Raw genomic sequence first — 144,179 nt, forward strand, 5'->3', positions numbered from 1 at the left:
GCAGTATGCAGCAATGAACATTTGTAGGTCAAAGGAATTGCTTCTCTCCTTACACCTTTATGCTGGTCCTGGCAATGAAGTCATGTTGCCAGGCTTCAGTGACAAGTGCCATCACTCAGTGAGCCATGTTTATGGTCCTATTTTTTTAATTGACAGATAGTATCACATCTTTACCCTGCCTAACTTGATGTTTTGAAGTATAGTCCTTCTTAATGATAGGAACACATTCGAAAGAGTGTGTCATTAGTTGATATCACTGTGCAAACACAGAGGAATTCACATAAACTAAAGTCACTATGGCATTAGAAGGCAATGTGGCTTAGTGGGACTGCCACTGTATATTAGTCCCATCACTGGCTGAAACACTGTATATGATGCACGGTGCTGCACAATGGTTAAATCTAGCAAATCATCAAATGTGTCAACTTACATTATTACCATGCTGAGGTGAGAACACAAAACACTTACTCCCTGTTTTTAAGAATACATTGTTTTGTTATTAAGATAATTTTTCTGGGTGGTATAAATCCTGAAGTTTTTTCTCGCTCCACTGGAATTAAAGAGTCTTTGGCTAATATCTACTCATCCCTCCAACCTTGCAAGCCCATAGTAACCACCATTCAACTCCACTTTGTGAGATGAAACTTGTTATGGATTCAATCTATGAGTGAGAATGTGCAGTATTGGTCCCTTTGTGCTTGGCTTATTTCATTTAACATGATTTCAGAACTCCAGACTCCTGGTTTATACAACCTTGAGAGATGGAAGGTGGGGAGAACCAGGGCCGTGTATGCTGCCTGGTTGGTGGCTCAGTCTCCAGGAGCTCCCATGGGTCAGGGTTAGTTAAGAATGTTGGTCTTCTTATGGGATTGCCCTTCCCTTCAGCTCTTTCCACCCTTCCCCTATAGGAGTCCCGGACTTCAGTCCAGTAATTGGCTGTATCTGCGTCTGTCTCAGTCAGCTGCTGGAAGAGCTTCTCAGAGGGCAGCCATGCTAGGCTCCTGTCTGTAAGCACAACATAGCATCAGTAATAGTGACTGGCCTGGTGCCCCTCCCCCATACCATGAGATGGATCATAAATTGAGCTGGTCACTGCACAGCCTTTCCTTCAGTCTCTTCTCCATTTTTGTCCCTGTATTTCTTTTAGACAGGAACAATTTCTTTAGTCATAAATTTTGACTGTGGGTTAGGAACCCCATCCCTCTCCTTGAGACCCTGTCTATCTACTGGAGTTGGACTCTTCCAGTTCCCTCTCCCCATTGTTGGACATTTTGGCTAAGGTCATCCCATTGAGTCCTGGGAGTCTCTCACTTCCCAGGTCTCTGGGATTTTCTAAAGGGTCCTTCCACCTCCCACCCCAGAAGCTGCATATCTCCATTCATTCTCCTGGCCCTCTGGGCCTCTCTCCTATCTTCCCATACCTGATCTTGTTCCCCTATTCCCCTTTCTCCTTTCCTCTGCCACCTAGGTCCCTCTCTCCCTTCACCTCCTGTGATTATCTTGTTCCCCTTTCTAAGTGGGATTGAAGCTTCCTCACACTTGGGCCTTCCTTCTTGTTAATCTTCTTATGGTCTGTGGGTTATACCCTAGGTATTCCATACTTTTTAGTTAATACCTGCTTATCAGTGAGTACAAACCATACATGTTCTTTTGGGTTTGGGTTACCTCACTCAGGATGATATTTTCCAGTTCCATCCATTTGTCTGCAAAATTCATGATGCCCTCATTTTTAATAGCTGAGTAGTATTCCATTGTGTAAGTGAAACACATTTTCTGTTCCTCTTTCTCCACATCCTGGCCAGCATGTTCTGTCACTTAAGCTTTTGATCTTAGCCATTCTGATTGCTATGAGGTGGAATCTCAGGGTCGGATTCATTTGCATTTCCCTGATAACTAAGAATGTTGAACATTTCTTTAAGTAATTCCTGGCTATTCAAGATTCCTCTGTTGAGAAATCTTTGTTTAGCTCTGTACCCCATTTTAATTGGGTTAGTTAGGTTTTTGGATGTTAACTTCTTGAGTTCTTTATATATTTTGGGTATTAGCCCTCTGTCGAATGTAGGTCAGTGAGTTTTTTTTTTTCCTCCCAACTGTAGGTTACCAATTTGTCCTATTGATGGTGTCCTTTGCAGAAATTGCACCAGGTCCTCTATGCTGCTAAGACCAGAGAGATGCATGCAGATGTGTGCAGAGGCCCTGGAAGAAACAATCACTTGTCCCTTCCTCAGAGGAGCTGAGTTGAGGAAAAAACATCCCATTGTGTGAGGTATCAAGACGTCACATCCTCAGCCTTTTCTATCGGGAGCCATAATCCTGATCCCAGACACGTGCGTCCTCCCCAGCTGGAAGGACTCTGGCAAACTGCCCGGCTTCCTCTGCTCCCAGACTTCCTTGCTGCAAATCAGAGATAAGTGTGGTTACCTTTCTCTTTCAGAGTTCTGCAAATAATCGAGACAAATGTTCTAGGGTCCATAGAGAAAACTGGCCAAGGCAAACTATAGCTCAGGGTTTTATTTGCTTCACTTGGCTTTTGCTTTTCAGTCTGTTTGCCTGTTGACTTTGTCGCACACCCAGAAAGCCTAAATTTCATTAAATAACAACTTCTCAACTTAATGGAGAATAATAGTATCCGAAGCAATTGGGCTAGTCATCTGTAGAAGAGAGGGGCATCACCTCCCCCTCAGGGAACTGCGTGCTCAGCTGGCTAACACAGGTGAGAGGCAAGAAGAACCCTGCTTTACTATTACAGTCAGAGACCCGGGAGAAAGCCTTGCTGAGCCTTGCTGTTTTCTGACATAAACCACAATGGTTAACATTTGTTGAAGGTTTACTACTTGGTAGGGGTTCTATGCAGTTTGTTTGCACTGAATTATTTAAACTCAGAACAATTGCCTGAGGTGGACCATATGCTCATTTTCATATCTGTAGCGTCATTTTATAAATAAGAAAGCAGCTGCTGGGAGAGGTTATATAACTCACTCCTGGGTATACAGACAGGGTGTGGGGAAAGCCAAGAAGAAAATCCAAGCTGCCTGGCCTTAAGTCTTGCAGAGTGAACATTACACTCAACTATCTTTGAAATGGGAACATAGTAAAATCTCCAAAGGCTTGTCAGACTCAACTGACATGACACATAGAAAGCTGTTAGCAAGGGGTCTGACACACACAGATGTGCAATGAATATAGACACAGCCATTGAAATGATTACACACATACACGCAGAGGCAGACCCAGACCCAGACACAGACCCAGTGCTGCCCCTTTAAGCTCAGCATGCAGGAGGCAGAGGCAGACAGATCTCTCTGAGTTTCAGAGCCATAGAATGAGATCCTGCTTTGATGAATAAATGCCACAGGGCAAAGTCAAACTAAGCACACCAGCAGTCTATTTCCCAAGAACATCTCTTCTTGCGGCAAGCTTTTCATCCTGGGCTTACAGCAGATGACTGGGCAGGAGAAGGAAGAGCAGCCTGTGAATCTCAGCTTCCACACATCAGCATGCTTTTGCTCTGTAAAGGACAGCAAAATCAATCCCCAGAGCTGCTCATGAGCAGGACTGTTAAAGCATCCGGAACGGTTCTGTTAACATTCAGCTGCAGTCATGAGGACAGTCTCCAATCGAGCAATATAAAAAAATGCATCTGCTGCAATGATCCTTCTGTCCTTTAACCCCAGCTTTTCGGACGCCCCGGGAATAAACAATAGTGTGAAGTCTCTTTTCAGTGTCTCAGAATCACAGTCCCAAGGGATGCTAATCATACGATCTCTCAGGGTTGTTTGGGAAAAAAAAATGCATGAAGAGCCAAATGCTTACACTCCAGCCAAGTTAGGAGCCTATGAGAAGGAGAGGCTGGGGAGGGCTGTTCACTCCATGCATGCAGCAGAATTAGCTCTCTCCCTCTGGGTCTGCTCTGCCTGCAAAGCTCAGCAGCACGGAGGGAGCAGGGAGCGAGATCCAGGAATCTGCAAACAGAAACCATGACAGCCTGAAATACCCCGTGGTGCCAACCTTCAAATTTTCATGTCACTTCAGACCCTGACTGGCTGACAGAGCAGCGGAATTTCAACTCCAATAAACTTGAATGGGCTTCTAGGCGAAGCAGCCAAGCTAACGAGGAAGGGGGTTGGAAGAGCTCCTCTTGGGCATCTGTCAAACTTTTACCTCCTGGCTGTGTGCAAAGAGGGGATTCAACTTCGGGTTCAAGGTTCGAGGTACCAAGGCTCTGAATCCAGCCCCCTCTCAGCAGGTAAATGTTACATTTGCTTATATTGCCCAACTGCATGTGTTAGATGACGTCCCTGATCTAAATGGGCTGCTTAATGATTCTGCTTAAATAATTCAAAGCCATGTATTTATTTTTAAAAATCCATTTTGAGTGATTTATATGGGGGGGGGAGAGAATTTTACCTTTTGTAGACATGTCTCTTGTCCTCCTACAAGAGTAAATGTCAAGCTAATAAAATCATAGTTTTAGCAATGGCCAAACTAGAAGTATAGATTACAAAATCAAAAAATTCATGTTCGCCATGTTTAAATCACCTATTCTTTCTTATCCATCCTGGTCGTGGATCTGATGGTAGAACAGAAGTAGATTGCTTGGTTTCCTTAGTTAGGAAATCTCTAACATTATATTCTTCTTTGGTGATTTTCACATTATCCCTTCCCTAACAGTCCTAACAGCTCTTCCTCACCTCCTACTATCTACCATTTGTTAAGAGGTACACAAGGGAACATGGAATATGTTCAGTTCCTGATTAAATCTTCTTTAGAAAAACAAAATGCAAAAAAAAAAAAAAAAAAAAAAAGGAGACTTAAAAGCTAACGACTGCTGTCTCTGAGAAGGTTCTCCCATCTGGCATTTACTGTGAGCGGTGCTTGCTCGATCCTTCAGGAGCAATCACTCTGCAGGAGAAAACCATACCCCTGCTGTCAGATGCCGATCAATAGGTTGGAAAGGTACCCGAGGAGTCCTGCAGCAGAGTCTCGTCTGCAGCGCCTTTTGTCTGCAAAGAGGTTAAAGTGCCTCCTTGACATTGCGGGCTCCTCTGGGTCGGGCTTGAGCCACACTGCACAGAAAGGCGACAATAGTAGGGGAAAAACTTAGCCTCTCCTTTCTCTCAGGTCTCAGGGGTGTTTTGTTTTCAGTTTACATTTCACTCAGCTAAATTTTTGTTTCCAGCTGGTTTCCTTTGCTTTTCTTAAAGACCCCCTTCTTTGGAAAGATTTAAATTTTGGATCGTCCAGTGAAGTCCTGCCAGGTAGAACAGTCTGTTTCCTCCGCTTGTCAATCACCCACATCTGGGCAAAGAATGTGTGTGTTGTTTGCAGATTGTGCCCCACCCCCACTTTTTTTCAAAGAGTTTTTGTTCAGCCATTGAGCAGTTAGAGTACGGGGTGTTTTCCTTGCCCTTCCGTGTATCTCCAGCAGGCTACGATGACACAGAACCACAGCAGAACAATAGATAGTGGCGACGGATGAGGTGCGTGGTGGAGCATCCGGAGAACTCCAGAATGTCCCTTTCATCCTCTCTTGACTCGTGCTCTTTCTCAGCTGACTTGCAGCCAGATACAGACACAGCTGCTTTAGTTAAGTTTAGCATAATGTCCAAAACACATTAGATGGCATAAACAACTTGTCAAAAGGCTTGAGGTGGGTTGGACTATCTTATCATCCTGGAACAGTCTTCAGTGGGTGAAAAAATAAAGCCATAAATCCAGCAGAAGCTCTTACGGGTTTCCCAGGATGCCTTTCTTCAGAAGCTCCAGTGTGGACAGTACCACCATTTATTTAGCCACAGTCTGTTACTTTGTCACGAACACCAAAGGATGTACAGAACTCTAGATGAGAGTGACTGCTTCAAAGATAGCCAATGTAATTAACACGAGAAAGATGAGATGGGCTCTGCTTCATTCATGACGACCGTGTATCTCTGACTTATAAGACTCCACAGATGTAGTTTATATGCACATTGTCACAAGAAACAGCTCAGGGACTCTGGACAAATGACTTTTGTGCCATAAGAACCCTTTGTCATAATCATCAATCAGAATCATAAAAACAGTAGATACTACAGAGATTGAATGGGAGAATTAACTGGAAAGCGATGTATGCCTAGTATATATCAATGATAGAGAATATGGAAGCATTTGTCTTGGCTTTATTTCATACTTAAACTCTGACAGGGTGTGGGCTCTGGGCCTTCCCATGTACTTATATGCACAGTTCCAACAATCTTCAAAAATCAGACTGAAGTCTCCAGGACAGCATAGAGGACAAACATGGCCCCTCAGTCTGATATACCTGAGCACCAACCCCACCCCTATTCCCCCCTACAGGCCATAGGAGCTAGGCCAGTCACATCACATCTCCAGGGCTCAGCTAACCATCTCTTAGGCAAATGATACCCACAGATAAGGTTTTTTATAAGGATCAGATGAGGTATTTAATAAACACAAGTAAGTATGGCCCCAACCAGAACACTAGACTCACCAAAAAATTTACCAGCGACCATTGGAAATCCCAAATAAGCTATCTATTATGAACTTGGAATGAGGCGTCTAGTACCAAAATTAGGAAGGAAGAAGAAAATATTCTCTAAGTTATCGTTTCTTTATTCAAAGAAATGTAAAGGAAACCATCTTAGGACCTCAGCACAAGGTGTTTGTTAAGACTCTGTGCCTTGTCATCTAGCAGCTTCTGCAGTGGCCAAGTCTAAGGGAAGGGAGAGCCTGCAGTGCCAGGCTTCCGGAGCCTCAGAGGAGCCATGCCAGCCTGCAGTCAGCCCTGCTCCAGGGGGTCTCCTTAGACCAGGGGAAATGGCCCGAACACTTTCCTTTCAGATCTTTCTTGAAGGCAAGAATAGAGGTTTTGACTTGCTCTGGGGGTGTTCTCTCTGTTGACAGGCAAACAAAAAGGCTTTTTTGGTGGTGGTTGTTGTGTTTTTTGTAAACCTCTCCCCTATGTTCCTAGCATTGAGATGTCAGCTGCTTTTCCTGGCTGTGTGAAGTGGGAGCTGCCTGTTGTCATAGCGATGAAAGGGTATAGAGGAGTCCCAAGTCATGACCGGCTCTGCAAAACAGCCCTTGCTGGCCTTAAATTGCTTCTATGGAGATGAAGTCTCCAGTCCTGGCTCATTCTGTTCCTATTATGCAACCAACTTATGTGCAGCGGTAGCTAAATGTTTCCTTTAAAGACTCAGTGAATAGGAGGTATTGAGCTAACAGCTAAAGCAGAAGCCATCTCCCATGAGCGCAGGGCAAACAACCCAGAAGGGAAAGGAGAGATGGTGGTCAGCTCGCTTGCTGACACACACAACCATCATTACACAGCAGCTAACCTGCGTTTCAAAAGCCTTAGTTTCCCCTATTGTTGAAAGGAGGATAAAGGGCGTCCTGCTAAGCACCACTAGGCACCTCATGAGGTCAGCTCTGGCAGGGATGGCCCTTTTGAACTTGCAGTCTCCCAGAGAGTAAAGCAGCCTCAGGAGAATCATCGCTTAACTGTGGACCCGTGAATTTGTAAAGAAAACAGAAAGAAAGGGAATAGTTATCAATTTAGGAGTTGATTGGGTTTTATGTATTTATTTATTTTATGTTTAAAGAGGAGAAAGTCCTTTCTTGTCTTAATACTCAGATGAAGGTGTAAGACAGGCCATCCTCCCTGAAATGTTAACTTTCACAACATCTGTTTCTCTGGTGACTTCTAGGTAACACAATTGCTTAAATGCTATTTTTATCTGATGCCTCAAGGCACTGACACAGGCACTGCCCCTTGTCCTGTGAAATCCTGGGGAGGCAGCAGGGGACAGAACTGGAGAAGGCCGGGATCTGTGTGTAGGGTGGTGTGGTCAATCAAACCATCCCAGGAGCAGAACCTGCAAAAGCAAGCACAGGGTGACCTTGAGGACAAAGTCACCTTCATTCCTCTAGTGGCTTTGGCTGAGCTAAATGTACAAATGAGCAGTGAGAGGCGACGTATCCTTAAGATTTCTAACTCATTTCATGGAGATTTTAAACATTCTCTGTGTTTTATTATCTCACATTTCCTGAGTTCTGTGGGGAGTCTTCTTCTGCGTGTCTCTTACAGCCCACTCTGTCTGGACTGGATCCACCCTGTAGCTGACTGACAACAAGCTCCTCAATCCTGCAGATTATGATTTACTTTTGAAAACCTGCTGAGTAGCCCCAGGCACAAATTCTCATCCTTATTTTAATAAGCTCGCTATAGCTTATGTAAAACCACCTAAGTCTTCGACTGGGGCTTGAGAACTGTGTCATTTCAATACCCGCAGTGATGAAGTCATGCCTTAAGCACAGTGATTACATTGGCTGAGTTTCTTTTCTCTCCCATTTTGTCAAGGTTGCAGGGAATGGAAGCAGGCAATGCTTGAGGCCGCTTCAGACTGGTGTCCTCAACATCGGTTTGTTGCTCAAAATAAAGTATTTCAGCCATGTGCGGTAGTGAGAGGGCCTGCAGGAGCATTTACAATGCATCAGTTTCTTTATACAGCACGGGGTTTGAGGGTAAAAAAAAAAAAAAAAAAACTCCACCCTGTATTTGAACACACATTGTATATAACACATTGTATGCTGAGACCTATGTTGCATTGGTAAAGCAAATTTGTTTTAAGAGTGTTTGATGGAACTTAAACCTCTACTCAAGGCTAAAAGTGGCTTCTCCCCACTCTTCCCTTCATTCCCTTCTCCCCTCCTCCTCTCCTCCCCTATCGGAAGGCTAAACAGAGGTTAATTGTGTGTGGCAGGGTAGCTGGAAGGAATAAACATGAACATCCTGTGCACAGAGCTTAGATCAGGAAGGACCATAGCCTACTTAACAATTTGATGGACAACCAATCAAATCATCCAGGAAAGAGCAGAGATCTTCAATTCCCCACAAAGCAGCACTTCAGCATTAAATATGAGGACTTTGCCTGATTTGGGTTGCAAGAGCAAGTTACAAGATGCCCGTGGGTTTCTGGTTAGATTCGAAGCCTTGATGGCCCCAAATGAAGATCTACATGATAGGAGATTCAACTGGGAAAGATATAGGTTTCTGTGGTCTGGGAAAGTTTGAGAGTGTCGCTCACTCCCAAAGCAGGCACACCTTGATATCAGACGGTGATTCAGCAGAAAACTCAAAACAGAAGAGCTTTGTGTGATCTGTCAGATGATTTTAATGCCAAGCTGTAGACCTCTCCCTGGAGACTCATTAATACTTTAAAAGCCCCGAAGTGCCAGTATTAACTCTAGATCAGGTAGCGACATGCATTTGGTAGCTGAAATATGACTAAAGGATTTGCTCTGGGTAGCAAAGCCTGTGCCTCTCCTGTAAGACTAGGAGAGCCCTCTGGGTCTGACTGTGAAGGGCCCAAATAGTCATTTGTCTAGTACCTAGCCAGAGAGGAAACTTTCCATAGCTACAGTAACTACTAAAAATAGCGGTCTACAGGCTTCCTCCGATACAAACAACCTCAACAGAGGATACCTGGCCTTATTTGGAAGTGTGGATGTACATGGTCCAGGAAATAAAACATTAGTAAGAAGAAGATGGGGGGGGGGAGAATAGTCAAGCAAATGTCTCCATGCTTTAGGGTCTTTCTCAGGTCCCTAGCTTGAAACAAAGGTGAACAGATCACCTTTGAGACCAGATCCTGAAGCCAGGCTCCCTGACGAAGGGAAGGGACTCGGCTGTTTGTGACTCAAGGCAAAATGAGGCCAATGCAGACAGGAGAGAAAACTGTCAGCACCCAGGTTTCCACACAGCACGATGTGATCTGCAGAAAATAGGAATCTTTCAGAGGTGCAAGTGACGGCAGTGACCATGAGGGTCATTGCTAAGCAGGCCTGAGTGCTGAGGTAGTCTAGAACTTTAGAAATAAAATTTAACTTACTTTAAATGTATGTATGTTATAAATTAATATGATGATTTAGTTAGCGTTCTTTAAAAACTATACAAACTAGAAAGAAATCTTTATAAAAAGTCTACTCGGCTGTACCCTTACTACAAATGTCCACGAAATGGTACAGAGACTGAAATGGAAACAGAACCACAAAAGAACTCAAAGTGAAATGATTAATCTGGATGGAGGTGATGTTCCAGTGTGTGCCACACTTTACACACTAGGCTCTCTAGGAGACAGACACTTCTAGACAAAGTTAGCGATGAACCAAAGGCTTCAATTAAGGGAAATATCTCATTCCAGATCCCTATCTTAGGTCTGGAGGGTCCTCCCCTTGTTCTCATAGACCAATGCTAGAACTGCTCTCCCAGACACGGGGTGGCTGTCACACAGGTAGGGCCACTCTCACTGTGCCTTGCAGACCAGTGTCTCCAGGCTTTCCTGGATGCTATTTCTATCGGAAGAATAGGACATTCCAGCTCTGTGGGTTGCTTTTGCAAGCATGGAGCTTGGAGGAGCTGCTAAGAAATCTAATTACTAATTCCTTTCATGGTGAAATCCAATTACAGCCTCTTCCTCATTGAAAGGCAGTTTTCCTAACACAAGAAGAAGCCAAACAGAGGGTCTGTGTGCTCTTCTCTGTTATAATAGATAACTCTCTACACAGGTGACTATGCAGAGAGTAGCAAGGACCTTAGCGAGGAATAATTGTCATGACCTATTGCTGTCTCTTTGCCCTTGAGAAGGAAAAAAAAAGTTACATAGGATACCAGGAATTTGAGGGAATTTTCTAAAGATCTATCAGTTATGACAAAGTAAATTTTGAGCTAGCATCTACCCCTTCACACAACTTATTGTTATTGTTTTTTTTTTCTTTTAATTAAGCAAGGTGACTTTTCCAGAGCTAAAGAGTTGCTCAGCCACTAAGAGCACTTGCTGTCCTTCCAAGGACCCTGAGTTTAGATCCTAATACCAACAGCTAGTGGCTCACAACTGACTGGTAACTCCACCTCCATGGGACCCAACACTTGGTCTAGCCTCAGCCTGCACTTACAGACACAGACATACACATAAATAAAGAGAAATATATTTGAGTATTTTTAATATATGGCTTTCCCCTGTTGCACCTGGAGGCGAAGTTAAGTAAGTCAGTAGATAGAATAAGTTATCTAGACCAGTATTTCCCCACAATCTATTTTTGGCCACACTATGTGCTACCACGTAGTGTGCTACCACATTATGTGCTGCCACCATTACAGCACCTCTTCACTGGTGGATAGTAGAAAACAGTGATGTGATCTAGAGAATGGTCTCCCTGGCTTCTTAAAACCCCAACTGAAATAAGTGGAGACAAGCTTGTTTATAGAAATATGTATTGTATAAATATTTGAGATGAATATTTATAAACTGGCTAAAATAATAAAATTGTACATTCCATCTGAATCTCCATCACACACTACAGCCTAACCACTGAAACGGGTCTGGTGTCCAGATTTGTAGTTTACAAAGAAAAGAGTAGTCAAATTTGTGGTTTGCCTACAAACATCCGTCTCACTACTGGGTTTTAAACAGAAGACAAATGGAATGCAGGTTAAGAAGTGCTTGCTTTTTATAATACCATAAACTTTATCCTAAGTGAGAGCACCCTAACAGAATGCTTCGAGTTGGTAAATCTTCTACATGCACACACACACACACACACACACAGGCACACACACACGCACACGCACACACACACACACACACACACACACACACACACACACAGGCACACACACACGCACACGCACACATGCACGCTCGACATAGCTCTGAAGTCAAAGCAGTGTTTCTGTATTGATCCAACCTGGGCTGCCAAGCTACTGACATGCTATGACAGGAATTTCTGGGAAGGTCATCTGATGTTCAAGGGCTGAAAATAAAATCACAAGAGTTTACCTTCTTTATGTCAGTGGATGCCTGTAACATACCACGATGCTGTGCTGACACACTGGCGCCATTGGAAATTCTGGAGCAAGCCACTCCCCCAACCTCTTTTTGGCTACCAAACGACATTGAGCCAACTGTCTGAATGAATGCAGCACTCTGTTGGCATTCGAAAGAAACAAAACCCAAGTGTCTTTCTTCCTTCCCGCCCAGCTCTAGCTCACATCACTACATCTGAAGACCTTACACTGGAGTGCAGCTTAATCTCTGAAAAAATTCCAACAATTTCCTAAAACACACGGAGAATAAGACATTTGTCGGAAGCAAGGCAAACCTCCAGTTTAGACCCCAGTACCACCAGCCACCTTTATTCAGTAGTTTTCAGTGACATCTTCTTGTGATAGAAAGTAATGAGAAGCTGCTATTCTGATATCACTTTTTTTCTGGGCAAGAATAAATATATTATCCTCCATGATCTGAAATCTAGACCCTGTAGGTTTTGTTCTTCCCTCGAGGGACACAAGAAGCCAGCATACGCTTCCATTGTATTTGGCTCTTTGTCATTGTGTTTTTCTCAAACCCTATGTGTTTGAAGACTGTAGTAAGGTCTGAGGTTGGGTCGTGTGGGAGAAAAGTTTTAATTTACCTCACTGCTTTCAGCATCTCACAAGCAAAAGGGGGCTCCAGGTGTTAGCATTTTGCCTAAGTCCCACCTACAGTTACCTGACAACAGCCAGGCAGTGCCTGACTCACTATAAGAGGGGCTGTTTGCCCTCCTACTCTCTCTCTTGCTTTTGCCTTCTTGCTCCTGCTCTGTCCCTTTGCCCCTTTCCCCACATCTTCCCATTCCCCTCCTCCCTCTCCACAAACTCATGGCTGGCCTTTACTCCTCTATTCTCTCTCCCTCCCTTCCTCCCTGCCCCCCCCCTCTCTCTGTCTCTCTGTCTCTCTCTCTGTGTGTGTCTCTCTGTCTCTCTGTCTCTCTCTCTCTCTCTCTCTCTCTCTCTCTCTCTCTCTCTCTCTCTCTCAACTCCCTTCTCAACTCCTCTCCCCATGCCCTGAATAAACAACTCTTCTATACTATACAGTCATGTGGCTGGTCCCTCAGGGGAAAGGGGTGCCTCAGCATGGGCCTGCAGAGGCACCCCCTTTCCACACACCTTAACACACATCCACCAAAACATATTCCCTCTTTCTTTATCTTTTTTATAAACACAGCATCCATAGTCCAGTTCTTGAAGTTGATGGACACATTATTTTGTGTGTACTACGAAACCAGAATTGTCACTAAAAAATTAAAAATTCTTATTTTCAATATTAATTAACCAAAATACAATTATATGTTCATTCAGCTAGTTGGATTACTCTTGATTACATAAAATTGTATGTGTCCTAGGACTAAGCATAATGTGAAAGGAGCCTGGAGTAAGAGTAAACAGATCAAACAAAACAAATGAGCATCTAAAGGGCCCAGGACATAACATCCCCTGGAACATAAGTTCGGAAGATACTCAAACCCACGACTCCTGCATTTTTTCCAAAGGTCATTATCAGGGAAAAATACAGAGGGGAAATTATGGTTCCAGGTAAAAAACTCAAATTTGAGAATCTGAGAATATAATTAGGAGTTATTTACCAAAGTGTGGGCAGTGTGTGCAGAAGGGCGGGGCTTTTAGGGACAGGGTAGTAAAAAGTAGGTTTATAAGTAAAAGAGGGAAAGTTCTTTGAATCCAGATTAAAAATGCTGTGAGAGAGTCACCAGGGAAGGGGTTGTGGTACAGACTTAGTACAGTCACTTGCAGGGAGCTGCAAATTGCAGACCCCAACCTTATTTGCCTTTAACTCTTAACTTTCAGGGCTCCCTGTTGGCTGAACCCAACAGGAACTGAATAATGAAACTTGTTGATTCCAATCCTGTGGACCCCACACAGCTGAAGATTGGGGGAGGGGAGACTCTTTCCAGAGTGGAAGAAAACCGTGAACAGCCACAACCTGCTGTTCTTTAGCCTTGCTTGGGGAGAGTCCTCCAATGGCTTTTCCTCAGAAGGCAGATTCTTTTCTCAAGAATCCCTCTAACTAGCTCCAACCATAAAGCTCCTTAGGACTCATTGCATTCGCTACTGTGAGTAGTGAGCTGTACCTGCCACATCACTGGGTAAGCAGCTGCAGTCTTCCTAAAGCCCTGACCAGGCAACATGAAACCCTCCCATGAGCTGAAGCCTGAAGGGACTACTCAAAATGCTTTCATTCCCAGCTTACACGAGAGCCAAGACCTCCTCAAAGCACACCACTATTCCCCAGAGGCGCCTGTGACCATGAGAATCAGGCTACTTGGAACTGTGTCTAGGTATTATTTGCTTTTTTTTTTTTTTTTCTTGAAAGAGAAGTTCCCCAGTGAATAATTCTTGGTCCATTCACACCGTTGAAAGCACTTGAAATGCCTCTTAGCTAGAACTGGACAACTGACTTCTTCAAAAAAAGAAACAGTGTCCACTGAGGCCAGCAGCTTTATTTCATACTCCTGGAGCTAAACTACTAAGAGAAACTCAAAAAAAAAAAAAAAAAAAAAAAAAAAGCAGCCAGAGGAGAGAGACAGAACTGGGTATTTGAGGGGGGAAGCTTGAGGAAAGGAAGGTAAAGAGATTTAAAGGTAGAAACAGCATATCTGATCACAGCAGGAGCCAGCCTGCAGGTGGGAACTGCCCTGGTTTTAGCAACAGGAACACATGACTGTATTATTGAGCCCCACAGTGTCATTCTTGGTGCCAAGTACAATGGGGCCTCCAGACATGCTGAGTTATACAGGATTAATGAAGCCAGGAACTTGTGCATTGTAATGGAGTCTTCTTTGTTAAAATAAAGGAATCACACATTCAGGCTCTGAACTCCCTGTGGCTCACGTGCAAAACAGGACTCTGAAGCTTGAGCTCCTTGGTTTTGTGATACTTCTGTCTCTCAAGTATCTAGTTAGATAGATGATAGATAAGTTGATATGGATGTGTTGATAGATGATAGAGACATAGATACATAGATAGATGTATAGATAGATGATTGATAGGTAAATACATAGATAGATGGATTAATATGATTGATAGAGACATAGATACATAGATAATAGATTATTGAATAGAGAGAGAGATGAGACTTAATTTCAGATATTTATATCTAAAAGAAAATGCAAAAAAGGTACTGTTGAACAGTAAATAATGCAAAAATAAAGACGCCCTGCATGCCCAGAGGAAGGAGAATAGGATCAGTCCTGTAATGGAACCCACAAAGAGTAATTATGACCAAAATGGCTTCCCTACCTACACTACACAAGACAGAGGCATGCTAAAGGCCAATTCCTGAGGGGAAAGCCACTGAGACCTGCCTTGTGGGTCCGTGTCTCCTGGAGGGCGGGCACGAGACAGAAGGAGATTAGCATGTGGTGTGATGAGAGGTGAAGCTATGAGGGGGATAGCGAAGAGATCTGCCAAAGTGCTTGGTGCAGTCTTACCCTGAAGAGCCTGTGGGTTCCTCCAAACATAATTAAAGTAATCCCTCAATAACACAGCCCACTTCTGAGTGAGAAAAGGGAGCTGTGAGGATGTCCATGCAATGCACCCGTTGGGATATATATGGTTTCCATGACCAGAATGGGCACACTGGAAAAACAGTAGAGGAGCAAAGTGAGGTCTTGGCGAAGCTCTCTTTGGTGGGCAGTGCCGAGGCATGGAGGTGAAGTCATGGGTGGGGTACCCGAGTGGCAGCCAGGGAGAGCACTGGCTTTCAGAATTAGCTACTGTTAAGACTGTGAAAAGAAGTTACTTTTCCAGTAAAATTATGTTTTGGTAAAAATTAAAAAATGGTAACCTTTTACCCCCCCCCCACACTAGTGCCTACACTGTAGGGCCACATGGCATTGTGGGGTATCTTTATCTTAGCGGGTCCATGCCTCCTCTAGGTACTCACAGACCCTGGCTTCTTTTGACCCAGGCGCAGTCTACTCTGCCCGCCATAGCTGTTTGCCCCAGCATGTTGTTTTCACTCACTTTTTCTTGACCTGTTGTTGCCAAGCCTTTCATACACACACACACACACACACACACACACACACACACACACACACATCTCATTCCTCAGTCCCCGCCAGATCTGTTCACTCCAGCTGCCTCTCTGTCATTGCCTTCACACACTGTCCTCCAGGAAAAACCTGACACAACAATCAATAACTTATCAGATTTATACGTTAAATTCTCAATCCACAATCTCTCCACACAATAAGCTTACAACCAGTTGACAAAGCTATAAACTGCCCACCTAGATAAGATAAATTGACCTTTAGAAATCCATCCCTAGAAAGTCTATATATCTACCCATGTCTACTAAGAGCTGCTCTTAGTGGAGATGGGTCAACCTCATCTTCCATCTTGAATCTCCCACTTGGCCTCCTCCTCTTCCACCTTACCAACTCTGTCTCTGCCTACCCTTCCTTCTCATCCACTGATAGACTGGATTCTCCTTGTTGTATAATGACATCATCCTACAAAATTATACTTTAGGAAGCACTAAGAAACCCAACTTCTACTTCAGTCATCTCTCACAGAACACCACAGTGACCCAAAACAGTAGCCCTTATAACATCTCTAGAGTTTAGGGATCAGGAATCTGGTCTGACCAAGAGTGTCACCCATACGCCAACAAGCTTTACCAAGGACATGTGAAAACCTGAGATCATCAGGAGTGGCAGACAGTGTCTTTAATGGCTTAACATTCTCTGACACATGGCTCGGGGCTCCTGAAACAAATGTTCTAAGAGAGACGAAAACTCTGTGACCTGGATGCAGATGTTTGGAACATGGATGCTACCGTGATCACCTCATCAAGCAAGTCACTGATTTGCTGTCAGCCCAGATTTGGGGACAGATACAAGACTGCATTCAATAAGAAGAACAGCAAAGACTTTACTACCTCCTCACCATAATGATTCTACATAGAGAAATGTGAGAAATGTCTCCTAACTAGCTAAGCAGCATCTCTAGGGATACAGCTAATACCTGTGCAGCTTTGATTTCTAGTAGGATATCTTCACTGCCAAAGGTTTCATCTGGATATGGCACATATTGAATAGCCAATGGCAGAATTCTAGATGTTTCATGTTCTCAATGCTGGGTTTCCCTAGAGAAGCCTTACCCATAACATGAGTCTAGCTGGCACCTTTAAAAGTTTCAGCTTAAGTCCTCTGTCTGGGAAGAGGCATTATGTTCTGTACGGGAGGAAAAGGCTCCCTACAACCCCCAACACCCGCCTCTCTGGGTTTATGACAATAAGTACTGGTGTGTGTGAAAGACCATGAGAGCACTAAGTGTCAAAAGGATTTCAAGTCTCTGGACTATTAATGACCAGAGTTACTAAGCTGTTTTCTGCCTTGGGGTGTTTCAAGAAACAGATATTTTCTCACCTTGTCACAGGTGTGGGAAGTACCAGATGGCTAGATGTTCCTCTCTGAGTCTCATGTGAAAGGCTATGTTTTCATTTGAGTCTCATGGGATAGGCTACTTCCTTTCCTGTTTTGTAGATGAAGAAATGACTTGACCAAGGTCTCTGGGCTGCTGAAAGTCAGTTCCTGTCTGCAGTTCTGACCTCCCTACCCAATGCTCTTTCCAATGTGCTACTCTGAGCAAGTGGATAGACCTAGAGAAGAACTTCCGCCGTCTTACAACCACAGCACAAAATTGAGCTGTCGAGTATAATTTCACACACACAAAATCTTGTGTCCCTCTGTGGCTTCCATCTAAGAGAATCACCTGGGTCTTTCTGAAAGCCAAGTCTGCATTTGTAGAAGCAGTGCACCAAGTCTGAATACCTCGAAACAAAGGATTTTTACACTTATCCCAGAATAAATGGCATTCATCAGACTGAGCAAGGACATCGTGGTTTTCATCTTCAAAGTGCCCCACAAGCATCAGCAAATTAACCTGCCTGAGTCTTAGCCTGCAGTTGTTCTCAGAGCATCTCTCATTTCCTAGTACGGCTGCCTGCTTCTTTACACAAATCAGCACATGCACATCAGAACCTACAGACCATGAAATTGCTCCCCTCGGTGTGAGATAAACACAGTGCCTTTGGCGAGTCAGCATGCCCAAGGACTTATCTTAAGGGCAAGAAACACACAAGAACCCTCTCCTGCTTTTTTAATATTGGACAAGCAAGTGTTTACCAATGGCTGTTGTCATCTCCGATAGCTTTTGCATCACATTAAATGTTACATTTTGAAATAAAGGAAAAGCATGCTGCCTTTTTCGATGTTCTTTACAATTAGCGCTCACTGAGAGAATCAAGGATCTTTGAACCATCATCAGTCATAGATACATCTTCTGTGTTCCCTCTAAATTTAGTATTTACTCTAAATTTATCTTTTTTTTTTAATTCCGAAGATGAAACATTGTTATTTAAATTTTTATTCTCTGAGACTTTTACGGGTGAGAATTATATTTACGTCATTTTCTCACCTTCCCTTTCCTCTTGGGTGTGCCCTTCCCCTGGGAAAATACTTATTTTCAATACAATAGTCAGGACATATTTCAGAGAGAAGACTGTCTGGAGGTTAGGAAATGTATAGGGTTACCATTGGTTTCCTAATAAAACACCAGGTTGGAGCAGAGCTGGGGCCTCCATTTTCTCATGGTACAGGGAAACGTGAAGGACAAGTGCTTGTGGGAATACAATGAGGTAAGCACTGAAATAAAGTTGCCCTTTCAGATGCATGAGACTACTGGAGTGACAGTCACCTCTAGAGTGGGCAACGCCCAACTGGCACTTGTTAAATTCTCTGGGAATCTTCCCGAAGGAAGCCTCATGGGGGCTGACGCTGTCTTTTTGATTTGCAGGTCTAGCCAGCATGAAGGCTGCGCTTCTCCTCCTGTACGCCTTGGGGACGGCTGCGGCAATCCCGGTAAAGGTCCTTTCTTCTGTGCTATGCCTCCCCCTCTTCTGTCTGCATTTGGGAGCATTGTCCTTGAGATGCAGAAGCGGGAGGCTCCATCTCAAGTTCCAGGCGAGCCTAAAAAGACCCAGTCCCCAAAAAAGACATTTTCCCACCCCTGACAAAAAACAAACAAAAAAACAGTAGTTCTAGGAAGGCTATGGATTCTTTTTTATTCCAATTACATTCTTTATTGTCCAAGAGATAAATGTATAAGCAAAAATAATAATAATAATAAATCAAGATAATATACTTAAAAAACATTCTTCCAAACAATAAGGTAAAATAAACATGCACCAGAAAATGCTATCGTCTTATTAAAGTGCACCCCAAGAAAATAAGCCAGAGAGAAATCAATTAACTTACAGATCTGTGGAAAACTAAGGAATTTAACATGTGTTACATAACCAATCTCCTGCAGTATTTTCTCCAAGATCAAATGCATGCTATCTGATTTCTCAGAGTGAGACTCTCTCCTGGCAATCTGTGATAATAAAATCAGGAATCAGTGTGGTAGGACTATAAATGTTATGGTGGTACCCAGAATGGCTGCTACCTCCTCTCTGGGTTGTCCGAGAAAGTGTGCTCCGAGTGGGCATGGCTAGAGCATCCTGTACTTCATGGTCAGGCACACTTACCCCACCACCATCTACAAGTAGTAAAGCCAATGCACTTCAGTCATACTCTTGGGGACCATACCTCTGCCTGAGCACTGCAGGAAGGCTTCCTTTTAAAACAGATCCTTGTGATCATTTCTGATGTCCCACAGATGGCCTGTGTCATCTTCCATTTGAGCCATCCATTTTTTTTCACCCAGTAGAAGAACCAACCTTCTCTAAATAGACAAGCAATTGTCTCTTCTTCTCTGGTATAGAACTCTGCCCTTGTGTTTTAGAAGATGGAAGCTGGTTTCTGACAGCTGTATCAGCAAAAACAAGCTCCCTGTCACCCTGATCAAGCAGTTCACCCAAAGAAAGAATTTATGACAAACTTGAAGAATCACACTTAACTCATGTGGAGTAGTCCCGTTGAATTTACAAACTGTACTCTGAAATTAGAAATATGGGACAAACTAACATAGAACAGAGTTCCCACAGAATCATCACTTTTCTCCCCCTCCCCCAAAAAAATATGTTTTCCCTTTAGAATGGTCATGGATTCAGCTCCATAAACAGGCAGCAAGAGTCTTTGAACTAAATGTTTGGTGACACGCCCACACATAGACACAAGCCAGATGTTTCATTTCTGGGACAACTTATTATAAGCAGACCCAGCCAGATGCTGAAAAGCTAAGTAACTTCACAAGACTGGCCAGTTTGAAATCCTGTAGGGTTTTCCAACCCTGCTTGAATTCTTCGGCAACTCATAGTTTCTGCCTGGCTGGGAGATTCCAAGCAGCCTCTGAAAGGCTGTGAGAAATACACTTAGATGTGATAATGATAATGAAATAGATTTCAGTCACCAGAAACTTCTTAAAAAATGAGCTGCCTGCTGTACTGGTGCGCACTTCTTAGGGCTAGGAAGAACATGGAGGTTCGGGAGAAAGTAGGTATACACTCAGCAACAAGCCTAACCTCTTCCCTACCTCTGTTGTCTCCCAAGACACTCTGAGGATGAGGGGACTTACAAAAACACCCTTCTCCTTTCACGCTATTATCAGTGTTAACCCTCGTAGCTGAGAAGCAGGTAGGATGAGGCAAAACAGCAGCCAGTTCCTCACAGATCCTGTACCAACCTGACTCGCTTCATAGCCACCATCAGCTCTCGGAGAGCGGCCTCAGACACTGACAGCGCATGCGCCATCATCACGGCCCAGTCCTGTCAGGGAGAGCCATTCTGACGCCTTGAACTTTACAAAATAGTGTAAAGGCTCACTCCGTGTGTTTCTGCTCACCTCGCTAGTGGTGACACAAGCCAGCCACCTGTCATGCCCCAGCAGAGACAAGCAGTCAAGGCTTGAAGGGAGACTTCTCTTCAGGTCTAGATCCTCAGCTTCCCTGTGGTGCCTCACTGCCCAGCTCTTCCCTGACATTTGCAATCTTGAGGGAAGCTATTGCTTTTTGAAGGCCAACTCCATGGCTGCTGTTCTCTACCGGGCTCCCGACCCTGCCCCACACAATCTTCAATTTAGTTCTAGATTAAATCACTTTTTAGTAAAGATGTCCTGATGCATGTTGAAACCAACGGGGCTCAGAAAATAAATCAGCAATTTAGCAAAAGTTGTACAATTTGTTCTGCTGATTATCTGTGAGAACTTAAAAGCAGCCAAGGGGCTGGATGATGCTATTTTGTTTTTCTTCAACTTTGTGTTAAATAACACTCTTCAAGATTATAAAATATAACTGTTTTTGTCAACGTTTGAAAATTCCCAAACTCAAGGCTGATCATCACTGAAATAGCCAGTCTTTGTATATAAAACCTTTCATAAATTTGACTATATTTTTGTTTTAGGTAACAATATGTTTCAGGCATTTGCTTGTAGCCTAGAAAATTCTAGAGAATACTGTTCATCAGTGTTATCAGTAAAGATCCCAGTACTGGTAATAATGACAAGAACAACTTAGTTTTTTCTGTTCCAGTTGGTACCTATGTATTAGTAACACAAAGTCTTCACTTTTCCAGACAAGGTTTCTCCCTGATCATGCCAACCCAACTACCACAACACTGGTGACACCAGAAGATGCTACAGTCCCCATTGTTGGGGTTGAAGCTACAACAGACGTAGAAAATCAACCCAACGATAAGGTAAAAAATAATCATTATATTAAAGTCATCGTTTTTTTTTTTTTTGTTGTTGTTGTTTGTTTGTTTGTTTGTTTGTTTCCCTGGAGAATTCAGTATCAAAGCATGTTTACAAGTTTAACAGTTTCATTTCTCAGTTTAATTTTGTAAGTATGATAATCATACAAACTCTCTGTAAACAGTAGAAGTTATGGTGACTGATAATATACGCCCCCCCACCCTGAAATGAAGTGTTATACAACCATTTCATTTTACAAAATTCAAATTCAGGCTAAACTTGTGCTCCAGAATGGAAAGAGCAACAGAAACATATCCACATGATAACGTCTGAAGAAATAGAAGGAGGCATGTTCAATGCTAGCTTCCTATGAGTAATTAAGAACACCATGTCATTTGTTTCAAAAAAACCAAACTTTTGTCTATTTAAGGATGAAAAACCTTCAGCGCTGAATTCAGAAGAGGAAACCCATGAACAGTCAGCAGAGCAGGACAAAACCTACAGCTTCGAGGTGGACCTGAAGGATGAGGAGGACGGGGATGGGGATTTAAGCGTAGATCCAACGGTAGGAACGCTAGATCTACAAGAAAGTACAAGTGAACCGCAACAGAAAAGGTTCCCGGAGAACCCCGATTTCCCTGCTACTGTGTCCACCTCCTTTGTGGATTCTGACCAACGTGTAAATGTCACAAAGGGAGAGGGGAGTCAGGAGCAACCTGCAGGCGACTCACACGAGCAGCCGAACGAGAGCAGTAAGCAGACCCAAGACTTAATGGCTGAAGAAAGCCAGAAACAAGATCCAGGCATTCCTGATGAAGAAGAGGAAGAAGAAAAAGAGGAAGAGCCAGGAGACATTGGTACCCCTGGTGATAACCCAGAGGAGGGAAAAGAACCACCCGAGGAGCAGCCTACCAGCACATGGGAAGGAAACAGAGACCAAGCTGATGATGACACCTTAGAAGAGTCCAGTCAGCCAACTCAGGTAAGCAAGACACAGAAGAGTGAATATGAGCAAGTAAACCAAGAGCAAGAGGGTGATTCTAATGCAGAAGAGGAGGACAAGGCAGCAGACAGCAAGGAACACATTCCGAATACGGAGTGGCAAGGCCAAGAAGGGAAAGCTAGCCTTGACGCAATTGGCAACCACGAGAACACGGATGAAAAGGCTGTTTCCACAGAACCTACGGATGCCGCCATCCTGCCTAGGAATCATGGAGCCAGTGATAACGGGGGCAGTGATGACTCCAAGCGTGCTGCAAGCGATGACTATTTTATCCCCAGCCAGGAATTCCTAGAGGCTGAAAGAATGCATTCCCTCTCCTATTACCTCAAATACGGAGAGGAGACAGCGGACGAGCGTGAGAACCGAAGTGACGCCGGAGACAACCAAGGGGTGAGTTTATTTACGATGACGCCTGTCCGATCCGTTAAAGAATAGTCACAGCTACTCTGCACGTTCCCGCACCCTGTTGTGTGTGTTTATAGTGGTGCATCACTAAAATACGGGGCAGGCTGAGCGTCCCTCATCTGATGTGACTGGCACCAACAGCATTGAGATTGGTTTTGTTTTGTTTTGTTTTTGAATTTGGAAACTGCATATACATGAGATATCTGGAAAATAGAATCCATGTTTAAGCACAAAATTTATTATTCATTTTACACACTCTGTGTGTACATAATTTGTGTAATTTTATACAGTATTTTCTTATGTGTCTCTTTTAACTGTGACCTGCCTGCCACATGAGGTCACATGTCCAGTCTCTGCTTTGTGACCGTGTCTGCACTCAAACAGTAGATGGGTTTTGGAGAATTGCATATTTCAAGCGCTCAGATTATGGATTCTCGCCTTGTACAGTTATATCTTTTTTCTGCCTGTCTCCTTCCTTAGACTGAAAATATGTTTTATTTGGCCTCCCATTAGAAGCCAACTTTGAATTTGAGTGACAATCATTTGAGAAGTACAAGAAACAAAGAGATAGAAATGTAAACATTACATAGGGAGGGAAAAGAAGCTAACAACAAGATCCTCGTTAAATTCATAAAATAACAAACCAAAACCTTACAATAGTTATTGCATTTGGAAGCATGCGAGCTGGCACACTTACTTTTGTCTGGTCCTTGCTTGAGAGGTAATAATTCCCCGATGCGTCCAGTCTGTCCTTTGAACAGGTCACATAGATGTCTGTGGTTGAGGGAGCTCAGAAATGTGGATAGTAGAATTTAAAATCCCTGGAGCTACCTGGTGGTGGCACACACCTTTGATTCCAGCACTCCAGATGCAGAGGCAGGCAGATCTCTGAGTTCAAGGCCAGCCTGGTCGACAGAGTAAGTTTCAGGACTCAGATAAATGCTACTCTGAAATAAATAAATGAAACAAACATACAACTCTAGCTCTAGAGCTGGCTGGAGGTTTTGACAGACCTGAAGAATGAGCTACTGTCTCAAAAGCAGGCATTACGCTAATCCTGCTGAGCCACTATGTCTGTCAGAATACCCCCAACAGAACCAGAGAGCCAGCAACACTTGTAAAATTAACCATCAAAGTTAAAGGACTGCTCTATTACACAAACATATGCCCAGATGCAAACCCAGAAGTTGTAGTAGGGAGAAAGCAGGATTCTGCTTTAATTGGGGGGAGGGGTTAATCACCTTGGACTTTCTGGCAGCTTCCTACACAGAATCTGACCCCGTTTGGTGTGACCAGTAGCCTAAGTCCTCAGACCTCTCCTGCCATTCTAAGGGACGAGTTTCCTATACCTCAAACCTGCTGAGGAAGTTTCACCAACACATTCATGTAGGATGATGGACCCCATTCTCAGGAAAGAATCCCAAGATGATGTTAAGGGGACAGTGCTTTCCCAACTCTGAAGGGGTGACTCTGTCTCACACGGGATGGCTCTTGCTCTCCAAGGGGTTTCCCAACTGAGATTGGAACACGCAAGGCTCTTCAGAGCTATGCTCAGCCCTGCGGAGGTATGCGCAGCGCAGCGCACAGTAAGACAGAAAGCAAATGACTGCTCTCTTGCTACCGCTGAAATTCTGCTCTTGTTATTTTCAAAGGCCAAGAAAGCTGAGAGCTCACCAAATGCTGAACCTTCAGATGAGGGTAACTCAAAGGAGCACAGTGCCGGTGAGTGGACACGGTACAAGCCGCAGCTGGTCCAGGAGGGGAGAATCTGCCATGTGGGTTAGCACCCCTTCCCTTATGACCCAGAAATCCACATTCCCAGCCTCCCAAGGAACTAGTTCATAAGGTGCTGGTATTTCTAATCTGTGTTTGATAAACTGTGGGTCAATGTGCTTACAAACTGAAAGACCTGTTGGTGCTTACAAACTGAAAGACCTGTTGAGATTGTATACAAAGCATCTGTACCCCACACACAGACCCCACCCCGCTTTCAATCCTGAGAAGGATTGACTGTGCTGCTTATTCTCAAACCCACCCACCCTTCCCCAACCTCAGACATCTTTAATTTCAACAAAATTAAATTTTCCTGCCTTAGCTTCAGACCTCTCTGCACCTCGTTTTCTACACCTGAGATTCCGACGGTCTTAGGCAAGCCCAAAAGCTGGGCTGTTCTTCCAGCTCCAGTCCGGTCTGTTGTTAGCAGATATCTAAACTCCTGTGCACAAGTCTGGCGCCAGAGAGCCCATCTGCTGATGAGCGTGTCCGTTAAAGTGGTTTCCAGCATCTTCCTGCTCTCATATTTTCTGGGATCCGACTTCCTGTCTTATTTGCTAAAATGAAGTTGGCTATCTGGTTGATTCCCTGTTTAACACACAATGTCTCTGTGTCTCTGTTCCCTTTCCAATCCTTCGTGTTAGATTCTTGCATGAACTTCCAGTGTAAAAGGGGACACACTTGCAAAATTGATCAACAAGGGAAACCCCACTGTGTTTGCCAAGATCCAGAGACATGTCCCCCTGCAAAAATCCTTGATCAAGTAAGTATTCTAAAAAATAGTCCCCAAGATACACCAAAACTCTAGTTTCCTGAGTGCAAAGAGTTTGCAATCCAATCTATTTAATGAGTAGGGGCATGGGTGATTTAATATTTGAAGTAATATTGAATGGGGAAAGATACAACAGAAACATATTTCAATTTTAAAAGATGCCAGCATTTGAGGAGGAGAAATTTTGAATTCCTTCTATCCTTGGGACATTCACAATTACAATTCTGTGGAGATCGATCTGGACCTAAGTTATCACCATTGGTTTAACTTAGTTGATTTTTTTTTTAAGTGCTAAATTGGAGAGTTGCTAATTTAACAGACTCTACCAGAGCACATCTTTGGGATAGCACATTTACCAGGTGTTCTGTGAGTGCCAGGGAAGTGTTCTCCAGTATCTGACTCCATCGCCTCTTTTTACTTTCCTTGCCTAGGCTTGTGGCACTGACAACCAGACCTACGCCAGCTCCTGTCACCTGTTTGCCACCAAGTGCAGGCTGGAAGGGACCAAAAAGGGACACCAACTGCAGTTGGATTATTTTGGAGCTTGCAAATGTAAGACACTGACCACTACTCCCAAACATCATTTGTGGGTGGATTTGGGGTGATTTTTGTGCGTCTCTGAATTCTATATATACCAACAACAAAACAAGTTTAAATAGTTATGAGAGTAGTCTGAGACTAAGACTGAGTCAGGAATTCCCAGTCCTGACCATGGGAGACTGATTCCATGAGACCATACTGGAAGCATAGTTTTGTTTTACTGTTTGTTTTCTCAAGAAACCTACATAATTCCAATCCTCTCCACCCCAAGTTTAGAGGCATCATTTTAATAAGCACTTATAGACATGAAAGATAGGGATTTTCTGAATGTTTCCAATTTAACTTCTTCGTCAAGAATTGTGTTGCAGTAAATTCTTCCAGAAGTTGTTTTAATATCATCTTCCAAGATTTTCTCAGTTGTCAATGGGTCCCCTTGGCTCCCCCACACCAGTACAGCCCACTCATGTTTCTGCTTCTCCTCAGTTTCTACACACATAAGATTAAGTCTGTTGGGCCCCCTTGATGTTTGGTGTTAGCCAAATTAGACAAATTCATCTATGTGCATTCTAAACAGAAGCCCATGGAGGCTGGTATATGACTCCCTTCTCTCAACTTGTCACCACACACTCTAAAGTCTTGTGTTGAGGTAGTAGCCACATTGTTAAAGGCCAGGGAGATCATGATGAAATGAGCCCAGACTTGAATGGTCTGGAAACAGGCATGGGCCTCCTTAAATGTGGAGTTGTAGTGTGATTTTTCTACTGCACAGAAGCTCAGCTCAACTTTATCTTCTGGGGCTCATCAACAACCAAACTGACCTCCATTTCTAAATTCCTGGTCGTTGATCTTACAGCAGTGGTCCTCAGTTCTTTACTGCATGTCAAAATTATTTCGAGATCTCTTAAAACATCCTGATACGTGGGCACAAAATATACCCAACAAACGAAAGTATGCAATGAGCTTCCTGTGACTTGTCATTTGAAGTATGGCCACATCTTTTTCTGCTTACCACAGCTATTCCTGCTTGTACGGACTTCGAAGTGGCTCAGTTTCCCCTGAGGATGAGAGACTGGCTCAAAAATATCCTCATGCAGCTTTATGAACCAAATCCCAAACATGGCGGCCATCTAAACGAAAAGCAAAGAAACAAAGTAAGCTACCTGTGGTCTGCAGTCTCTCCTCAGGACCTGAGTGGGGAAGGGCATGGTAGGAGCATTGCATAGCACAAGAAGCCTTCTCTGCTTATCTGTGGACAATTAGCCTGCATGAATTAACATTGTTCAGTGGTCACCTTCCAGGTCACAGCCTTCATGACATGGCCAAACTGCCCAGGTTCTACTCTAGGGCAGTATCCTGCAAACTGTCCCTTTAGTTTCGTCTACAGAAAGCTGTGATAGAGAAAAGTTAAAAAATTCAGCATTCGTGTGTTCAGTTTTCTGTGACTCGAACAAAGACTGGAAATAATACAACTTAAAGAAAGGTCCCTTGGCTCACTGTTTTGAGAGTTCTGGTTTGTGACCGAGATTGTCTGTGTTGCTTTGGGCCTTTGATGAGATGATATCTTGTGACCAGGAATATATGGACCAGGGATCAAAACAAAGAAAGAGGTGCTGGGCTCCCCATGTCCCCTTCAAGGGCGTGTTCCCATATGACCAGGAAACGTCCAACTGGGCCCTGTCTCTGACCAGTTCTACCACCTGAATGGTAGTGTCATGGGTTGGGGACTAAGCCATTGAGGATTTAGTCATGGGCCTATGGGGACATTGTTTTCTCAGTCCCAACATGTTTAAATCTAACATTTCTTCATTGACCAGACATGAATTCTGCTATAAGGAGAAATAGTAGCTCATAATATTAGCAACATGTTAAGGTTTGAAAGTGCAGCACATTGATTCCAGAAGTTTCAAGGGAAGATTCATTCATCAGGTGGTTATTGAATACATCCTAGATGCCAGAACTGACCTAAGTTCTAGAGATACAGCAATGGACACATAAAATTTCCACCTTAAGATGTTTACATTCAAGGCAAAGAAACATATTACTATAAGAAAATAAGTTCACGTGTTCATGTGTGCACAATGTTTATCAATAAACCGGAATTTTATTCTATCTGATAAGTTGTTCTAAAACAAAAATTAAAGGTAAAAGAAAGGCAGGAAGGCACACTGGATGTCTTGATTAGAAATTCCTTTTATCTGAACCAGGCTTCATGCCCTGGGCAGGTTTTCCTCTGTCTGTCACCCTTCAAGTAAGATTGACTTGTGATAGTCCTACGACAGTCACCTGGCGTCTGACAACCTTCTCCCATCTTAATCTCAGGTCAAGAAAATTTACCTGGATGAAAAGAGACTCTTGGCTGGAGACCATCCCATTGAGCTTCTCTTGAGGGACTTTAAGAAAAACTACCACATGTATGTGTATCCCGTGCACTGGCAGTTTAATGAACTGGACCAGCATCCTGCGGACAGGTAAAACCCCTTTCCAGTTTCTGCTGCAGTGATGTCTATGTGAAACAGAACCTGAGACCCAGTTGAGAATGTTCCCAGCTTCATTTTCGAATACTAAATATAAACCATTGTGTTAGGGATCTAATTAAAAATCACTTAGAAAATAATTGACCATGGCAACAGCACAGCTCCCGAATTTCCTTATTAAATCTCTGCGTTTCCCACAGAGCCGCCTTCAGTTCTCATTCTTGACTAAATCCCCAAGGTGATCTATCGTCCCAACTTGGGGCAAGTGCCCCTTCTAGGACAACACAGGCTGGCCAGGAAGTGAGAGATAGCTCAGACAAGTACAACTTTTGGGTGCACATTCAGAGACTGGAATTGGAGGATTCCCATCGAAGGGGTGAACCTCGGGAGCCGTAATCTGTTCTCACCTGCTGCTTTTCAATTGGCATACACAGTGACCTTGGAGAAGGGAATGATCTTGGTGGCCGAGACTTAGGTCCTCATGGCAAGCCATGCAGTTAGCTGACCATCATTGTCCCCTTGCAGGATCTTGACACATTCTGAACTTGCTCCTCTGCGAGCTTCCCTGGTGCCCATGGAGCACTGCATAACACGCTTCTTTGAGGAGTGTGACCCCAACAAGGATAAGCACATCACCTTGAAGGAATGGGGCCACTGCTTTGGAATTAAAGAAGGTAAGTTCACCAGCAAAGGACAATGTCTTCTTCCCAGATAAACACTGAGTCCTGTGGCCTAACAGCAAGATCCTGATGTAAGGTGTGTGTGTGTGTGTGTGTGTGTGTGTGTGTGTGTGTGTTTGTGTATGGGGGTGCATATGTCTATACATGGACATGGAGGTAGAAGACAACCTCAGTTGTCTTTCCTTGGGTACTGTCTACTTTTTTCTATTTTTTTTGTTTGTTTGTTTGTTTATTTGTTTGTTTTCTTAGGCAAAACAATAGCTGGAGTAGCTGGCCAGTAAGCCTTAGAGATTTACCACTTTCTTCCTAGTGCTGTTATTTTAAGCAGGCACCCCGACAACGGCCTTTTTATGTGGGTTCTGAATACCAAACTCAGACCTCCGTGCTTGCCAGCCAGGCTACCTTACCAACTGAGCCAGGTCAAGCCGCTACCTCAAGGTCATTTCCCACTGCCTTGGTACAGAGCAAGAGTGAGTATCCACTGGGAAGTGAGCAGTTAAGCCCAAGAAAGCCAGAGATCCGTGCTGAATCTCAGAAGGAGAGACTTTACGTCTCCGTTAGCCTGAGGACAGGTCAAACATTTCAAACTCATATGAGGATAAAATAGCAAGCTTCTGACAGGGAGAAGTATCCACTGATACCTTGGAATTCAGAATCCACCAACCCAACAGAATCTCACATCACAAGCACTGCCTAGGCATTATTCCTTGAATGGTTGATAGCTGCATCTTCAGAAACAGGTGAAGGTGAAGATGGTTTTTTATTACCTTTACAATAGCAAATTTAAACTTACACATTATTGTATTAGTTGTATCTTAACCTACTTCCTTCCCTTTTCTTAAGTAAGAGTCGACTACTCCTCCCCCTGCTCCAGTGCACACACATAGAGATGCTTTATGGAGATATTTAAAACCATGCATTCAAGCAGTAAGAAAAGCAAGACTATCAAAGGTCACAATTGTCCTTGAAGAGGTTAACCATGTGACTTTCTTCACCCCAAGATTGAGACCTGATAGTGTCAAAACTGAGTTTATATCTCAGCTGCTGTATGATCTTGCTGCTGTAAATAGTTTTTTCTGAACACGGAGATGAACCTATTTCTGTGAGCACCTCGGTATACTACATAACAGATCATCCCCAGATTAGGAGCTCAGCCTCCTCCCAGGGTCAAGAGTCTAGAAGTCACTGGCTCGGACCAGTCTGGCTTGAGGTCATGTGATCAATCTGTGAGTTAGTATAGTGGATATCTACAGGATCAGCTTCTAAGGTAACCCACGGCTGAAGTCCATGTCACTCCATCATGTACTGTCAGTCACACAGGACAACCCGGCTCTCATGTAGGGGATATGGGCCATGAGGGATCATCAGAAGCCATTTTGGACCTTGTTAGTACTGATACATTAATATTTTAATAGCTTATTGGACTCAGACTAAAACAAAAATATCAATTTCCTTTCTAACACCTATTCTTCAAGTAGAATATTTATATACTCAATATATCTGCTTCAAGGAGGATATTTATATATTCAAATATATCCCCCCAAATTGTTTAGTCTGTCTGTTCAACTTCTTGCTGAAGAGACAATGCGAATCGGCATGAAGAAGTAAGCTGGGCCAGGACATTTTTGTATTTGTCTTCTTATAGGACTTGGGATTTTAAAGACCTGATAATAAAGGCAAATTTACATAAAGGCCATTTACTTAAGGAAGAGTTTTGCTTCTCCGGATCCTTTGCAAAAAAAATAGTCTACAAGTTCTTTCACATGCCAGTCTCCCCAGGCTCTGAAGGAGGAAATTGTCTGGGAGGAGCAAGAGAGGTCAAAGCCCAGTGACTTGCAAAACTACTAATTGTCTTGTTTGTCACTGTGGTCTGGCTGGCGTGATGTTATTTTTGAAGTCGGGAGAAGATTATCACATACCAAGCCAATAAGACATGTCATTAAAAGTTCCATTAGAATAGTAAACAAGTTATCACGTTGGGACACTGCAGGGCGGGACAGAGAGAGAATGTCATCACTGTATAACTCCACATCCTTCCCCGTGGAAGCTAAGCACAGAAGAAGATAAGCTTTGGCATCTTCCTGAATTTTAGCTGCCTGTGATCCAAACTACCTATGCCCAAGTGGCACAGCTGCACCATTAGCCAGCTATGCGCATCAGGACATGCCATCGGCCCTAAGTCAGTCTGATCTTTAGCTGAGAAAATGAAGATCAGAAAAGTTGTGGGAGTGTCTTCATTTATTTAGCACTGGTGACGTCCCATGTCTTAGTTAGGCTTTCTGAGATGATCAACAGCAAAACCAAAGCAACATGAGACAAAAGGGTTCCTTCCATCTTACGACCCTCGGGTCACATGATCCCCAAGGGAAGTCGAGCAGGACAGGAACCTGGAGGCAAGAGCTGCATGGAGCATGCTGCTTTCTGGCTTGCTCTCCAGAACCCAGGACCACCTGCTGGGAGGGCAGCCCCACCCACAGTGGGCGGGTTCTTCTATATCAATCACCAATCAAGAAGATGATTATCTACACAGGCTTGTCTGCAGGCCAATCGGGTGGCAACATTTTCTCAACTCCTGTTCCCTCTTCCCAGATGACTCCAGCCTGAGTCAAGTCAACAGAAAAAAAAAAATCCCGCTGTTGACAACTATTCTCATTATTCTTAGGGCAATAAGTCAGACCACACAGGGTCCCCTAAGCCCTTTAAAGACTTTGTTTTAAGAGCGTTGGGGCATCACCAAATAGGAGAGTCCTGTGGTTGCATTGTAGAAAGAGTAAAGAACGGCTGAGGATCTTGCGGTAAAACCATAAGGTGGTAAGAATCTGACTCAGAAGTGGCTGTGGGGAAGAAAGCAGTATGATCACGACGTTGTAAAATTAGATGCATTCCCAGCCTGCGAAGCCTCGGGATATAAGGAGGCAAAGGCTGGAGAAAAACATCAGGTGAGAGAATCCAGAGAATGCCTGCAGTGTCCCCATCCCTGCCTTGGGCCCAGCAAGATAGCTAGATGCACTTTGCTCTGAGGTAGGAAACAGAAGGACAGGAGCGGATTCGGGGAGATGACAAATTCCATTTGGACATGCCAAAATTTTATTTATTTGCAAAACAAATACAATCCATAGCTCAGCCTTGAGTCTGGGTTTCAGGAGGGAGTTTAGAAATTGAAATATACACTTGGGGCATTATGGATATAATTCAGCAGTAGAATTCTCACCTCTAATGTGCATGCCCCTGGGTTTATCCCCAACAAGAGAGAGAGCAGAACTTGGGCATGTGGGAAGCAACTGAAACTAAGGAAAATAAATAAATAAGGGGATTATTATGTTGAATAAACGTTATTAAGTGACCAGAAAAAGGACGATAATTGAACACCAAGGAATTAGGAAATGTGGGGTTCAGAAAGGAGAATGAGCAGTCACCCCCAAAATGAAGGACTGCAGGAGAGTTCTGTGTCAAAGAAGGTGGTGCAAAGGAGAAGAGAAAACTATGCTGATTGTAAGACCAAAAGCAGAACATGTTCACGGGTCCGTCGATGGAGAGATAGGGATGGCCAGGCAGTCACGGGATGGCTACCCTGGTACAGGCGTCCATGGGGGCTGGGAGGGCGAGGCTGTGTTCCAAGCAGCAACAGGCATATCTGCAGATGGCTCTATGCAGATTTCAACTGAGCTGCACATAGACTTTTCTGCAGCATTTCAGCAACCCTCCTTACTTGGAACTTGGTTTGATCTTCCTGATCTCCTGCCCTTCCTCCTTTGATGTTTCTCAATGGCACAAAGAATTTCGGAAGAACTGCCTGAGGATTTATATGACAGCTGTCTACCCCAGGGATTCCTATTCCAGAAGCCAGGGGTGAGACCTAGAAACATTTTCAAAAGTTCACATCATGATGAGAATCGCTTTCACACTACCTTCTTAGATGGTTTTGCTTATTCATGGCTCTAACCCTCCTTGGATTTGTGGCTTCTCAGATGATTTTCTAAAACTTTGTCTAACTGTTTATTTATTTGTGTTTTTTTGCAGAAGACATAGATGAAAATCTCCTCTTTTGAATTAAGAGCTGAGAGAAATGGAAACTTCCCATCAGCATTGCCTGCTTTAAACCACATCGGAACAGGAGCAGCCATGACACTATACATTCACATGTAGCAATTCATTCCTTAGCATGTAAGAGAAGACAATGGTAGTAATTGCTTCATATGAGACAGGCACTTAACATTAACTTAGTAAATAAAACTTTAAAATTAAGTAGAGCCAATGTCTATAAAACACTGTCCTGTCTGGGGACAGTTACCCATGACAATATCACTCTGTGCATCACCATTTATAACTGATAATTATAAACTATTGAAAATAGCGCCCATATTTTCCGTAACCATACGCATGCTAAAGAAATGGGATATTGCTCTTTTGAGATTAATATGTCTCATTTTCAGTATCTTGATGTCCTAATAAAAAATTATAAAACCTCAAATGTCTACTTAATACTATTTCCATTTTTTGAACAATCAAATGTAAAATACCAACCCAGGGCTTCCTTTAGAGAATAAGACAGAATTGTGCTTGTTTACTACTTGAAATTAAGAAGTGCTTTTAAAGGAAAGGTGGAGCTGTTTTCTGTGGCAAAGTGTTACAAACTTACTGTGAGTGCCCTTTGTCATTATGTGAGATGTAATGGGGGGAGGGGGGAATGAGTTGAATTCAATTGCTTTTTAGCCAACTTCAGTTTAAAATGTGCGTGATTCTACATTGCTTTATCCAGCCAATTCAAAACTCTGTGCAGTAGGGCATGTGCATTGGAAAGGCAGAGGTCTGAAAACTCCCCTTGTTTCACTCCAAATGAAAGGGAGAGACGAAGAACCGAGGGGTTGCCGTGGGGTTGCCGTGGGGTTGCCGTGGGGTTGCCGTGGGGTTGCCGTGGGGTTGCCGTGATAGCCAACGCTGTGGGAGAACAGCACTACTCCCGGGGCCTGATTGTGTCTTAGAAATGTGTGTTTCTAGTCGGGTTTTCCTGTTGTGCTAAAAATGTGGACATAAAAGCACAATTATATACTTACAATGACATACTTATATATTTCTTATTTATATGTAATATGTATGTTTTATACACAATATATGTATGAATATAATATATTTATAATTATATGTTTATAATTATAAAAGCACCACATAGTTTTCCAATATCTGAAGTGAGGCCCCAAAAGTTCCTCGGATCCGTTTTATTCCACTTCTATAATGTATGTAAGAAAGTGGGAGGTTATGTAGTTTTTCTACTGAAATCAATTGAAAGATACCAATACAAATAGCTTCAATTGTTTTTATATTTGTGAGATCAATAAGTCACTTGTTCTTTAACTAAAACTGCATTAAATCATTGTCTTTTCTAGGTAGTTAAGTTCAATTTGACTAGCCAAAATCCAATTACTTAATTTTATCACATAGGAAATTAATTTTAAAAATTATTCTGAATTTCATACCACAGTGATATATACCAAAATTTCTTAATTAGAAACCATTTTAGAAGCTGTTTTTGAAACCACACTTTATAATTATATTAGCATATGTCACTTAGACCTAAATTTTATTTTACCCAGACAATTTTGTAAAAATTCTTTAAAAGTAAAAAAAAAACTGATTTTAATGTTACTAAAGATGCCATCTAAACATTTACTTAATATTTTTATGTGAAAAATCATTTTCATTTTGAAATGAAAATCCTAAGAATGAAGATATTCAAATCTTACACAAACCTAAGGACCCCACATATAGACCTAGAAGAAGTACATTCATGTTCTTGGTGGTTAGTTTTTAATAACCAGTTGGTTATGATAAAGAATTGCTCTGGTCCCAGCCAAGGAGCTGAAGCCGTTGTCTTAGTAATCAGTCTTGAAGTCTGTCTCTGTAATTGTGATTTTTTGGAAAGCTGAGTTTTGAATCTGAAGCCAGTTGCTCAGTTTAGCATTGAACTGATGAGTCATATTGCCTGTGACCATGTAGGCATTAGTGATACAGTTTAAATACTAGCCAGCTGTAGGGATGTCAGTCCACACTGCTTCCCGAATCTGTCGCTCCAAGGACCATTTGAAGCACAGGTAAGTAAAGTGATGTGATTGATTACTGCTTAAAGTTTGTGGGATATTCTTGGGTTGGATAGCTCAGTGATTTATACCATGTCTACTTACTAATATAAGCAAGAAACTTTAGAGTTTGGATCCTGGAAAAGATGCCAAGGGAAAATATGAGACAGAAAAGGTGAAAAGGAAGCCCAAACTGAAGCCAAATGATACAAGCTCAGCCTGAGGGAAACTTGAGTATGTCTCAGCAACTGGCGGACCATCCATAGACGGATAGAACTCGCCTCAAATGTTAGGGACCAGTCTTCACAAAAATATGGTGAAGCATGGTACAATGATGTAGTTTAAAATGCAAAGGGTAAGTTAATTCTAATTAACCGTGATTTTACAGACGTGAAGGTTTACTTCAGAAATGTTCCCGAAGGGCAGAGCAGGCCTTCTTTGGTGGTTTTGTCTTGTTCATCCATCTTGCCGTGCAAATTTTTCTCATATAATTTCCTTCCTAGAGGACTGCCATTGTCAACGACATCCAGGGCATACGGACGGGTCATTCTCATGAAGGCATAAACTTTATCTGTGCATTCTATACAAACTATTCCTGCCTTTGAGCTGTGATGGCCACATCCTCACTGTGACATGAAAGACAAAATATTTGTACAAACATCACAGTGACAAGCCAGTTCAAGGGCAGCACAGCTGGATGCAGGCAGAACCGTAAGGTGTAAGGGGGGGGGGGGGGGCGGAGTGACCAGTAACAGAACGAACCAGAGGATGTCTAATCCAAAACGCTTTCCAACGTTTTTCCAAGCTTAAAAATTTTTTAAATGCAAGACTAGAGGCAGGATTTCGCCTGACCACTGTCAGCATGTGTAACTCAAATCATCCGTTCACTATGGAAACGGGAGGAGGAAGAAAACCTGACTCCATCACCTAGTTCTTCACCCCCAGACTCTCTCTTCCTTTAGAATGAAGCTTTGGCTCCTGGCCGCCCTGCTGAGCGCTGCAGCTGCTCTGCCAATCCCTGTAAGTACTCGGCTCATCTCTCAACCTCTGAGGCAGCGAGAGTATTCAGAGTTCTGGGCTTTACAGTTCACGGAAGAGGAAAGTGGAGTTCGGGAATATAAAGGGGTCGGTAACCTCCCTGGATCTAAGGCTCGGTGTGTCAAAGCTCAGCTTCTGCAGACGGTGCGAGATGGGGGGGACCTTGGGCAGGAACTAAGTCCCACTTTCCCTGTCAATCGAGTTAGAACGATTCCAGAGTGTAGAAGTGATTTAAAAATGGCTCTAAAGTAATATAAAACAAGTACTCTACAGAGACCCAGGTGGGAAGTTAGCAGTTTGAGCTGAGCTTCGTTTACACTGTGCCCCATTATCCTGGGTAAAGGCTTCTCTCAAAGATGCCCTGACACAAAGCCTGGCAGACTTGATTCCACAAAGAGGGATCTTTAAGACTACCTGTGAGAGTTCTAAGCTAATATTTAAAAACTTGTGACTGAAACATACAGCCCAGGAGCATGGCAAACCATTAAAATAGTACACTTCGATGTCTTTCCTCTACCATCTTGGAAAAAGAAGTTTGGATAACAACCTACGTCCATGTTGCAGGGTGCCCAGATCACAAACCAGTCTCTTGTATTAGATCAGTGTCTCTCCTTGCATTATGAACAAGAACTGTTGGTGGGATGCTTCCTTGGTAGAGCTGGGGCTCAAAGCCAGGGGGCTGCACACTCAGGGCACACACTCTTTTGCCCAGTTACGGACAAGCATTACTGTCCTATGTACGAAAAGAGAGACACTGCTTGTCTCTGTAGGAGCACTGTGCTAATAGAACTGTTGCAGCATACACATTTAACTACGTTTGGCATGTGCTTTCTTCATCTGTGAGTGACTCTGAAAACCAGTGTCATCTCACCCACGGTGTGATAACGCATCATGCCCACTTAACAGCAACACTAGCTCTGACCTGTGAAATAACGGTGTGTTTTATGACAGCACTTTGAACGAATAAGACTCGGTGATAAAACACACTACCAGCTGTGTGCTTGCACTGACTACAGCTATACCCTCCACATCTGTATTAAGTGAGACCTGTAGGAACAACTTAGATTTATTGGAGACAGTGTCCAGCACCAGTTAAGCATGAAACCCTCCCCCATGCACATTTTTCCAACTAGGGGATTGTTCAGAGGTTGTGCAGAGATTACAGAATTTAAGCTAAGACTTATACCCCCTCTCACCTTGAACTTCTATATGCTGAAAACAAGTCTAGGGCCATACTGATGCTAAACCTTACCAATATAAGGTGTGTAACCTTAAAAAGAACTTTTGAGGGTAAAATTTTAAAGCCAAAAAAAATGCTTGGTGGTCTTAGTCATTGGACAAAAAACAGCTCAGTATTTCCCTGTTTAAATAGGAAACTTACTTCAGAGGTGGAGATGCAAGGCTGTCAGGCAGAATGCTCACAGAATGGTTTTTGTTTGTTTGTTTGTTTTGTGTTTTGGCTGTTCTCATGTAAACTAGAATGTCTGGGTGGATAACGTGTTCGGCTTCCAGCTGCTTTACCTTGTCGCTTTTCTTGTTTTCAAGCTTGGACAATCTGGAGGAAGTTCCAGTGAACAGGTACACTAGACTTCAAATGACACATTGGCCACTTAAAAGCTGTCAGGTGCGCATTCGGGATGGTTCACACTGTGTTTCTGTTTACAGAGGTTTAACTTTTATGCACCACAAGTCCTGCCCTTCTTTCCCCAGTTCCCCCTTCCGCCTGCTCCTCTGGTAAGTAAGGTGTGGAAACTCTCAAGTCTGTCAGCTGGGTGATGGTTATCAACCTTTCCAAACTGTGACCCAGAAATATGACTTGTTAAAAAAGAAAGCTGCGGGCTGTTCACAGTCCTCTCCCAGATCCGCTTGTACTGGACAGTGACGGTGACTGGAGGACCCAGGTTCAGCACTGGGACTTGCCTCTGGCAGTCTGACCTCTCTCCATGTTCCTCCTAGTCAACATGAAGAGCCTCACTCTTTGTGAGGTAAAATGGTGGCCGTTGTGACAGCCATTCTCTGGCTATTACTAAATCACTTTGCTCCTATAGAAACCTCCTCAGGTTTCTACAAGTTTTGTGTTTAAAGTCAAAGCAAAAATTATTTTCCTTCTTTGCTGACACCTCGGTGTCTCCTCACAGTTGGATTTTTAGAGCTGTCTCCATGGGGGCTGGAGAAATACTGAGGACATGACAGGGGTGTTCTTGATACATGCTCCCAGACAAAAGATACATGCTTCCCAAGGAAAACAGGCCCTGGGCAATGAAAAGAAATCCATGGTGTATGGTGGAAGCTCTTCCTTCCCACCAGCAGAGGGCAACCCGTGTGTTAAAGCAAGTGCACCGGTGTCGGGAACACGGGAGAAATTGATGGGTGCACCCATAGCAGAGAAACTGATGGGCTTGCAAAAAAGTGAACACTGGACACAAGGCAGGTCCCTGGCACTTAGTTTAATCAGTCAAGCAAAAATAATTGTAGCTCCTAAAAGGAAAATAGCATATCCGATCCAGAGCTTTGTGAGGACAGTGAGTGGTCTTGTTTGTTGCTGCCCCAGTCCTAGAGGTATAAAGGCTAAAGGGAATAAAGAACAGAAAACTGCAGCAGGAGGGGGAGGGGACAGGCTTGGTTTGTTTCACCCACAATTCACCCTTTCTTTCCTTTTTGTAGATCCCGATTCCCTTTCCCTTCCCTATTGATCCTAATCAGGTAAGTGTACTTAAAACCTCCCTTGAGAAGATACTTAAATGACTAAAACTTAAAACGTGTTTTGTTTGATTTTGAGAACTTAATCTACAGTTCCCACATATCTCTGAGCTGAAGTGCCTAAGCTGTGTGTTTATTATGCTAAATCATCCAAAGTGTAAATACTATTGGAATTGAGAGGAGGCCACTGGCTTTCTTTCATGACCAGCTTCCCTTGAGTATAAAGCACTGAGGGTGTGTGAGTTATCATCACAAGATGTCCCTACTGTGCTGAGACCCCACAAGGCAAACTGCAGAGTGCACATTTCCAGAGATGGTTTTGTAAAAGGCGTGGGAAGGGTTGTAAACTATCACTGATATGGATTTAAAGATGGAATTTTAGAACTGCTAGGGGTCTTAAAACTACACCAGGCTAATTCAAAGTTGTAACTTAAAGTTGAAATGCTAAATTGTAACTCTTGGTTTGTTCTGTTTCTTTTGTCCAAGGTTCTGACACCTAATCAACTTCTAGCGGTAAATATATTCTGCTCTGTCCATCTATAGGGTCTTTAAGAATACAGCATAATAGCATAAAAATGAGCCCGTTCCTTCTGGAAAGCACTGCTCTTATTCAGTTCACCCTGGCTCACAGCAGGGCCACCTGTGAAATCCAAAGGCCAAAAGCATCCAGTACAGGAGAAAAGTTCTTCTCACTCATTCAGTTCACCCAGCTATCACGTGCCAAGACAATGTCTTTATTACTAGTAAGTGACAGAGTAGGGAGTCGAAAACCCTAGAGGAACAGAATAAAGTGCTCTAGGAAGATAGATTCCACTACTAATGAACTGCCACAACATGTAATGTGTGAAGCTATATCAAATCTAAACCCCAAAGGAGGCTTGCTTGTTTGTTTTTGAGGCTAAGGTTATATAATCCTTGGTGGCCTGGAACTCAATATGTAGACCAGGCTGGTCTCAACTTTAAGATATCTCACCTCTGCCTCTCTGCCTCTGCCTCTGCCTCTCTGCCTCTCTGCCTCTCTCTCTCTGCCTCTCTCTCTCTGCCTCTCTCTCTCTGCCTCTCTCTCTCTGCCTCTCTCTCTCTCTGCCTCTCTGCCTCTCTCTCTGCTTCTGCCTCTGCCTCTCTCTCTCTGCCTCTCTCTCTGCCTCTCTCTCTCTCTCTCTCTCTCTCTCTCTCTCTCTCTGCCTCTCTCTCTCTGCCTCTCTCTCTCTGCCTCTCTCTCTCTCTGCCTCTCTGCCTCTCTCTCTGCTTCTGCCTCTGCCTCTCTCTCTCTGCCTCTCTCTCTGCCTCTCTCTCTCTCTCTCTCTCTCTCTCTCTCTCTCTCTCTCTGCTTTTGCCTCTGCCACTCTCTCTCTGCCTCTCTCTTTCTCTCTCTGCCTCTCTCTCTCTCTCTCTCTCTCTCTCTCTCTCTCTCTCTCTCTCTCTCTCTCTCTCTCTCTCTGCCTCTCTCTCTCTCTGCCTCCATAGTGCTGGGATTAAAGGCATAAAGGCATGCGCTACCATGCCTAACTCACAAGATTTTTTTTTATTAACTGCACACGATTCAACTGTTTAATGAGTTGTTTACTGGTTAGTAAGTTCCTTAGGATATCACTTTATGAAAATATCAGAATACTTTGAATATAACTATAAGAAATTAAACTAAAAATTTCCAATTCTGTCTAAAACACACAAACATTTCTGAAATACGAGCATATTTCACATCGAGCAAAATACATGTTATTCTTTCAAATGCTATTAATAAAACATGGCATTTTTATAGTTACTGGTGTCTTAGAAACATGCACATGAAGTATTCTTTTAAAAGTCAGAAAGCTGGGCTACAATAGCTTGTGTGAGTGAGATAAAATTTCCTAGGATTTTAAAATACAAACTGGCTTAAGTCATCTTGAATATATAAATGTACCAGGAACTCAACTTGAATTCAAGAAGCTGGTGCTCTTTCCACAGCACACCCTATGTATGTCATAATCCATTTCCAAAGATCAAATCATGAAACTCCAAGCACTCTTTTACTAAACGTGCTTCAGGGCCTCCTTTGGCGATTGATTTGGTGATTATAAAGTCACCAATGGGCCTTCCAGTCCCAGCCCAGCTGCAGGAGCACCCGGCATCCAGTGCTGGGAAACTGGGTCCTGAAGTCACCTGTAGACTTGACTCAGCTTCATGGCTTTGCTCAGTCCACCTGACAGAAATCAATGACCTGCCTGACCTCTGAGTGTGTTCTCTCTTCAGAAAATTTTACTCAAGTAACCAGGGTCCTTCTTAGAAAATTCCAACAATACTTACAGAGCTGCCTGCCCTTCAACTCCCTCCCTCCCCCATCCCCCTTTACCCCTTTCTTACCCTCCCCCAAACTCAATGCCCAGAACACTGCTTATACAGAAGAACGCTGAGGTTGACTACACAATTCCTACATGTTCTGGGGCAGGCAGTTTTACACATAAAGAGATTCACCAACTAGACCAATCCGATCTCTTGAAGAAGTTGCTGAGCTCTTAAGGAAGCGCCAGTGAAACAGCTGTGTAAGCAAATTCACAAGACAAGGCTCCCATTCAAGGCTTTGCCTCAATGAATCACTCAGCAGGGCGTTCCCATCCATGACCAAAATGCCACTTGCTCAAAGTGGACCAGTTTCTTCAGCTTTCCAACTTTCAGATACAGTAAGTATAGTTAGACGGTAGAGGAAAGTATTTCTGTAAATTAAAGGAATTTGAATTATCTTCAATCCTGTACAAGTCAAGTATAATTTCCAACATTCACGTACAAAACATTTCAACTGACACATGTACTAAGGTGAATATGAGTTAAAATGCAAACCCACTGATAGTACTAATCCTTTTCTTCTTCTCTTACAGTTAATCACGTCTATTTTGAACCAACTGCAGGTAAATTTTAATTTCATAAGCTACAAAGTCACTAAGTGAACTGTGGTTAGTATCTAACTTTTTTCTTCTTCTTTTTTTTTTTTTTAGGGCTTCCTTGGGGTAAGATTTTATTTCTGGTTATATTGATAAAGGTGACATCCATTTAGAATAGCTCCTCTAATTCAACCCAATGCATTAAGCCAGTCATAGCCCATGATGTTATGAATCCAGTTCCCAGACCTTTAGATCTGAGTCTCCATGTCTCTAACAGTAAGTACCCTTCCACAAGGTGGTTTCACAAAAGTTAAGATTAAAGACATCAACACAACATTAGGTCATGAACTCCCAAGTGCTTACACTTTGCCTTAGGTTTACTTCTGTCTAATGGACAGTTCACAGTTACAGACTGAGGAAAGCCTACCGTAAAATTACCAAATGCAGCCATGGCCTGACCTCAAGGGAATGCCCAATCCCAACTTTAGGGGGGGGGGGATGTGTTTTCACCCACCAGCCTTCATTGCATGAAGTTTCGCTGCCCTGGAATATTTCTAGTACTTTTTACCACCGTGAAGACTCCCCTCCATGGCTCCCACACACCATGTGGGAGAAACTGCTTTCTATTTAACACAAGATACTTAAGGCTTCAGTTTCTTGGAATCACAGATTACCAAAGCACTTGACTTTCTATGCTGGTCCCCCAATCACACCAGTATTAACATATCAACAGTAAAATAATCATAAGATGGGAGAGGCTGCTGGAGGTGGGAGAGGAATTCTGAAAATGTCTCAGATACTGACAGAAAATGCTGTCTGTTCCAACAGAGATAATCTTCACTGCTACATCAGGAGACACGTTCGGTGAGTACACTCTCCAAACCTCTCTCAGGAACTAGTTTGTTAGTTAAACATTTCCATTTTTTAATAAGAGTTTTGCCACTACAGATGGCATCTCTTTTAGTAAATTAACACCATGATAAGAGCAAGTCAGAAAACCAATATAACTACACAGGGTGTGATTCTCTAAGGATGTTTTGTAACTGTATTTACATGGGCTGGGCTGTGGCTCAGTGGGAAGACTGCTTGCCCAGTACATGGAAGGCACTGGGGTCCACTCATAGCACTACAATATAATAAAATATAGCTTTATTTAGCAAGACTCCAGAAACATCTTAGGATATATATATCACAGTTCTCAATATTTAAAACCTATCATTTTAAGCCAGAGTGGTCTTGAAAAATAGCTGGAATTTTCAAGTTTCCTCTTTATCCACACTTGTAACTTTTAAGACAATCGTGGCATTAAGTAAAATGAGGATATATTATTTTACATTTGAAATGTTTTCAAAAGCTCAAGAGTGCCTGTGTCAGACAAATGCTGACTGTAGTCACTATCTTTAGATTAAGAAATTATGAAATCAACTGTCTTTGGCCTAAAATTGTGCACAATTTCCATAAGCACTAGCCAACCAGAGCCTTTACATTCAATAGCACAGGCCAATCAGACAGAGTCTTTACACTCTGTTTACCACCCTGGCTCATGAAGTCCAGCTTAAGTAACAGAAGTTACATCACGACACATAGTTCATTAACAGCCTCCTTGAGGGTCAACTCACAGTAGCATTGGAACCTTGTCTAGTGAAGAACAGGGCAGACAAGAGTGGGCTCTGGGACTGGGGAGGTGGAGACCAAATCGTAGCTCTGTCCCTTGAGGGAGATTTGAGCAACCATTCTCAATCCAACTGCCTCACCTGTGAAATGCCTGAGGCCAAAGGCACTCAGTAAGAGTAACAGAGCTTCCACCAATGTCTCTATGAGGAGAAAGCATTCTTCACACCCATGATTGAGTACAAGGAATAAGAGGACAGACCCCCAGCAGCCAGGAGTAGATACTGTTAGCCTGAAGCTAACAGTTACAATGTTTCTGCTGTTGCAGGTGGTACAGGTGTCCAGGTTACCTGCTCTGTTATCTGCAGATTGGAACCGTCTTAACACCTTGCAGACTCTATAAAAGGTTCTGTGAAACATCAAATACCACAAACAAATCTACTACCTACAGCCATATGCTCTAAATAAAATTCTCACTAAAACACCCGGGTGGATTCCGATTTGGTGTTGTAGTGACTCTTCAGTTTCTTGAGAGCTTCTGAGAGCAGTTCGGTCTCACTGCTTGGAAACGTTCCCGCCAAACCAGGTTCACACAGCCCCTTTTGAGCAGCCGTCCTCACCAAACCCAGGAGCCGGTGATATGCCCTAATGCCAGGTATTTCTGGACTTTGAAAAATAACCCGCTAAAGAGAGTTTACTTTGAAATCAAACATCTCAAAGCTCCTCCAAAGACAGTGTCACACTACAGTTCAGCTCAGCTCTAGTTTACCACAGACTGGTCCTAACTACACACACTCTACCCCGTGTTACTGTCTAGCTACAGAGTGATCCGTATTGTCAAACCCCAAGAAGACTGAAGTACCATATCCTTTTCCCTATGGCCAAGTCTTCAGAGGTCCCACAGCAATCCACACAGAATAAAGCAAGCATGAGTCCCCAGTCAAGCTAACCAGACTTACCAAGGGATGGCCCTGGCCAGCATGTAACACCTGAGCTTCATGTGACGGTATTTCATAGTACTACTTCCCTTCTCATTTGAAGGGACCCAAACACATTCTCTGCTTTATCTGAGTTTTATAGTATTAGCCATGTCTCAAAAAAACTTCAGTCCTTAACCTTACCCTCCTATCAAAGACCACCTGAAATCACAAAAGCTCTCTGCTCACTCTGACTAGTTGTCTGCTGTGTCTATTCTTTGTCCTACAATAGATATGATCAAGTGAAATCTCTATAAATTACTAATTTACCTAGGCATATTTTTAAGTTCTAGATATCCTAAAAAGGAGAATATGAATTTCTACTCATTGATTTGTCACCTCTGACTACAAGAATAACTGAGACATGGTGAAACTCTACCTATCAACCAATCAATCAATGGGATAACTGAAATTCCATTGTAAAACTTGGTACCTTGGGCTAGAGGGGCAGCTGAGCAGTTAAGAGCACTGACTGTTCCTCCAGGACAGGGGTTTGAGTCCCAGCACAAGCATAAAGGCTCACATGCACATGCAAATCTAATTCAGGGGATCCAGTGCCCTCTTCAGGCCTCTTCAGGCACTGCATGCACATGGAACACTATGAAGAGGTTTAGAGGGAATCGGGTGGTCCGTGGAAGGGGGCACCCTCCAAGGCAAGTCCAGTTCTCAGGACATCTCTCACCGTTAAGGGCACTGGGAAAAGCTAACGATAAGAACTAGAAACACGAGTCACCATCAGTTGGGTTTTATATTTATTGCAACTACAATTTTTCAAAGAACACTAATTATGTAAATTTTGCCTGACATGCTTCTATATATACAATATGGCAGTCTCTGGTCCGTCTGAGAAGAGGGCTGAGCCTTCGGTGTTCGTCCTATTCGCACTTCACCTTGCTGCAAGCGTTTCCAGGTGGCCTTTGTGGAGTGAAAGTTCTGCGGCACTGCTGTCTGCAGTGTGGCCTGCTGCCGCTGGCCCTCGGGGACAGGCTGGGACAGGCTATAGCCCGCGGCTGTCAGCAGCACGGCCCTCGCTCCAGTGGGCGTCTCGTTTCTCTGCCACAAGTTTGATGAACTGAGAGTGACTGGCGTAGAGCTTGAGCTGGTCGCTGATGTCCACCCACTTCACCTTCCCGGCGTCATCTCCAGCCTCCAGAGTGAGGTTGTCCATGGTCTCCCCTGTGTGCCAGACCAAGACACGGCACCAATAAATAGATAGATAAAAACATAAATAAACAAACAAACAAACAGGGGGGCTGTTTATCCCATTTTTAATGTAATTCTGAATCCTCAAATAGTCTTACTAAAAATAAGATTAAATCACTGTTATTAGTGGCCAGAGACAATATTTTATATGAAACCATGTACAGAACTAAACTCCAGGATTACAGTATTAAATATAAAAAGCCTAAAAGCAAATTTCTGACTCATTTTGTGGTCTTATGCTATGTAACTGGATGCCAAACCGCAAACTAAAATACAATATATTTACAATTGTATTTATTATTTATAAATGCCATCATTGCTAGAAATGTAAGTAGCTACTTCTACAGGTCAGACTGACAGACTGACAAGTGCTTACCCAGTGTTTCGGAAAATGGACCCTCCCACTTACTCAGTAGGAGTCAGAATACTTTATGTACCAGACGCTGCTGCGGGCACTGGATACGGAGAGTTTACAGGTCTAGGTCAGCTCAGTGGTCAGTCCCTGCCTAGCAAACATGAAGCTCTGGGGAAAATCCCATACACTGGAAACAAACGCTACAGTGAACAAAGAGTGGCAGCTTACAGCAGCCATGTCGGCCCCCGGAGGACGGAGGCAGAAGTATTGCTGTTAGTGCCGAGCCAGCCTGGGCTATACAATGCGACTCTGTCTCAAAAAATTATCCAAAGATAGAAAAGTATTCAAGGCAACACATGTTTGCTTTATGTGTGTATATAAACATGTGTTCCTTATGTGTGTGTATAAACGTGTGTTCTTTATGTGTGTGTGTATATAAATATGTGTGTGCTTTATGTGTGTATATAAACATGTGTTCTTTATGTGTGTGTATAAACGTGTGTTCTTTATGTGTGTGTGTGTATATAAATATGTGTGTGCTTTATGTGTATATATAAACATATGTGTGCTTTATATGTGTATATAAATATGTGTGTGCTTTATGTGTGTATATAAACGTGTGTGCTTTATGTGTGTATATAAACATGTGTGTGCTTTATGTGTGCATATAAATATTTAGTATTATATATTACATTCTTTCGTTTTAATTTTTTATGTGTATGGGTGTTTTGCCTGCTTGTATGTCTGTTTAATACATGTGTACCAGGAGCTGGAGGGCACTGGGGTAGAACCTGGGTCCTCAGGACAAGCAGCCAGTGCTCTTACTGCAGAACCATTACACCTCCCAGCCTTAAAAATGAGCAGAACCACACCTTTCTCCTTTATGAGACAGGTTAAAGAAATGACAGTGATGTACAATGGAGTGCTGCATTCATTAAAGATGAAGGAGACTGAGATTCACATGGTAGACATTAAAGATGGAGAAGACTGAGCTTCACATGATAGTCCAGAACTGTAATCCCAATGTTTGGGAGTCAAAGACAGGAGGACTGACCATGAGTTCATGGCCAGCCTGGGCTATACAATGAGCTCAGGACAGCCTGGGCTATGTGACAAGACTATCTCAAAACAAAAACAATGAAACAAATAATGACAGGAGCTCAGGAACGCTGCCAGCAAACAGTGCCCAGAATACTTTTTTTTTAGTATAGAATAGAGTTTATTTAGGTCATGGGGAGTTGAGAGAGAGAGAGGGAGGGGGGAGGAAGAGGGAGAAGAGGGGCAAGGACGGGAGAGCAAGAGAGAGAGCAAGAGAGCCAGAATACATTTTTATATGAAACATCAAGCAAGGGAACAGAACATGTAGCTTAAGTACCTTTTTATCTGTTCAGTGTAAAGCTACAGAGTCTGGAAGGAGCTAAGGCAAGATGTTAGTGAAAGGTGGTGGCTTACTGTGTCCGCCTTACATCAATTACTTTACCCATACAGTAAAGCTGCAGTGAGACAACAAAGCCTCCCTAGAAGATGATGATCTGGCAACAGGCACTGAGGGCCAGGCCGGCACCCAGAGCTCTCCATCCACCCACACCGAAGTCCTGGCACCTCCACAGCCTGGATGAAGCCATTACCTCAGGACAGCTCCCAGCATCCTGTGTTTTATCTGAACCAATAATATCTAGACTTCCTTTTACTCCTCCGACCACTTGATATATCACTCAAAACCAAACTGTTTAATATTTAAAGACACAGAGTTCAATAGCCACCTCTCTCACAAGAAGAAAGCGGAACTGAAAAAAGACAGTTCTCCGATCCAGCAAACCCTCCGTCATGGGATATGCTACCGCCCCTCGAGCAGAAAATCCCCTTTTACAGCAGGGAGAGGGGAACAGCAACTAATCTGAAACACTGCTTACAACTATTTTGTACCAATAAGGGATTGGACCAAAAGAGGAACACACCTTAGATCTTACCAAAGGTGTGGGAGGAACAGGCCTAGCGCCCACAGCTATGGCAAAAAGGTAAGTCAATGGAGCACACTCCACGGCAGAAAAGCCTGCACAGGTCTATGCTACTTGCCTTAACTCCTTTTGTTAGATAAACTAAGACCAATCTAGACAGGCAAAGCAAACACAGAGAAAGATCAACACACATCGGACACATAATCCACCCTAATCTCTGGAGAAGAGGTCACTGTTTTCAGCCTCGCAGACAAGTAATGGACTGTGCACAGTTAAGCTGTGGAAGCCCCATTCTAAACTCCACTGCACACATCTTCTAAGTTCTTGTACTAAGGGATAAACTCGGCATCTTCTTGGAACTGCTGCAGAAAGAAAGGAGATGGTGCTGGAGTTTCCCAAGGCCAAGGAAAGGCCGAGAGAAAGGAGACCTCCCAGGTCCTGGCTGCCCAGCAAGGACAAGTGATTAGCATAGGATTTGGCAGCAAAGAGCCAGAAGAACACGGAGTTCTCTGAAAGCTCGTCTTGTTTCATTACTCTACAAATGAATGCAAAATGCTTAAGACACCACCCAGCCTAGCAAGAAAGGACTTTCTGTGGCTCAGGCTGATGTGTAAAGATCCTAACCATTCTGAAGACAGTGCTTCCCTTCTCTTCTGTAGTAACAGATAGTCTCTCCTGATCATTCTTAAACCTAGAGAGCAGAAAAAGCATGCACTCAGCACACACATATGACACACGTGGCAAGCCCAAGGCTGCAGCCCGGGAGGGTCCTACAGCAAGGTAAATATACACACTATTTCTTACCCCATCACCAAGCTGCCCCACCCAGAGCCTCGCCTGCTTTTGTAATAATTACACTAACTGCTGGCTTCACATCACATTATTTTAGCCTGTAATACAGCCTTAACTTCACATATCATCAGTACATTAAAGGCATGTATTTATTCACTGCTGATAAACTTTGAAAGCTTTGTCTCAAGTACTCTTAATACTAACAACGTCATCTGCAGATGAACAACTATAAGTTCAACAGTTCATTGATTTAAAAAGCTATACTCTAGATCCAATGTTGTCCTAGTAGACATCTTCAGCTAGTCCTCCAGTTCCAGTCACACTTAAGTGTAAGGTTACCTGTTTCATCATGGTAGTTCACGGCTTCCGTCTCCATCCACGCGTTGTCAGTGTTCCGAGGGTCGTCAACATATCCCTTGTATATCTATTTGCAAGAGGGGAGCAAGAACAATTCTAGGGTGAGGTAGGAGCGGGTGGAAGACAGACGAGCTTCCATCCTTAGGCTACTACTTGTAAATATCCTGCTGCACACCACGCTACTCAACTGGACAGACTAAAATGGTTATGGGTTTCTGTTATGTTACTACATGTTTTTAGCACAAAAAAAAATGCTTATAAAGAAATATAAATGAGGGCTGGAGAGATGACTCTGAGGTTGAGAGCACTGACTGCTCCTCCAGAGGTCCAGAGTTCAATTCCCAGCAACCACATGGTGGCTCATAACCACCTGTAATGGGATCCAATTCGTTACTCATATAAATAAATAAATAATTTTAATAAATAAGTAAACCTTAATATATATTTATATAAGATAAGAATTTTATATTTTAATAATTTCTGTGATTATAACTTCACATACTGAGAGGTTTGTTGTTCTTGATAAACCTAGATAATATATAGATAAATCTAAAAATTGAAATTTAAAGCTTATTGATATTAGAAAGAAAACCCTAGATCTACTCAACCAACATAAGCGTGGACAAGACAGTCCTGATGGCAGACAGAAAGACATAAACCCCTGGGAGGCTGAGGAATGGAATTAGGAGACCCAAGGATCCCTGGGGCTTCTGACCTGTCAACCAGTCCTACCCAGTGAGAGCTCTGTCTCAAAAGCAAAGTAAATGGCACCCAAGGAACAACAGCTGAAAAAGTCTCTCAACCTTACACATGGACAGACAGACAGACACACACACACACAAAGACAACCTAGGTTACATAGCAAATACTTAACCAGGCTGAGCTTTGTGTTACAACCCTTTAGAAAAAAGGTTAAGAGATTCCAACTTTGGAAGAAAAACAAAGTAATCCAAATGACAATCAAAAAGGAGACTGTCATTTCATTATTGACACCCACAGGCTTTCTGTGATGTTTTCTTTTTACTAACACCCGAGTACATAGACAATGCAGGCATATAGACATAAACAAATGATTAGCAATAAAAAAAGTGTATAAAGGGTTTTTCATAGCAAGCTAGATTTTTGCAAACAACAAGATCTGTTTAACAGATACTCAGTGAGTAAAAAAAACAGCCTATTTGTCATTGGAGGTCAGCCCTCAGCTAAGAGAAAGGTGGGGGAGGGTGGGGCGGGGGAGTAATAAATGATCACGTGAGCTAAGGTCAGACTTTAAAACCTTCAGCAAATGTGCTTTGTGAGAGGATCCCAAGGCCCCATGGATGGAGCCTAGCAGAGGAGCTCCTCACCACGAGATGCTCTTGGCTGAAGAGTGCGTGTAGCTTCTCCTCGATCTCCCTCTTCTCCGCACTGGACTTCTGTAGCGAGTTCAGGGCTTCCTCACCAAACTCCCTTTTCAGTGTGGCACTGATCTTCTCTCCGGGGTCTACCATCCCCTGCAGTCACAGTTTAAAGAAGCAGTGAGCTTGGGCTCATTCCACATATTTACTGAGTGGTACAATAAACATGTCTTACTGTATTTTCCCACAATACTTCTCCCCACCCCTCTCTGAGAAGCTTCTTAAAATATTCATTTTTAGCAGAAGCAGCTAAGAAAGGCAACTCATACACTGGGCCACAGTAATCGGTCCAGCACTAGTCAATGGCAAATTGGGCCAGGCAACGTCATTTCCTGATACTTTCCAAACTCAAACTACAAGGCCTGTAGGCATGGAAACAGCACAATGGCTCTTCCCACGATGGCATCTTCAGCAGAATGCACCCACAAGTCTCCACAGAAACAACTCACTCACTTCCTTTGAGACGCCATTCAAGTGTCACTGCCCCTAAATCATCTCTTACTTCCTGTCCCACTGTAGTTTTCATTTATGGTCTACTAGATACTCATCTTATTACATCATCTGCCTTCCCACTAAAACGTCACAAAAGACAGGGTGTGTTCATGTGGCTGTTATACCTCACTGTCTACAGTGGGAACCCACAAAGGTCGACCGTCAAGGAGACCAATAGGTCTCAGAATGCGGCGACTACTACAGCTGCTCCCGTGATCAGAATTGTACACGGGAATAGAACAGTGAAGTCACGATCATGTGAGAGAACCTGGCTGACCCCACTCATGGTCCCCAGCCTATGCTGGACCAGTCTGCTATAGTCTGTGACTCATCCTGGTTTTATACCACAAAGAAAAACATATTCTTGCCCACAGCAGGGTATTTGTAAAGATTCATGTTCACATCAGATACCTTCACCTCGTAACCGGCATAAGCCACAAAACCTCTGCCTCACTGAATACAAGTTTTAAAGGTCACTTCAAAGACATCCATGGTACAAAATCAGCATGACTAAAAGTGCACTCCTCCTGATGGGAGATGGAACTTCAAGGAAAAGTCTGTAACCAGCGTCATCTTTTCATTGTGTTTAAAATTGTAAGAATTCAATAAGTAATACTAAAAATGTAAACTTGCGTTTAGAGTAGTAAATGTACATAATGAATGCCAACCATAGGACAAATATGCAAAGGCTATCTCTCTCTCTCTCTCTCTCTCTCTCTCTCTCTCTCTCTCTCTCTCTCTCTCTCTGAGGTAAATGCGGCTGCCTTCTAAAGAACAGCACCTGGACTCACCCAGCAAGTACACAGGATGGAACATGGGCCTCAATCTAGCCAAGCATTCCTGTTCCTTCCAAAGACGCTAGAACTGTCCTGGAATTCTAAAAGCCTTATACTATCCTAAGCTTGGTGACAGTGAGCCGGAAGGAGTAATGAGCAGTGACCCAGCATCCCCAGCAGGGGGCGCCATGCTTACCCCTGGGATCGCCCACTCTCCACAGTCTTTCCTTTTGATAGCTACAAACTGCAAGATGCATTTCCCAGAGACTGGGTGTGTGATCTTATTCCCGCTCTCGTCCCTTTTCCACCTGTGGACAGGAACACAGAACAGCAAAGGCTGCAACTTCCTCTCTCAATGACACCAGAAAAATGTCTTCTCTACTACAAAGCACCTAAATACCTAAGAGAGGCCAGTTTAGAAAATTGTTTTGATTAGACAAATGCTATATTTGCATCAGTTAAGGAAGCTTAGTTCACACAGGGTGCTATATTCTCTGTGAGGAAAATTTAGATTACACACAATCTTACTACTTAGTCTGTCAAAAAAAGAAAAAACTTAAAAGCGGAACGTGATTTGAAGAAAGTTTTAAGAGGTGTTGCCTGGTGTTTTCCAGAGTCTCTTTTAGAAACAGAAATGATCAGACAGACTTGGCAATGCCTCTGTTGGTCATGTCACCTTGTGATACCAGAAAAGCAGAGACTGTTTCCACTGAGTGCATTCCAGTCTTCCATCTTAGACTGGGAGGAGGGAGGAACCTGCATCCTATGCTATTCATGTCTTGAATTAAATCACAGTTAAGCAACACACCTCCTCTGAACACATCATCTTTCTGAAGACAAATTTCCCTTCCCTTCCTAATCTACACCCCCAACTTCCAGGCTCTTTCTAAAGTGGTCTTCTAGAGAAAGGTAAGGACTCTGTCCTCGCAGTAACAACTGGGAAAAGGCGGCCCGGGGGTGCTTCTCACTGAAGGGAGGAGTGCGCAGGCACAGAGTTTGGACGGCTTGGGTGGCTCGCCACATCCTTCTCTTACCCACAATGCCTCATCAAAGAGCTTGGGTTCTAGAGCAGAGCTAAATACCAAAGTGACACATCATAATAAAAAGCTTCAGACTGAGAAGCACAGTAGACAGAAATAGAAGAATAATTCTGCAACGTTTGTGTTTAAGATGCCAGACCCCACAATAACATAAAGAAGATACGAAGCAGCAAAACACTGCCCTAAGAACTGAACACCTACTCCAGGCCTGACGAGTGGGGGAGGATGAAGCACGAGGCTAAAGACGTAGGTGAGCGCTTATACAAGTCTCAGTTCTGTGTTCACTGGGGACAACACGGCCTGTTCACACTCACTCTGCCACAGAGGCATGGAGTGACTCAGGCAAGCAAAGTGACCTAAAGGCCAGGTGAACGCTGCCACCATCGGCACTCGCTGCTTTTCTTTTACTGTTGCCCGCCAGATAGTCCCTGGAAACTGAAGGTACAGGGCCCACAGATCCACCTCCCTCTACAGTGTTCTTGGGAAAGGGCAGCAGGGTCCCTAACACTGTTTGCAAACAACTTCACTCTTTCAGACATTTAAAACCAGGTGGGGGGGGGGGGCTAAGAGTGACCCGACCTTTCCTAGGAGGCCCTCGGGGTCTTCCCTGTACCCTCCACTGAAGGCTCTGGATTCTAATGGCATCAAGCTCTCTAACAATCATGCCTTCCCGGCTGCCATTATGAACAAACAGGTTTCCTAGGGAACACTGAGCCTGTCACTCCAGTTGACCCACACACCTTGAGTTCAGTAAGTCCCCTGCATCGAGAGGCTGCACTGACTGATAAGTACACAGTGTGGCAGGCACACAATGAGGAAATGTCTGGGAACTTGTCCCCAGCGCTGAGCAATGCATAACTACTTAGTCATATTTCATGCGTTTTGTTTCAAATTTTCAGCCTCGTAAATGAAACTATAGCTCTTTAATAACCAAAACCTTACCTCCTCGGTGCTAAAAAAAAAATCTTTAATAAATATCTGCCAGTGCATTCAAACTTTGACACTGCAGCATGACTCTGTCAATTACAAACCTCATGTCTGAGAAATGGGCCCTCAATGTTATCCCCCACCCCTGCCCAAATCATCTCCTGTTCTCAAAGTGTGGGTATCATGTTATGCTGGGCCACAATCACCGGGCACACCATGGGCACAAGCTTGTGCGCACTAAGCTTGACATGCTTGATAGACAATGCGTGGTGTACACCCACAACATAAAACCACAGCTTGAGAAACTGACTGCTGATTGCTGACTTTGAGGGTTTGAGACAGACCTCAAACTCACAGCAATCCTCCTGTCTCAATCTCCCACATGTGGGGATTACAAGCATAAGCAGCAACACCTAGCTACAACCACAGGTTTGTTCATACAGCACATCACTGTGATGTCACATAAAGTCCCATGTTCTTATAAAACAAACATATAATTCTACACACATACAGAGAGTGTGTGCATGAGAGCACACGTCTTTATTTTTCTGATCACTTAACTCTTTGCTACGGAAACACCTTGACCCAGTTTTTACCTGGTTATAATGGGATCTGCAGCATGATTTGGGCCCCATCTCCCCAGAAGACCACGGCCAACCAGTCCTGTCCTCCCTGCAGGATTTCTGGGTAAAAAAAGAACAAAAGACCACCATACAACCAATCGAATACATCCTCTTTTTAAAATCTAGCTTGATACAGCATGCACCTGTGTACACGCATGTTACCCATCTCTGCTCCTCTCTTGTGTCCTAAGACTACAGGAGCCAGCATGCCTGCCCAGGTCACCTGTGGGCTCCGTGTGCCCAAACGCCTGTCTCTAAGACTGAACGGGAGCTTTATCCAACAGGCCATCTTTCCAACCTCCAACTAACTTCTTAATCTACTCCACAAGGCACTCACACCCATGCTTTTCACTGCTGATAAAACTGAGAGACTTCTTATATGATAGGAGTCAATGTCTCCCCCTAGCATGAGTCCCAGGGAGCCAATGCAGGCAGTCAGCCTTGTCTCAGACCTTACCTCCTGGGCAATCTCACCCCAACAGAGCTTAACTTTTAGTCTTCCATGGCTTAGATGTTTAGATAAATTCTTTCTTTAAGCCATTAGTTCATTTAATAAATAACCACTGAAAACATAAACTTTAATGCTTTTTATAATTTATTCAATTAATTACTTCAACCTTCAAGATAAAGTTATGAAATTATACCTTTAATTCCTGTCTCTAGCACTTACTAGTTGTTTACAAATTGTTAACACTCTTTCCCCATCTGAGTTCGATGAAAATGTAACTACTTCCCACATGTAAATCCTGCACCACGCCTGCCCTTCAGTCACACTCAGAATGCCAACGTCTTTTCTTCCTTTCAAGACTCAGTCCCTCCGTCCCAGCACCTACCTGGGCCTCCCGTTTTCAATCTCATACAGGCCATTCTGGCTCTTTCTCTCAACATGCCCATCCTTTTCATTAAATTTGGGAGAGAAGTTACTTTCACTGCAATGAGAAAAAATGCAAATAAAGTAATGATTAAATATCACCTGCAACTTAGCGATAGGACTCATTGCTATTCATAATAAATATAGAAATAGTAAAAATGTATAGGTCTGAGTTCTGATTTACAAATCATCTTATTCAATCAAAAAAGGCTCTAGAGGCAAAAAAAAACTTTCAGCCAAAGCAGGAAAACAGAGGTAGATGTATGTATGAGCCATGCTGTGCTTCTTGAAAGGAGGATGGAAGCCCCTCCGACATGAGCAGAGATGTCAGCAACACAGAGCCATCTGTGGGCACACTATGGCAACTGCTGGCTCCCACAAGATTCCAAATGCAAGATCTCCCTGAACACTGTGATATCTCTACCATTCCAAAGTAATTTAAATACTTTAATGCATATTGGTTAATACTGTCAAATATTCATATTACCAAAATCCATAAGGAGTGAACTTATCCCATCAATTATAAAAGAAATACGACATTTAAAAAGCCAGTCCTCTGGAGATGCTGGAAATCCTGGCCTGAACTGCTCCTTTACTGAGCTGCACCTGCACACTTCAGAAATGAGCACTGACTGCACTTCTGTCATGCCTCAGCAGACACATTTTGTAAATAAACATGTGTTAAGAAACATGCAAATAGGCCAGGCATGGCACACACCTTTAGTCTCTGCTTCAGAGGCAGAGACAAGGGGATCTCTGAGTTTGCGGCCAGCCTGGTCTACAGAGTGAGTTCCAGGACAGCCAGGGATACACAGAAACCCTGCCTTGAAAAACAAATAATCAAAAAGAAAAAGAAACAAACAAAACAGAACAAAACAAAACCACTCTTGCCAACAGACCCAGAATTCACAAAACTCAATGAATCTATATAGTTAGCAGAGATACTCAGAAGCTGTGAATTTTTATATTACATTTATACTCTCTCTATTAAATATATTTTATGTACTTATCTACCACCCAAGCCAAAGTCCATGAGAATTACAATAAAGATTAGCTGCATATGCTCTTGTGTAACTCCTGTCCATCACCTGCACTCAGTCCATCACCTGCACTCCGTCCATCACCTGCACTCCATCTGTCCATCACATCACCTGCACTTCGTCCTTCCCCGGCCCTCACTCAGCCTTTTTCTCTCTTCACCCCATACCACCCCTACAGCGATATTTGTTTACCTATGTACATACAGCACTTGATAGACTGCATATAAGGGAGGTCTGGGCTCTTCTAAGAGTTATACTCTGCAACCGTGAGCACGGCAAACAGTACTACTTCCTTTTTATCTTTTTAATTGATACATAATCACTGTAAATATTATGGATACAGAGTGATGACCTGATACACATAAAACAGTTTGATATGATGACCACATCAGAGTCATGAGCATTTACATCTTACACATTTGCCATTTCTTTACATGGAGAACTTTCGAAATTCTCTTTTCTAGCTCTTTATAGCATATATAGCAAAGTACTGTGGACAGTAATGCCTGCTATGCCATAGGACAGCAGAATTTGCTCTCCCTACAGACTGTCTGTGGGGAGCTGCTGGTTATCCAGTTGTCCACTTACACTTTCTAACAGTAGTTAGCACTCTACCTCAACCAACTGGCTTGACTTTTGTTGTTAGAAGTGCTGGAGGTGATGGGTCAACCTCAATGGAGTTCAGCCTCAGGATTCTCATCTACTCGTTAAAGAGCCTCTTACTGTCTTAGAACTGGCCAAACATACTGGGCTGCTGGCCAAGCTCTGGGATCCTACAACCCTGCTGCTCCAGCACTGGGGTTACAAGCCCATGCCATTCCTTCTGGCTTCTTCCACTGGTACTGGAGCCCAACGACTTTCACAGCAAGCACTTACTCACTGAGCAATCTCCCCTACCTAAAACGTCAGGCCAGCAGATGGACTGCTTCCCAGATTATGAAAATAAAAGTGTTCATAAAAATGTTAGTTAGCTAGCTCATAGTTAATAGAAGAGAAAATATCATCATTGCATGATCGTATTGTAGAACCTACAAATCTGATCTCACGGAGTCCCCAGAAACTGAAGAGAGAATGGGGGTGTGGGACAGCCTACTCAACGGGCACTGAGGAATACTTACACAGGGTTAAGGGTCCTGGTAGGACCGTACACTAGAGTGACTTGAGAGCAGCAACGGACTATTGCAAAGGCTAGAGAACTTATGTGGAATGTTTCCAACTTAAAGAAAGGATGTATGAGGAGAAGGCTGCTTGCTTAAGCTGATTCAAATGTATATGTGCATCAAAACATTAATATGTGCAGTCTTATGTTTTTATACATCAGTTAAAACATAAACTTAGGCTGAGAATTTACCTTAGCGGTAGATGCTTACCAATGCCTGGCACCAAACAAAAGTATACTAAAATAACTCAAATAAATCAAGTGAATAAATAACTTTTAAAAATAACTTTTAGATTATTTACTTTATTTTATGTGTATAAGTGCTTTGCCTGCATTTATTATGTGTACCATATAGGTGTCTGGTGCCCATGGAGATCTAAAGAGGGAGTTAGAGCCCCTGAAGCTGGGGTTATGAATATTGAACACTACCATGTGGGTGCCGGGAACCAAATCTGGTCCTCCATAAGAGCGGCAAGTCCTCTTCACTACTGAGCTCACTCTCCAGCTCCTATTTTAAAAGAAAATAATCCCTCTATGGTATTATATTTATCACTACAAGAAACAAAAAAGCAGCAAAATGGGATGGCGTTTCTGAAAAGGCAGGAGGTTTTGGTTCTGAGGAAGGACAATTTCTCAGAATCTGCTCAGTGGCCACAGCTAGTACTGAGGCTGACAGCTGAGGCTTGCTGGGGTCGCAGAAGCCTATGGGCTAGAGACGGCCATGCCAACTGTCTTACTGTGGTAATCACTGCACAGTGGTGATGACTCAACCACTGAGCAGCACGTCTTAAATAATTATACATTTTGCAGATTACAGCCCTGCAGAGCTGGAAAGAGAAAAGAAGGGAATATAATCATCAAGTATGCAATCCAGCTCTTGCAGGGACATAATCAAAGCATGACCCACCTCTCTCTTTCCTATCTTTTCTTGCTCACACGCCCATCATTGGTAATCTGGAAGACTCTGCCAAGGGTTTTCACAACCTCACATACCAGCCTAGCAATGCCAGAATCAGAGGGGCACAACCAGGACAGGCAAACCAGATTCTACCAGTTGTCCTTACTCAAAAACAAACAGCAGCAATTTCATTAGGGTAAGTCCTCCAAAACTTGGTGAGGAATAAACAGGCATGGACCGGTCGGTTTAGGCAAACTCAAACAAATGCAAAAACAGATTTGTAACAATGCCCAGCATGGATTAAAGTGATTTTTTTTTTTCAAATATCAAATGATAACTTAAAAAACATGACTTTCCGTTAGTCTTAAGCCCAGCTACCCACTCATCTGCTCACCTGATCTGAGGGTCCGCCCACTGGGGTCCAGCCAAGACGGAAACCGCGGTGTACTCCACTGGGTTGTAATCCTGCCACTCAACAAGCCAGCCCACCTTCTCATTTGGAACCTGGCTTCGCTCGACTTTTGAACCTGGGTAAGGAGACGTCCGGGCCTTGTTGTGAGAATTCTCTTTGGCACTATTAGAACCAGACATGATGTTGGCTTTAGAGTGAAATCCACAGGATGGAAATGGGTTTCTAAGGAGAGAGAAAAAAAGAAAAGAAAAACATCATATAGACATTCCAAAAGCATATGAATTAAAGAACCTAGTTCAAATATCCCAAAACACTTTTCAATCTTCAAAACCTGTAAAAACTGGAAAATAACAGACAATTACACATGTGCATTGCTCTTCCAGATGACCCAAGTGTGATTCCCAATACCTAAGTCACACAGCTCACAACCTCTTATAACTCCAACTCCAGCGTATTCAAGGCCTCTGACCTCTGAGGACACCTGCACTTCTATACACAAGACACACAAGCATTAAAATGCAAAATAAACAGTTTTTTTTTTCAAATCAAAAAGTTCAAGTTAAGAACATGTAATATCCACAAAAGGTTTTTTCAAACAGGAAGATTTCTGAAAGTAAATAAACTTCAACTGGAGAGAGAACTCAGAAGAAATGTTTGCCACACAAGTTTGAGAGACTGAGGTTAGAGCCCCAGCACCAACACTGACACTGGACATGCAAGCGCGTTATATGTCACCACACTGGAGACAGAGCAGGCAGAGAAAGATCAATAACTAACCAGCCTAGCCCACAGGTGAGCTCTAGGTTCAGGAAGAGACCCCACCATGACAAGAGGCTAAAGAAGACATCCAATATCAACCTCTGGCTGCTACCTACCTACCTACACACACACACACACACACACACACACACACACAAGCACGTATACATACACACAAACTAGTTAATCTTATTAACTAGTTGTTAACTGTTGCCTACTGGCTGCAGTTATGTTAGCAGAGAAAATGGGGCAAAACTTTTGTTTTGTGTTCTTTTAGGAAAGGGGCATATGTTATGAGAACTCAGCCATAAACACAAATACAAGCGGGGATTTACTCATAAATTTACTAAAAAGCTTATATGCAAGTCTGTGTGGACATGAGTTTTCGGCTCATTTGAATGACACCCAAGGTGTGACTGCTGAGTCTCATCAACACAGTATGATTGTTTTTGTAAGAAACTCCACACTTTTCAGTAGGCTCCGTCCCATCCTGTTGTCTGTCTAGAGATGTCAGTGTAAGGCAAGCTGTTGGCTGTCAATGCATTTAGAGTCTCAGAACCCTGCTGCTTCATTTGCATGCACCCAGCATCCACAAAGCAGGTCCAGAGCCATAAGAGGCTGGGAACAGTGTGAGGTAGGATAGGACCGATGACTTAAGTAAAGTGTCCCCTGAGCAATGGGGACAGCCAAGGAGGCCACCAGATCAAAGCCAGCCTGGCCTGCTCAGCAAGACTGCCTCACAAACAAAAGTGGAAACCCATCTGATGTCATGCTGGCTTCAGCTGCTACAGATCTGGAAATCCAAGTTATCAATTCTCTGAAAAATAAAAATCTTCCTCACTCAAGCTTATATTCAAAAACAAGTTCGTGAAACACATGTGTTTGTCAGAATGAGCTGGAGAGATGACGCTTCTGTGGGGAGCAGCTACTTATCCAATCACCACAGGCTAGAGTTCAGAGCCCAGTCCTGATGTAAGAAGCCAGGCATCGCACACAAAACTGACCCCGGCTGGGCCGTGGGGGCACAGACGTAGAAGGATCCAGACTAGCCCAAAAGACACAAGCACCAGGTGCAGGGAGAGAATCTTCCTCAAGAAGGAGGCCGACAATGAGTTCTAAGTCACCAACATTGTCTTCTGGGCTCCACATAGGTGCATGGACACATACAACTGCGCATGCACACAAGCACTCGCACGCGCGCGAGAGCACACACACAATACCCATAAATATTTAAAAAATAAAAGCAAATTATGATCAGACTATGCATCTTCCACACAGAGAAGTGCTAATCCACTTACAACTGCTCTCCAGTATGGAGCAAGAATACTTACTGTGCGCATATACAGAGCCTAAACCTTTTTTATTGTATTTCAGGACTGTGCAAATAGCAGACAGGGATTAGGAAATTAATGAAATGCATCTTATGAAGCAAAGACCAGTTCCTAACACTGGAAAAAAGAAAAAGGAAAGAAGTCCAAGGGCCGCAGGCTGCTATAAACTGAAGAAAATCTTTACTACTAACATTCACAAGAGGTGAGTGTGCACTGCAAGGCCCCCTTCTAATGGGAATGGCCACCCATCTGACCCGCACAAATCCTTTCTTTGGAAATAAGTAATATTTCCTGTTGCACCTCTGCTTAAATTTTAGATCACACATATTACACGTGAGCACATGAACAAACCCTACACCACTGAGAAAACCTGGTGAGAAAGGGAAACCTGACTTTCCAGTTTTTACTAATAAAAGGCCTTTGAAACTAGTCAAATCACAAATTCTAACTACAAAACTATTGTGTTGTCTTGAATTTCCCATCATTGTTAGTCCCCAAATTGGTTTTAATATATTTTTATTCACTTACTCTTAAAGAATTCTATATAGATGACTCACACACTGGAGACATGTGTGTGTATATGCACGAATAAATTTTGATTATACCCCCCACTCCTCCCAGATTCCCACCCTCAGTCATGTTCTCCTACATCTTTATATTTTATTTTTGATCATACTTATGCGTTCACTCATGGGTCTGCAGGAGGGCTCAGTGATGGTAATGGAGCAGGAGTTTACACCTAACCGGGAAGCTAAGAATGAACAGGGTTCACCTTCCAGTCCACGAGAGCTCTTAACTGTGTTGCTCATTCTGTGCTTTTTTAGATAGTCTAACTAGTGCTAGCCACAAAGTAAAGGGTATGGAATTCGGCCAGTCCATGACGGGTCACACCCCTAAATAAAACTGTGGTCATAAAACTCTCGAAGTTACACATCCTTTGTTTCTCCACAGATGTTTTACAATATTAGAACAGCAGGCACTCAGCAAATACTTGTTGACTTAGCTTTGGGCTTTTCTTTGGAATATGCAGTTTCGGTTCTGGATATACCACTTAAGAGTTCCTTTTCTGTCTTACTAAAGAACAACCAGTAAGCAGCTTTCCACTGTTCTGGTAACTATCAACAAAAATGCCATTAGTGACAAGCCCCACTGAAGAAGGTGTATAAAAGAAAGTAAACTCACACCAGCAGAGAGAGGACACTCTGATGGAGGGGTTTTAAGCTTTGTTAGGAAGGCAGAAAACCGGATGGAACCACAGGGCCTACAAACCTCAGCAGAAGAAATTCTATTTTCAAAAAGGTGAAGAAAGATGTCACTCCTGTTACGAGAGCCCACGGAAATTTCAAATTCAGTCTCACACGCTGACCAAAGAACCAAGGAACTGACCTCTTTCCTCTTCGGAACTGAAGCTTGCTGAGTTTGAGGATAAAGTCAAGTTTGAAACATGGTTGTACGAGTCTTAAGAAAGACACCTACAGACACTGGTGTCAGAGAATTTAACAGAACCAGGCTTACAAACTTTCCAAGTCACTAGGAAATAAAGTTGCGGCCACCTTGCCCAGGGGAGACGGGAAAGAGCGAAGTTCCCAATCCCGAGGCTCTGGCGCACACACTTAATTTCCAGTCTATCCAAAAGCCAATAGTCAGCGCCTTCCAGCGTACAGAAAGCACTGTCTGCTATTCAGATTAACAATATGTATGTATCCATTGTATGGATTCAGTATCACCTCTAGCACTGGGCGACACACCACAAATGCTCTAACTCTGGGGATCTAAATTTAAAAGTCAGAGATCGAAAAGAGACCTTGCTATTGGTTTTCCAAAATTCAATAAGCCGGCACAGCCTACATAACCTTTGGGAAAGGAAAGAGGGGATCGCAGGTCCACCTGAGGTCTCAGAGCCGCAGCCCCTCCTAGAAACGGGGTACCTGGGTGCCGGGACGGCGCGGCAGCCTGAGGACCGGACAGTCACGGACGCGAGGGCCACCGAGAGCGACACGGTGGCTACCGCCTTCCCCAGAGAGCGGCCGGCCATCGGCGTCTGGCGCACGGCCCGAGAGGGGTCTGCGGTGTCCGGCCTCAACCAGAGCCCAGCCGCGAGCCCCGAACCTGCAGCCAGCGGGCACTAGGACCGGACCGCGCTTCCCCTGCCTGGGACGCCGACGGCCGGCGGCGCCCGTAGCCCCGCGACGTACCGGACGCGCGACAGCGCTTTACGGCGATGCCACAAACCAACCTGCCTCTCCGTCTGCGCAGGCGCACTGACTGAGGCGCGCGGCTGGACGCGGAGACCTAGAACCCTGAGGCGGAGCGGAAGGAGGGTCCGGGATGTGATGTGACCGATGCTGCGACCACGTGTTTCCAGGAGAGGAAAGGCGGCACGGAGTCACGTGAGCAACGCGAGGTTTGAGAAGACGTAGAATGGGTCAGTGGCGATTCACGAACACAGTGGTTTGGTTTCCAGAAGTAAAGTAACTTGCTTTTCGAAGCTTGCGCACATACCAGAATCAGAGACTGGCTATGAGCAGTAACTGTGGGGATTCCCGCCAATCACGTGATCCGGACAGCCATGTGACCGCTCCACCCTGGAACCTGCAAGGAGTGACCCCCAACACTGGAACGCACCCTCAGCTCCCCAGTGTTCCCTTCACGCTGCTGTCCGTGGTGTTTGTATCTCAGATAACCCTCTTGTCCAAAAGGACAGCCGGCCTCAGTTTCCCACCTTTGAACCCCAAAGCCAAAAAACTTCTAGACAAGCTGTGAAATTGGCACCTGGTCTGGATCATAAATAACGAATGACTAAATAACCGGGTCGAAAGTGGTAAAGCCAGGCGTGCAAAGCGGATTGCACGCCAGCTTTAATTCGTTTGTTGATGAACAAATTCTACATTTTAAGTCTGTCGTCAAGTTTGGCCTTTTGAAACATCATAAGTCGTGATCAATCAAATACTGTGTCCTAAAATCCGCAGCACTCTTGGGATAGGACAGCAAGAAGAAACGACTCTGCAGTAATACGTATTACAGAATTCTAGGGCTTTGCCTTTGTGACTATACGATACTCCTTTAAATGCCCGCTTACTAAAAACGAAGAGTATGAGAAATTTCCTCCCCACCCCCAGCCCAAACCTGGTTACCAATAGGTAGATCCCTGGGACAAAGTAAAGATTATATTTTCTTTCTCTGCACTTTGGGGTGTAATCCTACCACCCCACAGTTTCCTGGATATGTGATAGACATTTCTTTGAGGTATGAGCACTCAGGAAGCTAAATCACTGCTCCTTCCAGAGATGGTTGTCTTCAGCTTATTCCATTGCTCCTGTCTTGAGACACGTTTATTTCTCCTCTGAACAAATAACAATTAAGAACCCAGATGTCTCAGTCACAGTAGTACACACACACACACACACACACACACACACACACACGAACACCTTAGATACTTTCAGCACCATTCCCTGGCCTTCACACTCTATCCTCTTTCTTCCTGCCTTCCTTCCTTTCTCTCTTTTTTTATGAAAATAGAACCAGAAATGTGGGCTCCCCCCCCCTTTTCTTATATACAGCAATGGTAAGATGCTCCTCATCCTAACAGGGTCTTGTGGAAAAAGGAGGAGGTATTGATAGAAGGCACACAGTAGTAGCCCCAGGAGGCCTGGCAGTAATGGTTAGAGGGTGTAGTGTGTCCTGGGGAGCCGAGAAGAGGAAAGGGAGGCTCCGCTAGAGAGAGCCTTGGGCCACACAGCAAGTGTGAGGCAGCTGGTCCCCAAAGCTTGTGCTGGTCGCTAGAGGCTACAGCAGGACACAGGGGCGTGCCTCGTCATTTTTCCTGGGAGCACTGGGTGGGCTAAGAGGGAGTTCTTGCTCCTGGTATTTCCGGACAGTCTGCACTAGCTGCTCAAAGGCCTCATCGACATTCAGACGCAGTTTGGCTGAGGCCTCAAAGTAAAGCATGTGGTGGGAAGCACTGAAAGAGGAGGCTTCGGATCGGAGGACCTGACGCTGTGTCTCCAGATCTGCCTTGTTCCCAGCCAGCACAATGGGGAAGTCATTGCGGTCCTTGACTCTGAAGATCTGTGTGAATAGCTTGCCTACCTCTTTGAAACTCTGCCTGTCGTTAATGGCAAACACCATCAGGGAGCCATTGCCGGCACGCATGTACTGCTCCGGTATGGCACCAAATTCCTCTTGGCCCGCAGTGTCCAGAATGGCCAGCCGGGCAGGGGTGCCATCCACGGTGCAGATCTTTGTATAGGATCCTCAATGGTGGGGTCATAGTCAGACACAAAGTAGGACTGAATGAACTGGATGGTCAGCGAGCTCTTGCCCACGCCGCCACCTACGACCACCAGCTTCGTGAGTCTCCCCGGGCCGGTGTCCCTGGGTTCCAGTCCCCCGCCCCCGGGCCGCCCCTGCCCAGTTCTGGACGCCGCCCAGGGACCGCCCCACTGCTCATGTCGCCACCACTGCTGCTCAAATGTAGGCTTAAGGCAGCAGTACCCAGTAAAATTTTCCTTTGTGTCTTTAACTAGTATCCTCATACAGGGTTGTTTTTTTTAAAGATGCATTTACTTTTATGCGCATAGGGTTTTGCCGGAATATTTGTGCACTCCAGGTCTTTAGTGCCTTCATAGTCCAAAAGAGGACTTTAGATTGCTAAGGATTAGAGTTACAGACAGCTGTGAGCCACCATGTGGGTGCTGGGAATTGAACCCAGGTCTTCTGGAAGAGTAGCCAGTGCTCTTAACCACTGAGCCATCTCTCCAGCCCAGGCATTATTTATCTTTGGCAGCTCTTTCAGATAGCATTTTTCTTAAAGTATTGTTGACATTTAAAAAAAAACATAGTTCTCACTGTAAAGGGTCTTAGTTTCTTTTGGCCCCAGGAACACAGATTTAGATGGCCCCAGATATCATGTTCCTAAGTGGTAACAATTTTATTAAGTTTCAATAGCAATACAACAAAATCCTTAATTAAGACACTTTAAATACATGAATGGAAACGTTAGGCAAATCCAGGTTACAGCAAACTGGTGAATTCTCTGACAAAGACCCCAGACGTTATCTGATAATTCTCTGGAATAAAGTCTGTGCATTAAGATGGGATTTATATAATAGTCACAAGGAAGGCAATAAATAGCTATGTAGATAGATAACCCAAGATAATTTGACACTGGACCTGCAACAGTTCAACTCTTCACAATCATTGATTCCTAATCAGTTAACCACCCCTATAGAATATTAATATAGCTGTGACTTTTATTTATTTATTTTTTAGGAACATCAGTTCAATGAGCATTTGAAAGCAGAACCTAGTAGCTTAGAAAAGTAATTTCAGGTCTCAGGAAGCTGGGGCAGAAGGATCAGAAGTTCAAAGCCAGCCTAGCTACACAGAAAACCTTGTTTTTAAAAATTGTATTTTAAAAATAAATACCAAACTGGACGTGGTGGTACACACCCTTAATTCCAGCACTCCAGAGGCAGAGACAAATGTATCTGCAAGTCGTAGGCCAGCCTAGTTTACATGGGGAGTTTCAAAACAGCCAGAGCTGTATAGAGAGACCCTGTGTCACAAAGTGCTGCTCTCTACTAGAGGGAAATGGACAATAAGCAAGTAGTAACATCAGACTAGGGGAAGTGCTCAGTGGCTAGGCATGTAGCTAAGTTACTAGAGTGCTTCCTCATCGTGCACAAAGCGCTGGAGATGCCTGGTGATCTTATAATCCTCACACAGGAGGCAGGAGATCTGAAATCCAAGCACAATTCAGAGGCTATACTGCCTCAAGAAAGGAGAAGAGAAAAGAAAGGAAGGGCCAGCCAGAGGAGAAAGGGTGGGCTGAGGGAGGCCCTATGAAGGAATAGATATTCTCCTGTGGGTGAAAGTTACTGACTGAGAAAGAAGTCACTTTCCGTTGTAAAAGAAGTGTCTGAAGCTTCCCCGTGACAGTAACAGTTGGCAGAGATGGAAGGATATGAAGTTGCTAGCCACTGACAAGCTGGGAGAAGAGCAGTCCATCCAAGATGGCTGTAAGCCAAGCCATCCACCCTGACGTAGGAAAGAGCTTGCCTGTTTAACAAGAGGAAGGTAGACAGTGAAGCATTTGGTTTTTCTTTTTTTAAGATTTGTTTATTTTGTGAGTACACTGTCGCTGTCTTCAGAAGACCAGAAGAGGGTATCAGATCCCATTACAGATGGCTGTGAGCCACCATGTGGTTGCTGGGAATTGAACTCAGGACCTCTGGAAGAGCAGTCAGTGCTCTTAACCACTGAGCCTTCTCTCCAGCCCACAGTGAAGCATTGTAAACGGGTTAATCTGCAAAGAAGCTGAGAGGGAAGCCTGGGTGGACACCAACAACTACTTCCTGTGGAAAATACCTACAGTACAATCTTTTCTACACTCCCTGCTGCTCGGGGGCCGAGTGGCCCTCTGTGGTCAGTGAGATTAAGGTGTGAGTTTGCTGTGTGAATCTTGTGAGAACTTGCTATTTCCCTGGTGAGAGAGAGGGTTTGTCTTGCTTCACAAGTGCTTTCTATGGCCTTGCTTATCCTGGCTGGGAAGGGTGCAGCTCACCTAAAAAAGGAGCAGCAATCTGACTACCCTGTCAGAAGCTGTGCCAAGTAGGGTATAAGAAGGAAACTGAGACTTTAATAGGCCCTGGAGTATTTGTCTCAAGCCTGGAAACATGCCAGAAGAACAGAGGAAAGCTAATTTCTGCTTGGCTAAATCTTGGTTAGAGATTATATAGATATATAAAATTCTGACAGAGTGAAACATTTGATGGAGTTTTTCCAAGATCTTCATGCTGTAAAAGCCACTAAGACCCACATATTTGGTCTTCACAAAATAGAGACGTGGCTGGGAGTGGCAGTGTTGCCTTTAATCCAGGCAGAGGCAGAAGCAGGCAGATCTGCATTCAAGGCAAGCTGTCTCCAGGCCAGTTAGAGCTACATAGTGAGATGCCGTCAAGAAAAACAAAGTTGAAAACGGATAAAATTATTGTGGTGGGGCTGAGTACCTGGTAATCAGCTTTCCATGGTCTGGATGAGATACATGAACATATGGGAAGGTTCAGTTTGGCACATGGTTTCCCATTGCTGGTTCTAATACCCCTTGAAGGCCAATGGCCAAACCATCTTCCAATGGCCTGCCTCCTAGAGGGGACCTGGCCTGCTTTCCTGATATGTCACTTACTCTGACTTCCCTCTGACATCATCTATCAGGTCAGACACTTCCCTCTCTACCCCCAGTGTGAAGACTTTCCTCTTGCCTCCTGTGTTCTTTGGTTCCCCTCCCCCCAAACAGCTTCTGCTTTTTGGTGAGTTAATGGGCAATGAAAGAATTTTTTAAACTCTCAATTAACAAAGCTTGGCTTTCAAGATTAATCCTGCCCTAGAGACTTGAAAATCCCATTCGACAGTCAAGCCTTTGTTCTAATTCATATCTTTCTTCCCCTCTGAAACACTGAAACTATTATTTCAATGGATAGACTCCATCTGGCAATAAGATATGAGAATATTTTTTAAAACACATCTAGAATATTTCTAGTGGTATTTTTCATTTGATCACACAATTTGAGCAAACTGCTTCTTCACCTGTAAAATAAGGAGCTGTGGAAGTCAGCAGAGAGGTAGTCAGCTGTGAGAACTGAGCGTGACTTCATCAACCGCCTAACGACTGTCCTGGTAACCATGCTTTTCAAGCATTTCCAACATCAGCTCTACACAAGGCCATGCAGCTTACATGCTACCTCATCTCTAGGGCATCTGCTGTAGGTTTCCCTGTGGGGGCTGTGGGGAGTTGGAAGGAAGGATACAGGCTGAGCACTAATGTACTTTAGGTAACTTGTCCAGGTTCATACAATGTGTCTAGTTGTTTGAACAGGCTATTCCTTTTCTTTCATAGCTGTAACAAATAGGTCATTTGAATGCGAAATTTATTATCTAACAGTTCTAAAAGTGAGAAATCAGTTTCACCATTCCAAATTCAAGATGGCAGCAGGACCCCACTCTCAGGAGGCTCTACAGGAAAACCTGCATTTCTGTTCCCTACTCTCTAGGTCCTTGTAACTACTAGCATGCCATTGCTTGTGGTCACGTGACTCCAGTCCCTGCTGTTATACTCAGCGTCCTTCCACCTTTTCCATCCTGGCAATCCAGGATGAGAAACTCATCTCAACACCCCTAATCACACCCATGAGAGCCATGACTTCCATATCAGTTATTTACAGGTTCTGGGGATTTGAGCCTAGTTCACTTGTTTGAGCTTACCATACCATGATTCAAATTTAGATCTGCATAACTATAAACTTCGATTCCTAAGTAAATACGTGTGTGTTCGCTATTTAACACTTGGTTTCTATAAGCACTGTAGCAAACTGTGTGGATGTAAACTGGATGAAATCAGTCACACTGGTGGATCGGGCTGTCCTTACACACCAGCGGGTTAGTGAGGGGATAGATAGGTGGTCTAAACAGAAAATCAGAATCACACGAGTAAACATCAAGCCTCAAGCATGGCATGTCCTGACTAGAGAGTTGTGTTGCTCTGCGGAGGGATGAGGAGAGAGCCGTCATGGCTGGGAAGGTTCGCTCTGAGGAGCAACATGTGACGTGAGACCTTCGGGCAGAGTAAAGGTCACTGGACATAAAGTAGAGGAAAAGAAAGCCTCGACTGCCCATGCTGCAGAAGATACAGCACATGAAGTGCTCGGGAAAATGAGTTTCCTCTTTCCCTCTTCCTCGGAGAGCCTGTTAGGACATTGCTGTAGAGAGGGCTGGGGTTAAGAGAACTGGTTCCCTTTCTGGAGGAGCTGGGGTCAGTTCCCCAGCACCCCATAGCCATAGACAGCTGTCTGTAACTCCAGTCTGGAGGGATCCAAAGCCACCTTGTGACCTCTAGGGCACCAAACAGGCACATGGTATACAGACATACATACAGGCAAAACATCCATACATAAAAATAATAAGAGTGCTACTAATAAAAAAGGAATCTACTGGGGCAGCTGCAGGATTATTCTAATCAGTACATTGCCAGTACAGTGTGGCTATACAATGCCCCTTCCCCCAGAGTCTTCCTAATTAATACAGTGTGCCTACGGAGTACCTTCCCCAGATTCCTTCTAACCAGTACAGTGCCTGTAGAGTACCCTGTCCATGAGTTTTTCTAACTTGCACTGCAGCACACCATACAACATTGTCTCCAGAATTCATAGTTGAGTAGAATAAGTATTAATAAGTATATACTATTTGTTACCCAAGCAATGCAGAGACCAAGAAGCAAATCCTTAGTCTACAAGACCAAGAAACAGCATTCCTCAGTTACACGGCACCCTAAGATGGAACACATCAAGGATGTTCAAGGAGCCCAAGAAATGCTCTGCAACTAAACAAACAGCCTTGTTATCTGAGTCATTGTTATGCAAGACAGACTCATTCCAGGATAGTGTTTACAATGTGTTGCTATGTGTTACAAGAAAGCGATTTCAGGAAATGTACTTTTGTATTTGAAAACTGGTACTTTTCAAGGTTTTTATCAACATTTCTTAGATGAAAGAAGTAAACTTACTTAAGCAGCTAGTTGGAAACAAATATGCATAATTTTGTTTTTAATAATTTTGTTCCCTGTAGTGTGTGTTCCGTAAGGAAACTCCCATCAATACATTAAGATCAACTAAAACCACATCATGAAGCCAGGCATGGAGAATGTACCTGTGGTTCCAGCAGCCAGGAGTCTAAAGCAGGAGGATCGTAATGTTGAGCGCAGTTGGGTCTGAACAGCAAAACTTATTTCAAAAAAGACTGGGATCACTTTAGTTATTTTGAGTATATACAGTTAAATGGAGCTATATGCCATGTATAGTGTATAACCTATGTGAATACCCAAGAATCATCCTTGAAGACTCCTGTCTTCAAATTTCCACATGTAAGCCATTAGCAAATCCTTATTGCTTGGATTCATTTTTGTTCTGTCTACCTCAGTCACCCTCTTCAAACCATCAGCTCTTTCTTGCTCTCCTGTGATCATTTCTACTTGCCTTCCATGTAAGTGCATCAGGTACATGCAGTGCCCATGGAATCCAGAAGAGGACAGCAAATCCCCTGGAACTAGAGCTGTAAGTCACCATAAGGGATCTTGAGAAACAGCTGAACCATCTTTCCAGATCCCCCACACCCCACTGCCTTAATGATTTCAGATGCACTTAGAATTCAGATAGGAGCCTGCTAAGTGCTTGCCACATGACCCTGATAACCTGATTTCAATCTCCAGGACCTATGTAAAGGTGGGCGGAGAACCAGTTGCACAGAGTTGTCCTCCACATTCGCACAGCAGTACTCAACAATTTTTTAAAATGAAATCACTCTAGCATGTAAGATCGTTCATACTCTGGCCTCGGCTTAGTTTTAGAACTTCACTTTACGACACTCTCCTCCTTGATCACTGTGTCAGCCATGTTCTTTTATCACATCTTTTATCCAGTAATTGCAGCCACAATCAGTTTGCTCACATCTAAACTTACAACACACCAGACTCACCTGGATAACATCTCTGTCTGCCATAGGGCTTTTCTGATACCAAGGTTGTAAGATACAAGGACCTGGTATAATTATACTAGAGGCCATCTGCCCTCCTGGAAATCGCAAAGTGACACACGACAAACAGGCCATTGAACACTGGAGAGCAAGAACCTATGAAATGAATTCTCCACCATCTGGGTAGAAAATTCTGACTGGCCTATGGCTCATCAGAATCACAAGTCTCAACCCCCTACACCGTCGTGCGTGATCAGCACACCTCTGCAACCATTAGCTTTGATTTCCCACTGTTTCACAGCTGCTGCTTCCATTGCCCCAGAACCACTTAAACCTAGAATCACTTCAAAAGACCCCACGAGTGTCTTGGGCTCTGCTTTTCTGACATCTGAGCTGTGCCCTTGATTCGAGCATTGCCTGATGGTTAGCTGTCCAGGGTAGGAACCTGATTCAGCACGAGGACTTCGTGGCAGGTGATTGAATGGAGAAATGACGACCTATGCAGTAAAATCCCTACCAAGCCTCATTTGGGTGGCACTGGCTCTCCAGTGACCGAAGAAGTCATTAGGCTAAGGAGTAAAGTTGAGTGGCTTAGAAATGGTTCAGCCAATCATCTATCCCAAAACATACCAAATTTATGAGTCTTTTATCACCATTTAAACACCTTATATCACTTAACATGTAGTACACTGAACTGAAGTGCACGCCTAAGGTTTAGTTCTAAAGGTAGATGAAATTCAAAGATTAATGCACTCTTCCTAAGTGTCTTAGTTTAGAGTGTGTCCAGTAAAAAGGCAAGATCTCAAGGGCTGGGATGGGTATGTTTAGGGTAGAAGAAAGAACCTAGAACTTGCCGGACAGGTCAACTCCAACAAAATAAACTACTGATTCTAAGAGGAAACTAGGGAGATGCAGGATTGGCTACTGAGAAAAGGAGGTCTCCAAGAAGAGAGGCACAGCATGTATGTGCAGAATCCGATATGACAGAGTCTCATACGACAGGATGAGACTGACAGAATGCCCAAGTCTTGAAGGCATTACAGGCTGACAGAGGCCTGCTTGAAGAGGGTGTTGCCATAGTTTACTGGATGACAGACCTTTGTCCACTCACAGAAATGGATGAAGAACCCCCCCCCCATGTCTTATGGAGACTGTACCATCTAGACTGCTGGAAAAAATCTGTTCCCAATGGTTATCAGTGAATGTCACTAGCTTCTGGCTGCTGGAAGTTGTACACTGCAGGAAACAGGTGGTCTCACAAACCTGCAGAGATGTCAGGATCAGGAATTCTTTGTTTGAGCTTTTGTTGGTGGTTGTGTTGCTGGTGTTACTCTCATAACTTAGAAATGAGGCTTAGCTAGCAAAGAAAAAAAGATGTAAAGAAGTCAGGTGTTTTTATGAATCAGGTAGAGAAGGTTGGCTTTGGAATGAAAAGCAGTCAATCAGAAGGCAGCATAAAAGCAAGGAACAGAATCCAGAAAGGAAATGTGAGGATAGGCAGGTGGCTTGCTGCACAAGCTTCAAACAGGAGTTCAGGTCCTCAACTCCTGCATAAAACTGGGTAGACAAGCCCACCCACCTGTAATCACAATGCTTATGGAGCAGAGACTAGCAGGCTGGTTAGCTAACTAACCGAATTGGAAAGTTCAGGTTCAGTGAGAGAGCTTTAGTAAATAAAGTAGAGAGAGAGAGAATGAGAGAGATAGAGATAGATAGATAGATAGAGAGAGAGAGAGAGAGAGAGAGAGAGAGAGAGAGAGAGAGAGAGAGAGAGAGGAGAGAGATCAGTCAAGGAAGACATTACTGGCTTCCCCCCACACGCGCACACACATATACACATCACACAAGCACACATAACACACACTCATCACATCACCCAAGTAGGTACAAATAAAAGTAGAAACAAAATGTAGCTGCAGATAGGACAGAGAGATGCTGTTGACCTGGCAGCACCCCACTGTGACTCTAGGTTCTGCGGATCCTTGGAGTTGGTTTCAGAATGTTGCTGGAAAGCCGCTGTTAAACTTTGCCATGAGAACCTGCAGAAAATGAGATTAAAATGTTAGCATTGTCTTAGTGTTTGGAAAAATTGTCAGAAGGCTTAGGGACATTAGAATGAGTTTATATATGAAATGAAAGAATACACTGTGTCCTCTAAGAAGGTCCAGAAGAACTCCGATTCCCTCCGTGAAGCAAAAAGTGAAGAAGACCTTAGTGTCTTCTACAACTTTAATAGCCAAGATCCTGGTGAGATGCTGCCATGGAATTGTACTTCCTTCTGCTAGAGGAGGAAAAGACTTAAAACGGCAGCACCACACAGGCAAGGTGGAAATAAATGCCACAAAGAACAACAGGCCCAAAGTAAGAGCCATTACCAACCCACAGAGAACCATGACCATGACACTAAAAGATTCTTAAGACATATATGGGTATAACTTGAATTAAAGAGGGAAATAAAGGTGGAGAGGAGGAGGGAAGGAGAGACTTGTCATCAGCAGACACAGTAGATAATCATGACCTTTTGCCCAGTTTAATCACTGTGAACTTTGATCCATAGTCACTGACCAAAGGAGAGTACTAGATTGACACCACAAAAATACAGATAACATATCCTCCAGTCCCTTTGCAAACATGTTTATGACTATTCAACAGAGCAATTGTAAGGCAAAGGTAACAGAAAGACTTAGGGCTCTTGGATGCAATATTTGCTCTGATACTCATCAGGAAAGCTGAAATGCTATAATGGCATCTGCTAGAAGTTCACTCACACTAAGTGATACATGGAATCTTGGCCACATTCAGGGTACAGTGGACCTTTTGGCTCTTTGAGCCCATCTAATAGAAATCGGGATAGGAATACTTCCATACCTGAACTCAGGAAGGGCCACTGGGGAGAGAAGGGACAAATGAATCAGGTAATCTCACAGTGCTGCCAAGAACAGCAGCACTATCAAGGGATTCTGTAGCACAGGGAGGACATCTTCATTGAGATCTCATTGTATTCAGTCCCACGTGGCCATATCAATATCAGCATCATGTGGTGGGTACAAGCGGATAGACTCTCAGAGACTTGATCAGACAGGCGCTTCTATCTCAGGAGCTCTTCCTCTGTGCTACCAGTCTCGCTCCAGCAGCAGCGCTCTGCACAGCTGCTGATCCGGTTCACACTTCTCTTCCGGTCTTAATCATTTTAAAGAGCAGCAAGTGGTTTTCTTTCACAAAGGGCAGACGCACATTCCCTGTGACCCTTCCAAGTCTTCCACCAGTCAAGCTCACAGGGACCTTACATCAGGTGATAACATCAAACTCATGTGCTCAGTGGTATAGCAAACATCCTGTGACTGGGATGTGCTAATGAGACAAGTACCAGAGAAAGGAGATTAAACCCCACTGAAATCCAAACGTCTGTCACATCTATGAAGTGTATAGATGCCCAACAATCTGAGGCGTCCCTTGAAGGTAAGATGTATGGCGTGTCCAACTGAGAATAGGTGACATCACGGCTTCTTTGGGTTTTGAATATCACACACACACACACACACACACACACACACACACACACACACACACACAAAACCATTGGGAAAATGGCTTTGGCACATTTATTAAAACATTTTTACTTTTGAATTAAACTCAGAGGAACACAGTGTTCTAGATCAAGCCAGCCTGTGCTGAAGAATGTGGTTTTGCCCCAGGACTTACCTATGGCGGGGACAAGAAACAGAATGGATTCTTCCAGTGGAGAGTCAAGAGCAGTAGGCCCTGGGGCTCTGGCGCACAACTATGAATTGTGCAGCACGAATTTACTATTTGGAAATGAACACCAGGCCTATTACACAGCCCTAATGGATTACCAATCCCCAGCCATGGAAACGCAAGTGACTGCGGTCCATCAAATTATTAAAATAACTTTCAGTAGCCAATAAAGGTTTCTAAAGTGTTCTTCCAAATTCTGTAAAATCAGTAAATATTTCCTCCCTCCCCCAAAGCCTTTTAGTCAATGTTTTATCATAGCAAACTAGGACCTCAACACTCCCTTCCCTACAACGGTGGTGTGTGTACCTTCGATCCTGCCTCTAAGCGTCTCATTTTTCTATTTAACAAAAAAAAAAAAAAAAAAAAAAAAAAAAAAAACTTTCTTTTTTTCCAAAACCATCTTTTATCATCAGTTCACAGGCCCTCAAATGTCTGAAACTAGAGCATAAAGTGTTTGCTCTCTGGCAACTGAGCCCTTGGGCTCTAAAGTAAAACTGTCTTTCTTGCTGTTAAAATCCAGCTCTATCGGGAAGAGGGAACATCTGCAGAAGGCCGGAAGAGATGAGAGATGCCTGCTGAGGGGAGGGGGTGAAGCCAGATTACCTCTCCATGGAAACAGTGGAAGAGACAGTTTTTAGGACTCAGGTGGGTTTGGTGATGGGATGGGAAGGCTTCTGTGATCAGTTCTTCTTTCATCATAGGCCATGATGTCATAAGATGAGAGGGAGGGTGGGAAATGTAGCATAGGCAGTTTGAAGAATGACAGCAGTCCTTCCAGGAGCCTCAGGATCTCCCATCAGTAGTGATTGAGGGGTGGGGAGTTGGATTTGGAAGGGGTTAGCTTGCTGCAGGCACAGCATATGAGAAAATGGCAAGAACCTCAAAAACACATTAGAACAGCCAGCCTGGGTCAACTCAGGAGATCAGAGAGAAAGGAGTCAGGAGATGCAATGTAGAAGTGGCTCTTCATTAGAGAAAAACAGACAAGCAGAGAATTTAGTAGTTTCACTAAAGTGGGTAATGTAGAGAGCTTAGGGTGGACTCCAAGCTGAACTGGAGATTGGCACAGTAGTTGGGAGGCTCAAAGTCATGAGTAAAAGCATGGGTAATAAAGTCTGATGAAAGGACAGGGGTCTGCTGTAATTTTTTTAACCTTATTTACACTCAACCATAGATTGGCCTCTACTGCATAATATTGTGTAATGTTTTCACCAAGAGAGTGAGCTTCCCTCTTCCCCAATGTATCAAAGAACAGTGAACTCCCAGGATTATTACAGGTTATCACTGACAGATAGTTAACACCAGTAAGTCAACTTCTTATTTAACAGTGGTGATAATAAGGGGATCAAGGGTTCTGGCAGTTTCCTAAAACCCTCAGGGAGATCAGGCAGCTAAGTCTTTAGGGCCTTAAGGCTAAAAACAGACAAAGGTGATCTTTGAAAATGTAAGGACTGCTGAATGTCAGGTGGCCCAGTGCTGAGGTGACAACAGGAGCAGGAAAGAGGAAGTGTATTAAGCACAGTAACTAATGACCCTCAGGCGATAGGTCAGGACTTTAACCTCTCCTTTACCCTCATCTCCCCAAGTGGGAATGCTTTCATTCCAAGTAAGGTGTAATGACTACCTGTGGCAGTCTTGATGGGAAGACAAGGGTAAGGCCAAAGCCTCCTCCTTCCCATGTACCGCCTGGGTCAGTAGTTGCAGGACCTGGGAAATCACACAAACAGCACAGTAAGTAAGTGCTGGTTACAAAGCATAAATGCTCACCCCCCCCCTCCAATGCTCTTAGTTAAGAACGGCTTCATTTTGGCTAAATGGAGGGCTTAGAAGTGGAGTGCTTCCCTCAAGTCCTTAGTCTGATCCAGCACTGAAAATAAAAAAAGACAAGAATAAAAAGGTATTGTTAGGAAAAGGTTGAAGAAAGTGGGAGGGGTATGCTCCATGGAGGTGCGGGTGAGGCCTGGGGGAAAAGGGGGTCTCTCTGGGGGACCAGCCACATGACATTATAGTACAGAATAGTTTATTCAGGGCCTGGGGAGGGGAGTTAAGGGGGTAGTAGGACAGAGAAAGAAAAGAGAGAAGAGTAGAGAAGCAGAGGCCAACCATGAGCACGTGGAGAGGAGGCCGGTGGGGGGAATGGGGAGAGAAGGTGCCAAGGGTGGGGAGAGAAAGGAAGACCAAGAGAGAGAGGACAGGACAAGCAGCCCCTTTTATAGTGCCAGGTAACTGGGGTGAAGCATACTTGGCTGTTGCCAGGTAACTGTGGGGTAGGGTATACCTGGCTATTGCCAAGTAACTGTGGGATGGGGTTTACAGAATCCCAACAGGTATACTTTGGACACCTGGCATAGTGAAATTCTTAATTAAGAGATCTAGATACAAATCTACATCACACTTGATCTTGATGTATCTTGTCCAATGCTGGCCTTGCCACTTTAGAATAAGTCAGGAATTTAATTTACTTTTCCCAATGAATGTCCTCCTGAAATATTCCCATATTTAGGAACTGACAATCCCAGTTTTCTGAAATTATCCTGTGGCTGAGTTAGTCTTCAAAATGATTAGCAATGCAAGCTTATGTGACCACTCTCTGATTTTGTCTTCAAAACATGGAGCACAGGGCTAATATCCCGGGTCAATGACAGTGTTCTAAAGAGCCTGAGGAATGACAACTTGGCTCTTCTCCAAATGCTACTCACAGCTTACCCATTGCCCAGCAGTCAAGAAATACAGTCGAGGGTTTGAGAGACACCCCAGTCTTCAAAGTGCTTGCCACATTAAGTGTGAGGACCAGAGTTCAATTCCCAGAATTAACATAAAAAGTTGGTGATGCATGTTTGAATCTCAGTGCTGAGGAAGCAGGGACGGGGGATCCCTGGGGCCAGCCCAACTTAATTGGCAAGTCCCAGAGATTATGCCAAAAAACAAAATGGACAACAATTCCCAGGAACATCTGAAGTTGGTTGGCCTCTGGCCTTCACAAGAGTGCACACATATTTGTATCCTTGACTATACACACTTCTTGTATTTGACATGAGGGAAGGAGCCCAGGCAGCAGCTCCGTGGGAGGTTTGAAGTATAAGTGTATTTCACTCTGTGCATCCAGATAGAAGATACCCAAAGATGCTCCGACATAAGTTACCTCTCCATCTTTGCTCTCTCTGCATTTTGTGGGTTGAGAATTTACTAATATAAATCTGACTGATAAATTACAAGCCTCTAGAATTTTTTATTTTGCCAGGTTATGGGGATTTGTAGCAGCTAACCACAGGGCAGAGTTTGCCAGGATGAGAACAGGTGGGTCTGTCTGCCGGCGCCTTGCTGGAGGTAGCAGGTAGCGTGGGACTCATATTTTTTATTTCACGAAACACAGGAATTCCTCCTTATGGAAATGAGGCATCCTGACCCTGGCCAATGATGTACACTCACCCCATAGCCCTATGCACCCCCAGCAAAGGTTTAAATACTTTGTTTCCTCCATTAAAACAGCTGTCTCACCACACTCACCTTTGCCTGAGGTCACCTAGCTCCAGGCCGACTTGCCCTGCTTCTCCTCCCAGGATCCACTGGTTGCAATGGTGGAGTGATCACGCCTCTGCTAGAAAGCAGAGCCTGGACAGTATTACCTTTTGATAAATTAGCATCTTACTAACTAGCTGACCTTGCCTTTTTTTTTTCATAGTTTATATTGTTGTTAAATTGCTTTATTGTATATCACAGTTTGCACATAGCTTATACAGAAATATGAAGAAAAAAAGGCTACAGTGGTAATTTTTTATAGTTTTTAACTCAGATCACTTGTTGCTAACAACTTTGATCCACAAATGGAAATGTTTTTACCTGAGATTAAGAAAAACAAAGACTAAGTAGCAGTATGTTCTTGTTGTATCATTACATCAAAGGCAAAATAGTAACAAATTTAAAGATCGAGTTTTATGTGCAATTCTAGTCTTGGGAAACATCTCATTTTATGAGTGTGTTTAAATAAGTTAAGTAAAAGTTTTGTTTCATAGGATACTGACTAATCTGTGGGTGTGTTACAGAGGTATAGCATACACAGCATAAATCGTTTCCTGGGTTCCTTCCCCACAATGAAAAGAATGTATGGATAATGGTGGAGCAAAATAGAACAGACGACAGCGGTTTCTGTCACTCTCCTTGTAAAGGTTACAGCCGAGAGGACTTCCTTACTAGGCCAGTGTGATACCCAACATAGAGCATAAAAAGGAAAAAAACTGATATAAATTAGACTTTACAAAGATTAAAAATACTAGTGCTTCCAAAGACACTATTGACAAAAGGGGAAAAAAATCAACCTATTGAATGGGAGAAAATATTCATGAAGCAAATATCTGATATAGGCATCCAGAACATATAAAGAGTTCTAGAAACTCAGCAACTAAAAGATTACCTATTATTTTATTTTATTTTTTAACAGACTTAATTCATTTATTTTGCTTGTATAAAAACCCTTATGTGGTAGCCACAGCTGGAGCCTGGGTCCTCTGAACAGACTCTGGTGTGGGTTTTCACAAGACGATCAGTGAATTCCTGATAAGGAGACTTGGTGAACACAGTCTCTTTTCAGAGGTCAGCGGTCAGGTGGCTGTAGGTCTTGGAGATGGCATCAAAGGTGGCCTTGGCAAAGTTGCCCAGGGTGGCAGTGCCGCCTCTGGCTGAAGTGTGGCAGTCATCTACACCTGCCATCATCAGTAGCTTCTTGGGGACAGGACCAAGTGTTTCTGGGGCCAGGGAGGAAGCGCATGAGCACAGAGCCACAGGGATCTGTCACCTTGCATGGGACAGTGTGGGGCTTGCCAATCTTGTTCCCCCAGTAGCCTCTCCACACAGGGACAATGGAAATCTTGGCCAGGATGATGGCTCCTCAGATGGCAGTGGCAACCTCCTTGGAGCACTTAACACCAAGACCAACAAGACCGTTGTAGTCCCCGATAGTGACGAAAGCCTTGAACCTGGTCCGCTGGCCAGTCTGCTTCTGCACTGACATGATTTTCAGAACCTCATCCTTTAGAGATGCACCTAGGAAAAAGTCGATAATCTCAGACTCCTTAATGGGCAGGAAGAACAGATCTCCTCCAAGGACTTGATCTTCATGTCCTTAACCAGGCGGCCCAGCTTGGTGACGGGGATCCACTCCTTGTCTTCAGCTTTATCTCTATGAGCTCCGAGGCTTCAACTACGGCCACAGCCTTGAGCAGGACTGTGGCCCTTAAGACCAGCCCTCCCACTGCACCAGTGTCAGTCATCCACCATTTGGTGTTTTCCTGAAGAAGAAGCGATTACTTTTTTTTTTTTAAGAAAAATTTTGTGAACACTTGTCAGAGAAGATGCATGGCCAGTAGAGACATGTTTAAAGAGAATAGTGTTGAGAGGAGTTGGAATGTTGAGTCTGGGAGGATTTCTGAGTAGGAGTAATGTGAATATCATCAAAGTATGTTTATGAAATCCTCAAAGAATTTATTAAAATGTTATGTTCAACATGATTTTTTATTATTGAACACACATCAGAACCACAACAGGATATCACATCATATTCACAGGATTAATATAAAAATAATTTTAAAAATAGAATACAATAAAATAAAAGTCAGGATGTGGAGAAATAGCAGCTTTGATACATTGCTGATAGATATATAAAAAATATATAAAATAGCCAAAATGTTAAACAGGTATCATATTATCATACAGCCTACACTCCTCCTCCTGCACATGTGTGTGTGTGTGTGTGTGTGTCAGGAAATTGAAGACACACAAAAACTTGTTAAGTGTTCATAGAAGCATTTTAAAACACATACTTAAAACTGTGTTAAGATCACTATTGTGAGTGTGTGCACTCACGCTGTGGCACGTGGGCAGAGTCAGTTGTCTTTCACTGTGGATGGGGCTCAAGCCACTAGGTGTGGACACTTAGGCTTTGTCTACGGAGCCATCCTGCTGCCCTAAATCTTAATAATAGTTAGGCATTAGAAGTGCACCAAGTACCCACAATGAGCGGGTGAACAGACTGTGCTGTAGTGATTCAGTGGAATGGATCTGGAGAGGGGAGCGAGAGGTAGGTCTGAGACAGCCTTGAACCCTCTGGTAAGTGAAAGACACCAGTCTCAAAAGACAACTTACTTTCTTGTCAGTTAAGGTTCTCTAGAAGTAAATAGCAGCCACCTTTGTTTGAGAGCAGCCTGTCAGACCTTGGCTAACAAGAGCAGCCGTTACGGGGAAATGCAGTATTTCAGAACAAGAGCCAGCTTTATACTGGCTAACACTGTACCTTTCTTATTTAATCTTTTATTAATTTTTATTTATCTGAGTACACTGTGGCTGTCTACGGTGTAGGGACCAGCGGTTGTGTTACACTGAGAGAGGAGACCAGCAGTTGTGTTACATCGGGAGAGGAACCGGCACTTGTGTTACACTGAGAGAAGGGACCAGCGGTTGTTGTGTTACACTGGGGAAGAGGACATGGGAGGGCATGGGGCTGTCAATGAGCCTGAGGTTTCTTTGTGAGATGGTGAGAGTTTGATCTGATTTTTGATGATGATCATACACTCCGAGTGTACTCTAAAGTCCATAGAGCTTTGCTGTATGAACTGTTACGTAACAAAGCTGCTTTAAAATGCCGTGTGTTGAAGCCTAGTCCTGCTCACGGAAGGCAGTGTCTTCCTGGGCAAGTCACTGTATCCCAGAGCTGTCTCTATGGAAACTGAGTTTTGTTTAACTTCTCTCTGAAACGTATTTTTCCGAATTTGCTCAATATATGTTCCTACTACCCTCCTGAAAGGGAAACTAAACAGCTGGGGCTCTATCTCAGCTAGATCTTCACCCTCAAGTGATACTGAACAACCAAATGGCTGTTGTACTGTTACAAATACTGGAGTAACTCCCACAGACCCAGCTAGAAGGAGGCTCTTGGTCACACATGAACACAGCTTGTCTTGTAACAAGCCCTACTCTGGGCATTTTGTAAACGTGTCATTTATTCATCACAATAAAGATAATGCTACAATTATCCTCCCTTTATTCATGAGGAAGCAAAAACCAAGCAGTAATGAAACTTGCCTTGGGCCACAGATAGTAGTTAGTTGGATAAAGATTGAACCTTCAGCCATCTAGCCCCCAAAACTATTCTCACTAATGCTGTTGTCCCGAAGATGATCATCGTAATAGATGTATATATAAATTCTCTCTTAGGTTCCACCTCCCTTTATAAAAACTAAGATACAAGTCACAGGAAAATTTACCAACCAATACCCTGGCATACTTGCTATAAGGATTCTATTAACATATTTGATCTTTAAATACTAGTATAATCTTTTAAATTAACTTGGCAGTAAAATTGATTTCCTAACTGAGTAGATGTTGGTGCACAAATTTTAAAATGCTAGATTGGAATATTGGTATTAGTTTCATTCCCAATTGGCTGGAGTTCCTTTCATGAGCTTTTTTATAGCTAAAACAAGTTTTATAAAAGTCTTTATGAGTGTTTTGCCTGCATGTTTGTCTGTGCACCATGTGCTCAGTGTCTGCAGGGACCGGAAGGTGTCAGATCTCCTGGAACTGGAGTGACAGAGGGCTGTGAGCCACACTGTAGATACTAGGAGTTGGATCTTTGTCATACAACTCAGTCATCTCTACACCGATGAAACAAGCTATCTTAATAATATCGAATACACTGAAGCCTTTAATGATCTTGAACAAAATAACACTATTTTAAAGCAAAACCAAACCAAAACCCCTCTCATTAGGATTAACATAATTCTCTCTCTTTCTCTTGTCCCTCCCACTTCTCCCCCCCACTTCCCCCTTCTTCCTTCCCCTCTCTCTCTCCTCTCTCTCTCTCCCCCCTCCCAGTTGCTTTAGTTTCTATTTAAATGTCCTTAGTTTCCTTTTGTCTAGGATGAGTTTCCAGCTTCTTAGACCATGGGCTCCTAAAGAGAGATCTTTCTTTCCGCTTTGTACCCCTCAAGCTGCCTTACATGAAGGGTTTACATTAACCCTTACTGAAGTGGGGTAAATAGAATCAACGTTGCCCTCTTTGGGGGGACTGCGGGAAGAATGAAGACAGGAAACATTTTTGTTTGTTTTCAGAATAATGAAAGGAAGAATCCCTGAGGCCCACGCACTACAATCATGACATTTTCTTTGATTATTTTGTTTTAGGAAAGGTTCCTTTCATTTTCAATTGCTAAACTTTTAATTTTAGGGTTTCTGCAAAAAGATTAAACTAGGAGATTCCATAAAATTACATTTTTCAGTAAGCAAATTATGAGCTTGAATAAATCAATGAAATTGTGTGACTTTCTAGAATGATCTTTCTAGTGGGACTGTTTGCATCTTTATGTACGTGGTGCAATACAGTATGGAGTCCAGCTCCCCATTCTAAAACCTGGAAATTCAGGATGTGGTAGGAAACATGATTGGGGAAGATACCACATTTTAGATAATCTGAGTTTTGTTTAACTGAAAAGGAAGTTGGGGTACTTGCATTTGGGTCCCTAAATACCACAGTTAAGAGCTGGAGAAATCCTAAGGGAAAGAAAGAAGCAGTGCCTCAGCAGCTCAGCACCAGTGCAGGCTGGTGTTTCCTCTCTGTGCGGTTTCTACAGCCGTTCCTAGCCCTAGGGTGTGATAAGGAATTCCTGCCCTGGATTTTCCCCTCTGTCCCTTTGCCCCATATCCAGAGGTCACTTTTCTCTTTGTTTTAGGCAGGGCATCACTCCAAGACTGAAGCAACCCCTGAGGCTCTGTGGACCTCAAACTCAGTGTGTGAGTGTTCTGGAGCCACCGAGGGTGAATCACTTTCATCAGATGCAATCAATAGTTCACATCTGAGAAGCTGCCCTGGCTTATGAAGAAGGAGGAACTGGTAATCAGGACAATTTGCCCTGATATTTTAGTATTGGTCCACCTCTGTATGAGAGCCTGAGACTGCCAGCTAGGCTTGGGCTGTGGCTCTTGGTTTGCTCCTCAGCATCCCCACAAGAAAGCCTCAGGGCTAACAGTGAGTGAAAGTGAGAAACCAGATCCCATTATCCTAAAACGGGTTCTGCTACAGAGGAGTGGGCTCAGTGGTTAAGAGCATTTGTTGCTCTTGCAGAGGACCTCAGGCTCTATTCCTAGCGCCTTCATGGTGGTTCACCATACAGTCTTGTAACTCTGGTTCCAGGGCATTCAGCACCCTCTTCTGACTTTGGCAGGTTTCAGTCATGAATGTGGTACTCCAAAATCCATGTAAGCGAAACACTTATACACATAAAATCATAAAATGGCTTTAAAAATGACAATGCCCAATAACTGGCCCTGAGACAAATGACAGAAGACATAATGGTATTTTAAGTAAGAATATTTCTTTTTTTTTTTTTTTTTTTGTTTAGAATGGTTACTTTTATTTTATATGAATTTCATCTCAATACAAATAAATAAGTTACAAAGAAAACATACGTAGACATATATGGAACCATCAAAAACTAAAAACAAAATAAAGGGAACTGGGCTAGAGCTGAGTAGCAGAGCACTTGGTGTGCAATATGAACAGAAAGGAATGTAAAGGGGAAGGAAGTGGTTGGTCTTAAGTATCCAATCATATCCTTATAAGCAGTAAGAATATTTCTAATCTTACCTCATTTATTCCCCAGGGGATTCTTGTATCTATCTTCTCAAATTTTATAAGGCATTTAAAATTTATCATTATTCTAAATGTTTTCTAAATGCCCTTTAATCTTTCTGAAAGCCCTATAAGGTACCTATTAATATCCCAATCTTAAGAGTGAAGAAACGAGACACAATGCTTTGTCAAATTCAAATTCATCCAGAAAAAAAAACGGCACAAACAGTGTCTCTTATTTGTATTTTATTTATTTGGCTATTTCTGGTTTTGTTTTGCTTGCTTGCTTGTTTGTTTTCAGACAAATTCTCTCTACATAGCCCTGGCTATCTTAGAACTCACTATGTAAACCAGGCTGGCTTCAAATTCATAGAGATCCCCCTGCCTCTTGCCTCCCAAGTGTTGGACTTAAAGAAACATGCCACCATGCCCAGCTACGAGGATCTTTTATATATAGCTCAGGTTAGTATGGAACTTTGGATCCTCCTGCCTCCACCTCCAGATACTGAGATTGTATGTGAGTGCCACTATGTCCCGTGAAAGCCAAAATCCTAACCTATGATAAGAAGACTGTTCTCAGCACCAGTCTGCTTTAGATCTAAAGTCCAGCGGGTCTGCATAGTTCATCATCTCAGGCTGACATCGCTGTCCTCTGCTGTGCTCTGTCCCAGGCAGCCAACCCTCTAAACGTAGCTACACAGAGGAAAGCCATTTTTGCTTCACAAGAATGTAAATGTTTTTTGTTGACTTTCAGTTTCCATCATGAACTGGTAGAGAGGAACAAAAGCAATGGCTTCAAGACAGAAAGTGAATCTGATCAGTCCTGACTGGAGGGATGTAAGCTACCGAAGATAGAAACTAGGAGTTAGCAAGATAATGTTTGGTTTGGGACCCTGGGACAAGGGACTGAGGTGCATATTATACACACTGAAGCAGACTTGGCCTACAGGTTCTCCCAGCATCCTTCAGTCCCTGCTTGGCACACCCTGTTCCTAATGTAGAACTTTTCAGCCCAGGGGTTGAACTGCCTTTCCCCAGGAAGCTTCACTCTGTATAATCCAAACATTTTGGTTTCTCTCTTCCTCTCCTCTCTCTCTGGGAATATATGTTCTCCTTTCTCTCTTTCTCCCCTCTCCCCTCCCCCTCCTTTCCCCATGGTGACTTTCCTGGTCTTGGTCTTGAAGAGCTTGCCTTTACTATAATTTAATATGGTTTAAATTGGCTAATTTCACCAGCAGCAAAGAAATAACCTATCGTACTCCTGGCGAAGACTGGGACAATTTTTTCTCCTCCAGCATTTGTAGCCTGTAGTTGTTGGAACAAGAAAGAAAAGAAAAATAGAAGTTTGTTCCCTAAAGTTACAAGTAAAACCTAACAGAAGTAGCAAAGCGAGAGATGATTATATTGTGGTGACAGGAGGCAGTAAGATGAAAAGCCAGCAAGCCACATCCTTAGTGTCACAGGAGGAAAGTCAACAGCTAACGTTTGTAGTTCATAAGCCAAGAACTAGCTGTTGGGAACCTTTATTAAGAGCGAGGGAGTCAACCACTCAACAGACAGGCTGTTAGCTTGCTCCTGCTGCTAAACTGGATGAGACACCGCCTCAAAACAATTTGAGGAAGGGAGAGTTCCAGGTCAGCCAGAGCCACACAGGGGTACCCTGTCTCAAAAAGTATGTCCGGGGAAGGAAATGCTAGAGAGATGACTAGCTGTGGTTCAATTCCCAGTGCCTCTGTACGGGTTCGCAGCGCCCAGTAACCTCAGTTCTAGAAAACCCAGAACCCTCATCTGCCCTCCACAGGCACCATGAGCAAAAGTGGGGTGCATACATGCCGGCAAGTCACCTACCAGTCTTGAATATATGTTTTTGCTTCTTGTTTCCAGATTCTCTGAGGCCAAGTGGGAGCAGCTGGTTGCCTGGCTACACAGCTCTTCCCTGAAGAAATGGGTTTACGCTGCTTCTCCTAAAACTTGATGCCTTGGGAGGATACAGTCTCCTCTGCCCTCCAGAAATCGTGCTCAATTCAAATTAAAATGCAATGTAGGGTCATTTCTAAATCAGGTGCAGAACAACATGCTTCCACCCCCCCCCCCCCCAGCGCGCTTTGTTTTGTTTAAAGGGTTGTTTGTTTTGTTATTAATTTTTGGTTAGCGTGCAAAGAAATGGGTTTGTGTCTTTTATACACAAACGTGCCATTATTTGTTCTAGCCCGCCCCTCCTCCATAGTCATCCTCCCATCCCCCTCTTGCTACTCCTCTTCCTTTCCCCCAAGAGTCCCCTTTCTTGCTTCCTGGTCCTTTAAGGTGTGGCTCCACAGTTTTGCAACCCTTATGCAGAAGCAGGGGACTGTCCACCGAGGACCCGCAGCCTGAGAGCTGATAGGACAGCCATTCACCCTTTACGCCACGTAACGACCTCTCCGAGGTCTGCCGCAGACGGGGAGGGGGATTTTTTCAGTTTAGCACAGCTAGCGGTAACTGGCCCTCCTCGGAGGAAGTCCGTGAAAGCTATCAGGGTCGCACCGCCCTAGGGCTTGCCTCTGAACTTCGTCCCTCCCATTCCCAAGCCCGCGAGCAATAGCTCTGACTGCAGTCCGAGCCAATGGCAAAAGCCCTCCTGAAGCCCGGCCCCGCGGAAGGAATGGTTCTCGAGTTGTTTGTTTCTCTTTAATAGGTGAACTCTGCCTTGCTCAAGCTTTTACTCTGTGCTTGGCGGACCACACAACCTCCAGAGGCAGCTTAGGACCGGGAACGAGAACACCGGGCAACTGAAAGGATGAAGTACCTTCTTGACTTGATCCTGATGCTGCCTTTGCTCATCGTCTTCAGCATTCAGTCTTTCGTCAAGCTTTTTATTCCCAAGAAGAAAAAATCTGTCGCTGGAGAGATCGTCCTGATCACAGGAGCTGGCCATGGCATTGGAAGACTGACTGCCTATGAATTTGCCAAACTTAACACCAAACTGGTTCTCTGGGATATCAATAAGGTAACCGCGCTTTGTAGCTGCCTTTCCTTTGTGGTCCACACTTGGCAAACAAACCACCCTTTACCGTTCTCCTCAGAATCCATAGAACATTTAGTTACTACTGATATTTTTCAGATTGCAGAAAGAGGCATAAATTGCTGTCTGTTAAGACCACACCGCACGCTGAGAATCTTGGTTACTTCCCTTTGCTACATTAACACTGTAACTGCATCCTGAAAGTGGCCTGTAATCTCCTCCTGACCCTCATAAACTTTTGGAAGGTGCAGCTGTTTTAGGTATTATACTGAGAGTTAGAGGTGTGCAGCTGTCAAGTCTCATTTGCAGCCGCTGATGTGGGTTCAAAATGACACCCTCCAGGGATCACCACTGCACTGCCTCATTGCCTACAAGAGTCATTTAAGTCACCTTGTAGAACAAAAAATGACTTAACTCGAAATAACTTCAGTGTGGTCTCTGGTACCTGCAGGTGGAGGTGTGAGGCAATTTAGAAGGACCCAGCATTGAAGTGTTACCCTGGCTTTTGGCCGGATCACAAAGGGGTATCTGGAGGCACCTGCTGGCTTGGCATGCCCCTCACTGCGCAGTGTGCATTCTGTAAACAAGAGGTCAAGGTTCATGAGGCTAAATAAGAGCTCACTCTGGAGTGGTTGAGATGACAAGTAACCAGTCCCAGAGTATCTAGATGTTACCACCCGGGAGCAAAGAGAAGATGGGGCCCATCGGTCTGATGGAGAAAACAGATAATTAGGTATTTATACAATGAATGAAAGATACAAACTGTGCTCACATAGGTCAGCTGGCCGAGACCCAGCATAATCATACAATCAGGCACAAAATGGGCTCTGCTTCTTAACCGAGAAAGACGAGGCTTCCCAGCCTTTAGGTTTCAGAAGGCCAGGGAGATGATACGTTAATTCGAGAGGTAATTTAGCCAAGAGTCTAGAAGACACATGAAAACTGGTCTGAGGTTTTATTCTTTAACAAGATTTGGGTTGATGGTTTCTAATCTACACAATTTTCTCTAAAAGTGAATTTATCCACCGGATGTTTGGTGGCCCTTACTTATCTTCTGGGTAGTGCTATAACACAGAACTTCAGATGCAGTGATGTAAACAGCCTTCATGAGCTAAAGACAGTCAACAGGCAACCTGTGTGATAAATGCCCTATCGGGTGGAACCGCCAAAGGGAGCATGAGCGAGCACTGAGGTGGGACAGGCAGACTGCAGGTTGTCAGGGGGCCAGGAAAGGTGTCAGAAGACGGAGGATCAGTGTTACAGAGCCACCCCACCATGTGGAAGGCCCTGGCTCAGTTCCTAGCATCAACACAACACAGGGACAGCAAATTCGAAGCCTGAAACAGACTGAAGAGAAGTCTAAGATCCGGATCAGGGTCTGAGCTTTAATAGTGTGTCCTCCTACCTGATCCCAGCTTTTGATGATGTGTCCCCATCATATAGGCAGAAGTCACTCATCCCTCATGGCTGTTCAGTTGTGGGTAACCCACTTAATTTCAAACATTTATCGGGAAAAGAGGAATGCAGAATGTATTGATAATGTGGATGTAGTAAGAGTTTGGTGGGGCAACTGGGTTAGATAAAAGAGTGGTGAACAGCGGTTCTCTGAGTCAAATGCACAGACTTGGGGAAACTACCAGCAGACAGCGGTTAGCAGTTTAGAAATAGAAATGGTTCTGCCTGAACTTCATTATCTGTCTCATCTGTTTCTACTTATTCACTCTGATTTGTGGGCTGCACATATGTTTTAATTCGGGCTCTCCTTGCTTTCTAACATATTTATGATAACTGTAACAATACTAATGTCTGTGCTGAATACAGCCAAAACTTGGAGTCCCGTGGGAACAACGCAGAGATAAGCAGAAGGCCACAGGGGCCCTGAGGGAGGGTGCTGGCGGAGGGGCTCCAGGGAGACAGCTTGGGTGATGACGTGCATGAGGACCCAAGTTTGAAACCACCGTGCCCACTTAAAGATCCAAGGCCAGGGTCTTGTAAGGACTGTCGCTGAGAAGGGAGCCTGGAGATCTGTGAACCCTGCTGACATTGGTGGGAGGGTGGAGCCTGGAGGATCTGGGGCAGGGCTGGCACTGGGGGGTGGGGGGGAGTAATCCTAGAGGATCTGTGGCCCTTATGGGCAAACCAGTCTAACAGACAGGGAGAACTCCAGGCTCAGTGAGAAGTTGTTTCAATCAACCAATCAATCAGTAAAATGGAAAGTGGTTGTAAAAGTGATTGTTGACCACTAGTTTCTATGTGCATGTACACCACTCACACGAGTGTGCACTGGTGAGCACGAATGCATACATACACCACACACATCAATGCACACACATTCATACAATGCATGCGCTGGCCGGGACACAGGTACACACACCGAGTAGCTGGTCTTTGTATGTCAGCTGACGTGCGCTGTGCAGTTGATTGGGAAATGCCACTTGTCCCCTTTACTGTCCTAGTCACTGTGGCTTGACTGATCCAATTCTTCTACTGTACTTGACAGAGCGCTGTCTGTTCCCGCTCTGACTTTTGGCTGTGCTGGATTTTGCTACAAATATTTGGGGGAAATGTCTTTAATTAAATGCACCAGAGAAACAGACTGTCCCACTAGTCAGAAAGAATATTCTGCTAGGTTAAATTTTATTTTTGTAATAGGCTATAGAAAAATTAAAAGGGGGCTATGACTCTTATTACCCTTTTGAAGACCCAAGGCTGGGAGCCCCTGTTTGGGGTACTTTGGTTTTGACCCCTGGAGGAGTGTTTGGAGATGATTTCTACTGAAGAGAGATCCTCTGGCCACCAAGTAGAGGGGGGTGGAGAGGAGGCATGGGAGGAGAGAGTAAAGGACAGTGGTTAAGACACCGACACCTGTGGTGACTCATCGCCCGGATGACCAGGTGTCCAATCATTAAAGACTAGTGAGATTCTTAGGTTAGCTTGGTTTAAATAATCTGCCTTGCATTTTAACAGTATGTCTTCCTACTGGATCCCCATCATTTACATTCTCCTTTTGCTTTCTCCTCGGTCTCTTCTAGAACGGCATCGAGGAAACAGCGGCGAAGTGCAGGAAGCTGGGTGCCCAGGCCCATCCGTTTGTGGTGGACTGCAGCCAGCGGGAAGAGATCTACAGCGCCGCGAAAAAGGTAAGATTCCATGTGGACTTAGAAATGTGCCAGGAGGGGAGCTAGGAAGTGTGTCGGAGGTGATCGTATTGACTCATTACACAGAGAAACACTGCGGTTCGTATTCCCCAAGGCTCTGTGCCTGGTAAGTGACAGGCTTGGAAGTACACGGTACGATTGAGAGACTCAAACTTTGGTGTGCTCTGCAGTCTCCTGGGGAGCTTACTGACTCTCTCGGGGAAGGAGGGATGGCTCTGTAGGTCAGATGGATGGCTCAATGGTTAAGCATACCTGCTGCACAAGCATGACCACGTGTATATGTAAGACAGCCACATGTGCCTAAGGGTTGCTCTAAGTCTGGCTTGGAGCTCAGGGATAGACTGTCAAGGGAGTAAGGCAAGGGACAATAGAACAGCGCCCCTTCGTCCTCCTCTGGCCTCTGCGTGTGTTCATAGGCACATGCACCTATGTGTATACTACACACACACCACACACACTACACATAACACACACACATTTGGAGGGATACTATGTAGCAAACTTTAGTAAGTACGAGGCCTGGCATCAGTCACAAGGGAAAAACCACGTGTGTGCGTGTGTAGAAATACGCACACACATCAACCTCAGCTCCGGTGGTTTTCTTCCCGCAGGGGTAGAGCAGAGCCCAAGAACTGTTAGCACCCTGTGTGCTTTCCTCCCTCTGCCACGGTCTGATGCTGTTGACCGCCCTTCATGGTCGCCAGATACTGCCCAGCTCTGACAGTGTCTTCTGAAGCCCCGTCAAGGATGCGGGTCTGAAACTTACAGTGTTAGGGTTTTGTTTGAACTGCAGGCTGATCTAATGCCACAGGCATGGCTGTCCACTACCTACACTTGAGCTGCTCTTTGTCCGAAGTATGCGCTCATGTGTGCCTGTGGAGGAGGGTCATCAGAGTAACAGGGAAACTTCTCTAAACTTTGCATTCTTAGACCTCTCCCTCAGCTAAGTGGACACAAAGATCCCGATTCAACCCAACTGAGAGCCTCTTTGTTTAGATTTACATATGACTGATTTTTTTCCTTCTATTTTTAAATAGTTATTTTTGGATATTTCTTTAAAACTTTTTTAATTTTATAATATGATTATAAAATTAATATGATTATTATATGTTATAATATGATTACATCATTTCTCCCTTCTCTTTTCTCCCTCCAAAACTTTCCACCTACTCCTTCTTGGTCTCTTTCAAATTCATGTTTAGGCAGTAGAGTTGTTGAGACTCTAAGAATATAGCTTCTAATGTTAGGAGACACAGAGCCCATGGCGAACTCAGACCCTCTGGCTCTTACAGTCTTTCTGCAATGTTCCCTGAGTCTTAGAATTAAGTTTATAGATGTATCTGTTAGGACTTGGCTTTACAATTCTGCATTTTGACTGGTTGCGGTTTTCTGTCAAGGTCTCGTCTGTTGCAAGGAGAAGCTTCCTTAATGAGGGGTGAGGACTACATGTATCTGTGGGAACATCCCTAGGGTCGTTTAGTAAAATATGTAGGTTCTCTTCCAAGATCCATGACTTTACTACCCCTGGGCATTTAGCTAGGTTTCCAGTATGAAACTTGATTCCTCTCTTGTTGAACAAGTTTTTAGTCCAGTTAGAGGTATTGGCTACTGTCATAGTGAGGGTTACAATTACTGTGAAGAAACACCACGACCAAAATCAACCTGCAGAGGGAAGGGTTAAACTTCACTCCTAGTTCCACAAACAGTTCCTCCTCAAAAGCAGTGAGGACAGGAACTCACAAGGGGTCTAATCTGGAGGCTAGAGCTGATGAAGAGGTCATGGAGGGGTGCTGCTTACTGGTTTGCTTAGCCTGCTTCTCATAAAACCCAGGACCACAATATTCTGGGCCTCACCACTGATCACTAATTAAGAAAATGCCTTACAGCTGGATCTTATGGAGGCATTTCCTTACCTGAGGCTTCCTCTCTGATGGCTCTAGTTTGTGTCAGGTTGACATAAAACCAGCCAATATCGTTACCAACTAGGTACGTGTGCCTCCGCTGTACCTTACAGTTCTCATGCCTTATTGGTCATTGTTACGGTTCAAGGGACTCTTAGTCAGGGTTTCTATTCCTGCACAAAACATCATGACCAAGAACCAAGTTGGGGAGGAAAGGGTTTATTCAGCTTACACTTCCACATTGCTGTTCTTCACCAGAGGAAGTCAGGACTGGAACCCAAGCAGGTCAAGAAGCAGGAGCTGATGCAGAGGTCATGGAGAGATATTACTTACTGGTTTGCTTCCCCCTGCCTTACTCAGCTTGCTTTCTAATACAACCCAAGACTACCAGCCCAGGGATGGCACCACCCACAATGGGGTGGACCCTGTCCCCCTTGATCACTAGTTGAGAAAATGCCTTACAGCTGGCTCTCATGGAGGCATTTCCTCAACAGAGGCCCCCTTCTCTCTCATAACTCCAGCTTGTGTCAAGTTGACACAAAACCAGCCAGTACAATGGGCATAATATCTGGGTAGGACCGTTGATTGCTGTCCTTTGGAAGCTTGCATGGTGCCATCTGGTACTATAGAAGCAGGGCTTCAGGGACAGGACATTCAGATCGTTCCTCTTCAGATTCGTTTAGGGCCTGTGTCTAAGATGTATAGTTTCTTCAGCAACAAACTTACCTATTTGGTCTCTTCACAGTAGAACCATGACTCTTTGTTTTTTGAGTTCTTTATATATTTTGCCTATTAATCCTCTGTCAGATTTGTAACTGCCAAAGGTTCTCTCCCATTCTGTGGGCTTCCTCTTCACTCGGATGATTATTTCTTTAACCACACAGAAGCTGTTTAGTTTTCTGAAGCCTGGCTTGTCAAATGTTGCCCTTAGTTCTCCGGCAAATGGAATCTGATTCAGAAAGCCTAGGTACAGAAAGCCCGTGGTTCATGTTGTCTACCAGTTTCAGTGTTTCAGGTTTTGGTTTTTGATCCATGTGGAGTTAGTTTCATGCAACTAAAGTAGATATGTGTTGTTCTTCTGTGTGCGGACATTCATTTTTTCCAGCACCATCTATTGAAGGTGCTTTCTCTTTTTTCAGGCTATGTTTTTCAAATATGTCAAATATTAAGTGCCTGCAGAGACATGTACTCATGTTTGGTCTTTGATTTTGTTCCATTGTCTGCCTGTGGGCATGTCGTTTTCTTACTATGGCTCTGTAATGTATCTTCAGATCTGGAATGGTAAATCCTTGCTAGCGTGGTTTAGAACTGTTTTGGCTAACAGGGATCTTTTGTGGTTCTATATGAATTTTAGGATAGTTTTTTTTTTTTTTTTTTCTATTTCTGTGAAGAATGAGAAGGGGCTCTTATTGGTATTTCACTGAATCTGTAACTAGCTTTGCTAAAACAGTCATTTTCCAATGTTAATTCTTCCTATCCCTGAGCGTAGGCTGTCTTTCCATTTTCTACTCTTTGTCTATCTCTCCCCAGAGGCTTGAAGTTTTCATTTTTGACGTCCTTCACTTCCTTGGTTGAGTTTATGCCTAGATATTTTAATTTCTTTGAGGTTATTTGAATGGAAACTCACATGTCCATGTCCTTCTGCACATTTGTTCTTGGTGTATAGATTTGTACAACCAGATTCTATGTCCTGCTACATTGCTGAGTTTATTTATCATTTCTGGTTTTCTGGCAGAATTTTGGGGATCTGTAATATATTGTATCATGTCATCTGCTATAGGGATAGTTTGATTTCTTTCCCTATTTGTATCCCTTTAGTTTCCTTCTCTTGCCTTATTGATGTAGCTAGTACTTCAAGCACAACATTGAAAAGGAGAGTAGACATCTCTGTCACGTTCCTGACTTCAACCTTTTCTCCAGGTGTGATGGTGTTGTCTATGGGTCTCTCATGTATAGCTCTTAGTATGTTAAGGTATGATCCCTCTAGCCCAACATTCTCCAGGACTTTTCTTATGAAGGTAAGGTATATTGCATCTTGTGAAAGGCTTTTTTTCCTGCCTCTGTTGAGACAATCATTTGGTTTTTGTTGTTAAGTCTATTTATGTGGCTGGTTACATTTATTGACTTATAAATGTTTTAGGGATAGAGCCAGCTTGGTCATAGTGGGTAATCCTTTTGATGTGTCTGCACACTGCTTGACAGTATGTTACTGAGCATTTCTGAGTCTGTGTTCTTCAGGCAGGCTAGCATGGAGTTTTCTTTCTCTGCTGTGTTTCCTGGTTGTGGTGTTCCAGTGATGCTTCATAGATTGAGTTTGGGAGTGCTCTTTAATGTCTCCATTTGCCTGAGTAGATTAAAGAGAAAGTCTGGGAGAATTCTGCTGTGAATTCATCTGGCCCTGGTGTTTTTTGTTTGTGAGTGTGTGTGTGTGTGTGTGTGTGTGTGTGAGAGAGAGAGAGAGAGAGAGAGAGAGAGAGAGAGAGAGAGAGAGAGAAAGAGAGTGGTTTGTTTATTTATTTGTTTGTTTGTTTATTTATTTATTTTAGGTGAAAGGTTTTTCATTATTTTGATCTCCTTGTTTGCCATGGGTCTCTTCAGATTGTTGAGTTCTTTTGGTTTAATTTTGGTGGTTTGGCAGAACATAAAAGTTCATTGTTTTACTTTCATGTTTTCAAAAATAGCTTAATGGTTTCCAGAAATATTCCCTTATGTTACTCTGAGCTTCTTTGGTCTCTGTTGTAAGAGTTCCATGTTTATTTCTGATTTTGTTAATCTGGATCTTTTCTTTCTCTCTTTTGTGGCTAGTTGGGCCAACAGTCGTCCATCTTGTCTATTGTCTTCAGAAAAACTGCTCTTAGATTTGTTAGATCTTTGTTTTACTTGTTGCTATTGTTTTACTTCATTGGCTTCTGCTCTGATTTCTTTTTTCCCCCATTAATTGGGCTTGAATTTGGTTTGTACTTGTTCTATATCTCTTGGCTGTATCTTTTTTTTTTTATTTCTGATACATTTTTTAAGGTTGTAATTAAGTATTTGTGGGTACATATACATACACACACACATATATATGTAACAATAATATAGGAAAAGAGGCTATTAATTTGAGGGGATAGGAGAGAGACTAGGAAGGGCTGTAGGGAGGAAAGAGGGATGTGATACAGTTCTATTTTAATTAAAATATATTCTTTTTTTTTTGGTTGAGCTTCACACAGTCTGTGAGTTGTTTCTGGGGTATTCAGAGCTTTCTGGGGTTAGTATCCCATTATCAGTGACTGCATATTATGTCTGTTCTTTTGTGACTGGGTTATCTCACTCAGGATGATATTGTCTAGATGCATCCATTTTCTTGCGAGTTTCGTTAAGTCATTGTTTCTGATAGCTGAGTAGTAAGTACTCCATTGTGTAAATGTACCACAATGTTTGTATACATTCATCTACTGAAGGACATCTGGGTTCTTTCCAGCTTCTGGCTATTATAAATAGAGCTGCAAAAAACATTGTGGTGCATGTATCTTTGTTGCGTGTTGGAGCGTCTCTGGGGTAAATGCCCAGAAGTGGAATAACTGGGTCTTCAGGTAGTACTATGTCCATTTTTCTGAGGAACCGCCAGACTGATTTTCAGAGTGGTTGTATCAGTTTACAACCCCACCAGCAGTGGAGAAGTGTTCCTCTTTCTCCACATCCTCGCCAGCATCTGTTGTCATCTGAGTTTTGGATCTTGGCCAATCTGACTGGTATGAGGTGGAATCTCAGGGTTGTTTTTATTTGGCTAAGGATGTTGAGCACTTCTTAGATGTTTCTCAGCCATTCGATATTCCTCGACTGAGAACTTTTTGTTTAAGTCTGTACCCCATTTTTTAATAGGGTTGTTTAATTCTCTGGTGTCTAGCTTTTTGAGTTCTTTATATACCTTGGATATTAGGCCTCTATCTGATGTGGGGTTGGTAAAGATCTTTTCCCACTCTGTTGGTTGCTGTTTTGTTTTCTTGACAGTGTCTTTAACCTTACAGAAACTTTGCAATCTCATTAAGTCCCATTTGTTAATCTTTGACCTTAGAGCTCGAGCCATTGGTGTTCTGTTCAGGAAATTTTCTCCTGTGCCTATGAGTTCTAAGGTTTTCCCTACTTTCTCATCTAATAGTTTCAGTGTACCTGGTTTAATGTGGAGATCTTTGATCCACTTACACTTGAGCTTTGTACAAGGAGATAAGAAAGGGTCTATTTTCATTCTTTTGCATGCTGAGTGCCAGTTGGACCAACACCATTTGTTGAATGGGCTGTCCTTTTTCCATTGCATGTTTACAGCTCCTTTGTCAAAAATCAGTTAACCATATACGTGAGGGCTCATTTCTGGATCTTCTATTCTATTCCATTGACCCACATGCCTATTTCTGTACCAGCACCATGCAGTTTTCAGCACAATAGCCTTGTAATATAGCTTGAGGTCAGGGATAGTGATTCCCGCAGATGTTTTCTTGTTGTTGAGGATGGATTTCACTATTCTAGGTCTTTTGTTATTCCAGATGAAATTGCACATTGCTCTTTCCAACTCAATGAAGAACTGGGTTGGAATTTTGATGGGGAGTGCATTGAATCTGTAGATTGCTTTTGGTAAGATGGCCATTTTTATAATGTTGATCCTTCCAATCCATGAGCATGGGAGATCTTTCCATTTTCTGAGATCTTCCTCGATTTCCTTGTTTAGAGGTTTGAAGTTCTTGTTATACAGGTCCTCCACTTGCTTAGTTAGAGTTACACCAAGGTATTTCATAGTTTTTGTGACTATTGTAAAGGGTATCTTTTCCCTAATTTCTTTCTCCACATGTTTGTCCTTTGAATATAGGAAGGCTACTGCTTTTTTTTGAGTTAATTTTATATCCAGCCACTTTGCTGAACTTGTTTATCAGCTGTAGGAGTTCTCTGGTGGAAGTTGTGGGGTCGCTTAAGTACACTATCATGTGATGATGTTTTTACTTCTTCCTTTCCAATTTGTATCCCTTTGATTTCCTTTTGTTGTCTAATTGCTCCGGCCAGGACTTCCAGTACTATGTTGAATAGGTAGGGGGAGAGTGGGCATCTTGGCTGTACCTTTAAGCCATTTATTTGTGACTCATTCTGGTGTTTTTTTTAAGATTGATTTGTTTTGTTTTGTTTTTTTTATGTAAGTACACTGTCATTGTCTTCAGACACACCAGAAAAGGCATCAGATCCCATTACAGACAGTTGGTTGTAAGCCACCATGTGGGTGCTGGCATTTGAACTCAGGACCTCTGGAAGAGCAGTCAGTGCTCTTAACCGCTGAGCCATCTCTCCAGCTCTACTCTTTCAGATTTTTAATACAGCCACTTAGAGCTCTGCATTTCCCCGAGATGCGTTCACATTTTGCCTGAGACTTAGCTCTGCTGTGTGTTTATTTTCATTTACTTCTAGGATATTTTTCTTATTTATTTAGTTTTGAATTTTGTCCCTAAGGTCCATTCATCATCCAGCAATATGCTTTTTTGTTCTTTTTTTTTAACACTCCAGATTTTATTCCCCTCCTGGTCTACCCTCCAACAATTCCACATCCCATACCTCCTCCAGTAGTTTGCTTTTCAATCTTCATGAGTTTGTGTGTTCCCAAAGATCTGTTTGCTGTCAGATTCAAGTTTCATTGCTTTATGATCAGATAGGATCCAAAAGTGATTTTAGTCTTTTTTAATTTCTTAAAGATTTGTTCTGTGTCCACAGATATGTTCCAACTTAGAAAAGTTTCCACAAGCCACAGCGTAGATTATACGTTCTTTGGTACTTGATTGAAATGTTCTGTATCTGCTGAGTCCATTTGATGTATGATACAGTTAACTCTGGTATTTCTCTGGTTCAGAGGTTCATGGAGAGTATGAACTGTGGGTATTGAAATCTCCTACTAATACTGAATTGCTATTAAGCTGTGTCTTTAAAAACCAGCAGCAGTAGCTGTTGGCTTGCTTGCTTGCTTGCTTGCTTGCTTGCTTGCTTGCTTGCTTGCTTGCTTGCTTGCCTTTATGAAATTGGGTGCCCCAGAGTTTGGTACATATATGTTTAGGATAGTAACATCTTCTTGGCTAAATGTCCCTTGACAAGACTGGTGCGTCCCTCTTTATCTCTTCTGACTAGTTTTAGTTTGAAGTTTACTTTGTCAGATTATAGTGTAACCTCTCTGTGTCTCCCAAGTGTAGAGACTGCAGAATAGAATACCTATGCCACAGGCCTGGTAGTGACTTTTAAACTAGTTAGCTGTGTGAACTGCCTAACAATTCGAAATTGTCAGCTTGCTTTCTTTACTAAGAAACATGCAAATTTGGCAGCGTTCCAGTAGATGATAGATAATGAAAAAGAACAGATAATGAAAAAGAATAAGGGTTTTTTTGTTTGTTTGTTTGTTTGCACCTGTAAATAAATTACTAGAACTGTTACAATTAAGAAACTACTCAGCTTTCTGGACCTAAGAATGTAAGATTATAGATTAAAATCCATATGTCTCTAAATAATTGATTGGGTTATTAAACATTAAAAACCTTCTGTATGGACACAAAACTGTAATGCTTTACTACATAAATATACTAAGCACCCATCCTCTAAATAAATAACTATTTTTAAGGAAGAAAAAGTTGATGGTTTGGGGGCCATTCTTTAGTAACGTGACACAGCAGTCTGAGGACATTTTTAATAATTTTCATCCTGTTTGGGAGATGTGAGGATTGGCTATGGATGAAGGACAAATGCTGCACAGTGGCCCTCGCCACCTCAATTACACCTGATGGGATTCAACCCTGACTGATTAGACCTCGCATGTCAACTAAACCTTCCCTGGGCACTGGCTGAACCTTTGTTCCCTGGCAGCCTTCCTGTGTGAGGTCCTTTGTGAACTGGAACAGTTCAGCTTCCACTTTTAAAGGCGTAAACCATTCTGTTGGTTCCTGTTTCTCCAGTGGGCCAAGATACAAGAGCATCACCTTAAGTATCTTCTTAACTACAAAGAAGATGAAACCATCTAAAACCCTGCAGGGAAGCAAACGACCCCACAGGGCCATTAGCCACTTCCCCTTCGACCCCCAGCATACCATGGCCCTAGCTCTAATAATGGCAACTTTCTTAGGAGAACTTTAGCTTTTCGTTAGAGCCCAATATATAGTAGAGTACTGTCTGACTCGGGCACAGTCAGTAAGTTTAGCTGCTTGCAGGCTAAAACAAAAGTTCTTATGCTGTTCTGGTCTTCTGAAAAGGAATTTTAAGGTTTGGAAGTCTGTGAACTTTCTTATTTACAGGTGGTGTTAATAACAGTAGAATCCAGAAGATCCAGCAATCACTTGGGGGAAAAAAGACATTGTCCTGAGTTCTTCCTTCTTGAATATGAACAGGCTTCACTGCTCAAAGGACGCCTTGTCCAGCCCTCGGCAGGCAGCCCTGTTATCTTGCTTCTATTTCCACAACTGAAATCATTTTGCCCATAGCTGCAATAACCTTTAAAAGCTGCAGTGGCTTATAGAACACTCCAATATAATCCCTTTGTTTTCTCAAATGTTCTTCCTTCTGAACTAATACCAAAGGGAGAAGTTAATCATCAAGGGGAAATAGGTAGAAACCAGGCATGTAATTCTTTGTTTGGGCTTTCGTCTTGTTTTGAGACTATGTAGCCCCAGCTGACTTAGGACTCTCTCTGTAGATCATATTGGCCTCAAACTCACAGAGATCTGCCTGTCTCTGCCTTTAGAGTTCTCAAATTAAAGATGTGTACCACCATTGCCAGAGATATACATTTATATTATTTACCTCATATCTGTTTCCATATTAAGACCTTCTTAGATGCCTCATAAGGCCAAGAAAGGAATCTACAAACATATCTCTTGGACATAGGTATAAATGGATATGTATCAAGGACATGATAGCAATAGCTCATTTGTACCAGATAGTTCATTTGTACCAGATAGCTCATTTGCACCAGATAGCTCTTTTGTACCAAATAGGTCATTTGTACCAGATAGCTCATTTACATGTTTCATTGCTTCCGCAGTAATACAGCAAGCGATGTTCTTAACTCTGCTTTAAGCAATGGAAATTCTGAATCACTTATTTAAAGTTCAGAAAGCAGAGTCAAGACTCTATTCAAGGCTGACCCAAGATCCCCTCCCCCACACTCCTAAGACATTGCCACCCAATGAGAGGTGCCTGGTGAGTATCTGAGGAAACCAACCATAAAAACAGAGGATCGTAAGATGTAGCCATCTTAATATCGTGGTCAGTTTCATGTAATTTCTCACAACTGTCCTAGAATCTGCCAATAGATCTAACTCATTTCTGCTTGCCTTTGAAGAAGCATTTCAAAATCAGTGCTATTTATCCAAATATCCCTTTAGCTATAATCAATAGAGTAAGGTCAAGAGACCAAATTACAAAAGAATTCTAAACAGAGTCACTTTGGGCATAAGCACTAAGTAGAAAGTGTCTTTTACACCATGTTGGCACATAGGTAACAAATTGCTCCACCCCCTCATTTCTACTAGATAAAAATGTATCTATCCTCTTGCAAGCTGCTCTTTGAGAGGTCTTGAGTTCTATTCCCAGCAACTTTATGCCCTTCTGGTGTGTCTGAAGATAGCTACAGTGTGCTCATAAAATAAATAAATAATTCTTCAAAAAATGTATGCTTTTTTAATAGTCATAATGCACAAACCTACAGCCAAGCCGCTTAATGGATACAGTTTTCTTCTTTGATGGTTTAAGGTAAAAGAAGAAGTTGGAGATGTTAGCATTCTGGTAAATAATGCTGGCGTTGTCTACACTGCAGATTTATTCGCTACGCAGGACCCTCAGATTGAAAAGACTTTCGAAGTTAATGTGCTTGCACACTTTTGGGTGAGTGTGATTGATTCTTTTTACAATTTTTTTTGAGAACTCAAAGATTAAGGGTTCATTTCTAGTGATATGACTACATTTTACCAACAATTGCACTTCCAGAATTAATAATGAGGTAAATCATTATAAGTTTCAGGTATTATGTGTGTTTCAATTCTTCTGGCTTTTGGCATCAAGGTCTTAGGATCACAGGCTGGCCTTAAACTCGGTATATAGCTGAGGCTGGCTTTGAACTCCTGGTGCTCCTGAATCTGCTTTCAAAGTTTTGGATTTTCAAGCATGTATCACAGTGCCTTTCTTGTGGGTTTTGATTCTAAACTAGATTTGCACACCTCTCTGTGATAATATAGAGAGTACAGGAAGGAGACAGAGACTGCCCGAGTCATTGTCTGTGATAATGTAACAAGGGTGAGTGTGGCATGCTTTTGAATTCTCATGAGACTCAGACCCATATTATTTTCTGGCCTCAAAAGCTTCAGACTTTATAATGGAACTCACCATTCAAGGACATTCATTGTATGATTCTGAAGAGGACAAGTAGTTCCCAGAGAGCCAGTTTATAAAAGACCCCTTGGTATATTTTTCTTAGGTGTAAACTTGGAGTGACTGGAGCTGTTGAAAATGCAATGTGCTTTTACCCTACTTTTTCCAAACCACTGATACCTATCTTTGGTAACATATAGTGTGCAATCTTATCTGTTTCTGTATGTCCCCAGCACACAGTGGGTACTCAATTAATGTTTAATGTATGAATTAATTGGTAGCCATTAGAAGGTTGCTCTTCATGGTATTTTGAGATCATGATCAAATTATGGTCTAGTAATTTAATATTAAGTGTTACTTCTTCTTGTACTCTAGTGTATCATTTCTATTAACTATATAAAATGGCGGAAGATATCAGTGCTAAGAGGTAACCCCTTAGGTATATAAGTAGTTAGCAATTTCAATGAGATGAGTTCTCAACACTTTTAGTCTCTGTTGCAGTTTTTCCCATGTGACATGCTGTCCATTTGTCTCAAGCTAGTCTTGGCAATCAGAGCTTTTCATTTGTCTCGGGAACAATGTTTGCAAAGCATGTCTTTGTTTTACAGTATTCTCCACGAGCTATAAACCAGAAGTCATACATGGCTTAATTTTTCATTTTCATTTTCATTTTTAATAAAAATGATTTCCAGACCGCCAAGGCATTTCTCCCAGCGATGATGAAGAATAATCATGGCCATATTGTCACTGTGGCATCAGCAGCAGGACACACCGTTGTTCCCTTCTTGCTGGCTTACTGGTACGTGAGTACTTTTCCTTCATTGATTCTAGCATTTGTATGCTTCGATGTCTCACTAGTTTAATTTATATCCTTGTAAACTTTTACATATCATGCACACATATCTTACATAAAAATAAATTACCTACATACATGTCTGCATGTTTACACACATCTATAGTTACATTACATGTGCATATACATACATAATTTGAGTTTGGGTGCTTGATTTTTCTTATCCTATGTAGTGAGGATCATCTTCATCATGATCATATACTTGAAGTTGCCAAAATAAGAAGAGCCCTACAAAGTCTTGGGATTAAGCCCTCTTTCAGTTCACTTCAGGGGCTGTTCTAGAATTCTCCAGAACTACTTGTAAGACAATCACTTAAAACATTCCCCATACATTCTATCCATAAGGAAGCTGACAACAGTAATAATGTTTTGCACCAGGAAGATGGCAGTAAAGTAGCTTATAAAGAGGAATGGCCTTTTAGAATTGACTGAGGGTGTCATCCGAGACAGCAGTAAGCACAGAGCAGGGGGTACACCTCCATCCAAGCTACAGCTCTGTGGTTTCCGAGCTGTGCAGAGTGCCCTTCACAGTTTTCAGTGAGCTTTACCTACCACAGGGTCTTCATTGATTCCATTTTGCTCAGCGTCTGCTCAGTGCTATAGTTTTCCCAGAAACACTATGATTTCTCTCAACAGAGAACCTTCCCTTCTTTTTGTTGGTATTGTTGACAAGTTGGCACCTGAGCTTAGATGCTTCTAAGCAAAGACACTGCTTTCTTTTTCTTCTTTCTTTGTGGCCCCTCTCTCTCCTTTATTCTCTATCGCTCCCTCCCTCCCTTTCTCCCTCCCTCCCTCTTTTTTGTTTTTTTGAGACAGGGTCTCCTGTAGCCAAGCCAGGAATAATCTTGAACTCCTGGCCCCTTTGTTTTTAACCTCCCAAGACCTGGCCTTGCAGGTGTGTACCAGTGTGCCTAGTCTACACAGTGCTTCGAATCACACCCAGGGCTTGGGCATGATAGGAGGGAGCACTACACTGAGCTACATCCTGGCCATGACATTTCCTTTTAATTGTAAAGCTTTTGGAAAGCATAACACACATTTATAACAATGAAAATGAATTTCTTCAAAGTAGATGTATTCATTTAAAAAATTATCCCAAGAACCCTCTTAATGATTTTTTTAGTTTCTACTCAGAGGTAACCACATACTGGCTTGTAACTTAGTTACCACTCAGAGGTAACCACATACTGACTTGTAACTTAGTTACCACTCAGAGGTAACCACATACTGACTTGTAACTTAGTTACCACTCAGAGGTAACCACACTGGCTTATAACAACACAGGTTACGTTTACCTACTTTTGATGTTTATATACATGAAATCTCTCTGTATTTGTGAGACATACCCATAATGTTATTTGTGGCTATTGTTTGATTACACATACTCTTGTAGTGTGTGACTATACAGAAACCTATGTGCCTGCTCTACGTTTTATGAACATCAGGAATGTTTCCAGGACAATGGTGTGGATACTGACCTAGTCATTGACTAGATTAGCTAGAATCTCTGAGACCTTAGACTAAGTTTACTCAGCATTCCTGAGTTTAATTTCCCTCACACATAATTGGTTTAGTAGCAGTATCTAACTTAAATCATATAATGAATGAACTCAGCACTGGCTCTCAGATCCTGTGAATGTTTAGTAACAGGAGGGCAGAGCTGCAATTTCCCTTCCAGTTTCCTACACTCACACAGAACACTAGGGCTTAACCTCTTGGCTTCCAGAATATGCTTGGATACCAACTCCATGTTCTCTGGTTGCTTTTTGTGGGATGAAGGAAAGGGAAGACAGAATTACTGATTCTTTATAACCAAGCCCTCGCCTATCACTGCCCTGAGCCCTCAGCCATAGAATCTCCAATAACTGATCATCTGTCTCGGGAAAAATCAATCATGCTTTAGGAGTTAAATCTGAACAGTTTCAGTGACTAACACGAAAAGTGCACAGTGACAAGCTGAATTCATGGGAGAGGGAAGACAGCGTAGGGATACTTAGCAAAAGTGCACATTAGCATTAACTTACAATGAAATGCTACTTTAAAAAGATTTAAAAGAGAAACAACAATTCTGACTATCATGAAGAATTGAGGTGAAATTGCAAAGGGTAAAGGGGGGAGGAGCGGCTTCTACTCAAGTTTCCTACATTCATATCTAGGTTCACCCTAAAGTTCAAACCTACTCTATGACCATGCACTATTCTGAAAATATCTCTTACATCCTAAGAGACTGGACCTTTTGCTGGGCCTCACAGCCAGAGTTAATAACGCCCCTTACAGTCACTTAAGACTGTTGCCCTACTGTACACTCAAACTGTTTAACCTGCCTGTAACAACAACCTTACTTGCCTTGGATCTCCCATGGAATCAAAGTGCACAACAGAAGGTAATGCACGGCTGCAGTCTAACCCACTCAATAAATGCAGAGTAAAGTCCCTTGTTAGAGACAGACATGCGCACAGTCACACACAGTCAGAAGATAGAAACAAGGACAGTTCTCAGCAATCAGGCAGGCACAGTCTCATACATCAGACGGAGGGGATGGAAGACAGAAGAAACATGAAGTAGAAAACTCCAAATCTGGGCTCAGTCCTGACGACTCCAAGGGGAAGTACCATTCCTTAAAGCCACACTGATGCATTATCAGTGACTCGGAGCTAATCCCTGATGCATATGATCATGCCCTTCCTCCCTCAGGCACTTGAGACCATAACCTCTTTTTGCATTTTTTTGATTCACTTAAAAAAATAGGACTTAGTAAAAGATAAAAAATTATTGATGATCCCCCCCCAAGCACAAATTACCATGTTAAGCATTTGATATAACTTTTAGACACTTTAAACATAGACATACATGAAAGAAATAATCAACAGTGAGCTCTTGTTGTGGTGGTACACACCTGCAGTCTCAGGGCTTGGGAGCTACGAGCAAGAGAATCAGGATGTGTGAGTTCAGGGTCAGTCTGGGCTGTACAGAGAGATACTTTCTAAAATAAGGGCCGGAGTGATAGAGTACTGGCCTAGTATGTACATGGTCCTAAGCTTAAAGAGAGGAGGAGGGTAAAGAGTGGGGAGAACAAAAGAGGAAGAAAACCTATAGTTATCATATATAGTGACACGGAGACAGGAAGATCACAAGTTCAAGACCAGCCTGTGCTGCATCACAAGCCCAAGGCCAACATTCAGGACATAGTGAGAGTTTGTCTTAAAACAAACAGAAAACTTAGAAAAACCGAATGCATCATAATCTTGAATCTAAATGATTTTGAATCTAAAACTATTAAGCTGTACATATTAATAATATATGCCAGTATTGCTTTCAGTTCCTGTGGCATGATATTATGTAATTATTATTACAAAATTATTGAGACTTTTGCACAGTTCTCTCAGTTAATAGTAATACAAACCTCCAGGCCCCAGGAAGGGTGAAGTTGAAGTGTGACTCTCTGGCTGGCTTCTTCTCTCTCTTAGTAAGGATTAGCCACCAGCAGGTCAACTGACTTCTTTAAACCTCAAGTGCACAAGACCATCATTTCCCCAAAGTGCCTTTACACAAGCAAGTTCTAGGCTCCAGGATCCAGACCAACTGGGATCCAATCGTTGTATGGATTTGGCTGCTTGAAGACCGGTGTGTGACCAGAGCAGGAGGATACGAATGCTGCCTGTCACAGCCATTTTAAACCTTCTCAACTATTTGCTTTCATGAGCTTTCCCCCAGCATTGATCTTTGGAAGCTCAGTTGATGATTCTTGGGGTAAATTTGACTCAACTTTAATGAACTTCATGCTCTTGCCTAACTGCCTTCTAGAAAAGGCCTTTGTAACCATGCTTTGGAAAACAGAAAACCATGGTTAGTTTTTTGTTTTGTTTTATCTCACTTTTTAGAAGAGCTCAGATCCGGACTTTAAAAGGTTGCCAGCCTCAGTTATATATGATGAAATCTGTCTGAATGTTGAAAGAGAAACTGAGAAAGTATGAATTTTCACATTACTTGGCGGTTACATGCTAGAGGAAAATGTTACAATGTATTAACAACTGAGCACGTTTTTTATGTCTGTCTCTGCTGATGTTTTGTGGGGTTTCTTCTAGCTTCCTTTTGTCTCCCAAACTTTAATTTGCATCTAGAACCTTGGTTTCAGTAAACAACAAATAAAAATACCTCCATTGTGGAGTTGTGAAGCTTAAATAAAAGTAAACCATCTGATAAACCGGAGCAGGTTCTGTCCTACGGTTCTGTCCTACACCGATTCTTTTAGACCCATCACTTTTGTTTGTGACTTTTCTTAGTGTACAGATGCTTTCTACCTTATTATTGAAACCACCAATATTTCATTTACAGCCTCAATATATTTCTAAGCTTAAAAAAGTGAAAAAGAGCCAGGTGTGGCAGACACCTTTAATCCTGGCACTTGGGAGGCAGAAGCAGGAAGATCTGTGGTCTACAGAGTGAATTCCAGACAGCCAGGGCTACACAGAGAAACCCCGCCTCAAACAAACATATCTATATATAAGAAAGAAAGGAAAACTTTCTACAAATTTCTGTCTTTCAGAGTACAACTTAATTGGCAAGGATGTCTAGCTGCTTTATCTAATTTCTAATTCATAAAGATTTAGAGGCATAAAACTATCTGGTAATTAATGTAAGAACTGCTTTGCACTGTGATTCACTTATGACAAATATTTACTGGGTGCCTATTAAGTGGCAAGCCCTAAGCAAGGCCCCGGAGACTCATCTGTGACCAGGATTGTCACGAGAGGATAGCAGAAGTGTGGGCAAAGAGCTTATGAGTCGGTCAGTAAAGTTCTGGGGTGGCCACACAATCATAGGAACTGAGTTCACATACCCCCAAACATGGCAACACACACCTATAATCTAGCACTCTAGCAGCAGAGAAAAAAGCATCCCTGGAACTTGCTGGCCAGGCAGTATAGCCAGTGGGCAAGCTTCGGGTTCGGTGAGAGACCCTCTCCAAAAGTAAAGTGAAGTGCACTAATGGAAAACACCAACCTTAAAATCTTGCCTTTACCCAAATGCATACATACTACGCCCCCACCACACACAGGCTCCCGTACACACACCACAGGCACACGCATGCATTCAAATCTGAAAAACCCAAGAGGATGATAGAATGAAAGGAGAGGTAAGAAACGGCCCTGGAAAATTAAGCTGTCACTTGAAGAAGAATGGATGTGCACAGAAGAACCACCCCCCCGAATCCCATGACCATTTTAGAATAAATAATAAACAGATTAATTACTGCGACATTGGATGTTATGGAAACAGCAGCAATCAAAGTAAACATTCCACATTTTTCTTGTCTTCAGTGCACTGAAATCACCCGGTTAGGGACGCAACACATAGGAAATGGTGTGGAGTGCTTAGGAATTAAGCCCTGACCCACTAAATCTACACCAAGCCTATGATTGGGGCGCCCCTATCGCTGGTGGGAGGAGCTCACCTAACTGCAGCACCCCACTATTTTTGAATTCACTTGAACTCCTTTCCTTTAGTTCCAGCAAGTTTGCTGCCGTTGGCTTCCACAGAGCTTTGACCGATGAACTGGCTGCCTTGGGACGCACAGGAATCCGAACATCCTGCCTCTGTCCTAACTTCATAAACACTGGCTTCATCAAGAACCCAAGTACCAAGTAAGCTGGGGCAGGCCCAGACCAGAGTTAGCTGGGAGCGCTGCAGCGCGGGTGCTTGCTGTGAATCTGGCTGGTGGACTTCCTAACCAGATTAATCCCTGAAACCTGATACAGTTCACCTTGCTCTCAGTTTGTACTGCTTGTGGGAAAGCAGGTGGGGAAACAAAGAAAGATGGGGGGGGGGGGGTCACGGCTGTAAATGCAGACCTGAATGGTGCAGGGAACTGGTTAATCTTTCCTTTGTTTCTTCAACCCTGGATCAGCGGGTTTTCAGACTCATGTACACCTTTGTCTCCTGGACTGCTTGGGACTAATGCTGGGCTCCTGAATCACTGAGATGACTTAAATTGCATGGTTGAGGTAGGGTAGCGGTGAGGAGGGCGTCTGGATCCCTGGTCAAAAGCCACGTGGGTGATTTTGGTGATGCTGTGTGGCTGTTCCTCCATAATGCCCCTCCAGAGAAGCCAGGCACCTGCTTACCGTTTACCACCGGGCAGGGGCATCTTACGTCATCATTAGCTCTTTGCTGCTTACCTTTTAATCACTGCCAGCTCCATAGGTGGACAGTCTTTGTATAGAGCTCACACTACTGCTTTGGGGGCTTATCTGTCTCAAGGTATCTGCTAACGTTTCTAGGGAGCGTCAGAACTTTAGAGTGAATATCTAATAGCCCTCCCTGTATCTGAGACCCCTTTACATGTCCCATTGGCTGCATATAGTTTTCCCAAGTGCTCCCCGATGGCCTGTAGGTTCCGTGAGGTATTAGAAAGGTCTCTCTCGTGCCACACTTAGTCTACCCATATCAGCAAGGAAAAGACCAAACTTAACATTTGAAATACAGTGTGTACAGAATGTATAGCCATTGTAAAGAGAAAAGATCGTGGGTTAAGCTATGAACCATCCTAAGTCCATCTGTAGTATAAGATTTTTTCTCTTTAGTTTTTCCTTTGGTGTATAGTCATTTGTGTGTGGTATTATCATATATAAGGATGATTTCTTTCTTTTTTAAATTTTTTTATCCTAGTCCTAGGAACTTCTGTTTTGTCTCTTTAATTATTTTGAAACCACTAAGTTCTACAGAGTAATATGCAAGAAACAGTGAGCTTGTAACATTTTACAAAGATTTATACACTTATAGTTTATACTAATAACTGACTTCCACAAAGTTAGTAATGTAAAATTCTTCATGGAGATTTATAGTGTGGTTAGAGGTTAATATGGAAATCTTTCATTGATTGTCAGTCAATGAAAGTTGCTCACCTGGAAAATCAGGAAACTTTCCTGTCTTCTGGTTACTGAGAGGATTGTGTGTGATGCTAAGAATTTTGGAGTACATGTTTAGAGTGAAATGGTTGATAAAAATAAATAGCATTGAGTCAAATTAACTAGGTTTCCTAAAACCACAGCTCTAATGTCTACCTCACATCAAGGGAATTTGTGATGTTGGTAATAAATATAAACACATTTCTTAAAGATTTATTTATTTATTTTATTTATGAGTACACTGTAGCTGTCTTCAGACACACCAGAAGAGGGCATCAGATCCCATTACAGATGGTTGTGAGCCACCATGTGGTTGCTGGGATTTGAACTCAGGACCTCTGGAAGAGCAGTCAGTGCCATCTCTCCAGCCCATATAAACACATTTCTATAGGATGTTAAAAAAAATACATAAGAATAATGTATTCATTGTTACTACTTGAATTTGTAACAGTCACTCTGTCTCTCTGTGTCTGTGTCTCTGACTCTGTCTCTGTCTCTGTCTGCCTCTGTCTGTCTCTGTACCATCTCTCCTTGGTTGTACTTTTGTGTCTTATGCATTTGCACAATTCTATGTATCTGCCTACATCCTGGGGATCACAGGTGAGCGGAAGCGTATTTGTCTTTCTGAGCCTGGCTCAGGTCCCGTCACTGTCTATGTCTAGCTGTACCCATTTCCCTGACAGCATCGTAACTTGGTCTTTATGACTGAGGAAATTCCACTGTGTGTGTGCCACACTTACCCATCCCCCGTGGCTGGATGCCATCCCTGATGGCAAACATTTCCATCTCTGTGATGCGTCATCCTAGGAATGGAATAGCTGGGCCTTATGGTAGATCAGCATGCCAATCTCCCTTCTCGGTTACATTCTCACCGGTGCCTGTGTGAGGAAAGGTGGTGCTTGAATTTGTGTTCTGAATGGCCGAGCAGCATAGGCAATTAAGACCTGTCTCCAGCAACTCCCAAAAAAAAAAAAAAAAAAAAAAAAAAAAAAAAAAAGCACAACAAGACAAAAAGCAAGCTTTTTTTTCAGCAAGCTAGTTCTTAACTCCTTCTGTACTAACTATAAAGCCCTAATTTGACCCTGAAGAAAGGACACGTCAACCTGGGGATGGGGAGCAGCCTTCCCTGTTAACCCAAGAGCGGGCGTGCCAAAATACCCCTTCCTCTCTATCTCGGGATTTAGATGCTGAAATAACATATTGGCCTTCTCCCCCCACCCCTTTTTTTCTTAAATTAAAAAGCAGGTTATCTTTCAGTTGTTAAAACCAGGTACCACATTTTAAAGTTATTGCTGTTTTAACCTTGCCCCGGGACATGGCTGGACAAGGCAATAGCGCCCTCTGCTGGAGCAAATGTATCCATAAGAGAAATAGAGACTAGCAATGTGTACCCCAGCTGAGCACATTAATCTTTTGCTTACACCTAGAGCGCTGGGGCAGATGCTGTCTGGCAATCCTATAGATGAGTCATCTGGGGCTTAGAGTTAATCCCCTTGAGCAACAGAAAGGAACCTCAGGCCCAGCTACACAGAGCCAGATTTCTCGCTGAAGAAAGTGGAACGCACGGCTTCTAAGTGGCTGAATTTGAAATAGTGTGTCCCAGATTAGTGTTGGTGCTGAAATCCACTCCTAAGGGCAGTCACGTGTCATTTTTCAAGTGTTTACACATGTGACATGCCTCAAAGAAACAGGCTTTACATAAAGACAAGAGTTCACTGGAGTCTGAATTTATAGGGATTAAGTATTGTTATACATCCTAATTAGGTTCTTGAGAACTAAAAACTAATTTTAGTAAGTAAACTTGGAGAACAAGGGAGTTACTTCCAAACATTCACCTGCTAAATGCCCAGAGTGGTCCCAGGTATTTATATTTGCTTCTGATCTAACCCTGCATGCCAGCTTTGATCCTCCAACCATGGTTTGATAATCTATATCTGTCTCATCCTCTCTGTGTGCCTCTCTGACCCTCCCTTCTTATTTTTCTCCCTCCCACCCTCCTTTTCTCTCTATTCCTCCTTCTCCCTCTCATTTCATACAGCCAAAGCTGGATTCAGGTTGACTATGAAGCAAAGATGACATGAACCTCTGCCCCTCCTGCCTGCCTCTGTCTTCCAGCTTTTACGGCTAATTCCTATAACAACTCTGCAGCTGGTCATCTGTCTGTCACTCTGACAAAATACTGGTGATGATCAACATACACAGAGAAAAACGCTTAATTTTTTGTGCACAGTTTTGGAGAGTCGCACCTGTGATTGGTTGGCCTCACGTTTTTTCCGGCACGTAGCTAGGTAACACATCAAGGTAGCAGCCAGTAAACCAGAATTGGTGCCTCATGCCTCTAATTTCAGTGCACATTAAGCTCATTATCACAAATTAAAGACCATCTTGGGCCTAAATACTGACCCAACACAAAACAAAACAGGAAGCTTCCTTGTCATCTATTCTTGAAAGAACTTTAAGAAGATTTCCCCTTTACACATTTAAAAATGGAGCTGGGCACACAGTAGCTAGGATCTTCAGTCCAAATGGGTCTGTGTAGAGAGCTCTGGGCCAGCCTGACTGTCTTAAACGAGCAGTCTTGGGTGCCGATTGAATTTCTTGCTAAAGACCTACTTCATGTTTCAGTTTCCTCTTGAGTCAGTTTCGGTGGCTGCTGATTCTTGGGTCTGTGCATCTCACGTGGACTCTGTCACGGGGCTGTTCATGGTGCTCTCGGAATTGTTATTCTGTGAGGTCCTAATAACCACTCTGCTTTAATTCCTGCTTTCATATTCCTGTATTCCATTTCCCTTGGTCATCCTAGCTTAAAACTTTAATTTTGTGGTTCTTTTCAAAGAATCAGAGTTGGCTTCCTGGGTTCTCCATTGAGTTTCTGGTCTCTGTCCACTTACCCATGGATTCTCTCCTGTTTCTTGTCCACTTATGTATAATTATGTCTTTACTGTTTCTCAATCACCTTGCTTTGTGTTTGGTTTAGTATGGTTTGTACCTTCTTTTTTAATGTTTTTCTTACTTTTGATATAATGTAATTATATTACATCCTCCTTTCTTTTCCCTCTCTCCAAACCCTCACCATGTAATCCCACCACCTTCAAATTTGTGGCCTCATTTTCCTTAATTGTTACTGTAGTGTGTGTGTGTGTCTGTGTCTGTGTGTGTCTGTGTGTCTGTGTATGTGTCTGTATGTTGTTACTTGATTTAATTCTTTGCCTAAGGTCGAAGGCTCATGAGCTTCCCCCTCCACAGTAGCATGTCTATTGTCTTTGCATGGTTCACATTTAAGCAGTCCTGTCCGTGAGACTTTATGGTGTAGCCTTTTCTAGGAGATGCAGTCCCTCTGGCTGTGACGATCTTTCTGCCCCCTCTTCTGCTATGATCCCAAGCCTTAGGTGCAGGGTTGTGTTGTAGATGTACCTGTTGTGACTAGGCTCCACAACTCTGCATCCTGATGGGTTGTAATTTCTGTAATGGTCAGCAGCTGTTACCACACATACCTGTGTATATAGGGATAACTATTTAGAATGTAATTATGAATTATGATCGGTTAGTAAAATGGCAGTCATAGGTTCTTTGAGATCCATAACTTTACTAGCCCTTAGTAGATGGCCAGGTTTCCAGTACCAGCACAATTCCCCTCTTGTTGAATGAGACTTGAGTCCAAGTAGAGAGCTGTTGGATACTCCAGGGTTAAGTAAGTGTGCCACTACTGCACCTTAGTGTTATCTTGCTGTGCTGGCTGTTGTGGTTCATAGGCCTTACAGCAGGGGAAGACTATTGGTGGCTTCTTATCATGAATTTTCACATCAGTTGATTTGGTATTTTTCTTCCTGTTTAATGCACATGCTCCTGACCTTGGGTTCCCCTGTGAGTACTGTATGCCACATGTTTCTATGGTGTGGCTTCTCCTCATCTCAAAGAATTTCTGGTTTTTAGCAGATTCTTCTCTGTTGCAGGGGATGTACCTATGTGTGCTGCTCACTTCCCTGTGGCTGTGAACTTTCCAGTCCCCTTGTGACTGATTTCTAACTGCACCCCATCCTAGGTTTCTTCCGCTATAGTCAGAACGTATTTTGTTCAATTTCAGTCTTTTTGCTCTTACCAAGATTTGTCTTGTGCCCTAAACATGGCCTGCCATAAAGTGGATTTTTTTGTATGCTCTTGCAAAGCAGACCTAGTCTGCTACTGTTAGGGGAGTGTGTTATCCACATTGGATCAGTCAGTCCAGCTGACTTCAAGTACTTCTGACATCTTCTGTCTCATGGTTTTATACACTGTTGAAAGCAGGGAATAAACTCTCTATGTTGTCAAACTATATATTCCCCTCTCAATTCTGACAGTTTTATCTTCGTATAGTTTGAGACCTACTGGGAGAAAAAGTTCCTTGGACTTACAAACACAACTAGGGAAACCAGATATGTTATACATGTAAGTTCCCTGTATGTGTGTGTGTGTGTGTGTGTGTGTGTGTGTATTTCCCAATAAAACTTTATTTATGTGCACTGAAATTAGAACATACTGTAATTCTCACATGAACTGTTAAGCCATTTAAAATATAAAGCCTATTCTTAATTTATAGCTCATAAATTTACTCTAAATTGAGTTTTGATGTAATTGTGCCTCCCTGTGGACAGGGTTTGTATTACACCAGGAAAGTCCTTCAAATTGCACTGTGCTTAAAAATCCTTACTGTAAACTGCTTCAGGTCAGACTGCTGAGAGCCTCCTGACCCGGAGAAGGTGCTGGTGGAGTATCTCGTGATGACTTTAAATCTGAGGGCCTCGGGACTTTCTAGCTCTCTAAGTGCTGAAATGCTGGTGATAACTTCTAAAAAGTCCTAAAAAATTTCTTGTTCTTTCTGAGGGTAAAAGGCCGCTTAGCTTAGGTGATCGACAGCTGTAGCCTAACAGCAGGGGATTAAGTAATGTGACCTTTGCTGGGCTCTAAAGAGAAAAATTCTTCTAAGTGGGGAAAAAAAATTCTAAGGGGAAAAAATTCCTCCTATCTCTCTCTCATCTCTCTTGCTTGTCAGGCTAGGGGGAAGTTTGGAGCAATAAACTTCTATTGAACCAAGGGAAGAGAATAACACTTGAGGAAAGAAAAAACTTTTTACATAGGCAACTATGCATAAACTCACATAAATTCACAGACAGATTCACGAATGTGCATTTATACATTTCCACTCTGACCAGCTGGGCCCAGATTGCATGCATTCTCACAATTACATTCTTACACACACACACACACCCATACTTACATAGGCATATGGAGCAAAAAGCAAGCAGCAGTGCAGAAAGTGCCTGCCTTGTTATTAAGAAGGGACCTGTTCTGTCCCGTGGTAAGGAGGGCCTGCCTGCTCCTTCTGCTCTCTGCAGCTTCTCCTTCCCTCTTTCCCTCTGCATTCTGCACATGGCTGTCCCAGTATTTTATGTTCCCTACAGTCTCTAAGTTATTCCCCTCTGCATTCCCCTAATCCTGCTCCTCCTCCTGCTCTGAGGTCACAACAATGTTCTTACTCTCAGTGCCTTTTCTCCAAAAGCTTTGCCTATACTTGTAAGTTCTTCTTAAGTTCAGTTCTGTCTAAAAACTGTTCTAAGAACTTCTCCTCAGCTCAGTTCCTCTCTCAGCTCAGTTCTGACTCTTCTCTTTGTCCTTAGTACTTATACATCTTTCAGAATACATAATCACATGCTATGAAGTTCATCACAAGTTCACACAAGAAATCAAATCATAAAATGCAATAGAAGTTTACAACAGAGAATGTTTACATTCACATCCATTAGAAGTGATGATCTGGCTAAACATCCATCACCTGTCGCAGTTCCACAGGTTCACTGAAGGTGTAAAACTATAACCAAGTTATTAAGGAAGTTTTCTATAGATAAACCGAGTCAATATTTTATTCTCTGCCCTAGCAACTATAATTAATTCTTAGTTCCTTTTTATGACATCTGGTTAATTGTTTTACAACCTCTTGGAATGTGCTCTGAGTAGGAAAAAGTCTGGTTACCATCTAAGAGTAATTAACTGATGGCACTTGGGAGACTGGGAGAGTTTTCACTGCAGCTTTGACTATCAGAAGTGACCTAATAGCAGCCCAACTATAAAAGAGCTTAATAATCACTGATATAATTTAGGAATTCTTATAGGATCATCATTAAGACTTAAGAAGTCATCTATTTGTCTATATAGCATCACTACAAGACAGTACATCTTCATAGATCTACAGAGATCTGATCCAAAGGGGTGTGCTATTACTTAGTGATTGTTATATATGTTTAATAATAACAGGAAAAGCATCTTAATAGCAGGAATTTTTCTAAAATGAATCCCTTACAGCCTTGCTGAATAAGAGTGAACCAGTCTCAGATTATATAGTAATTGGAGGCGGCCATCTCAGGATGATCACCTGCTGGTTATTAGCTTGTCCCGTTATGGCTCCTGACATCTGACTGTGAACGTTTGAACCAACACTGGCTAACGAAGTCATAATGAACCAATGTCCTTCTTTGCCTTACGATGATTAACACTCTGCCTGTCCTGGTGGTCACAGGGACCCCCATAGGGACCCTGGTGTTTCAAGAACAAGTTGTTTTTAATTAAAAGTCTTCTGGAAATAATTTATCTCCTTTTGTCCAATTAGGGTTATAAACAAATGCAGCACAATCTAAATTGTTAGATTAATTCTTAAAACATTTCTCTTTTACTCAAATATAGCTTTATTTTAATTCTAGATACTTACAAGTTGTGTGCACGCCTCTGTGTGTGTGTGTGTGTGTGTGTGTGTGTGTGTGTCACAGGTTATTTTATCTCAGCTGGTCCATAAGTAGATGTTGTCACAAGCAGAGCTGTACAAAGTGCTAACAGCAAATGCCCATTTCACCATCACATTCCAGGAGCGTTGGTACTCATCCACACTCACCGAATGATGCCCTGTGGGTAGCTGAAACCTGCCATGGGAGGGAACATTAGTACCATGGAAACCACCAAGTCCTGCAAAGCTGGAATGTCCTTTGGAGAGCCACCACACGCTGCCTTGTGCCCATAGGTTAAGAGACAATAAACATGAAAACCCGAGTTTTGGTCATAAGCAGTTGAATTTGTGTTCCCCTCCAGCAACTGAGCTGCTTAAGTGATAAGTCAGGCACCCAGACCACATGCTCATTCCTGACATGTTAGACATGGAGTCAGGCACCCAGACCACATGCTTATTCCTCTGACATGTTAGACATAGAGTCGGGCACCCAGACCACATGCTTATTCCTGACATGTTAGACATTGTCCAATAAAGATATTTGATATATGATCACATTTCAAAATTCTGTTGATTCCCAAAATGACTAAAGTTTTTTTAAAGATTCATTTATTTGTTATATATAAGTACACTGTAGCTGTCTTCAGACACACCAGAAGAGGGCACTGGATTCCATCACAGATGGTTGTGAGCTACCATATGTTCCTGGAAATTGAACTCAGGAGCTCTGGAAGAGCAGTCAGTGTTCTTAACCATTAAACCATCTCTCTAGCCCGATGAGTAGTTTTAACAGTGAATTTGGTAGCTCTGTTTTAGCTAGTCATCTCCCTAACTGTCATGCTCCAGTATCAGGTCACTGTGAAGCTTCCTCGGGAGCACCTTTGTGGAAGGCTTAATGCAGTGTGTGGTTCATAGCACGCAGTCAGTAGTGGGAACCCCTGCCTTTCTGAGAGCCTGTGGTGGGGTCCACTGCTCTGATCAGTTAAGGTTCAAGCCGCATGGTGATTCCACGTGTTCAACACGTGTAAACCTGGTTTCTGTAGCCTGCCTCTGTTTCAGTTTAGGCCCCACCCTGGAACCTGAGGAGGTGGTAGAGCATCTCATGCACGGGATCCTCACTGAGCAGAAGATGATTTTTGTTCCGAGTTCTATCGCGTTTTTGACAGTATTGGAAAAGTAAGTGGCAGTGTGTCTGTCTGCACTAGAAGTCAGCATACTCGTATTAGACTTAACATCAGTTCATAAAATGCAGTTATATGGGAGTAAGCCAACAAAAAATAATACGCTGACAGATTCTATCAATTTTTAAAACTGGGGGTGCTGATAATTAAGGAAGAGAAGACTAGCTACAGAAAAATTTTCATATTTTTAAGGTTTGCTGGTTTTGTTTTTTTTTTTTAAAAAAAAAAAAATGTATGTACCTTAACAGTGAACAAGAATGTTTTCAAAGCATTTTGATAATAGAGTCATTGGACAGTAAGATTTGGAAAGAGACCAAGGTTAGATTAAATTTTAATATAGGACATTTGAATCCTGACTCAGAAATTTGTATTTTGACACATAATTGCTACCAACATTTGTTCCAAAAAAATAAGATTTTAAGAATTACTGAACTAAAAATTTAAAAAAATAAAACTTGAAAGACTCTAATGCAGTCTAGTGGATCACCGTGTGACATCACGCTGACTTTCTAGTGGATCACCATGTGACATCACGCTGACTCAGTATTCCGTGTGCTTTCTCTCCCTGGACTGTAAAAGGCTTTTAAACATTAGTACACAGGGGGAGAAAGATGAGCTGGGCCTATGCCCGTCACTGTTTGGAACCTTTTATACTAACATAGAGATTGTTCACAGAGTGCCTGGATATGAACGTTTCATATACATGTGAGAAATTTAAAATGTAGAGGTCAGTTAATTTGTTCAACATTATGCTCGAAAACCAAGGGCATTGCCTGCATTTTCAATAAACCGCTCCCTTCTCTGGGCTTTTGTGATGCTCTGAAATATAAAGCAACACATTGGCTCCAAATTTTACTTTCTTCCCAGGATGTTTTTAACCCTTTAGTGTCTCAGTTATTCAGTTTTGTATAACTCCACTCAGATCTTTTGGGGGGGGGAAGAATAGAGTATATTTATTTCAAAAATAAATAAATGCATATATGTGTATATTTAAAAGGTATTTGGGACCTAAAAAGATACTTGTATATTTAAAAGATACTGGTCCTACCCTAGAGAAAGTTAACCCCCTTGTTCCTCATTTTAAAAGGAAGTAAATTTAAATGAAAAAAAAAATAAGTCCAAGTTAAGGCTCATAATCATGTCTGTAATGAATCTGATAAAAGGTCATAAATTAAATATCGAGCATTTTAAATGAATATGCTTTACAAATGTACTTGGTATCACTCTCCTAATTATATTTATATGTCTCTTCTAGGATCTTTCCGGAGAGGTTCCTGGAAGTTTTAAAACACAGGATCAATATTAAGTTTGATGCGGTTGTTAGCTACAAAGATAAATGATGTGGACTGTCCGGTTTTCCTGAAAGCTGATTTACTGGATTCAAGTTGATTTCATCTAATATTAATCAAAAATTTGATGTTCTTAATATTTCCTCTTTATCTTGTTTATTCACTGTCTCCTCTTGAAGCTGTGACCATTTCATGAAAGCCAGTTGCACGTCACAGACCCAAACAGCCCCTAAGGAGGTCGTTCCTACGGAAAGGGGGCAGGGGGCTTCGTTATGGTAATTTCCCCAGATGTTGTAGCTCATCAGCAGGGCTTCAGAACTTGAACTATCCATTTTCATTTACAATATCTGTAACTGCACCTCCAGTCTGAACAATTCACACTCTTTGCTCTACGCCATATAAAGTTAGAAACCTTAACCTCTCCCGGTGGAATGAAGGACCGATCTGGTGTCATTTCACAACGGTGGGTGTCACTGGCTCTGAAACATTCCATCCCAAGGATCAGCACTGTTTCCTGAGGTACCAGCCCAGGGAAGCTTGGAGTAAAAGTGTCTGTGGGATTTCAGGCTGAGTACAGAGAAGCACACATACAGACGGACAGATGATGGACAGATGGACAGATAGAAATAATAAATGGACCAAATCTCATGCTCAGTGTCTCCATCTACTGCAAAGAGATTGTGGCCTGGCCTTTAAATAAAAGGAAAATCAATGACTTGATAAAGTCTCAGTTTCTCGCCCTCGCTCCCTCCCTCTTCCCCCCTCCCCTTCCCATGTGTGTGTGTGTGTGTGTGTGTGTGTGTCACACTTCAGTGAGATGGGACTTCATGTTGACAACGAACAGATCATTTAGTAGCTGCTAAAGTCTTTGGAGATGACTTCCAAAGGGCTGGGCATGTCGCTCGGTTGGTAGTGTGCTAACCTAACAGGCTCAAGCTACTGGGCTTGATTCCAGCACTCCTCAAATCTGGCTGGAGCCGGAGGCAGGGGCAGTTCAAGGTCACACTCAGGTCTGGAGTGGTTGGAACCCAGGATACCCGGGGCCCTGTTTTTAAAAGGCAATGCCACTTGGACGTGAAGAGCCTGATACAGTAGCCTATGCCGCCTCCGGATGGCTTTATTCACTTGGCTTACTTGTACGTGCACCAGCTTGCCAGCCTCAGCCACCAGTGAAGCAGGTCAGGTGAAGCCTCTAGAACCTTTAGTAAGAGAACTCACTATGTGGCTCAGTATACAGAATACATTTCCCTGTTCCCACTCACCATGTTTTTAGCTTCCAAATCCTTCAACGGAAATTAACACAAGGATGAGTTTAGCAATGGCCAGTATACAAAATGAGCACTTTTATGGCATATGAAACCAGCAAAATGGAAACTCATTTACTGAACATTCAGGTATCACGCTCACACACACACACACACACACACACACACACACATACTAGGCAGATATAGCAGCGAATCTCACAGCACTCCTGTGCAGCAGGACTGTCAAGACTAGCTGAGGATATAGCAGCAGCCACAAGAACCCCAAAGAACAGCTCTGGGTCTAGAGCCCCACTCTGCAGGGATGATAAATGTATCCAGGATGGGCGGGGCTTTTGATTGTCTTCCTCTGCATTTTTAAAAAAGCTTGCTCTCATTTAGGAATAGTGGGGTCCTGTGTTTCAGCCAGAAGCGTATTAAATGCTTTTTGAAGTTAATCCTCACTTGAAGGCTACCTCTCACTAGTTGGATGGGAAAATCCACCTCTGAGAATTACCCCTGAATCCAAGAACTGAGAAAGGCTGATCCTCACCTGTCATGGTAGCTTGTGGCTCTGCACTGGGCCACCCTTTGATGTGTGCTGAATAATCTCTGTTTATTTGGATTAAGGAACACCTAGGGAGTTAGCAATGCACATTACTGTGTGCATCACTGAGGTCGTTTCTTCCAGGCAGTATCTGAGAAAGGAATGCCTGCCCTGGTAGCCTGGAATAGGGCAGAAAGGGGTACTGTTTCCTGACTTCCACAAGGAGAACAGCTCTGCCCACCAGAGCTCTCTGCCATGATGCTCACCACAGGTCAGAAACAGTAGCTGGTTTTATATTGTAATCCCACCAGCAAAAGTAACAGCCTGCTCCCTTAAATTGTTTACCAAGGTATCTGCCTGGTCCCAGCTGCTGTACTAACTTGCCAGAATGTAACCTTTTACTGGAAACAAGACTAGAGAGACTGGGAGGTCAGACCAAGGAAAAGCATCAAAAGTGTTGCTCAGCACTGATTTAGCTAATGGCTAAAGACACAGTGTGTGTGTGTGTGTGTGTGTGTGTGTATGCAAAAATCATGACAACAATTTTTAATAGCCTGTTCGGGGAGGTGGTGTCGGGGAGTGGCTCAGTCAGAAGAGTGCTTGCTTTCCCAGGGGAGGTGACAATGGGCAAAACTGTGTGGTAAGCACCATTGTCTCTTTTATAGATGAACCAACAGTATAGCCCAGCGATGTTGAACAGTTTGCCTAAAATACCAAATTCTCAAGATTCAATCCCAAATTTGCTGATCTTCAATCATACAACCTCAGTGAACCAAGAACCAGCCCATTGCCTAAATATCCTCTGTTTCCACTGAGATTCAAAGTTTCGTTGGAATTCAAAGATACTTGAAATCTCAGCAAATAGATGTCCGGGGTGGGAAGAAAATGGCTTACCCTAGAATGTCTTCAGGTGAAAGATGCTGAGTTCCCCACCTGAAGAGCACTACCTGATCTTGCCGCGCCTTAAGATACCCTGAAACTAAAAGAAACACAGGCCAACAAAGGAGTGGTCTTCATCCTCTCAGGACACCAAATTCCTCCTCAAAATAGACGAGAGTGTTTATTTTCTTCAGAACTTGTACGGCCACTCGGTGAGGGAGTTGGTTTGGGCTTGTTTTACTTTGTCATCCGGGGGCTTGGGAAGGTGAGCCTTTCACTTAGCGGTTTCTACACAGTGTTAGGGGCCCAGCACTTCCGAGAACGCTGCACAGCCGAGTACAAGCTACATGGTCACGAGCTGCAGTGCCTGTTCTATAAAGTATTAAATCAGTCCCCCTAGACTTCCAGAGCGAAAGCAAGTGACAGGTAGCACTTTCTCAGCCTTGGTGGTCTCTCCCACCAGAATGAGACTTCTGACAAGTGCCCAAGACCAAGATCATTTCTCTCCTTCCCATCACACGTTCTCTGAGAGTCACCATCCCCCATACGGCTGTTTCCAGTCTCGATCCTTCTCCTGACCAGCAGGGACCTTTAAGTACGAAAAGAGGATAACACAGTTTATCGAGTATTTCAGTTTAATCATATTCTAAATGTGGAGGTGGTTCTAGCTTGGTTTCGAAATTTTGCAGAGAATAACTTGTCCTGAGATGTGCTATGAAAAAGATAGACGTTTAAGCATCCAGACTCATGTCAGAAGCTAACAATTGATTTAAATCACAGACAGACTAAACTCGCAGTGAACATGTATTGCAGACATTGTAATATATGTGTACAGATTTTATAACAGTATGTGGTCTGTATGGTACATGCCTGTAATCCCAGGAAGACTGAAGCAGAAAGATCATGAGGTTCAGGCCAGAATGCGCTACATAGCTAGATTCTGTCTACAAACAAACCAACAAACCACACAACACACAAAAAGAACGTTTTTTAATCAGGAGGCAGGTCTGTTTCTAACGGTTAAAAATCCTGTGCATGAAGAACGTAAATGTTCTGGTCCATATACAATGACAAGAGGGGAAAAAATAGTTGATCTGCTGATTTCTCTCATAAACTGACTAACATCCCAGCGATCTGAGAAAAACACAGCTGTTTTGCACTTTTCTTGGTGTTTTGCAATTCTTGGATACCGAGTGTCCTCTAGAAGTAAAATATGAGACTATGAGAACGTAAGAACTTGGATGGTGTCTCTTACACACAAGGCTGAGGGCAGACCAAGGTCTGCTCTAGACTGTGTTAGACAGTTCTGTGACCTTTGCAAACCTCCATGCTGACCTGCAGATGTGTCTTCGTTTCCGTCTGGTGCTATGCACAGCTGGATGTTCAGGCACATGCCCAGCCTGGCTCATCCTCCACCACCAGGCCTTGTATGACCCACACAAAACCCTAAGCTTTGCACATGATGAGATGTTTTTGCATGTGTGATCTGCTTAATAGCTTGCTCAAGTGGTTCTCAAGGTTGTAATCTGTAGATGGTAGTGCCATTTTCTAGTGTCAAAAGGTCGATTTGATGTCAGTAGCATGCCTGCTCTGTGGCAACCAAAACTATCTCAAAGCATGCCCTGGGGTACAAAAGTAACTCTAATCCAGAGGCCCAGGTTAAGGTAAAATCGGAGCTCTGGAACCAGCTCCTGCAATCAAACCTTCCTCATCTTAGAGTTGGCTTTCAGCCAGCTGCTTAGCAAAACTTTAGTTTCATCGTTCCCAGATGAGGATCAACTACACGTGCGCTGTGTGAGTTGGGTGCAACTTGCGTGTGCAGGTACCTGAGGAGGCTGGGGAAGGACACCAGATTCTGTTACAGCTGCAATTGAAGAGGTTTTGAGCTGCCTGACGGGGGTGCTGGGGGCTTAATCCAGGTCATTTGTAAGAACAATAAACAGCCACTGGACCATCTCTGTAGCCACTGCAGATTTCTTTTTTTATTTATTCCTTTTGCTTATTTGTTTGCGTGTGTTTATGACATGTCTGTTCATGTGCTGGTAGCAGGGACAAAAGAAGGTGTTCGGTCCCCTGAAGCTGGAGTTTCAGGTTGTAAGTTGTCAAGTGTGGGTGCTAGAAGCTAAACTCGGGTCCAATGGAAGAGCATCAGGCACTTGTCATCCGACCCAGCCCTCCAGCTCCAAAACATAGAGTAGAAGGCGGTGGTGGTGTCTTACTTGAAGCAGGGTCTCTCTGTGTTATTCCAGGTAGCCTGGCACTCAGTAGGTAAACCAGGCTGTCCTAGAACTCACAATCTGCCTGACTCTGCATCTCTAGTGCTGGGGTTAGAGATATGTGCCACCACCACACCTGGCTACTCCTGCAAATTTTAAAGATTTTTTAAATGATTTTTAATTATGTAGATTGAGTGGGTACAGGTGCCTAAGGAGGTCAGAGACATCTGATCACCCTGGCGCTGGAGTCAGAGGCAACTGTGAGCTGCCAGACATGGGTGCTGGCAACTGATCTCAGTTCCTTGTCAAGAACCATACACACTCTGACCCCTGAGCCATCTCAGACCCCAGTACAGATTTTGATAGTATCTTACCAAACACATCTTGTGAGAAGTAAATGGATGTATGTGTTTAAAATGCCCTTAGATCAGCTCACCATGTGCTTAGTAAATTCACACCGTTACTATTTGATTTCTATAACCATTTACTAATTGCAAATTTTCTTGTGTCTGCATGCATTCATGTGCGTGCGTGCGTGCATGCGTGCGTGCGTGCATGCGTGCGTGCATGTGTATGTGTGTGTGTGTGTGTGTGTGTGTGTGTGTGTGCTTTTTCATTTCATTTTTCGTTTTGTTTATAACTGACTTGCTGGGGAGCTTTGTGGGTCAAGGTACAGAATCTCATTATGCATCCAGACTTGTCTGGAACCTTCAATCCTCCTGTCTCCACTTCCTGAATGCCAGAATTACAGGCAAGTGCCAATGCACCCAGCTTCATACAGCTGTGGTGTGGTTGTGGGGGTGGTGGCTGTCTCTGTATATCTGCCTTAGGTACCTCATACGAATGAAGTCAGGACATGTGTGGTTTATCTGACTACTACTGAGGAAGCATTCACCAACCCCAAAAGACCACAGTTTGGAGCCAGTTCCAGTGTAATAGCATTAAGGTCTCTTTCTTACAAGCTTGGGCATGGGCTCTCTCTCAACCCAACTCTGACACAGCAGGATGGGAAGGAAAGGCGGAGCAGTCTCCAGCCTTCAGCAGGACAAAGTCTGATAGGAAATGGAACTGAAGGGGTGTCTAGCCTGGCAAGTATCCAAGCGAATGCCCATTGTAAGCCCTGAAGCAAGACCTCAAACCATCACAGTCTGAAAGTACATCTGAAACAATCGGACCAATCTTTGGTTAACTGTTGCTAGGAAGTAGCTATGAAGGACCTCTGGCCAAGGACCAGCCATGGGGTCCTTCCTGGTACAGGGGTGCAGCACGGGTTCTGCTGCAGGTGGAGTTCTCTGGCTTTTTCTTTTCTTTAAGATGGAGGCCAGTCCCAAGATGGAGTAGGTTTAGCCTTTCGCTATCTTAGGTGCCTCATATAAACGGATTCAGAACTTGTGTGGTTTTGTGTCTGGCTTATTTCGTTTAACATATTATAACTGAGAATCGCATGTACCTGAATTTCTTCCTTAAAAGGAAGGATACTATTCCATTTTATATATGTCTGAGACTTTACCCATCCGTTGATGGACAGGGGTTATTTCTTCTATTTGATTTTTTAAAATGACTCTAGCCAGAATGTATCGCCTTAATTTCTTATGCTGAACTCTAGTTCCTATTATGATCAATTAGGACGTTGAGACTTTGGGAGGTGATTATGTCATGCCGGCGGCCGTCTACGGTCTTTATAAAGTTGACCACAGAGAGTTCCCTCCCCATTCTGCCGAGTGTGGTGGCCATGAAATGACAGCTGTCTGCAAACCAAGAAGCCATTTCCCACATGACACAATCCACTCACAGCTAGGGCTACACAGATGCGGGGACTGTAATAAGCCACCCAGTCCACAGTGTTTGTCACCACCGCCTAGCCTAAGACAGTGCCAGCACTTTTAAGTTGAGATTTATGACATCTGGTCTTGTGATTTTCCCAGTGTTAAGGAGAGAACTGTTTCCTATAACCTAAATTCTCCTCAGCCTCAGGGGTTTCAGAGGAAGGTCATAACTTTAATGCTGAACTTCTGTGAACACACAAGTTGAATAGTTAAGCTTCGTTGACCCATATTTTAGCTTTTCCTTTTTATTGTGTGTGTGGGTGTGTGACTGTGTGTGTATATGTGCATTTGTGTTATATGTATATGTGTGTGTAAATGTGTGTGTCTATGTGTGTATGTGAGTGTGCGTATCTGTATGTGAGTATGTATGTGTGTCTATGTATGTTCATGTCTGTATGTATGTGTATATATGATTATGTATGTGTGTCTATGTATGTAGGTGTGTGACTGTGTATGTATATGTGCATTTGTGTTATATATATATATATGTGTGTGTAAGTGTGTGTGTCTATGTGTGTATGTGAGTGTGTGTATCTGTATGTGAGTGTGTATGTATCTGTGTATGTATGTATGTGTGTCTATGCATGTTCATGTCTGTATGTATGTGTGTATATGATTATGTATGTGTGTTTGTGTGTATATGTGAGTATGTATATATCTGTATGTATCACTCCCTGTCTGTGTGTGTCTGTGTGTATGTGTGTGTGAATGTATGTCTGTGTGTGTGTGTGTGAGTATGTATGTGTCTATGTGTGTCTCTCCCTGTCTCTGTGTATGTGTGTATAGAGTTGACTGTCTCCCTCCACTATGGACTTGAGGATCAGACTCAGGTGAGGCTTACGTGGCAAGTACTTTTGACTGCTGAGCCATCTCACTAATTCCTTTAAGTTTCTTTAATATGTTTCTATTTCTAACTGCCCCCACCCTGGTTAAACATGAATGCATGCTCAAACACACACACGCGCGCACACACACACGCACACACACACGCACACTCAAATGATAACAAACCATTAGCTGATGCAATACTTCCAGAATAACTTTAAGAGGTTTTGTGTTGAAACATGATACACGACTGCTTTTCAGATAAGCGGGTCCAAAGGGCACATCCTGTTGGGTTCCCTGACCTATGCTGTGCTTGTGTTAGAAGCTGGCATTACTTAAAACACCAAAGGCATATCTGATTCATCAGGGGACGCAGTCAAAGTCTGCCTGTTCCCCAGCAGCCTGTAATACCTGACAGGACTCTCTGAGGAGCTCTGCGCAGAGGGTCTGTTGGGAGAACAGAACCATGAACCTCATCTTGGAGCTTCTCCTGCTGGTGGGCATCATCATCTACTCCTACCTGGAGTCACTGGTAAAGCTCTTCATTCCTCAGAGACGAAAATCTGTGGCCGGACAGACTGTTCTCATCACGGGGGCCGGACATGGAATAGGCAGGCTGGCCGCTTATGAATTTGCAAAGCGAAAAAGCAGATTGGTCCTGTGGGATATTAATAAGGTAATGATACATGTTTCTACCAATATTTTAAAGTCACAAAATTAATAAGGCAGACGTTTCTCCACTCACTTGACCTAGTGTCAGTTTTTCTTTGTGTTTTTATTTTTCAATGCTTTAATAAATCCCCTGAGCCTTTCTAGATCCCTGTGACAGGTGAACTGGATGGAACCAAGGAGCTGTCGAACTAAGCCAGGGGCATTTTGTTTCACTTTGTTTGCTACTTTGTTTGTGTGTTTCTACCATGGTTTGTTAACAGTGGATGCAGGAGCCGGGAAGCTTCCAAGCTGCTAAAATGAGGCTAGCCACATAACTTACCTCGACTTCAATTCTCTACAACTGGGATAAAATCTCAGAGGGAGACAAAGCCTACATTGCCACCAACAACCAAACAGGCCAATATGCAGCTTAGTAAAAGCTAGGAATAACTTTTATACTTTTAAATTTTCATTTATTCGGTTATTCGTGTGTTCCTTTCTGTGACAGCGACTAAAGCTGGGGCCAGGCAAGCACTCTACCACCGAGCCACACCTACAGCCCAAGGTTTTACACGTTTGAGGGATTCTCAAAACAAAAACCACATGGAGGACTTAAAGCAGAAACCCACAGTGCCTCCACTGACCCCCGAGCAAGCCTGAAATAATTACATCTGCTCTTTAGCAGGAAAAAAAAGTCTTGCCAGGTCCTGAGCAAGAAGAATAAATAAAGAGAATAATATTCTAAGTAGTTAATATGGTCTGTCGAGTGCACAGCGTCACATATGTACTTTAGTCTACATTGGTGCCAGGCTTCTGCTTGGACATTTGTGTGAAGTGGTTGACCTCTTGCTCATTTATGAATGCTCTTAACCACCCTTAGGCCTGAAGGCATTTATAACGTGTGTCACTTTCTCCTAAATATGCACATTCCCAGCAGGCCATGAAAATATGTGCCCCAAGAAACTCTCTGGGTTACGGTAATCTTTGAAGAACTGAACTGGGGATACAGTCCAACGGCTCAGCAGTTACCGAGCACATACAAGCTAGATATCAGATCCAGCTGTGGCTGGGTTTGTGCCCCAGCACTACAAGGAAATTAAAAACAAACTTCTGGACGGACACGTACCAGATATAATGGCTCAGACTGGAGACACTCGGGATGCTTGTTGGTTGGTTGGTTGGTTGGTTGGTTGGTTGGTTGAGAAGCAGTTTCCAAAGGTTTCCTTGGGATTTTGCTTGGCTTCAGATAACCCTGTTTTGTGTTTTCTGCCATCTGCAGTTGGCACACACTTTTCCCAGACTTTAGGATGCTCTTGAATATAAGGCGCTGAATCTCCTTTGGTTCACTTTGAGCAGTGAAGAACCCCGAGACACACCGTGCACTTTTGCTTAGCAGATACAGGCGTTTGTGGACAAGATGAGCTAAAACCCGGTACATGGAGATCATTCCAAGATTAGCAATTCCTGCAGAGGTCCCAGGCAGTCTTCTTGGAGTTGAGAAAACCGAGTCTGCTATTCTCAGACCCTTGTAAAAAATAGGAACAATAATACATCCTTCAGATCACCTCCCAAGTGTGCGTGGTGAGAAGAAATCAATAATCAATACTTAGCACACTTCCTTTCATTTGAGAATTTTCAGACACACAAAGAGTAAAGCTAGAAAGAAGTCACATTAAAGATGACTTCCACTCCCTCCCCCCCACTCCCCGCCCCGTGCCCGGAAACGAAATAACTCAACCTTGTAAACTCTCTTTGAGTTCTTGAACTTCATGATCAAACATTTAATGCATCAAATGACTGGCTGTAAAGCTGGGAGTGGAACTCCGGCTTCCCTGTTCACGAGGGGCCAGCTAGCTTCCCGTCAGTGCTGGTTCCTTGTCCTTAAAAAGTGAGCCGCAAGGCCACAGAGAAGCCCCCCCGACTTTAAAAGCAGTGACACAGAGACATGAAACACTTGATGGGAAGGGAGTTCAGCAGGGGGAGGGGCTGCAGGAAGGAAGGTAACAGGGTTAAATAATGAAGGCACACACGTGTGTGCAAGGAAAGGAAAAGTTAGGAAGAACACAACATAATAGCAAAATCGTGGGCCTAGACCAGGTGCCCATCCTTAGACGTGGGTTGGAAAGTCTGGTTTCACACTCAGGACACCGTTCAGTCTTCTGGAAGAATGAGGTCACTCCAAAGGACGTTGGATGAAACTGGAGGTCACGACATTAGGTGAAAAAGGAGCCAGACTCACAAAAGGAAAGATGGGGGCAGGGGAGGAGACATGGTCACTCTGCTCTGGTCCTAGCACTGGAGGAGCCAAGGCAATAGGGCTGCTGCAAGTTAGAATCCAGCCCTGGTTACAGATAGAACTATAGCAAGAGACAAAGAGGGTGGGTAGGAGAAGACAGCAATCGTGGGCTCTGTCATGCCTCGTGTGTGAGAATGCCATTATGGAACATACTAGTTTGTACACTATTAACAAGGACACGGGCATTAGCAATTCACAGAGGCATTGGCACCCCAGATGTGTTTCCTGTGCAAACGTGACAAAGAGCTACTCTCTGCCATGCTCCAGATTAGTTATAAGGCTGAACGGTTTGCAAGTTATTAGCATCTATTACCCATACATGATACTGGGTTTCACCTTAAGCGTTCATAGACGTGGATATTCTGACCATATTCACTGTTTGCCCCATCTTTATCTCTGCTCTCCTCACACTCTTGCTGATCCCCTTTTAACTGTCCCCTTGGACTTTGATGTCTTTCGTTCGAGTGTGAGCTAATGAGTTTAGTTAGGATTGCTAATGAGCTCAGATCCTGATTGCAGGAGTCGGAACAGCTTGCTGGTGACTGTGCTGGGGACAAAAGTAACACTGATACATTGTTTCTTCTCCAGTCTGGTTACTGTCTCCTTACATCTCTCATCTGGACCAGACAGTGAGGAGGGCAGCTGGGCCACCTGCCAGTAAGCATCCTTCATTAGTGGAAATGAAGCAGCATTAGTGGAAAACTCAGACCACAGCTCGGTTCCACAGCCCCATGCAGACCTATGCTCTATGCAGCAGCCCACCCCAAGTCTGTGAAGGAACAGTTGGTTTTGTAGGGACACCCTAGTCGTCCTTAAAGTCTGTTCTTTAACTATTGTTGCTTTGTGGTTTAGCCAAGATAGGGGAATGGAAGGGGGACTGAGGGAGGCAACCAGAATAAGCCAAACCCACCATCCACTCAGAGACAGCCCTCGTGAGGGCTACATTATTGCCATCCCAGCGTGCACAAGAGATTCCTGAGCATCCTCACTCTTCATCACAGAGAAACGGGGGCAATGGTGAGAGGGAAGAGTATGATTTTAAAAAAAATTTTGAACCCCATAATATTCCCCATAAAATGAATAGTTGTCAAAACTTGGAAAGAATCCAATTTTCAAAAAAAAAAAAAAAAAAAAAAAAAAAAAAAAAAAAACAAAGAAAAGCCAAGAGTGGTGACTCCCACCTGCAATTATAACATTCAGGAGGTTGAGGCAGGAGGATTGGCATAAGTTGGAGACCTGTTTGGGGTACACATAGTGAGCAAGAGAGTAACAACTGATCTTAAACAATGAGAAAACACACACACACACACACCACATTAGGACAATCTCAGGTAAGAGGCTTCTGAATTTAGGCTAAAAATAAGCTGTCTTCATGTCTTGGAGGACTTGTGTGCAATTCTTACTTTAATGAGAATTCAACCATTGGCTCTTGGGCTTTTCCCTTCCAAAACTCCAGAAGAATAAATACCCAGTTAAGATTGTCATGTGTAGTAACAGTTTCCCCGGGGAAGCTTTTCTCAGATGAGATTCTCTCCTCAAACCACGGGAATGAATCCAAGTTGTCAGCAGAAGCCATCTAGAGTCATGGGGAGACCGTCACTCAGCGCTTCACTGCTGGCAACGCTCCGTAACCGCGTGCCGATCTTCCACGCTCAGACATCTTCCCTGACACTGTGAGGCGTGGCATCTTCGAGCACTTTGGGGATGCTCTTCATGCTATCACAAATCACCTTCAGGCACGCCCAGGCCACGTTGCAACAGCCTTAACCAGAAGGGTTTGTTTCTCTTCGGCTCCGCTGCTGCTTTGGCAGTGTAATTAGTCAGTGTAATTAGATAATTAGTTCACATAAAGAGACTCATTGGACTAGAATTTTAAAGTATTCTAAAGAGCCTGATCTTTTCTTGAATTTGCCTCCCCTCCCCTGCAACCCCTCCCCCCCCCCCTTCAGCACGGTGTCGAGGAAACAGCAGCCAAATGCAGGAAACTGGGGGCTGTCGTGCACGTATTTGTGGTGGACTGCAGCAACCGGGCAGAGATTTACAGCTCCGTGGATCAGGTGAGAACCGGGTGCGGGTGTCTGCATGTAACCATACGCATCAGCTGACGCTGATCTGGAGATAAAAAGGTTGTCTAGGGTTGTTTGGCTTCCGGTCGACGCCAGCTGCTCAAGTTGCTGTGTGACCGAAGGACAAATATAGAACTTTCTTGTTATTAATACCCACTCAGCTCTGGCCCCTGTCACTGTTGCATATTCTGAATCAAATCTGCTGTGACCAAAAGTTTGGCCCAGAGGAAACGAAAGACAATTTATTAGCAGAAAATTTGATTTCCCTCTTCTAATTTTTAAAAATTAGATTTTGTTCTACTTCTTTTTTAATTTATTTCCTCTCTGAGATTTTTAGTTTATGTGTAAGCTAGTCTTTTATGAAAAACATAATTAATAGCATTTTAAACATTTTATTTGTTTTATTTACTGTGTGTGTGTGTGTGTGTGTGTGTGTGTGTGCATCTGTGTGTGCATGGGGGGATAAACACATACCCCACAATGTGTATGTGGAATTCAGGTGACAGCTTTTGAAAATAGGCTCTCCTTCCATGATGTGGATCCTGGAGTTATCAGGTCTAGCAGATAAAAATAAAAGTAAATGGTTTTACACACCGAGTCATCCCCCATCCATACCCACTCTTTAAAAAAGTAAACATCGGAGTGCTCACAATACACCAAACTCTCCAATAAGCTTCTGCCTTCTTTAATTTAATTCTTTAATTAAATTCTTTAATTTAATTCTTCTTTAATTCTGATTTAATTGTTTTAAATCCCATTAGCCTCACTATAGATAAGCAAATAAAAGCTTGGAAGGTCTGGCCCAGACAAAGACCAAGTGGCCAGTAGGTAGTAGAACCAAGATTAATCACTTAACACTTTAAGTGTAAATACTTAACCCTTTAAGTATTATTGACCAACACAAACATCAGTTCTTGTCCATTTGAGTTCATAAACTTTCACACAACCTTTTATATACTGGGCACAAATTTTAAGGTTTTAACCAAAACAGTTTAGCCCTACCTCCTGACAGGTTTCCCTTCCTGCTACGGGTTGAGCTGCTTCTTTCACGGCTGAACTCTGAGACCTCATGCCCTGGAATAACAAAAGCCTAGATGGTCTTGTGACCAAGCTGGTTGTCACCAAAGCCAGTGAGCACAGACAGAAACAGCATCTTAAAGCTGTTCTTCATTCTTCAAAGACAGTTTGATATCTTAGATATCTGTGTTCCCTGCCACCGCAGACAGTGGATGGCAGTGGGCGTGGACAAAGGCTACAGCTCTGGAGCTCCGGCTTGCTTCTCTGCAGACAGTCAGCCATGGTTTTGTGACCGGTGATGTCCGTGTGTCTCTAGTTATCATCCCTTGGACCACTCGCTCCTTTTGTGTACTGTCGGGCTCAGGCATTTCTTGGAATTGAGTTGGCCTAGTTTCTGCTGGTATCAACCTTAGACTCCTTGGGTGGCTAGGGGTAGGGTGTGGAGTGGTTAGCTCAGAACATCCAGTGTGTAATTGCTAAGCTATAAATAGTATGTGTGCTCTGGTTTGTTTTTACACGGGGGTGTGCATGTTCTTATAATATAGAATATAAAATGCCTCTATCCATCTGTCACCTATTGATATGGGCTGTGTGAGAATGACTTACCCTGTGTGTGCATTCTCTGCATTTTAAAAGGTAAAAAAAGAAGTTGGTGACATAGAGATCATAGTAAACAATGCCGGGGCAATATATCCAGCAGACCTTCTTAGTGCCAAGGATGAGGAGATCACCAAGACCTTCGAGGTCAACATCCTAGGACATTTTTGGGTAAGTCAGAAACATTTCTGATTGTGTGAATCTCCTCAGTACAAGAAGCTAACTGAGTTCACAATATATGGGGCAGGGGTGAGGTTTTTTAATTGTTTTTTAATATTTATTTAATGTATGTGAGCAAACTGTAGTTATCTTCAGAATCACCAGAAGAAGACATCAGATCCCACTAGAGATAGTTGTGAGGTTAGGTGTGGTTGCTGGTAATTGAACGCAGGACCTCTGGAAGAGCAGTCAGTAATCTTAACCCCTGACCTATTCTCCCAGCACCCCCCCCCCTTTTATTTTTGTTTTGTAAGTCAAGAATCTTGTAATGTGTTTGAGTAGAAGAACCACAGGTTTCTGGTAGTTCAAGTGAACACAAGACACCATTTGGTTTATTTTGTCAAACAAAATCTAACGTAGGGCCTAGCAAGTGTCAGGTCTACAAAAAATGTTTGTGGGGGTTTGCTGAGATTTCCCCTGTACATCTTTCAAGTATTTTAGAGGAAATTTATGCTGCATACACTTGTCTGTGTTTCCTTTCATAGGTGTTTAGAGCTGAAAGGACATAGAACAACTACTCAGGTGTTCGTAGGAATTGGGGATACTTTAGGTTAGGCTCTGAGATAAGTAGACATTTTGACATAACGTTATCATCTACAAACTTCCTGCCTGAGAACTTCACAATCGAGTTACCGAAAGGGAAAAAAAAATCTCAAAATGTTTTATGTCAGTTCACAAGTTTGCATTGGTCTATATTCATAGCTAATCTTGGCCATAAGCAGGCTATGGGCTGTGGGATGAACAAGCCTGTTAGATCTGTGGAATTCTGGAGCACAGAGAGATGAGTCAGAAGATTTCTTTCCATTGGGTGTGAGAAACTGAAGTGTGCTTCTCAACCCTTTGGAGGGAGCATCTATATGAATTAATGTCGCAGGACCTCAATGTTGCTACCACACCTGGAACAAACCTGGATTTGAAGAGCATCCTTCATCAGCCCTTCATGACTCCACTAACATCCCAATCCCATGATACAGAGACCCTGTATATTAATTATCTAATAATTAATAGGAAATTATAGCTATATCACAAAATATATCAAAAGGTAGAGGTTTAGAGAACCAGAAAGTTTCACTACCTCCATACTGATATGTAGGCACGGCTGGTAGGGGGATTGGCTTGCCAATCTGGGGCTCTAGGAATTTACATAGAGTTTGAAAAGTGGGTCTATAAAATTTTCATAAAATGTCCTCATATTTCCCACTGTACAGTGGGGCTTTTTTTTTTTTTTTTTGGAAACAACAAGGAAAAATCTTTTGTTTCTCATAATGTATCCTATAATGTACACAGTTAAAAGAAAGAGATCTGGGTCTGTTCCCTGTGCCTGGTGTCCTAGGCCAGGGTAGAACTTCACCCACTTTGATATAAGTACACATTCCCACTCTTACTGAGAGCCAAGAACTTGTAAAATGGTAAATCATCCTTCAGTTCCCACATCTGCGGCTCTCTCCCTCAACAATGTGGATCCGAGCTCAGCAGCAGGGCTCTCCTGAGGAGCACAAAACCCTCCGGTTAATCCCTAGCACTGTGAAAAAATAACAATGTTACTTATGTGGCAAGTCCAGGAAGGAGCTGCTCAACTCCTCCAAGGGAAGAGGGGTCACACAGGCTAGCACAGGTCCTCGGCTTGATCTAGGGAGCACTCTGAGTACTGCTTGAACCATCATGGTTACTCTTCTTTTCTGTCATGAGGAAGGAACCTCAGAGTCTTGCGATGCCTCCTCCTCAGCTTCTGTGGAGGCACTGGAAATGAACCTGCCTGGCCTGGAACCCGCCTAATACCTGTGTCATTGTTTCTTTCCTTTTCACGTGGACCTTAAGATCATAAAAGCACTCCTTCCATCGATGCTAAGAAGAAACTCTGGCCACATTGTCACAGTGGCTTCAGTGTGTGGCCACGGAGTGATTCCTTATCTCATCCCATATTGGTAGGTATCGAATGCTCTCTGCACTGTGGGTTTGTGCTCATTAGTTTAGGGATTATAAGAAATTATTGTAGGGATTGATATAATTAATATATTTATGCTTCCTAAATATTACATATTATAATTTTATAAATATATATCTATAAATATATCCATATAATATAATTGCATAATTAAATAATTATAGGGATTATTATAAGGATTATCAGGGATTAATTAGGGATTATTAGTTTTCAGGCTTCAGTGCCCACAGCTTGGTAATTTGGATGTAGGGAATTTACATAGTACATTGTAATAGTTTTTAAATGACTTTTAAAAACAAGGAAACTGGCTCTAATTTTATTTAAATTATTTTAGGGTTCTCGAGCCCCCCCCCATAGATTATTATATCCTAGAATGAATTGATGTTGAGTCAAGAAACACAACAAAGTAGGAAGCAGAGCACCCAGAGGCTAACACAAGCACAGAGGTGTGTCATGGCCCATTTGCATGCATGTGTAAGAAAGGACATGGAGCACCTCTGCCTTCCCAGGAGATGTGCACACTGCCCAGCATGTCCTGGGGACACAGACACACTCTCCTTCTGCAGCACATCCCCACGATGTCTGCTAGTGGCATCCTGTTTCCCTACTGCTATGTGATGATCTCAGAAACAATTGTACCAAGATATGTGGATGAGGCAGATGCATGTGTTATTTCTTTATAGGCAGAGTCAAAGCTAAACCTGTCCACGAACTAAATAATCTCTCACACTCTAAACATGGTCACAGATGAGTTAAATTTCAATGTAGCTCAGGTTTCCATTACACACACACACACACACACATATACACACAGAGTAGAGGGAGACAGAGATAACTTCTAACACTGATTTCTTTTGTCACCTGATGAAAACTACAATTAAAACATATAGATCCTTGTAGATGATAAGATGCTATGCACATGCTGATTTATTGAATTTTGTTATCTACATTTGATAATCAGAAGAACAAAGGTTAAGGGTTGCACATACAAACACAACCCTACCAATGCCATCAGGAGCCCCTTCACTCCAAATACTCACAGTGACATCTGGAAACCAGTGAGGCTACCAGTGTGGAGAGAGAAAACATCAGCTCACTAATCGGTCCCACAAAGGTTTGTCAGTGTTGGTTTCACGGTGTTTTAAGTATCTTTGTCTGACTTACATTTTTCAAGATAAAAACTAATAAAAACCTGATTAGGAGACATTTGGAAGGTTGACTAGACCTTAGAAAAGGTCACATATACAGTGAAACATTAAACCCATCTATAAAGTGGTTCTTTTGCTGTCTTTGCTAGTTAGAAGTTAGAAACAGAGGCCTGGGGGTTAGCAATGGCTTCATGAATACATGCTTACCACGTGTTAGTCCCTGAGTTCAATCCCCGTCACCCCCCCCCCCAAAAAAAAAAAAAAAAAAAACAGGTGTGCACGTTCAGAATTGCTTAACACATAAGAAAACAAAACCGAATGGTCATTTGCCCTCTCAGAAAGACTAGACTTGCAGGCTGGACAAATGAATCTTCTCATGGGCGGGCTGAGACCGTTCCCCACCTTTGCTGATGGCTGATTCTCTTGCAGCTCAAGCAAGTTTGCTGCTGTGGGCTTCCACAGAGCACTGACCGCAGAACTGGACACTTTGGGGAAAACCGGTATCAAGACCTCATGTCTCTGCCCCGTGTTCGTGAATACTGGCTTCACCAAAAACCCAAGTACAAGGTGAGATAGAAGTCAGCTGTGAGGACCTTTCCACAGAAGCCCTCCTAAACAATGGAGTCTAGAGTAGGCCATAGGTACTTAACAAGTATGTCACACTCATTGAAGTAAATCCTGTGGCACTATCTCAACTTTCTTACCTGGGACAGTGGAGTCCATTTAAGTCCTGGCTAGTGCTTAGTGTGGAGTCCGAGGTACTTTGTCAGGAATTCCGACCACTTCAGGGGAAGGCTCAATGAAGGAAAAAATAAGAACATGAGCCTGGAGCAACTATAGCTGCAGACTCGGCAATGCCCAGGGCTCAGGAGTGTTCCCACTCAGGCTCTGGACCCTGAATCTCCCCTCCCCGCTGAGGCTGACCTTGATGGGGTCATATCAGATGTGGCTCTAAGGCTGAATTGGAAACTCCATTGCAAAATCAGGAAGGGAAGAGCCAGAGACGGCATAATCTCAAAAGTGTCGATTGGTGCTGCTGTGTGAGGGGTTGCTAGTCCACACCACAGGTATCTCAGTCACGTGAGTCTGCAGAAACCACAGACTTATCTCATGGAATCAGCTCCAACACCCACACAGCCGTGCCTATGCGTGCTAACCTTGGTGTGACACCTACAGTCGTTTCTATGCTTTGATTTTTCTCTCCTCTTCATTAATGGGCAAGACTCCAACACTGGACATAGGTTATAAGCATCTCTTGGTGATATCACATGTACAGACTTTGAATCAAGACATACCTCCCTGCCAGCTGTCTCAGAACATTCTCAGAAATCTAACTTCCCGTAAAACTTCAGAAGCAAATCCTAAGTACTAAGCACCTCAAACAATTCAGCTCCATGGATACACAACAGGAAGTATATCACATAGAGAGCATTCTCTTTAAATCTAACATGCTGGGTGTTCCCTTCCTTCCTGGCCCCTGAGTGATGCTACGCACACCATTTTGTTCCCTGGCTTCTCAGCCCCTTCCCGTCTTGTACCTTGCTGTGATTTAATTATTTTGACCTGGTGAGATACCAGACAGACCTACTGAACCCAAGAGCATAAGAATGCGATAACAAGATGTCAGTGTGGGATATGGGAAGGGGTGGGGGGAAGGTGACGTTCATACAGGGAAGCCTGGGACATTTTAAATCCTAATTCTAAACTTGGTGAAGAGACAGGATAATTTCCTTGATTTGTTAATTTAAAACAATGTAAGTTGAGAGACTGGGGTTTTTTCTCAATGGCAGAGTAGATGCTTAGTGTGTGTGAAGTTCTGGGTTCAATTCCAGTATCCAACCAAACAAATAAAACACAAATGGAGATAAAAATACAAATGGAGATAAACTCTTTCACCCCCCCATCCCTCCGTCAGGTTATGGCCTGTATTAGAGCCAGACGAAGTTGCAAGGAGTCTGATCAATGGAATACTTACCAACAAGAAAATGATCTTTGTTCCGTCCTATATCAATATCTCTCTGATCCTGGAAAAGTAAGTACAGCTCGGAACCCTGAAACACTAAAGCACAAATAGAAATGTTGCTATGGACACTCCCCACTGCAGCAATGAAAATGACGTTTTCTATGTTACCGCCTCACTCATGATTCCTTGATTCTCCACTGCCCTTTGGGGAATACATTTGTTCTAGTCTATTCAACGGTTTTGAAAGTACAGGGTATGGGGAGACTATAGAGGTTCTGTGTGTATGTTCATAGAAGGGAGCAATATAGACGTGATAGAAGATCTCATCTGCTATTGTGAGAGTGGCACTATATTATATACAGATCACTGCAGATGGGGTGGGGGAGGGGGGAGACTAAGCAAGAAGCAAAGAGTGCGTGGGCTTCAGGGCGCTTTTTAAATTGACAGCAAAAAGAAACACTGGCATCAAAACTTCACATTGAAATTTCTCATTTTTTTTTAAATGTAGGTTTCTTCCTGAACGTGCCTTAAAAGCTATAAGTCGTCTGCAGAACATTCAGTTTGAAGCAGTTGTGGGCCACAAAATCAAGATGAAGTAATGCCTGCAGAGACGTGTGGACAGCAATGACATGAAGCCAAGTTTAGAGTGGACACGAAGCTTTCTTTCCTATGTTTTAAGTGATCCTCAGACTTAAAATACAGGCTTGGCCCTAGCAGCCATGGAGCAAGTAAGAGTAGTCAACTGTTTTTCTGGTTTCTTACAGATCTCTTGGCCTCTGGTACTGGGTTCTGGCAGTGGAGATATAGTAAGATAATGTCCATATACAACAGAGTGGAAAGACAGGTGGTGTGTTTCTGTTAAATAAATTACTAAGTAGAAATGTGGGCAAAGGAGCAAGATAATAAAGTCCTGGGCAAATGCTGACACTTTGTAGCTATTTCTGTTTTGATGCAGGGGTTGGCGGTGCTCCAAGTTTGCTCTTTGTGAACAGGATGTGAACTCTGCCTTGTTCCCCTGACATATGAGTTAGGAAGGAGTATTTTTGTTCCACATGTTTTTCCTCAGTGTGCAGTTTTCTTCACATCCTGTGAATGGATAATGAAGCCATTTTATTTACCTAACTCGGTGAGGCAAATATTTACACAGATTTGAACTGTGAAATCTCCACACCTTGTTCTTTGCTTTAGAAAGACCTTGAACATATTTGTTTTTCATTTTATTCTATTAGGCAATTACTGAAAATATCCAACCATATGCATATTAACAGCATCATGACCTCCCACACAGATCCCGTTATGAAGCAGGAAACCTTCCTGGGTTTTCATTTGGTTTCTGTATTTTGCTGCAGGAAATGGATCCCACAGACTAACACAGGTTAGACAGGCAGTCGGCACAGACCTGTCGATAAACTTACAAAGTTATTTCCACATTTTGCTTTAATACTTTTTGAGTGGAGCTCAGAGGGATGCCTGGGCATGTGACAATGCTCTCTTTTGCCCACTGCTGCATAGTGTAAATGTAGATATCTTCCTCACAAGTTCCAGGTTCATTTCTAAATATTTTTCTGTAATAATCTTCATGTTCACAATTCTCACTTCTGCCAACATCACCAGCCCCTTAGGATGCCCTGGGGGAAGCACAGATCCCCAAGCAAGACTCCATCTAGTAAAGTCATAGAATTCTTAGGTTTCTGCCAACATGGTGTCATGATTTATTGATGAGTATTTTGGGATGGTATAAGTATTTATTTATTGTCCACTCAGTTCATGGAAACATACTTTTTGGTAAGCAGACAGTATCTCCTCCTGTTTGGTCCTGAATCATTACCTTTTTTATTATCAAATGAACTCAGCCAATCTCATGGTCACACTGAATGCCAGTAGCAAGGAGCCTATGAACATCTGATGTCACTGTACAACTCCTCTTAGATGTTGTAGATAAAAATGGTACCATGTTCAGTCACAGCCAATGGAACTGGATTCATGGTTGCACAGATGTAGAGTGAACAGCACATCTTCAATAGTCCAGAGCCAGAAGAGGACCAGAGGCCCCAACATCATTCCCCAACCTGCTGACCCTTTAGTTTACTCCATACAGTACTGAACAAGAGTGTACTTACTCCAGAAAGCTCTCTCCTCAGGAGAGATCTCAGTTGCTAAGAGAAAACTTCTCAGTCTTTCTGAGGACCTGGATTCTGTTCCGGTCACTCACATGGTGACTCACAACAGTCTGTTCCTCCAGTTCCAGGGGATATGACATCCTCTTCTTGACCTCAGACAGCAGGCATTCATGGGTTACCCATCCATCATTCATGCAAATGCTCATACACATAAAATAGAATAATTACATAAATAAGAGCTAATAATACTGATGTTTTAAGCCAGTAAAGTATGTGATTTCTTACCATCAATAAAATATTGGTACATAAAATCACCTGACTGAATGAACCCAAGCAAATTTCACTTCATCTCCCTCTCCCCAAAGTATTTCCAATACTTAAATAAAAGCCTATTTTTGTTTTTTTAGATATAAAATATATGAGGCAGTTGTATCCTCTCAGGGAAAAAAATGTTTTCTCTGGCCTGTGAGGTGGCTCAGTGGGCAAAGACACTTGCTGTCAAGCCTGACAACCTGAATTCAACCTCCATCACCCACATAATGGGAAGAGAGATGGGACTTGAGGAAACTGTCCTCTGATCATTGTACCCATGCCTTGGAATATGAGCATCTAAACGTGTGTGTGTGTGTGTGTGTGTGTGTGTGTGTGTGTGTGTGTGTGTGAGTGAAGTGGAAACTTAAAGATTCTTTGGAAAGTCACTTATGTTGGTGGCGTTTTGCTGGGGCAAACACATGAAGAAGTGTTTTCCTGAAATGGACTGAGGTGAAAGGCCAAGGCAGACTCATGAAGGAATATTTCCCTGAAGCAAACACAGTAGTAAAGGTGTTCTGCTAAAGCAAACACATGAAAGGACACATGATGAAGGATTCTTCACTAACAACACACTTGTATTGGTCTGCCTAACATTATGTAGATGAGCTGTGTTTGTCAGGACTCTATAGAGAAAAATGCATCAAAAAACTTGTGGTGGTGTGCTGCAATTTGTTGCTGCTTCTGTGGACTCAGGCTGGTTGGCAGAGTGGTGTCAGCTGAGACAGAAGCACATGCTGAGGCGAGACCAGTGGAGGACACATGATGTTTGGAGTGATATAAATAGAACTCGATTAATGATCATGGGGACTGAACTTGGCTGGCTTACAGAGCTCGCTGTTCAATGCTTGTTCGTCTCTCGTCTTCACAAGTCTTCATTTCCCTGAGAGAGGCTTAGATGGGAACTTTTTCTGGCATTCCTCCCTTTGTGGGTTGATGTTAAGATGATACATGATTAGACAGTGAAGAGGTAGGCGGTGGGGGGGGGGGAGGCTAGGAAAATTGAAGAGGAGGATAGAGAAGGAGATTCCGGGAGGAACGGAGATGGAAGCATATGTATATGTTTCTCTCGGTGCATCTCCAGTTTGATGAAGTTGTTATTATTATTTCTAAAAGTTTCTAATGATCTTTTTAATCTCATATAAAAGGGCAGTTTATATCTTTGTCCATTGGTTGTAAGCTTACTGTGTAGAGGGTTTGTGGATTGAGAATTTAATACACAAGCCTGCTTGATAGGTTAGCAGGCTGTGGAGTCATGTTTGTACCAGGCGGTGAAGGAAAGGAACACGCCGGGTAGTCATATCCACCCGGAATAGAAGTATCGGGGCAGTAGAGTGAACCGCATCAGAATACATAGAGGCGGCCTGGAGAGCCAAGTGGTATGGGGACCGCAGGGCTCTGCAGTAGAGTGCCATCCTCAGAGTGAAGCCTCTCAACATCCTTTGGTCCCTCCTACTAATTTGTGCCAAGGCTGAGACCTGGCTGTCTCAGCTAAATCTGTCACATTGTTGCTAACCCGACTCTGCCCAACTGCTGGTGTATCCGTGAGGTGTTTGCGAGTGGATTGAGCTGCCATTGCTGACCTGTGAACTGAACTGCAGATTTCCACTTTCCCCGTACCCTCTCTTTCCTACTACCCCTCGGGTGGTAGGCTAAAAGGGAGGTTAAAGTGTTTAAGAACCATCATTAAAAATAGGTTTGAAAAACTTAAAATTACATGTGTGTGAAATTTTAAGACAATGTTTTCGTTTGCTTGAGTCAGAATCCTATCTATAGCCCTATACTGGGCACTACCTCAATATGTAATCCAAACGGATTTTGAGACAGAATTCTCCTGTCTCAGCTCCCAAGTGCTGGTTACAGGTGTGTGCCACAGTGCCCAACTGAAAATAAATACATATAACTATTTTATTAATGTTTAAGTTGTTTGGGAGGAATAGTCATACCCACAGATATTTTGCTCCATAAGAAAATATTACTACATGTTGATTGAACTCTTACTACATGTTGATCAATTCTCCCAAAAGGCTGAAATCTAAAAGATAAGTTTCCCAATGACCTAGAGAATGTATTTAACTTTGGTTTCTCCTTGGCCAGGCAGGAGGGTCTTGGAAAGAAGCCAATGGCACACCCAGTGACTTTGTTTCTTTGCTGACTTGTAAGGATCTGGGAAAGCCAGTCACCAGACCTCAGGGTACATTGAAGCAGATGGTTCAGCACCACTTGGCATTGAGGTCACCCTCTGTCCAGGCTTGGTTCATACACTTTTTCTGGGAATAAAATGAAACCTACATACACTTTGTTCACATTTGGGATGTGACCTCAGACAGTCACTTGTAATACCCCAAAGCCTTTCCTCCAAGTTTATGAACTCTGCCTCCTAAGCACATATTTTGTCTCTTCTGAAAAACTTTGTGTGTGTGTGTGTGTGTGTGAAGAAATATATAGGTCAAGAGATATGTGGGTCAAGATACATATATATAGGATGGCTGTGAGGTAGACCAGCTGGGAAGGAAGGTTCTTTCACAGCTAATATCCTAGGCTGCTTTCATTTTCATCATGGAAAGCCTGACACTTTAAAGTTCTACAGAAAATATCAGGAAACTGCCAGAGTTTCCTGGCCTGGAACCTAGCTTTCTGTCTAATACAGGTGTCCACAATCTCGTTCAGGTGCCCACCAAGTTGTTCATATATGATATTTACATAAGAACAGCCATCTTATTACAAGCAACCAAACTAAATTTGGAACTTGGAAACATGTAAAAGAGAAAAGAAATGTGGCCGAGGGTCACTTCAACCTGTTATTATTACAATGGAATCTACAAATTAAAAGAACATTGTTAGCTCTTCTAAAAGCTAGATGTGCATAGATTCTCACTGCCTCTTCTTTATGCTTTCTTCTGTATGTCTGCACCTTTTCACATGAAATTTTGTACTTTGTGCCTTATTTTTTACAGCATTTGGCCATGAGTTAATTGCCTTATAGAGTTCAGTGGGGAATATGCTAATTCTGTGTTGGAACTTGGTTACATGCATTTCTTAATGTCTTTTTCTGGCTTCCCTTTAAATTCTTGGAATTGTCAGGGATTGGCAGGAGCTAGAAAATAATTCTTGATTGACAGCTGTCAAGCTGTTCCAAGGAACCCAGGCAGGTCAGAAACTTTACTCAAGCAGATT

The 144,179-nt window shown here is 43.1% G+C and overlaps 5 protein-coding genes and 1 pseudogene across 7 annotated transcripts; 4 read left to right on the forward strand and 2 right to left on the reverse strand.

The window, feature by feature from the left end:
• Positions 1-3,853: 3,853 nt before the first annotated feature.
• SPARCL1 (SPARC like 1) lies at positions 3,854-33,650 on the forward strand. The gene is made up of 11 exons (XM_080925665.1): positions 3,854-4,246; positions 18,698-18,762; positions 21,415-21,537; positions 21,963-22,925; positions 24,593-24,662; positions 25,358-25,476; positions 25,917-26,037; positions 27,040-27,176; positions 28,345-28,493; positions 29,025-29,173; positions 33,200-33,650. The coding sequence occupies exons 2-11, from the start codon at positions 18,709-18,711 to the stop codon at positions 33,226-33,228; spliced, it is 1,914 nt and encodes a 637-aa protein (XP_080781791.1). The 5' UTR covers positions 3,854-4,246; positions 18,698-18,708; the 3' UTR covers positions 33,229-33,650.
• Positions 33,651-36,138: 2,488 nt separating this feature from the next.
• Positions 36,139-43,866, forward strand: SCPPPQ1 (secretory calcium-binding phosphoprotein proline-glutamine rich 1; the record flags this gene model as incomplete). Its single annotated transcript, XM_080925524.1, has 7 exons — positions 36,139-36,273; positions 37,837-37,869; positions 37,957-38,025; positions 38,956-38,994; positions 39,478-39,504; positions 41,850-41,879; positions 43,792-43,866. Exons 1-7 carry the CDS (start codon positions 36,217-36,219, stop codon positions 43,864-43,866), a joined length of 330 nt encoding a protein of 109 aa, XP_080781650.1. The 5' UTR covers positions 36,139-36,216.
• A 1,319-nt stretch (positions 43,867-45,185) lies between these two features.
• On the reverse strand, positions 45,186-63,036 carry NUDT9 (nudix hydrolase 9). Its single transcript, XM_080924988.1, has 8 exons — positions 62,759-63,036; positions 58,723-58,962; positions 55,194-55,289; positions 54,334-54,420; positions 51,967-52,078; positions 50,452-50,598; positions 49,088-49,172; positions 45,186-45,616 (listed from the first exon to the last, which is right to left on the reverse strand). Exons 1-8 carry the CDS (start codon positions 62,863-62,865, stop codon positions 45,438-45,440), a joined length of 1,053 nt encoding a protein of 350 aa, XP_080781114.1. The 5' UTR covers positions 62,866-63,036; the 3' UTR covers positions 45,186-45,437.
• Positions 63,037-63,145: 109 nt separating this feature from the next.
• Positions 63,146-65,368, reverse strand: LOC308427375 (ras-related protein R-Ras-like; annotated as a pseudogene). The gene has a single exon. The product of its transcript is annotated as a ras-related protein R-Ras-like (transcript).
• A 22,044-nt stretch (positions 65,369-87,412) lies between these two features.
• On the forward strand, positions 87,413-119,811 carry HSD17B11 (hydroxysteroid 17-beta dehydrogenase 11). The gene is made up of 7 exons (XM_080925157.1): positions 87,413-87,718; positions 90,766-90,873; positions 101,538-101,669; positions 102,845-102,951; positions 108,513-108,650; positions 117,724-117,840; positions 119,101-119,811. The coding sequence occupies exons 1-7, from the start codon at positions 87,509-87,511 to the stop codon at positions 119,183-119,185; spliced, it is 897 nt and encodes a 298-aa protein (XP_080781283.1). The 5' UTR covers positions 87,413-87,508; the 3' UTR covers positions 119,186-119,811.
• A 7,326-nt stretch (positions 119,812-127,137) lies between these two features.
• Positions 127,138-139,452, forward strand: HSD17B13 (hydroxysteroid 17-beta dehydrogenase 13; the record flags this gene model as incomplete). Of its 2 annotated transcripts, XM_080925482.1 has the most annotated exons (7): positions 127,138-127,347; positions 131,568-131,675; positions 133,338-133,469; positions 135,336-135,442; positions 137,040-137,177; positions 138,526-138,642; positions 139,082-139,452. In XM_080925482.1, the coding sequence occupies 7 exons, from the start codon at positions 127,138-127,140 to the stop codon at positions 139,170-139,172; spliced, it is 903 nt and encodes a 300-aa protein (XP_080781608.1). In that variant the 3' UTR covers positions 139,173-139,452. The 2 variants fall into 2 exon arrangements, with proteins under 2 accessions (XP_080781608.1, XP_080781609.1); XM_080925483.1 differs by lacking the exon at positions 131,568-131,675.
• Positions 139,453-144,179: the final 4,727 nt, after the last annotated feature.

Source organism: Micromys minutus (genome assembly GCF_963924665.1).
Source record: "Micromys minutus genome assembly, chromosome: 11".
Taxonomy (NCBI): Eukaryota; Metazoa; Chordata; class Mammalia; order Rodentia; family Muridae; genus Micromys; species Micromys minutus.

Excerpts from the sequence above, each read along its gene's own strand:
- SPARCL1 (XM_080925665.1), top strand. The coding sequence starts at position 18,709 with ATGAAGGCTGCGCTTCTCCTCCTGTACGCCTTGGGGACGGCTGCGGCA. Across the intron at positions 25,477-25,916 it reads CTGCAAAAATCCTTGATCAA|GCTTGTGGCACTGACAACCA; the intron begins GTAAGTATTCTA and ends TTCCTTGCCTAG. Across the intron at positions 26,038-27,039 it reads TTATTTTGGAGCTTGCAAAT|CTATTCCTGCTTGTACGGAC; the intron begins GTAAGACACTGA and ends TGCTTACCACAG.
- NUDT9 (XM_080924988.1), bottom strand. The coding sequence starts at position 62,865 with ATGGCCGGCCGCTCTCTGGGGAAGGCGGTAGCCACCGTGTCGCTCTCG. Across the intron at positions 49,173-50,451 it reads TCAGCCAAGAGCATCTCGTG|ATATACAAGGGATATGTTGA; the intron begins GTGAGGAGCTCC and ends TCTTGCAAATAG. Across the intron at positions 45,617-49,087 it reads GAACTACCATGATGAAACAG|GGGAGACCATGGACAACCTC; the intron begins GTAACCTTACAC and ends TCTGGCACACAG.
- HSD17B11 (XM_080925157.1), top strand. The coding sequence starts at position 87,509 with ATGAAGTACCTTCTTGACTTGATCCTGATGCTGCCTTTGCTCATCGTC. Across the intron at positions 102,952-108,512 it reads CCCTTCTTGCTGGCTTACTG|TTCCAGCAAGTTTGCTGCCG; the intron begins GTACGTGAGTAC and ends CCTTTCCTTTAG. Across the intron at positions 108,651-117,723 it reads ATCAAGAACCCAAGTACCAA|TTTAGGCCCCACCCTGGAAC; the intron begins GTAAGCTGGGGC and ends CCTCTGTTTCAG.